The sequence below is a fragment of the Pongo abelii genome, chromosome 8 (assembly GCF_028885655.2).
Source record: "Pongo abelii isolate AG06213 chromosome 8, NHGRI_mPonAbe1-v2.0_pri, whole genome shotgun sequence".
Taxonomy (NCBI): Eukaryota; Metazoa; Chordata; class Mammalia; order Primates; family Hominidae; genus Pongo; species Pongo abelii.
In genome coordinates, this window is record NC_071993.2 from 56,156,037 (window position 1) to 56,291,559 (window position 135,523).

Genomic DNA, 135,523 nt, shown 5'->3' on the forward strand with positions numbered 1-135,523 from the left:
TTTGTTACCTTGATGCAATGAGAGAGACTGCACAGTGCACACCAGGGAGCATGGGGCATCCCCCAAGAGGAGTAACAGGTGACTATAGGATGGCGGAAGGGCGGAGCACAGGGACAGATTTACATAAAACAAGGCTGTAGGGGAGGGCTCTGCTGAGAGATGGACCTTGGCTCCTGTGCCCCTGGAAGCTACAAAGTTAAGATCCATGTGGAAGGTTGTGTCTGAGGTCCCTTACCTGGAGTTCTGCAGCTGGGTTGGAAATGGAGGCTGTTTCTCTGAGCCACAGTGAGCCCCTGACTTGGGTCCTCCAGAGACTACTGGGAGGTCCCATTCTCACTTAGGATTCCAAGCAGCCCAATCTCTGGCTGTCTAAGATTTCAGAGAAAAAGGTTTCTCAGCACCTCATCCTTTGTGGTTCTACAGATGTGGGGCCCTAACAACAGTAGGTGCCCCTCCAGGGCCGTCCAGGTTCCCCTCTCAAAGTTGCATGCAGCCAGCTCAGCCCACTCCCTCCTGCTCCTGCTGCTGTGGGCAGCCACCCATCTCTATTCCCCACCTCCTCAAATGTGCCCTCCACCTCTGTGCTTTCCTGGATCCTGGATCTCCTTTTCTGTGTTTATTTGTTTTGTTTTGTTGCTTTTTGTTTTTCAGAGACAGGGTCTGTTTCTGGAGTGCAGTGGCACGATCCTAGCACACCACAGCCTCAACCTCCTGACCTCAAGTGATCTGCCCACCTCAGCCTCCCAAAGTGCTGGGATTACAGGCATGAGCCACTGTGCCTGGCCAGGATCCTGGCTTTCTCTGGGGACACCATCCCTTTCCTGCCCTCCCTCTCTGGGTTAATTCAACAGCCCCTCCAGGGCCTCTGAGTGCCAGCATCTGCCACCTCCAGGTCCCCATCAGAGGGGACCATGTATCCTGGGTTGGCTACATGTCATGGAATGGATGGTCACCCAGCTCCAGTGGAAGCAGAAAACACCCAGAGACCTCCTCTGCGTTAAAGCGTGAGTCTCTGGACATGCTTCTCCCTCCTCTCCCCACTTCCTGAGACCAGCAGAGTGTCGGACACTGGAAGCATACCAATCTCTTCTCCCATCCTCCTGCAGGGTCCTCAGGCCCTGTCCCACTCCAGCCAGCAGCAGGTGCTGGGCCCGCATGGCCAGACTCCCCCTTCTTTCCAGCTGACATCCAGCTGTTTCCTCACCCACCCTCACTTTGTTCCCTCCCCACATGTATCCTCATGCGGCATCCATTCCAGGGAGGGGGTACAGAGAATAAACATAGTCCATAAACTATGTCACACATCAGATGGGGACACATGCTGGAAAAAACTAAAGCAGCCAAGGGGGCTAAGAAGTGCTGGTATGGAGTTTTAGGCAGGGCCATCCTGGAAGCCTTCATTAACAAGGACAGATGACAGGGAGGTGAGGGAAAGAGATAGCAGGTGGGTTCCCTTCCAGGCAGAGGAAGGGCCCAGGCAAAGGACCAGAAGTGGACAGTGGGGTCTGCTGAGGAGCCGCTGGGAGAAGTGAGGGCAGGGCAGGGCAGGGCCTGGGAGGGAGAGACTGCCAACCATCACAGGGCCATCACTAAACAGGTTGGCTGGGATCCCACGTTAGCTTGTTGGTGTTGTAAAGGTGATTACCTTAAAGAGGCCCCATTCACAGTGGGTGAGGTAGAGCCCAGCGTCATGCTTTTAGAGGACATTTGGCTTTCTGCACTAAGAGGTATAAAAATTGTCCTACCTCTACCTTTAGGACCAGTCATTACGCATCTGGGACTGTATCCTTACGAAAAAGCCCAAACATCAGATCCCTCAGCTTGATCCCTTTCATTAGCCATGGGAAGGCAGGTGGCTTCCTGGGCCTGGCACCCTTCCTCTCCAGTCCCCAGGGCTCTGCAGTCCTACATCCCCCTCCTCACACCTGGTCTCCCATCTGGACCTGAACTGCCTGCCTGGGATGTGGCCTAGATCTGTCCCCACCAATGCAGGAAAAAATCGTCTTTCTCACCCTTCTGTCCTAAATGCCCTCTGCCAGGTGCCTCACCGACATCCTTTCTAATGGGCTCTAAAGATGGGCCTGTCTGACACAGGAGAGGGGACAACTTGGGCCAGCCTCTTCCTCCTGCCACAAGTAACAGGTCTTGTCTGGAAGTCCTCGTGTGGGTACAGCCTGGCCCCAGTGCCTGGTCAGTGGGTCCCACCCCTCACCATAGATGGCTGAACAAGGCTACTCAGGGCCAGGCCTGGCCCTGCTGGTCTCCCTCCAGTCACCAGGGAAAGGACAGAGCCTTTCTTTGAGACACGGTCACATTCTCACCTAGGCTGGAGTGCAGTAGTGGGATCATAGCTCACTGCAGCCTCCACCTCCTGGGCTTAAGGAGTCCTCCCACCTCAGCCTCCCAAGTAGCTGGGACCACAGGCACATGCCACCACACTTGGGTGATTTTGTAGTGATGGGGTCTTGCTTTGTTGCCCAGGCAGGTGTCAAACTCCTGGCCTAAAAGCAATCCTCCCACCTTCAGCCTCCCAAAGTGCTGGGATCAGGTATGGGTCACTGTGCCCAGCCTGAGTCTTTCTGAGCCAATCCACCTCTGTGCAGACTAAACACTGCACAGGGAGTCTGGAATCTGCTCCTCATCTGGGGTCAGGTGAGAAGAATGTCCCAGGTCATGCAGTCTGCATCCAGATGGCATCTGAGATGTTCAAATGAGGAATGGCTCCTGCCCGTTTATCACTCAGTCATTTACAAACCATGGACAGTCTGCTCTGTGCCTGCCTGGCGGGACATGGAGCCCACCGATGCTCAAACACAACTCGCTGGGGCCTCACAGCCCAGGGGAGACAAGCACACTCCTTTATGAAAGATACATGTGTGTGTCATCAAGAATTAGTTTGAAACTAGCTTTAAATGCAGTTTAATTAATAGCATCTTAATTACCCGGGAAAACAATGCTCTGGTAATTCTTGGCACTCAAAGCAGACCATGTTTTCAACTGGGTTGGAGTGCCTGGTTGATCGGCCCCACAGACATCCCCCCACGCCTGTCCCCCACACACCTGTGGGGTGCACACAGCTGAAGGCTACACCTGAATTCCTATCTCTAGCTACCAAGTCTCCAAGTCCCTGCCATGTCACCATCTGGAGCTCCAGGCCTATCTAGAGGACACCCCTCCCCTACTCAGACAGCCATGAGTCAGGCCTCCCTGCCGAACTTGACCAATATGGCCAGTGGGCCAGAGTTAGGGTCAGTCAGGGATGTCCCTCATACCTGCCCACACCACAAGGAGCCAGTTCTTCCCATCACGAAGTAGGCCTTTTCTCCAGGCCCCTTCTGTGACATCACCAGGAGTATGGGGTCTGGTCCTCTCAGGATCTCAAGTCAACAGCCCAGACTTTTTCTCTCATGGAGACCTCATCTTGCCACATAGACACTGTGTAGGCTACCAAGCTCCCTCAGATGTGTTTTAACATCCTGTATCTCAACAAGAGAGAATCAGAACTCTGGTCACTTAGCTTCTTGAGAGACCCTCCAAAGAAAGCCACCTTTGGTGTGTTCCTTCTGCATGGGTCAGGCACGGCACCAGGTGCTGGGACACGGTGATGACAGATCTGATAGGGTCACAGACCATGTGTGTGACACACAGTTGGGCCGTGATCACATGTAGTGATAGGGGCGGCATTGCCAAGCAGCCTGCTGTTCATGGCCCAGGACTGCCCACGTGACCACTATTCCTCCTGGATGCCGCTCTGGTGCCCTCCCTGCTCTGCTGGGGCTCTACCAGCTTCCTGGGTCCCAGCCCCATCCCTGAGCACAAACCACAGGTGAGGTAAGGGTCCCAACACCCCTCGCCTCAGCACCAGCCCACTGCCCCCTGGCTTCTGCAGGGGGGAGAAGAGGGCTCTGGGCAGAGCCACCTGCAGCTGAGGCTAGATCCTGGAGGGGAGGGTGAATGCTTCAGCTCTTTCTTCCTGCCTCCACTTCCCAAAGGTGGGGAGGAGCTTGAAGCCACCCCTGAAGCCACTCAGTATGGCCTCCTGTGCTATGAGTCACCCAGCCCCTGGAGCCCTGATCAATCATTAAAGCTACATTCATAGGGGCTTGGGACACAGGTTCTGGGGCCACCTGCCTGGGTTCAGATCCTGGCTCTGTCACTTCCTAGTGCTGCAGTAAATTACTTCATCTCTCTGTATGTCAGTTTCATCACATATAAAATGGGAGAGAATAATAGTATGAGCATGATAAGGGTGTTGTGAGGAGCTGCAGGTTATAAAACCAAATTAGTGGGTTGTGAACAGCATTTAACAAATAAAATGAATGAAAGAGCATGCCTCACTTCAGAGAGGTTGGTATGCATGTGTGGCGCAAACCATTCCAGGTGTTTTTCTGCCTGAGGTCCCATTGTTCGGGCTTGGGAGATATGAGATGGATTCAACACAGGCCAAGAGCCCTTCATGACAAGGCTGGGGTGGAGGCGTGTGCACGGGGGCCAGCACTCGCCTGTGTTGAGGACCCCACTCTGCTGGGAAAGGGGGAAAGAAAACACAGTCAGCAGTGGGACCAGGACAGCAGGACACATGTGTCCTGGGCAGGCACCCTTGTGTGTGGCAGAGAGTGCAAGGTCCACACACCCAGGGCCTCAAAAGCCAAGCTGCGCTGGTACATTTGACCCCAGGCAAAGAGAATGTAAAGCAGGAGGATGACCCATTAGACAACTATCTAATGAGTTCCTACTATGGGGAAGAGCTACATTTCTTCTTTTTTTTTTTTTTCCTTTTTTTGAGACGGAGTTTCACACTGTCACCCAGGCTGGAGTGCAGTGGCAGGATCTCCACTCACTGCAACCTCTGCCTCCCGGGTTCAAGCGATTCTCCTGCCTCAACCTCCCAAGTAGCTGGGATTAGAGGCACATACCACCATGCCTGGCTAATTTTTTGTATTTTTAGTAGAGATGGGGTTTCACCATGTTGGCCAGGCTGGTCTCGAACTCCTGACCTTGTGATCCGCCTGCCTCGCATTCCCAAAGTGCTGGGATTATAGGTGTGAGCCACCATGCCCGGCCTGGAAGAGCTACATTTCTAAAGGTTAACTCAGGGAGCAGTTTGGGGGATCAAGAGCTGGTGTCAACACCGGGTGAGGGGATTTGCCAACAGGCTACTGCAATAGCCCCAGCAAGAGCTCTTAAGGACCCAGGTCAGAATGTCTACAGAAAGAAGAGATAAAGGGTGCCCAGCCCTCTGTACTTGGGGCTGAAAGGTCCCCCTTACCCAAGGGAGGACACCTGCATTGACCCTGCACACAGGTCAGAAGGACTATGGAAAGAGAAGGCCACAGAGGAACCCCTCAGACCTCCAAGCACCAAAGCCACACAGCCAAGTGGATGAAGAACTCATGAGCGTGAGTCAGACGGCCTGTGTCTCGGCACATTACTCACCCGCCTGTGCTGATAAAATGGGGCCCAGAAGAGGACTGACCTCACAGGGGTGTTCTGAGAGTGAAAGCTAATGACAGTAAAAGCTTTCCGCCGCGTCTGGCACCACGACATCTCCTGACCTGTCTCTCTCACATCAGACTTGCCTAGACACGACGGTGGCTGACAGCCTGGGAAGACACACATCATTGAAACTGGGGGACTTTGCAAGCACCACTGCTTCTCTCTGTATCCAGCCTGCAGTGACCGTGCAAGCACCGTATGCGTGCTCCTCAGGGCTCAGAATTCCCACTAGATGGGGCTTCCTCCTGTGTCTCCCCCATCTGCATCCAGGAGCCCCTTTCAGCAGAAGCCTGTTTACCTCAAGACAGATGATCTTGAACCCATGGCTTCATTAACCAAGCACACAAGGTAGATGGTTGCTATCTACCCATCCAGAACAACTGGCTCCTAAACAAGCTTGTCCACTGGATTTTCACTAAGCCCCCCTCTGCCACTGTTTGCCAGGCACTGGGATATAGAACAGAGGCACAGCATTTGTCTCCATGGGCAACCTTCCGAGGCAGTCCCCTGCACATGGCCCCACCCTCCCTCTGCCCTGGTGTCCTAGGAGACCCCTGCACCAAACCTACACTTTTCCAATATGAAAAGGGAAGTGACCTGGCTGATCAGTGCTGAACTTTCTAATCATGACAAGCCTCAGAATTCAGGAGAGATGGCTGCAGCCTTCATCTGTCTCCTTGGTTTTCCCAACAAAGCCAACTGACTATAAAATGCAGTTTACCTTAAACATCTTTTCTGCCTACCTGACTAGTCAACCAGGGTAGCTGTTTCCTGGTCTCCTCAGGGTTTGTCTGGAGTATTTGTCAAGAATACTTCAACTTCCTTCTAAGTGTCCCTCCATCCACTCCAAACTCAGCAGAACTTTGGCATAATGAGAAAGCCCTAAGTCTTTTCAAAACTGACAAACAGGCTTGTTCCTCCATTCCACAGTTATTGATTCAGGGTGTCCTGTACCAGGCAGTGAGCCTGGCCACCTCAGCCCCCACCCTCAAGGCTGCATTCAGGGCGAGGAAATCACCATGTGAACACATCCCCACCATTCAGTGTGATGAGTACAGTAGTGGATGCATGGTCATAACACAAAGGGGTTGAGGGGTGGGACACAGCTCGATTCGACCATAAAAGATGAATAGGAGTCATCCAGGAAGGCAGGAAGTGGTATAATTTACAACAGGATTAGCTTACTTTACAAGTAATCTCATTCCATTCATACCAAACCCTACAAAGTATTGTCAATGCACCCATTTTACAGATGTATAAGTAAGGTTTGGAGAGGTTAAGTAACTTTCACAAGGTCAGAGTTAGAAACTTGCAAAGAAGGGACAACTCTGTAAGATTTTTTAAATAACAGACCCTAGACCCAGAGCATGAAAGTAAATTTGTTCAAGGTTAGATAGATAGAAGGTGATGGAATCAGGAGTCAAATCCAGGCACCACATTGAGAGCATGGAGGTGGACAGATTATAGACTATCTTTTATGTTGAGAATCTGGACTCTCCCATTGATGACGAAGAGGCTCTTAAGGGTTTTAATTGATGCAGCAACCTCACACCCACTCTAATTCATCCAGCCCAAGAAGTATTAGCCATAGAATCTACTAGTGAAGAAGTAGCAATAATTTTCATCCACAATGTAAATATTTGGGGCAAAGACATTCTGTTTTAAAATGTTGAGAAAAAGACTAATAGAGAAACAAGTAACAGGCAATTCTCAAAAGAGAAAATACAAATGGCCAACAAACATATAAAAAAGTACTCAGTCAATTAAACAATTAAATGATTAAAATGATAATAAATACCATTCTTCTCTCACCAGATTGATAAAATGGAAAAAGACAGATAAGAGCAAGTGTTGGCATGAATATGGGGAATTGTGTACAAACATCTGCCACTTACATGTGGTATGACATGATTTTTCAGCTTTGCAATGGTGCAAAAGTGATATGCATTCAGTAGCAACCATACTTCAGATTTTGAATTTTGATATTTTCCGGTCTAGTGATATGCTGTACTATACTCTTAAGATGCTGGGGCAGAGGCCACAAGCCACAACTTCCAGTCAGCCATGCAATTACAAGAGAAAACACCCAATACTCCATGATGTGTGACCAGATGATTTTGCCCAATTGTTAGCTAATGGAAGCTTTTTGAGCATATTTATGGTAGGCTAAGCTATGATGTTCTGTACATTAGGTGTATTAAATGCATTTTCCACTTAACAATATTTTCAGCTTCCAGTGGGTTTATCAGGACATAGCCCCATCATAAGTGGAGGAAGATCTGTACTCCCATATGCTGTTTGTGAGAGGACAAGGGAGATACATTTATACCACCACTTCATAGGGCCATTTGGAGATTTAAACTTTAAAATGTGGAGACTGCTAGAATTGACACAGCAGTCCCCATTGTTTTTGTATCACTTGGGGAAGCACCTCCACACAAGCACAAGGAAATCCATCTCAACACTGTAACACCTAGAAATCAGACCTGACCCAATGCCCATCCATAGGGGACAGCTGAAAACACTGGGACATGTTCATAGCCAGAAATACTCTGCAGCAGCAGCTGAGAAAATCCAACTATTTCTATGTAGGCTAAAATGGATATAATGTTGAGTGGAAAAAGAGAGAAATACAGAATGATACATATATAATGACATTTATGTGAATATGTACTTGTTTAAGTATAATGCCACTTATGTTAAATTTTATATGAGCTCATATGTATGTAAGGAAACAAATTTAGAAAGGGTTTGGAAAACACACACCAAAACAGTAAGGGTGGTGGCATCTGAGAGGTGGCCACCACTCAGAACTTTCATGGTGCTCTGATTTCTATGAAAAGAATGCATATGTGTATGAATTACATGATTAATTTTCATTCTAATAAATGTAGAGATGGATTTTTAAAAACCACTGACACATCAATTCTCATGCAAAATGCTATGGCCAGTGCTGTACGGAATGCCTAACAAGCAGAATACAGATCTTGTCTGCAAGGGGCTCTGAGGTGTAGGGGAGCACCTCCAACATTGTGTGGGATACATTTCAGAAGAGGAGTAGAAATTTGATTGAATGGGGACATATTCACAGTGTATCAGGAATCAGGGAAGAATATGGCAACCAAGGAGAGGCAAAGCTGGGCAGGAACCAAGGCAACACTGGTTGAAAGGTGTGGAGGTAAGAGCTCCTGGGGCCTGTCAGGGAAGATGAATATGGGAAGGGTGGCAGGCATTGTGGAGGGAAGGGTGGCAGGCATTGTGGAGGGAAGGGTGGCAGGCATTGTGGAGGGAAGGGTGGCAGGCATTGTGGAGGGAAGGGTGGCAGGCATTGTGGAGGGAAGGGTGGCAGGCATTGTGGAGGGAAGGGTGGCAGGCATTGTGGAGGGAAGGGTGGCAGGCATTGTGGAGGGAAGGGTGGCAGGCATTGTGGAGGGAAGGGTGGCAGGCATTGTGGAGGGAAGGGTGGCAGGCATTGTGGAGGGAAGGGTGGCAGGCATTGTGGAGGGAAGGGTGGCAGGCATTGTGGAGGGAAGGCCACCATGTGAGGAGATGATGCTGACTCCAGTCCCAGGCAGCAAGGGTCCCTGAGAGGTCTGTGAACAGGCTGGAAGCTTGTCTGAAACTTTGCAGAGAAAAGAAGCTTGGCATCCCTGCAGGGGTGGATTGTCAGGGTCGGGAGGCAAGGGACAAGTGAAGGGATTAACTCCCAGTGTGGGGGAAGATGCAGGATCTGGGCTGGGGGCAGGCAGGGAGTGGTCTCAATGGAGGAGGGAAATGAATCTGAGACATTAATTGGATTGAGATGGAAAGAAAGTGGAGAGAGCAGAAACTAAAGGGATTTGGAGGCCATGCTTCCAACGAATGATTCATAGTTAGTGTCAGGGAGCCAGAAAAAAACAAGTAAGCAAGGTCCTGTCCCTGGGAGCTGCGGAGAGGAGCCCTGGGGCCCACCCACAAAGCAGCACCTGCAGTCTCTTTCCCTATCAAAGCCCAGCTATGTTGTGCACAAAGCAAGTCTGGGCACCGAGGACAGGCTGGCCAAGGGCGGGCAGGCAGGCAGGCACGTAGTCCTCTGGCTTCCAGCCACCAGACTCACAGGTTTCTGGGAAAGGCTGACTCGGGCCACTTTGTTCCTTTGAATCTGAGAATATATGACTGGGAAAGCCTAAATTAATTAAATGATGCTGAGGCCCTGAGGCCCACCTGAACCAGTGCACAGGGGACGGGTTATGGAGCCCTGAGCAAACTGCACCCGCAGCCCCCAGTGCTGGAATCCAGAAAGGCTCATGAGCTCGATTGGAATGAAGCCTGTGCTCAAGTGCTTCCAGAGAGACAAAGAAATAATAAATCAGGAGCAGGTGCCCCACCCACACACTGCCATCACCAACACCAGCCTGCTTCTCCACAGAAATACAGTGGTTTCACCTCTCTGGAACCAGATGTTTCAGGGAAGCAACAAATGGCAAAGCCCTGGAACTGACATGGCCCCATAACCTTCTCAGAAATGAGGCCAGGCTGGGCTGGCACCTCCATCCACAGCAGCACCCCACCACCACAACCCACCCAAGACCTCCAAACACCCCCTAGACCTCACCCAGGCACTGGTGCAGCGTGGCTATCCTTCCACCCCTCCCAAACTCCCACACACCAGGATTCCCCCATCCCCAGCAAGCCCCCTTCCCCCGACAGGGCACTGATCCAGCAAGGAAGAAATTTTAGTCCATCAGACTGTGGACACAGTTGTATCTTGTGGATAAAATGAGAAGAAGTGTTGTCAGCTAGAAATCACCAATTTGTCCCTATCCATACAAAATAATAACAATTAAACTCCTACTAGGTATCAAGCATTGGTCTAGACATGTTCAAGTGAGCTATCTCACAGTCTTTAGCCATCCTGCAGCAGGGCCACATGGCGGCTGGGAGCAGGACGCTGGAACTTAATCACCTGCATGGGAATCCCATCTTTACCACTTGTGAGCTCTCTGACTGAATACATTACTTTACCTCAGTGTCTTTGCCTATAAGAAAGTAATATGAAGGCTGGTGAGAGAATTCAATGAGTTAATGCTTATCAAATGCTTAGAACGGTGCCTAATGCCTTATAAGCTCTACTATGTGTCTAGTAAATACGTTCCTTCCTTCCTCTACTCATTCAACTTTAATTGAGTACCAGATATGAATGCTGCCCTAACAGCTGCTATTTCTGGTTGAGAAAGGAGAGAAAAATGCTTCCGTTTTCTCCTACAGGATTGGACGTGAAGTTCTCTGTTGCCTGCAAGTTATGCTCAGATAGAGGAGTCGGGAAAGGAATTTACCAAGCGTTCAAGTGAAGGGGAAGCCAGAGGGGAGGGGCCTCCGTGGGAGGCTTCTTGGTTGCGGTGGGGCCGGGGCCAGCACCCTGGACAGCTCCCGGTGGCTGGCGGGGAGAGGAGGCTTTTGCCAGGTCCTATCTTGGCTCAGACTCTCCGTAGCCTTTTGCTGCAGGGGCCTGTTGCCTCCCTGCAACCCCGGCACCCCCGTATTTGGAGCCATGATGGATTCTGGGGTTTGCCCTCTGATCTGAAAGTTAGAGAATGAGGGAGTTTAGTGCCTTTGGAGCCTCCTTAGGGAGCCAGCCCAGGACCTTCCTCCTCCCAGGTCTTGATCTGCGCCTCACCCCTACGCTGCCAGCGTGCGGCCACCTTGGAGATGGAGCAGCAGGAGCACGACGCAGTGCCGGGAATAGGGAAGCAGTGTGAGGACCACAAGACAGGTCCCCCAGTCTGGGTTTAATTCCAGGATCTGCTGCTGGGAGCTTGGGCAAGCAACCCAGCATCTCCATGCCCAGCTTCCTCACCTGGTAAGACCAGGGGAATAGCACCTACACTGCACCAGGATTGTGGGAGAATGGAGTAAAACAGCACACACAATACTCCTGGCACAAAGCAAGTAATAAATGAGTGTGCCTCCTGCCATACAGGAACCGAGGACTGGAGAGCTAGTCATGAGCCCAGAGATACCTGGCTTCATGCTCAGGAACAGCCATGTGGGCCAGAGGGCTGGAGATGTGGTCTGCACCTTGTAGGCCCTGGGACAGTTTCTTTCCTCTATGATTCCTCTGTTCTTCAGCCACTGGACATAAAAAAATTGGCCTTCAAGTCCTCCTTCCTCCTTTCTTTAATCAGACAGGGGAAACAGCATGTGCATAAATAATAATTGTTTTGTAGGCTGGGAGACTACCTCTTTAAGAGCCTCATAGTGGGAGAGTCAGAAGAGCCCAGAGGTCTCAAACTGAAGTGACTGGAGAACCAGCAAGTGGCATAAGTGTGTGAAGTCAGCTGGGGCAAGACTGGGATGTGCTGGAGAGTGTGCATGTACTGATGAAAGGCCATCAAATACAATTTAAAATAATTAGCCCACTCCAAAGAGTCTTCTGCAGCACACACTTCTGCTAAGGGCTGCAGTGAGTGGGCTCTCACCTCAACCTGAACCAGATGGAGGCTGAGGCTGGGCCCCACTGAGGGGCTGTGACTTGCCCAAGGTCATCCAGGGCCAGGCCTGTGCCCACATTGGGACTCTTTTCCTCCCTCAGACAGAGGGCACTTCAGTCACTGCAGAGCAGGTGGCAGCAGCCCTTCAGTGGATGAATTTCTCCTCCTTTCCCAGGGTGACTGGGTGGGTGAAGGGATTGAGCAACAGGTGGCCAGGCTGCCGCCTCTCACCCTGACACATTGGTCCCCATCCCCTCATCCTACAGCCATCTCAGGGACAGATGGAGACATTCCAATGCCCTCTGGGTCCTCCACCAACCCAGACAGAGCCTAGAGTCACAATGCCCACCTAGCCAGAGAGATCAGCCAGCTAGCCAAGTGCCCCCTGTGTCTTTCATCTGTTCTTCACAAGACCCGCAAGTGAAAAATGAGGATAAACCGCACATTCTACACAAGATAACAACATAGCAAGTCCTTATACTGCTCTTACTGTGTGCCCGGCCCCCTTAGCAGTAGGTACTATTATTACCACATTTTACAAAGAAAGTAACTGAGGGACAGAGAGGCAAAGTAATTCCCTGCAGGTACTCTAATGAGTACGTGGCAGAGCTGGGAGCCATCCTGGTTGTCTGCCTCGAAAGCCCACACTCTTTGCACTGCATCGCGGCACTTCCTGCGGGGTGGGGGGCACGATGGGAGAAGCATCTGCCTCTAATGCTGCTTTACTTTTGAGGCCAGAAAAATAGGAAGGCTCCCCTCTGACTCTGGAAGAGAGAAGCAAACCGTAATCTCAACAACGCAATCCCCACCTCCAACCTCAGCCGCCCTGGAGCCTCTCTCCCGCCAGTCCGCCCACTGGAACACGGGCTCCACGTGCCATCCAGGGTCAACGCCGCTCTGGGGACGCGTCAGGCCCAGCGCACAGCCTGGGCAGCTCAGCCTGTCAGCTGAGCACGGGCGCCTTAAGGGGTGCGGCCCTCTCAGAAGGAAGGTGAGTCTCCCTGGAGCCCCTGACGACAGCGAAGCTGCTGGGCGCTCTCCAGGGAGTGGGCGCGGCAACCAAGAAGGGTTTCTTACAGTTCCAAGAGAGGATCCCAGCCACAGTCACTCCAGAGCCCACCCGGGGCTTGGAGGAGGCTCTGGAAAATGAGGGATGAGGGAGTGTGCAGAACGGGGGGCGGAGGCTGGTAGGAGCCGAGGGAGGGCTCTGTCGGGTGCGAAGAGTGCCTGGGAGGAGTGAGAGTGGGGAGGGGGTGCGGCGGCGGGGAGAGAAGAGGCGGAGCTGGGCGACCTGACCGCTAAAGGAGAAAGGGGGATTCCAGGCAAGGGGAGTGTGGCCAGGCAGTGCGGGAGGGCGGCAGCGGCCAGGCTAATATTCGCGACCCCGAGTGGGGGCGCGGCAACTTCTGCCCTCAGTCCCCACAAGCTCCCGGCCGGGATTAGCTGCCGAGAAATTCTGCGGAGGGGCTGGTGGGTCAGAGCCAGGCTAGGCGGTTGCTGAGCCTTCCCCTCCCCTCCTGGCGGGGGTGTGTGTGCAAGGGGCCAGGGGGCGGAGTCGGAGAAAGGGTTGGGGGTGTCTGTGTCCAGCGCTCCTCCGGACGCCGCTCCACAATCCAGCTGCGAGAACAGATGGACGCAGCGGCGGCTCACCTCGGGGGCTTCCTGCTCGCTGTGCGCCGAGGTCCAGGCTGAAGCGGAGATCGCAAGCCTCCGACTCCCCCCTCTCCCGAGGGGCTGCGAGGAACCGGCTGCCACGCCCCCCTCCCCAGGAGGAGAAGAGCGGGCGCTGACCCCGCAAGTCCTAGAACCGCGGGCGGGGGGCGGGCAGGGGGCGGGCAGAGGGCCAACTACCGGCGCGGAACACTCATCCCAGGGGCTGGTTCAAGATTTCCGCACCGAGACCCTTTCCTGGGCCTCCAGCCCTGGAGCATCTGGGGAGCGGACCCCTGCCCGGCCACGCCCCGCCCCCGGCCCCCGCCCCGCCGACGTCGCATTAGCATGAGCGACGCAAGTGGCCCGGGCACCACTCGGGGGCTGGGACTCGCCGCGTCACAGCCCCGAGTGGAAGGGAAAAAAAAAAGAGGAGGCGGCGGAGGAGGCAAGAGCCGACGCGAGGGGAGGGGAGCGCAGCGGCGGGGCTAACAGGCGGGCAAGGGGGCGGGCGGCAACCGCATGCCCCTCGGCCAGCGCGGGCGGCCTCTCAGCGCGGCGGGTGCTGCTTTGGGCGCGCCCCGGACGAAGTGCGCCCAGTCTCCGGCCCCGGCCCCTCGGCGCGCCCGCCTTCCCGGCCGCCCCTGAGCCCAGCAGCCGCGGGTCCCGGGATCGGCTAAGAGTAGCGGCAACGCCTCGCCGGACTGAATCCTTTCCTTTCCCGGGACGCTGGGCCATGAGCCCCGCGGCCACCTGAGGCACAGGGGGGTCTGCTTGGCCAGGACCGCCTCCCCGAAGTCCCGTGCCCTCGCCTCTGCACTGGGGGACGCCAGCGCTCGGCCCTGGCGGAGGCGTCCTCGGAAGAGCATCGGGGTGGGGGCATGGAACCCGCGGAACCTGCGGGCCAGGCCCGGGCGGCGGCCACCAAGCTGTCGGAGGCGGTGGGCGCGGCGCTGCAGGAGCCCCGGCGGCAGAGGAGCCTGGTGCTTGTTATTGTGTGCGTGGCGCTGTTACTGGACAACATGCTGTACATGGTCATCGTGCCCATCGTGCCCGACTACATCGCCCACATGCGCGGGGGCGGCGAGGGCCCCACCCGGACTCCCGAGGTGTGGGAACCCACCCTGCCGCTGCCCACTCAGGCCAATGCCAGCGCCTACGTGGCCAACACCTCGGCGTCCCCAACGGCTGCGTGGCCAGCGGGCTCAGCCCTTCGGCCCCGCTACCCTACGGAGAGCGAAGACGTGAAGATTGGGGTGCTGTTTGCTTCCAAGGCCATCCTGCAGCTGCTAGTGAACCCCTTGAGCGGGCCCTTCATCGACCGCATGAGCTACGACGTGCCGCTGCTGATCGGCCTGGGCGTCATGTTTGCCTCTACAGTCATGTTCGCCTTCGCCGAGGACTACGCCACGCTGTTCGCCGCGCGAAGCCTGCAGGGCCTGGGCTCAGCCTTCGCCGACACGTCTGGCATAGCCATGATCGCCGACAAGTACCCGGAGGAGCCGGAGCGCAGTCGTGCACTGGGCGTGGCGCTGGCCTTCATTAGCTTCGGAAGCCTAGTGGCCCCGCCCTTCGGGGGCATCCTCTATGAGTTCGCCGGCAAGCGCGTGCCCTTCTTGGTGCTAGCTGCCGTGTCGCTCTTTGACGCACTGTTGCTGCTCGCAGTGGCCAAACCCTTCTCGGCGGCTGCACGGGCTCGGGCCAACCTGCCAGTGGGCACTCCCATCCACCGCCTCATGCTGGACCCCTACATTGCCGTGGTGGCCGGCGCGCTCACCACCTGTAACATTCCCCTCGCCTTCCTTGAGCCCACCATTGCCACGTGGATGAAGCATACGATGGCGGCTTCCGAGTGGGAGATGGGCATGGCCTGGCTGCCGGCCTTCGTGCCTTACGTGCTGGGCGTCTACCTCACCGTGCGCCTGGCGGCGCGCTACCCACACCTGCAGTGGCTGTACGGCGCGCTCGGGCTGGCTGTGATCGGCGCCAGCTCGTGCATCGTGCCCGCCTGCCGCTCCTTTGCGCCGCTAGCGGTCTCGCTCTGCGGCCTCTGTTTTGGCATAGCCCTAGTCGACACAGCACTGCTGCCCACGCTCGCCTTTCTGGTGGACGTGCGCCACGTCTCAGTCTATGGCAGCGTCTACGCCATCGCCGACATCTCCTATTCGGTGGCCTACGCGCTCGGGCCCATAGTGGCAGGCCACATTGTGCACTCGCTGGGCTTTGAGCAGCTCAGCCTTGGCATGGGACTGGCCAACCTGCTCTATGCTCCCGTCTTGCTGCTGCTCCGCAACGTGGGCCTCCTGACGCGCTCCCGTTCCGAGCGCGATGTGCTGCTTGATGAGCCACCGCAAGGTCTGTACGATGCGGTGTGCCTGCGTGAGCGTCCAGTGTCTGGCCAGGACCGCGAGCCTCGCAGCCCACCTGGCCCTTCTGACGAGTGCGAGGACGACTACAACTACTACTACACCCGCAGCTAGCATCCCCACTCCTCCTCCAGCCCACCCACCCGCCTTGGGTCAAGGGGGCTGCTCTGCAAGCCCACTGGCCAGCTCTGGCTCAGGGCCCGCCTCCTCCAGCGAGTACCCCAGCCCCTCCTCAACCTTGACTTCTGCCCAAATCCCCTCCCTGTGACCCATTCCATATCCCTTTCTCTCTTGTCCAATGGGGCTTGGAGCACCGAGGCAAGCGAAGCCATTGCGCTCCTTGCGGAGGTGAAGAGGACCCCGAGTCCCCACCTGCGGCTCCCCTGTGTAGAGCCTGCATCTGTCTGTCCTTCCTTCCATTGCTCCCAGTGCCAAACTTGGGCCGCTGCACCGCGGCGCCTCCGCCCAAATCAATAAACTGTGTCTGTCCCAGGAGGCCGAGTCTCTTTACTGGTGGGGGGTGCGTGGAGGCGCGCAGGGCCAGAGCAGAGGGGAGGGTGAACTGGGTCTCCAAGTCCCAATCCAGGCCTGAGCCAAACTAACACTTAGGCACCTGTAGCTGTTTTTCTACCTGGAAAAGGGGATAGGAAGGAAGCAAACCCAACAAAGGCTGTCACCCACGGTCACCAAGGAGCGCCATGCTCCCGGCAGCCCAGGATAGACCCTCCTTTGCAGGCCCAGCTCAGAGCCAGGGGATGCCGCCCCGGGGAGCCTGAGGACCAGCTTCAGCTGGGCGCGCCAGGCCCCGCCCTTTGAGGACACGCCCCACACCATCCACAGAGCTCTGAGGTGCCTGGGCTGAGCTTCCCTTCAGACCAGAATCCCGCCCCGTTGAGGCTTTGAGAAAGGAGTAGGAGCCGAGCATTCCGGCAGAGGAAGAATAACGGCCCATCTTTTAGAATCCGACCTCTGGAAATGTGTGTATGATGTGATGTGTGTGTATTCATTAGAGAACTAGGCTCTGTCCTAGGAGTGGGGGAGCCGTGGTTGGTGTTTGCTGTGTCCCTGTCAGTCCTGAGGGTCTGAGTCTTGAAGGGAGAGATGCAAGTGTGGGATCTGGTACCAACCCCCACTGCCACCCTGTCCTGAGTGGGAGCAGCGGCCCAGGACTGTCAGGAAAGTTTCCAATCCTTAGTCTCAGCCCTGAGAGAGCCTCAAGCCAGCGTTTGCGCAACACTCCATGTCCCGAAGACCGTAGCCTGATGATCGAGGCACAGTCTTCCCATCCCAGCGTGAAGAGGCGGCTGGTCAGGGTCGCCTGTGTGTTAGCTGCGCCTGTGGGGGTCTGCTCTGCTGTTGTGCGCATGTCTGTCCTCGATCTGCGAGTCGGGCTGTGTGTGCCTGGGCGGAGTCTGCCCTTGTCGGTCTGTCTGTGCTATTTGTGTGTGGGGGTCTCTATCTGGGGTGGGGGATGCTTTTGTCTGAGAGGAGAGCCTGCCTCTTGCCGCAGTCCTTAAGCATCCCCAGGTCTGCCATCAGGATTGTCCCAAGTCTGTAGCGCCCCACCTCTGCTCCCCACCCCATAGTGCCAGCAGGAATGGGATGGTAACAGAAAGGGAAGTCCTGCAGTGAACATTGATCTCGGTTATTGTTTCTTATAATTATTATTTTGAAAGATGGTGTAGTAGGGTTTGAGACTGGCCTGGATGGTGGGGAGAGGAGGGCAGAGACCAGAGACTTCCTCAGACCCAACCCTCTCCAGGACTCTGAGCAGCAGCACCCCACGCCTGGAATAATGGGGTTGGGGAAGTGCGGTGACTGGGGAATGCTGAGCTAGGGGCAGGGGGCATGGGCGGGACAGTGTTCTGTGCCCCCTTCTAGAGCCTAAATTTGTTGCCTGAGTTCCTCCGGGAAGCCTTCCGGGTAGATTCTGGGGGCCGGGAGCTGGGATCCCTGGGCGGGGAGCAGGGGAAGGGATGGGGCTGAGGACCGCGAAGAAGGGGGGCTTGGGGGAGGGGGGGAAATGGAAGAGAGAGGAGGGAGGAGGAACAAGAGGAAGGAGAGAAGTGCGGCCAGCTTGCTTTCTCCAGTCGGGTGGCCGCGGGGACCCGGGCGACGTCGGAGGCCCTGCCGGGAACCCAGGCGGTAGCCCCCACCCCCGCGCTGCGACACGCCCCCCACCCCTTCCGGCTCACACCCCCGCCCACACTCCTGAGTGGTGCGGTGCAGCGGCGGCCGAGGCAGCAGAGCCGAGGAGAGCAGGTGAGAAGAAGGGCTGGGCTGGGCTGGCGGAGCGTGGTGCCGGGAGCAAGGGCGGCGGTCGGGGGCTCTATCTAGGGACAGCACTGGGGCCGAGAGTACCCAGGACTCGTAGAATCCTCTGAGTCCTGCGCAGCAGCGGCCGTCGGGGATCAGCTAGGAAGCTGCAGGATTGCGTTGCTTCGGTGCCTGGGTTTGGGGAGGCTTGACCATCAGGGCTTCGGACTCCAAGCGCATGTTCTTACTTCACTTGGCCCAGCATCTGCTAAGTGACCAGGTCTACGCTTTCTGTGTCTAGTCGGAGGGTCCGTGGGTCTGACCTGACTCGCCTGAATTGCCGGTTCGCAACCGCTTCTCCCGGGAGCAGGGGGTGGGGAAGGAGGAGCAGCCGCTAGTGGCAAGTCTGAGCCAGGACATAGCCGATGACAGCCTGTGAATGACCGGCCGGACTGGGGTTGGACCTTCGGGGCAGAGCAGGCAGCCCTTGGAAAGCCAGGCTGGCAGGAGCATGGATGGGAGGCACAAAACACAGACAAACAGACATATATATACACATACACCCTCTAGGCATCCGCCCAGGAGTGATGGAGGAAGAAGAGTTGGCAGGTGGGACCACCAGGAAACCATCCCGCCCAGCTCTGCCTTCTTCAAGCTCAGGGTCCCTGAAGCCTGACTAGTGTCTCCCGAAAGGGGGGAGGGGGGACTCTGGGCCAGAGCAAAAGGAGGCATTGGCTGCATGGTCTGTAGGGACTTTACCAACCCGACCTTGTCCTTGCTGTCCTCTCAAAAGACTGCCATGCTCCAGTGAATCCTCACCAGGATGCCACCTCTTTCACTTTGCAGTTGGGGGCAGCCCCTACGAACCCACAGCACTGGGATGCCTGGGAACCAGCCTGTGGAGAGTGTCCCTGAACTGTGCCAGCAAGGGCTTTACATTCTCTGCCCAGCACTGCAAGGCAGCCCCAGGCTCCTCCATCCTTGGGCCTGGTTCATCCATCTTTCTGGACTCTCTGTTCCTGGCAACAACCCTGCCATGTGCCCATATGTGGGCCGTGCTTGCCTCTGGGTAGGGGTGGTGTTGGGCGGGGAGAGGGGCGAGGAAGTTAGCTAAACATCAGCTTTAGACTTGAGAGAATAGAGGGTGGGCTGGTGGAAAACATGAGTATGTGCCTGCGGAGGCTTAGGTTCGGGGACATCTCAGAGGGTAGCAATTGTGACCCACAGCCTAATAATAACAGTCTTTGCCCTCTTGGCCTGGCTCACTTCTACTGTACCTTCAAAATTAATCTGCTTCTCCCCAGACTAAGGCAGGTGACCCCTAGGGACCCTGGCTGCCCAGCCTCCCTGCATACCTCCCTGGGCACTCCTATGGTATCTACACTGGCAGCCTGCAGACCCGAGACTGCCTAGGTTACAACCCCTCCAGCAGGCCCAGAGTCTCCCTGCCCTGGCCACAGGCCAGGCTCCCAATTAGCCCTGATGCATCCTGGAGCACAGGGCCTTAAAGGCCTCCATTCACCCACGCATGCATTCCTTTCCCTCCGCCAACGGACTGAGGGAATTCACCCTACTCCACACCAGAGATGTGGCCAGGACCCAGAGTTGAAGCACTGAGAACAGTAGGTATGGTCTTACCCTTGAGAAGCTAGTGGGAAAGAGAGAGTTTGATCAGCAAAGCACTTATCTATTGGGTTCCAGGCAGGAACAAAGCCAGCACTCTGCCAGCAACCCCTGGTGGATTTGGATTGCCCCAGGGTGGTCAGCTGGCCTTGGGTGGCAACAGCCTCATGAGAGCAGACCCTCACTTTAGGAACAACTCTCTCCCATATGGGGGCCCAGAGAGAACACTGTGGTCAGCACATACAGGTGGAAGTCGAGACTGGGGCCAGGCCTGCAATGAGACCCCTATACACAGCTGTCAGGCTCTGGCCTCCTCATGGGGCTGGGGTGGAGGTTTGTTGATGGGAGGTGGAGCGTTTATGACAGGTCTATGTGGCTACTGTGTTGATGCTTCCCACTTCTTGGTCCCCAGGTACACACCTCTGCATCCCTGCACCAGGACTCACCAGGACTCACCAAGACGCCCATCCTGGAAAAGGTCCCCCATAAGATGGCAGCAAAAACTCCCAGCAGTGAGGAGGAGTCTGTGAGTGACTTTTGGAGCCCTCTCTCAACCCTGCTTTCCCCACCCACATGCCCTTGCTTCCAGAACAGTCCTGAGTGGGACTGGCCCCCAGCATTTGCCTGGCCCCAGCCCTGCCCTCTACTGGCACAAGGACCAGGCTACAGCTCCACCCTCAGCTTGCTGAGGATCCCAGAAGGGCCTGGAGGGGCTGAGACGGGCCTCAGGGTGCCAAGGAAATGCTAAGAGCTAAACTTCCAAATCCCCTGGCCAGGCTAGGCACTATCTTTCTTTCCACGGCCTCTCCTCATCCCAGCTTTCACTTCTGATAGCTTTGAGCCCAGTGATTTTGCCTTAGGGTGGGGCTGAATTCCTACTCCAAGCCCTGCAAGTCCCAGCTCCAGCTGCTGTCACTAGTTCAGCCTTGGAGCCTTAGGCACCATGTTCTCCACTGGCCTGAGACAATGCCATCCTCCCTGGGCAGGCATCCTCCCTCCCACCCCAGCCAGGCTTCGGGCGGCAGAGCAACACACCTGATTTCAGGTGGTTACATGTGTTTCCCCTCTCCCACACTTGTCTTTTTGCCACTCCTCTTCCCCCTTCCCCCAGCCCTCATTTGAAACCCTGAGCAGAATTTTCTGGCTTCTCCCCAAGAAGCTGCTCACTCCATTGCCCCGACCTCTGCAGCTGACAAACATCTATTGTCACCTCTGGTCCACTGGCATGCTTCTCTACCCACCCCATTGGGCTGTGGCTTCCTTAAGAGCAGGCTCTGTTTCTCCATCGTCTCTGAGTCCAGCCCAGGATCTGACTCACATGAACAGCCCAGGAAACATGGAGTTTTAGAGCATTGACCTGAGACTCCCAGGTCCGAAGACACTCCTTAGTACAGGGCCAGAAGTCCAGGAGAGTCTGGGGAGGATCCCTGGGGGGTTGAGATGTCTGAGCTGCGATTTCCTGCTTTATTCCTTTTTACCCACTGCTGATTCCCTGTTAACCAGGCTAAGTCACAGTGCACTGTCAGAGCCTGGAAGAAGGGGAGCAGTGTCTGGCGGAGGCTCTAGCCAGACTTGTGGGCTCTTTTGGCCAGGCCACTAACTGCGCTGGGCTTTCTGTAGGTTCTTACCCACCCACCCATCACACAGACCACCCCCCACCGCAAGAGATGGAAGAACCAGAACAGCTGGGTTGGGGGCTCAGACCTGGCTCGCTGGGGTTGGGCAGGGCAGCCTGGAATGCTGCCTAGATGCATCCTCGAGTCATTCCCCAGGGCAGGAGCAGGCCGTAGTTGGCACTGACACCCCACCCCTGCCAGAGAAGTGAACCCTAGAAGCAGGATCAGACAAGAAGAGGGCCGTCATTCATCCATCAGCAGCAGGGGCAGAGAAGGAGGTGCTTTTAAGGGGCCCCTTCACTCTGCAGCCTATGGGGAGGAGCCCTTTACTGTCTCATGGAAACTCATCACTGCACAGAGGAGAAGCCCCTGAAGGAAGGTGCCTCACTGTCTACCAGCGTGTCCCAGGAACCATGTTGCAGAATTCTGGTCATTAGGGCAGCACTGAATTATGTCTCTTATCGAAAGCCATCTTTTATCCTTCCAAATCTCTCCACAAGAGTATACCCTTCAGGTCTGGAGATCAGTTAGATTCTGGAGCCCCAGCTGAGAACAGTTTATAAATTAAGACTGACCAGCAGACAACAATATCAATAATAGGACTATTTCATTTTAGATCTATCCTTTATGGCTTAAAAGCACTTTCACATACATTAGATCTTTAATCCTATGAGAGGCAGGGTTTACTACCCCCATTTTACAGGAGAAGAAACTGTACAATTTAAGCAATATTATTATAAGTTCTGCCTTCCTATTGTCACTGGCCAAGTGAGGGACAAGAAGAGGAAAGGAATGGAAAAGGGAGTGAAAGGGAAGGGAGAGAACGACCCAGGAGAAAGAAGCAGAGTGGACATGGAGGATTGATTTTAGCTCCTAGTCTGCTATCAGATTTGTATGTGACCTTGGACCTTGGACCAGCTGCTCCACTTTCTGGGACTCAGTTTCCTCATTCATAAATGGGAAGTCACAAAATTGAAGCCACACAGAAGCCTTCTGTGGTGAACGCTGCTGGTGAACTGAGAGGCACAGCATGCGTATAGGAGGGTGGAGTGGGGGGTTCTTCCTAGACTCTAGCCACACTTTGGGGCCCCCAAAGAGTATGGGTTTCCTCTTGGGAATTCCTCTGGAAGTATAAGATAGCGAGGTCATAACATTTTAGATGTGCCTATTTGAGGCCAGTTGTTCCCCCATTTAATTCTCTCTGTGTTCCTCTCAGGTAGGAATTGTTATTTATGTCCTATGGATGAGGAGCAGAGGCTTGGAGAGATTCGGAGAGGAAGGACATCCACTGCATCCCCACCCCTGCCCCAACACCTACATGAAACAAAATTCCCTGCCTGGGTTTTATAAGTAGGAGGGACTTATAAGAAGCTCAGGGCATGAATCATCTTCTGAGGAACCCTCTTGTAGAATTCTAGTCATTAGGGCAGCACTGAATTATGCCTCTCATCCAAAACCATCTTTTATCCTTCCAAATCTCTCCGTAAGAGTGCCCCCTTCAGGTCCAGAGATCAATCAGATTCTGGAGCCCCAGCTGGGAACAATCTCTAAATTAAGAGTCACCAGCAGCCAACAGCATCAATAACAGGACTATTTCATCTTAGATCCATCCTTTATGGCTTAAAAACACTTTCTTATCTATTATCTGTTTGATCCTATGAGAGATAGGGGTTACTACTCCCATTCTATAGAGGAAGAAACTGAGGCACAGAGGGAGGGTGACTTGCCCAAGTTTACAGAGCTGGTCAGCGGCAGGGTCAGGGTACAAACCCAGGTCTGTCTGGTGCCAATATCACCGTATTTTCCTCTGCACTTTATCCCTTTCTGGGGACAGAGCACAATGAGGTCAGGGACGCCAAACAGGAACTTCCTAAATTCATAATTTTGCTGAGCTGCGCCCTAGAAATGGAGGGGTCCCAGGATAGAGAACAACACAGGGGCAGAACAACACAGATACTAGGGAGCAACTTGGGGACAGGCATGGGGTACACATACTAGAGGCACAATGCTTATGAACCCTTTCTTCCAGGGGCTGCCCAAACTGCCCGTGCCCCGGCTGCAGCAGACCCTGGCCACGTACCTGCAGTGCATGCGACACCTGGTGCCTGAGGAGCAGTTCAGGAAGAGCCAGGCCATTGTGCAGCGGTTTGGGGCCCCTGGTGGCCTCGGTGAGACCCTGCAGCAGAAACTCTTGGAGCGGCAGGAAAAGACAGCCAACTGGGTAAGAGGCGCAGACAAGGAATCCACAGAAGAGGGGCGGGAGGCAGACCTGGAGACAGAGGGATCTCAGTGAGAGGCAGGTAGGGGACAAAGACAGGGCAGAAGGAGAGACGAGGGACAGGGATGGGGGATAGATGTGGGAACAGGCAGGTGGCATGGATTGGAGGACAGGAAGGGAAAAGGATGAGAAACAAACAAGATGAGGAATGGGAAATCTGGATAGAGAAAGAGGAAGACAAATCGGGGACAGGAATAGGGGACAGATGAGGACAGAGATCGCATCAGGAAAGAAGAGAGGGTGAAAGGCAGGAAGGAGACACCTGTAAGGACAGGCAGAGGACAGCGATGTAGCACCAAGCTACCAGGATGGGGCTGGGACAGAAGAAAGGAGACAGGAGGGCACAAAGGTGAAGGACAGGCCCGGTGGACTGGGAAGCTCCTGGCACATACCTGGGGCTTAGCATATATTTGTGGAATGAATGAATTAATGCTCTGGTGAAGTGTCCCGATTTTCTCTCGGGGCTGTCAGGATGGGACTGTTTGGAGGGATGTGACGGCCTTCCCTGCCCTCCCCGGCAGGTATCTGAGTACTGGCTGAATGACATGTATCTCAACAACCGCCTGGCCCTGCCCGTCAACTCCAGCCCCGCTGTGATCTTTGCTCGACAGCACTTCCCTGGCACTGACGACCAGCTGAGGTGAGGCCTTGGTGCTCCTAGCTCATAACCTAAGGACCCACCCAAGGCAGGGGCCCTTACCCCAGTGCCAGCAAAGAAAGGCCAAAGCTGGAGCCTCGGCTGAGCTTCCAAAGCTGGAGCCTCAGCTGAGCTTCCTGGGGCCAAATGCCCTGAGACAGTGGACGTCCAGGCCATCGGGGGGGAGCAAGGTTAGGTGTGGCTGCACTCGAGTGACAATCACACAATCAGCCTTAGTCTATATTTATCTTGCAGTGGAATGGGCACTCATGGAGGTCATGGGTCCAAATATCCCCACAGCCTCCACCTGGCTGAGGCCCTGGGAGGAGGCGTGTGTCCCTGGACCACGCCAGTACTTGTCCCTGGGAAACACCGCCCCAGGCTGTCTGAGAGGGCCTCTGCTTCCTTCCAGAGCCCCCAGCTCTAAACAGAGGCCCCAGAAGGCTGGAAACAATTCCTGCCTGCCAGCAGCCAGAGCCTGTGCCATCTGCTGTAATTTCAGAGCTCACTGAGCCATTGGAGGGCCTCTGGCCGCTGATGACAATGGAGGATGGGTGCAGGGAGAAAGGGTTTCCCTTCTGGAGTCTCTCAGAGTCTGGTCTTAAGACCTGAGTGGGGCAAATGGTGGGGACAGTTTAGAGGAAGGGCAGACCAAAGCGGCCCGAGGACAAGAGGCAGGGCCCACCTCACCTCTGGGCAGGGCTTAGCCACGCTAGGAAGACCTCCCCACCCCACCCTACCAGCTGGCCAGCCTTCCCTCCCACTGTAGCTGGGGTCTCCCCAGGGAAGAAGGAAGGCGTGGACGGATGAATGACTTCTGAAAACAGTTCTCACAATTGCATCTGAGGGGGTATTTTCCTCCTGGTGCAATTAAGCCAGGCCCAACATCCTGGGATGACAGTTCCCGCTGCTCATTTCTCCAGTGCCTTTCCCCAAGCACTCGATTTCCTTTTCATTAGTACTGGGGGGTGGGAGGAAAGGGACCAAATTACTGGCTTTTCCCAGGAGAAAATTTTCCATAAGGCCAGGGGTCCTGCCCTGTCCAGCCCCAGGGCTGGCCTTTCCAAGGAAGAACTCCACCCTTCACCTCCACCCCTTCTGGCCTGCTCTGCGGCCTCTCCTGGCTTCCGTCTCCCTCTCTGCTCCATCTCCTTTTCAAGGTGATTCCAGTTTCCTCTCCCCTCCCCAAGAGCTGCTCCACCCCCAGTTCTCACCAAAGGACCATTTTGAGTCCAAGGCTTGTGGTGGGCTCTCGGCATTGGGCTGGGGGACAAGAACCACGTCTGATTAGTGCAGGAACCACATCTGATTAGTGCACACGGGGGCGGCATACAATGTGGGATCATGGAGTTTGGCAGTGGGGAAGAGGGAGGGAGAAGGGAGGGAAGAGGAAGGAGATGGAAGGAAGAGGGAAGGAGGGAGGGGAGGCGGAAGGGAGGGAGGGAGGGAGGAAGCCAGGCCCTGGGAGGCAAGGCTCAGGCCTACCTTCTCCCTGCAGGTTTGCAGCCAGCCTCATCTCTGGTGTACTCAGCTACAAGGCCCTGCTGGACAGGTAGGACTTGGAGGGAGGTGCCCTGTTCCAGCATAGTCTGCCTATGCGTCCAACTCCCTTGCAGGGACATTGTCTTTTTCCAGCTCTGTATTCCCATTCCTGGCTCCTGGCACAGAGCAGATGTCCCTGCCCCCACCCACTCCCCCACCATCACGATGACCTTTAGCCCAGCTGGCCTGTCCGTTAACTGTTCCTTTTCCTGGGGCAAGCACCATCCTTCCTTGATCTTTTAAAAATGCCCCCTCCCTCCACACGTACGTGCACAGGTGGAGTGAATTCATTTGAAGCTGGAGAACACATAGGAAGGCAGGGAAGGAAGAGTTGTTAGAGTAAGGTGATGTGGAGTTCTGCTTTGCCACTTGGAGGAATGGTGTCTCCAGCCGGACCCTCTGTGTCCTCAATCCCACAGTGGACATGAGGCTGTTCTGACAGATGGAGAAGGCTGCTCAAGCACCGCAGGCTCTCTTTGATTTTAGGAGGAAAGTCCCTCTCCTGGCCAAGCTTAGGAGAGCAGGAGGGTGTCTGAGAGCAGCAGGGAGAGTAAGCGGGTCTGGAGGAACCAAGTCTCTCAAGGTAGAGACTATAAGAGCATTAGAAGCTGGAAGGAGAGAGAGAGGCCCAAAGAAGCATCCCTTGCACAGATGAGGAAGCTGCAGCTCAGAGAGGTTGAGTAACTCATCCATGGTTACACAGCCGGGTGGTGGCAGAGCAAGGAGGGGGCAAGGGGCAAACTTCACTCTGTTCAACTTGACTCAACTCAATCTTTACCCAGCCTTGGGACAGAGGCTCAGACCCACAGCACCTCCAGGGTAGGGCTGTTCCCTCTGGAGAGGGGCAGGCAGGGCTCCCAGACTCTCAGGGTGAAGCAGCTCAGGCTGTCCAGGGCATTCTGCACCACACGCCCCTGGGCGCTCTGCTCACTCCTCTCTAAATGCCATGGGTCACTAGGCCCTGGGCTGTTGTCTCCTCATGGTGTGTCTTTGGTCTCTCCCTTCTTCGTAGACAGCACTCTATTTCCTCCCAGAACTCGCCCCTCCAGCTCACTGCCCTGTCTGTTTTCAAACAGCCTTGTCTTGCTGAGCCTGGGGACTTGGTGCCCATTCATCACTGACTGCCTCCACGAGACTTCACTTTCCTTCTGATCCCAGACTTTCACATGTGTGTGTGCACACTCACACAGACATGAATACCCATGCATATCCACATGGAGGTTCCCATGTCCAATGATTGAAAAGGACTTAAGACTGGTACATTTTCCTGAGTGCCTGTTTTGAACCGTTAATTAATTAATTAATTAATTTACTTATTCACTTTGCAATGTAGTTATGCTGGGAAGAGGAAGAGAAATAAGGCCTCATCCTCCCCTCAAAATGTCCTTAGACTATTGGGCAGGACAGTCACTTAAACAGACACAAAATACAGCTGTGTCCCTTCCCCTGAGTCCCACACTCGCTCATCCAAGCCTCAGCCATCCCCACTGGGGTGTCTCTCAGTCATTACAAATGAGCCAGGAGAGCTTTGCCTCTCCCTCCCCGCTTCCCAACTCCTCCCACACCTTGTCGGGCCATGTCCATAAGTGCACCAGCGCATGCCCTGTTGGTGAGTCTGGGAACCTGGAAGTCACCTGTGCTTGTTCTGCTTTCTCCCTTGCACCCTCATGTAACCCATGGTGCTCAGATGTGGTCATTCTCCCTCCCCACCGTGTCCCCAAGCTCCCTCCTCCCTCCCTGCTGCCCTCACAAGACATCACGTTCCTTCTCTGCCACAACCTCCTTCCTTGTTCTTCCTGTGACACCTTTCAGTCCATTCTCCCCATATAAGCAGGGTCAGTAAAACAACAAAATGGAAACCCAATCGTGCCCCTGAGTGCTAAAGCCTCCCAAGGGCTTTCACTGCACCAAGAATAAGGCAATAGCTCCTCCCCACTGCCACTGGAGCCCCACAGGACCTGGCCTGCCCAACTCTCTGGCCCTGTCTTCACTGGGCCTCAGCCCCACTGGCTTGTCTCTGCCTTTGACCAGTGCTTCTCAAGCTGCCTCTGGGGAAGAACCAATATATTTTCTTTCATTTTGTAAAATTTGTGAAAAACAACAAAATATTGATTACTAGAAAAATGGTATGAAATATGAGACCAAATGTTTTATTACAGGATTCAACAGACATAAAACTCCCATCACATTGCTACAAACATTTCTGGGTTCAGGCATTACACCAAGTCATGGGTCAGTCACAGCAGTTCAGTGCAATACTCATACTTTGAGTTGCAGTGCTGTGGGACACTTCACCCTTAGGGCTCAGCTCAATCAACCTGCCTCAGTGAGACTGCCCCTGGTCACCACCTCCTGTCCCTGCCAACACTCTGTCTCACTACCTGAAAGTCTCCTGTTCACTGGTTTGCTGCTTGTGGTCTACTCCCCACCTACACATCCTAGGACTTGCACCCCAGTAGAGCAGGAGCTGCATGTCTTATTTGCTGCCGTATCCCCACATCCCAGAATGGTGCCTGGCCTATATGGAGGACATGCTTCACAAATATTTGTTGGCTGAAAGAGTGGAAGGATGGATGGATGGATGGATGGATGGATGGATGGATGGATAGAAAGATGGCTGAATGGAAAGATGGATGGATGGTGGATAGATGGGTGGATGGTGGGTGGATGGGTGGATGGAAGGATGGATGGACGCTTGGTGGATGGATGGGTGGATGGAAGGATGGATGGATGGTGGATAGATGTGTGGATGGTGGATAGATGAGTGGGTGGTGGGTGGAAGGAGGGATGGATGTTTGGTAGTGGAAGTATGGTAGATGTATGGATATATGGATGGATGATGGATAGATGGATGGGTGGATGGATGGAAGAAAGGGAGGGAGAGAGGAAGGATAGGCACAAGGCATGCTGAGACCAGAGGGAAAAAGAACTTCCTGCGTTGACCTCAGAAGAGGCTTCTAAAAGAGATGATAAAGGAGTAGGCTCTTTAAGGAGGGGAAGGAGTTTTCTGAATAGAACTGTTGAGTTCTGGGGTTGGGGCAAAGGCATGCTGAGAGAAGATCAGCATAAGCAAAGATGCAGAAGGCTAACTGGCAGGCCTTGCACATGCCGTGCATGAGGCAGAGGTTTGAGAAAACTCTGAGGGTCTCCATGTGTTGTGGAAATGGGGCCTCCACTACTTTAAAAAGTGGAGAATTGAGCTCTGCATCTGCCATGTGATGCAATTCTAGGTTCTATGCACCACTTTGCCTGATCAAGTTACATAAAACCCATTCTCTGTCTCCCCTCACCCCCCCACCATCCCCTCGTGGCTGCCTCCCTTCCCACTCCTCTCCTTCAGCCACTCCATTCCCACTGACTGTGCCAAAGGCCAGCTGTCAGGGCAGCCCCTTTGCATGAAGCAATACTATGGGCTCTTTTCCTCCTACCGGCTCCCCGGCCATACCCAGGACACGCTGGTGGCTCAGAACAGCAGCATCATGCCGGAGCCTGAGCACGTCATCGTAGCCTGCAGCAATCAGGTAAGCAGCCCCTTGTCTTGGTGAGGGAAGGCACAGAGCATGCAGTGGCCATGCATTCACATCCATTACCTTCTCAGAGGGGGCTCAGCCTCCTTCCCTGAGTCACACAGGGAGCTGGGGCACCATGTCTCCAAAGTGGGGTCCCTACTTCCAGTCAGTCCCATGTCTCTCCACCAGTTGGCTTCTAAGAATGAGAGCCATCAGTTTGAGAATATCCTCACTGGACTCTCACTTCAGCCCTGATGCACTGAGGGTCATGATCAAGACCCTCCACCTGTACATCTGTTCTTTTCCATGCAGTCACCCAGGCTCTGGCCTTTCTGGAGACCACACACAGCCAGACAGTGTTACAGACTGACAAATAGGACCTTTCATGTGTCAGCCTGTGGGCTCAGCACTTAACATGCATTCATCCCACTTAATCCTCACAGTGACCCTGCAGAGGGGGCCTTAGGATCTTCGTGTGACAGTTGAGGACATGAGACTCAGACAAGTTAAGTGGTCTGTCCAAGAATGGGAAGGACTCCTGGGTCTGGCCAGTGCCCTAAGGTCATGCTCTACCCCCTGAAGCTCAGGTCCTCAGACTGGGTTCCACAGAGCCAACGAGGACCCATGGGTCCTGGGGGACAGGCTAAGCATGAGGGCTCCTGACCTCTTCCCTGTGCCCATGCACTATATATTCCATATATTGAGCTTCACATAAATATTTCCTCTGACAAACAGTTTTGTTTTTGTTTTTGCTTTGCTAAAACCCACGTTTGGCAACCATCCCAGGGATTCCCCTGGTACTTGCTCTACAACGTGATCTTGGGCTCTCCTCACATTTTTAGTAAGTTGGGAGCTCTGTGGAGCCCTGACATCTGAGGGCAGCTGTGACCTCTGTTCCTAGATTTGAAAGCCGTCTAGGAGCTCTCGCAGCCCACCTGACACCTTGGCCATAGACCAAGGACATTTCCCCATCTTCATTCAAAAGTCAAGCCAAGTATTTCCCAGCTCCCACAGGCCACCGTATCCACCTCTTCCAGACATGCTCTGGGCCCCTGCACTAGACCAGGCCATACAGACACTGCTAGGGGGTTGGAGGGAAAGGGAAAACAAGGTACTCATGTCAATCAGCTGAAAAGTGTATCTTGACCTGGGTCTAGGAATAGACCCTTCACAAAGCCCAAGGCTCTAGTCTTCAAAGCTACAAAATGACAGAACCACAGGGCTGACATACAAAGCACATGTAGGTACACATGTGAAGGTGCACACGCATGCACACATGTGTAGGTGCACATGCACGCATGGTGTGTGTTGGTTTTCCATTTTAATCTTCCTCTGCATATGATTGCCGGCTTGCTTTTTTCCTCCACTCACCAGTGTGTTTAAGGCCCATCACTGTGGCTCTATCTATTGCTAATTCACCTTTTCAATGGCTGGGTAGACATGCCCCAGACATATACACCTCATTTCACTTAGCCATTCCCCTTCTGGAGAACAGTGAGGCTCTTGCTACCATTTTGCTGTTGCAAATGAGGCCGAGAGGCACATTCCTCGTGTCTTCCGATACACACGGGTATGTTTCTCTAAGCCTCAGGCCAAAATATGCATTTATAAGTGCAATTGCTTAGTCACAGGTATGCACATTTTTAGTTTTGATAGACACTGCCCTCCAACAGTAGCTGTGCCAATTTATATTCCATTCCCCACAAACATAATGGATTCCGTGAACCATGAAAGCACATTTTCCTTTCGCTAAGTTTAATGTTGCCTTCTTTGATTGGGGGCAGCGTGGAATCCAGCACAGTCAACAGCCTGGCTTGGTCCCTAAACTGAGACTAGAACTACCAAACACCTTGGGAACCTTGGGCCTGAGCATCCCTGTCCCAAGCTCACCTGTGAAGGCTGAGTGAAGGCCTGGTGCCACGGACCACCCAACAAGTGACATATTTGACCTGTTTACCCCACAGTTCTTTGTCTTGGATGTTGTCATTAATTTCCGCCGTCTCAGTGAGGGGGATCTGTTCACTCAGTTGAGAAAGATAGTCAAAATGGCTTCCAACGAGGACGAGCGTTTGCCTCCAATTGGCCTGCTGACGTCTGACGGGAGGAGCGAGTGGGCCGAGGCCAGGACGGTCCTCGTGAAAGGTCAGCCGCAGCGCCCAGCACATCTCCATGCCCATCTCATGCTCGTGCCCATCGGCTTTCTCTCCTCCAGGGTTGGGCCAGGGCCTCATCCCCATCAGCCATAGTGCGGGAGCTCAGGGCCCACAGCATGCCCTGCAGCCAGCCACAGTGCCTTGCCACCGAAGCCCCCTTTTGTGCCCTTGTGTTCCATCTGACAGATCTGGCTTTCTCGGTGGGACTAACTAGTGCTGGAATTGGGGATGTCTGGGAATATTGGGCGGGGCGGGGGAGTTAGCTGGAGGAAGGCTGGCTGCAAGTGAGCAGGTGTGTTTTCCTGGTGGGTGGCACTCACCGATAGTGGCTGGGGGAGTCGCTGAATGGGGGTGTGGGATGGAGCCTGCCTCTGGGAAAGTGGTTCACCGCCTCTTTCATCTGATCTCTTCATCCTGGGACTCTTCATCTTCAAGCTGTCCCTTATCTTGTGGCACTGTTCTGATGAAAGTCTCCAAGCATTCCCATAAGAAAGCCAGGAATATGCTTGAAAATTTTTCAACACCCTTCTGGAAACTACTTTCAAATCCAAAGCTGATCCTATTCCAGGAGCTGATGGAATGCCCTCCTTCCTCGCCCATGTTAGAGATACTGGATGAGAAGCAAGACTTCTGTGAGTCTTTATTTGCCCCTCAGAATTTTACTGGGCCAGGCAATCTATTCAGACTCTCCACATCTGTTACTGAGGGCCCTGGGCTCGGCCCGGGGAGTATGGGAGACAAAGGAGTTGAGGCCTCTACCCAAGAGCAGCCCCGTGATGGGAACGGGAAGAGAGGGCATGGGGAGGAGACTCACATCCAGGTGCATGCAGTGCTGACCCACTTCAGACAGGCGTCAAAAATGTGCTCCAGGACTTCAGAGAGGGGAGGGAGCCCTTCCGAGTGGGATTGTGAAAGGCTCTGTTAGAAGAGGTGGGAATGGAACAAAGCCCCATGCCATGAGTGAGAAAGGCTGGAGGGAAGGATGGTACCCAGGCAGGCAGGCCGACCCGGGGCAAAGCCCGAGGCCCAGCAGGGACACACCCATCTTACCCCCAGGGTGAGGAGGAGAGCAGCTGCCCAGCGAAGGTGGCCTGAGCCGGATGTACTGCGCCTATTTTTTCTAACAGCCACTTGCATTTTCTGGTCTCTCTCTAGAAGGATCTTCCCCCAGATCCAGCTGGCTCCTTGCCGCATGCAGAGCTCAGCCCAGGTGTCCGGCCTCAGGCCCACCTTGGGCATCCTTCCCGCACGCTTTGTCGCTGTGGCCCATTCTCTTACCTTGACTATGTTGCTCACTCTCTGAGGACAACTTTGCATTTGTTTGATAAATGCTGATCATCTGCCTTTCCCCCCACCTCCCACCCACTGCCTATACGGTCAGAAGGACAGGGGCCTTGTCTGTTCGGTTTAACTTCTGAGAAACACAGTCTGGGCCCAGTTACATTTATTAAATAAACGAGTGAAAGGTGATTAAAAATGCCAGGCCCCAGACTTATTCCCTGACTTACCAATTAATTATTCTTTCATCCAATTATTGGACACCTAAATGCTGTCATAAATAGGGGGCTGCAGGAGCCAAAGAGGGGTGTGAGAGCTGACTGCCCTCCCGGACCTAACCTCGTGCTGGAGAATTAATAACTTAGCATTCCGCAGTGAGTTAATTCCTTCGGGAGACCATGGTGTAATCAAATCCCACTCTTCTCCCCTTCAGGGACAGAGACAGGCATCAAAATAATCGCCTCTGCCTCCAGCATAGTTTCCACTTTATTAGCAGGCCAGGCCCAAGACACACCCTTCAGGGCTGGCTGGATTGCCCCAAGGTCTGAGCGCTTGGGCTGCGATCAGAATTGATTTGTTAATGGCACTTGATCTGGCTTTCTGAATGGAAGTGCGGTTTCTGAGGGAAATGCAACAGAAAGGAGGGGACACACGCGCCTCCCCTTGGGTAATCCGATTAATCCAGTTAGTGCCAACTGTGTCATCTACACAACAGGAAACTGATCCTTCACAGATCCCCCCTCCCCAGAGCAGCCCTGCCTATGGAACAGAAACAGAGAGACCATTTACAAAATGATTTCGGTTTCCCAGTGAAAGAGTATGGCAGCTTGGGCCAGAGTTGAGAGTGAAGATGGAGAGACCAGTGAGGTCAAGGCCATTGGAAGCGAGAACAATTCCTGGGCTTTTTATCCGAGCCATGAGTGGATGTTGGTGCCATTTAGTAAGATGGGAAACAGGGTCGGGGAGTGGGTACAGGATGGAGAAATCATTGCTACACATGTTGGGTTCGAGGTGCTCGGGTCATCTGGGTGGAGATGTCAAGCTTGATATATGTGTTTGGAGCCCAAGGGAGAGGTCAGTACAGAGCTATAAATTTGAGGGACATCAGCACATAAATGATCCTTAAAGTCATGGACCTGGGTGAGATAATCTAGAAACAGAAGAACAGGGGGCCTGGAGGTCAGGTAGAGAAAGATGCAAAGGGGATTGAGAAAAAGCAGCCCATGAAGTAAAAGAAAGCCAGAAGAGTCACAAAGATTCAAGACAGAGGGAGCGGCCAGCCACATGGAATGCTGTGGAGAGCTGGAGGAGGAACAGGACACAGGAGACCCGGCTTGGCAACCCTGAAGTTGTCACTGGGCTTACTGAGGGTCAAACTGGAGTAGCAGGAGAACAAATGCTTGCACACTGACAGAAGTGATCCAACAGCAGAAAGAAATTGTCAATGAGGCAGTCAGTGAGTTGAACCAGTGAGTATGGTTGACTTTTTTCAGACATTTTGATACTAAAAGGAGCAGAAAAATGAGGGAGTTGCTAAAAGAAGATGAGAGTCAAGGGAGGTGTTTTTAGGAGAAGAGACAAATGTATGGAAGGAATTTAGTAAAAGAAATTGATGAAGAGATAGGAGATAAATGGAGGGGTGGAATTCTTGCAAAGGCAAAAGGAGATAGAAAATAAGAGACCTTTGGTTGGTACAGGGTGAAGTGGAAAGCTTGGGCCTGAGGCTGCAGAGGTAGGAGCATGCAGAGGCTCCCAACTGGTACCTCCTGGTCTCAGATCACAACCTTGAGGTAAGAGGCAGGGAGTTGGATGTTGAAGATGAAATCGACTGTGTGAAATAGCCTCCTGGAAAGTGGGAAAGAAGACTTGAAAAACTTGATAAGATTTATGGACTGTGTTGAGCTCATATATGAAGGTTCAAAGTGATACATTTTAGGAGAGGCTAATTAACATTGTTATGTTCTTCCCCACCAATGCTCAGCTCCTCAGGTTCAGCCAGAGTTGGTGAGTGTAACTGGTAGGGACGGTGAAGGTGTGGCAGAGAACGGTCATGCTGGAATCTGAGCTGAGTAAGGAAGTGTGTTCAAGTCTGCTCAGCAGGTTCAAGTCTGCTCAGGCAGCCGTAACAAAGTACCACAGACTGGGAGGCTTCAACAACAGACACTTGCTATCTTACAGTTTAGCAGATGGGTTTCTCCTGACACCTCTCTCCTTGGCTTGTGGATGCCACCTTCTCCCTGTGTCTTCATGTGGTCTTGCCTCTGTGCGTATCTGCATCCTAATCTCTTCTTATAAGGTGGCCAGTCATATGGGATTAGGCTTCACCCAAATGGCCTTTTGTAACTTAATTGTCCCTTTAAAGGTCCCGTCTCCAAAGACAGTTACATTCTGAGCTTCTGGGAGTTAGGACTTCAACAGAGGAATTTTGGAACGACGCAATTTGGCCCATAAGAGGAATGAAGTGACAGACAGGGTAAATGACAGATGTTGAGAGCATAGCAGGGCCGAGGGGTTTGGCCGTCTCAGTGACATGAGATGTGTTCAGTGGGTATCAGAAGTTGTGAACTAGAAAGCCAGGAATGTGGTCAGAGTGTGGGATGCTTGAAACTGAGACTTTAGAGGTGGTGGGCTCCTGGTAGAGAGAAGTTCCCAGATATGATATTGGCCATGGGTGCAGGGGTGAGACTGTCAAAGGTGTGGAGATGGAGGAGTTGGGAGAGGAGGATGGAGGCTGGGTGTCCACATGGATGCTCATATTACCATAATGATGATTCCAGTAGCACGGGGGAAGCAGGTGAACTGAGAGCCCAGATATTCATGATGGGGACCTAGGAAGATATTGGCGCAGCACAGAAACATGGGGGATGATGGTGATGGGGGGGTAAAACCTAACAGCTCCAGCTCCAAAGCAAAGTGGGATGAGGGAGGGGGAGTTGTTTAGAAGCAGGAACAAGAAGGAAGCTGTCTACCCCACCTGGCCCTGGGGTGCATGAGTGTGAAGGAAAACAACAGCATGCTTGAGAGGGTGGCAGGAGAGCGGGCACCTCAGGGGAGCAGCCCTTTGGGAATTGCCACACTGCAGTTGAGGCAAAGCTGGGCAGACACCTACAGAAGAGTTTAGCCATGCAGGGGAATGGCCCGTCTGAGACAGGCACAAAGGGCTCCAGAAGGAGGAAAGAAGTGTAAGGACTGCGTGCACGTAGGGGACACATGGCCTGGGGAGTGGGGTGATGGGGGAGCCAGGGAGCCCCAGGGTGGTTGCCTAGCGTGGCTGTTGGGGCTGAGGTGCTTTCTCACCCACAGCAGTATCCTGATTAACTCCATGGAATGGGTTGAGCTATTTTAGGGGAGCATAGCTCCCAACCCTCTCAGCTGAAGCCCTAAGATCTTCCCCCCACTTCCTGGAGCCTGGGTACAGGGACAGTGCTCATGGGCACAGAGTTCAGGCCCGCGCTCGCTGGCAGGAGGCCTTGGCCAAGCTGAGCTCCTCTCAGCGTGGTGGAGGTCTAGACCAAGGAGCCTGAGCTCAGACGAAACACTTCCCCGGATTCTCATGTGGTCACCTGAGGCCTGGGGCAGGGGCTTGTCCACCCCGACCCTCCATTTTATCAACCTCTCTCCTTCAAGACACTGCCCTTGAGCCTCCACCCTGCCCCCAACCAGGATGACTCCCTCCTGTGAGCCCCAGGCTGCTTAGCCTGACCCTCTGCCATGACACTGAGGGCATGAGGGCCACAGGGCTCCAGGGACTGCCAGGGTGGCACAGCCCACGCGCAGGGGAGCAGGGCTGCCTGCCACACCCCTCAGCTCCGGCTCAGACATGGGCTGAGACACGGTGCAGGAGTGTGTGCACTGATATCAACAAAGGCGGCCTGAACATCCACAGGCCACTGCCAGTGTCCTCGGGGGGCCCAAAGCACCAGGATACACAGGCTAAACCAAAGCAGCAATTCAGACAGAGTCCTGAGAGGCTGGGAGGCCACGTCCACAGAGGAACTTGAAGCTAAAGCCAGGTGTGCTGAGGCCAGTGTGACTCAGCCCTGATTGCAGACTGGGGTTGGATGATGACATCAGGATTGTCTAGAGCATTCCTTAACAAAACAAAATAAAACAGATTCCCGGGCCCCAGTAATTTTCCAGAGGGACAGAGTGGGACCAAGGAATCTATTTTTATAGCACTCTGGTGTTTTCATGTGCAGCCCAGGCTGGGACCTGCTTACTCGGATATTAGCAGAACATTCAGGTCCCTCTCTGGCTTGCTCTTTCATGGGCACCTTCTGTCTTTTGTTACACCTGTGAGGTGGGATTTCATTCCCACTGAACTGAGGAAGAGGCTGTGTCTGTCTCCTTTAGGGGTGGCCAGGGGTGAAGCAGGGTCTGACACTGGAAGGGAGCATCTGCCTAGCCAGCCTGATATCTGCAGTGCCAGGGAGGCCAGGTGGGATTCTGAAGACAGGCTTGGGGCCTCAGAGGGAGCCTGCACACCCTATTAGGACCTCCCTCCCCACCGCCTCGAAGCTGTGGCCTTCCTGAACCCAGGAGGAGCCAACCCGTTATCCTGGGCTGGAAATTTAATTAGACATTCAGCCCCGAGTCTGGGAGACTACAGCACTTGTCAATTTGTAGGAAAAGAATGGCCAGCTTGGAGAGCCCCCCAGCCCTCTGGCTTTCCTGGGTGCTGCCATGAAGAGCCTGTGACCAGACCTCAGAGGCAGATGCTTTTCGTTTACACAGTCCCGTAAATATTTATCCCCGACAGTCAATTAGAGCTGAGCCACTGCTTGCAAGGAGGGAACTGACAGAAGGCGGCTACAGCTGCAGAAGGCCATGGTCATGGTTTACAAGAACCACTCAGGATGGGGGCATTTTGCTATTTACGTATTGTCATCCAGAGCTAGGCATGTCTGCTGATTTTAAAACCAATTACACATTAGCACTAACAGCCTCTCTGATTTAATTGGCCCAGAAATACCTCTCGAGCTCTCAAGACTGAATGTGATTTTCTTGCTCTGGGAAGGGGCTGGGCCAATTCCTCCCTCCTTCAGTAGGAGAATGAAGGCCTTTAGGGACAAGAACATCCAGGCAGGAAAGGCAAGTGGTCCAGGGCAAGAGGCCTGCACTTGACCTACCATGGCTGCTGTCTCCTGGGGCCTGGGCTTCCTAGTCTATATGAAGATAGCAGTCTGCCCTGTGGGCAGGACCAAGGGGATGGGCAGTAAAGCAGATGGCCTGGCGCCTGGCACACAGAGGGTGTTGGCTAAATGGTAGCTCTTATTAGATTTGGGGATCACCCTGGGGATGCTTTGCCCAATGCCCACAACCCCTCTGGAAAAATCTGGTGAACTTGAACATGAGTATTGTCCTTGTGGTCAGAGGCAGGGGCCCGTGGGCCCTCAGGCTGCTTTGCTCTTTGCGTGGAATCCTAATCCCTATGAACTCTGCGGTGCATTTTGCTTTCCCTGGGCCCTCCATGTACCACTCTCTCTGTGTGCACATACACTGGGCTCCTCTCTTTACCTTCTCCCTGGTTACCATCTCTCTGGCCCTCGTTTTCCATTTTATGTGCAGCACAGTAATGTTTGGGGTACAAGATAGCTAGGAGGTGTTTTTGTTTTGTTTTGTTTTTGTTTTTGTTTTTGTTTTTGTATCTCCTGCCTTTCTCCCCCACCATCCTTTCCCCCAGTTCTGGAAGCCTGACAGCTCTTTATATCCTCTGCCTTTGTGGGAAGAGTGGTTAGAACCCAGAAGAAAGAGCACTTCTTGGTTCTTAAGTTCTTTTTTTAAATTAAATTGTACTTATTTGGGGATAACTGTAGATTAACATCCAGTTGTAAGAAGTAATACACAGATCTCATACGTACACATCTTCCCCCAATGGTAGCATTTTCCAAAACTATAGTACAATATCACAACCAGGATACTGACATTGATACAGTCAAGATACGGAACATTCCATCACCACCAGGATCCCTCATGCTGCCCTTTTATAACCACACCCACCTCACCGCCTTCTTAACTCCTGGGCAACCACAAATCTGTTCTCTATTTCGATAACTTTATTGCTTCAGGAATATTATATAAATGAAATCACATAGCATGTGTGATGCAGGGACTGGCTTTTTTCAAACAGCATAATTCTCTGGATGGAGATTTATCCAAATTGTTGCATGTATCAACAGTTCTTTCCTTTTTATTGCTGAGTGATATTCCATGGTGCTAGGTATCAGTTTCTTTCATCATTTACCCATCAAAGGACATCCGGGTTGTTTCCAGTTTTGAGCTATTAAAAATAAAGCTACTGTGAACATTTGTGTACAGGTTTTTGTGTGAACCTATGTTTTCACTTACTGGAAGAAAATGCCCAGGAATGAAATTTCTAGGTCACACCATATTTGTATGTTTAGTTTTTCAAGAAACTGCTAAAATGTTTTCCAGAGTGATTGTACCATTTTACATTCCTGTCAGCAATATGTGTATAATCCAGTTTCTCGCATCTTCGCCAGCATTTGGTGTTGTTACTATTTTTTATTTTAACCATTTTGATAGGTGTGAAGACAATGTAATCCACCACATTAACAGACTAAAGAAAAAAATAACATGATTATATTAATCAATACAGTAAAAGCATTTGGCAAAATTCAACATCCATTCATGATAAAATCTCTTAGAGAACTAGGACCAGAAAGGAACTTGCTCGACCTGATACGGAACATCTACAAAAAGCTTATAGCTAACATCTTATTTAAAGGTGAAAGACTGAATGCTTTCCCCCTAAGATAAGGAATAAGAGGATATCTACCCTTACCACTTTGTTTAACACAGTATTGGAGTTCTGGCCAGCGCATTAAGGCAAGAAAAGGGAATAAAAGGGATACAAATCAGAAAGAAAAAAATTAAATGATCCCTATTTTCATGACATGATTATGTATGTAGAAAATAGTAGCAAATCTACAACTCCAAAAACTCCTAGAATAAATGAATTCAGCAAGGTTGCAGTATAAAAGATTAACGTACAAAACTCAATTATAGTCTTTCACCTTTAAATATGATGTCAGCTATAAGCTTTTTGTACATGTTCTTTATCAAGTCAAGGAAGTTCCCTTCTGGTACTAGTTCAATACGAGATTTTATCATGAATGGATGTTCAATTTTGTAAAATGTTTTTACTGTATCAATTAATATAATCATGTTATTTTTTTCTTTAGTCTGTTAATGTGGTGGATTACATTGATTGATTTTCAAATATTGAACCAGCCTTGCATCCCTGAAATGAGCCCCGGTTGGTCATGGTGTATAATTCTTTTCATATATTGCTTAATTCTACCTGCTAATATGTAGTTCAGTATTTTTTCCATCTATATTTGTGAGGGCCACTGGTCTACAGTTGGATTGGTTTTTTGTTTGTTGTATTGTATTTGTCTTCTTTTGATATCAGGATACCAGGTTCGTAAAATAAATTGGGAAATGTTCCCTCCTCTTACATTTTCTGAAAGAGATTGTATAAATGTGGTATCAATTCTTCCTTAAATGTTTGGTACAATTTGTCAGTGAAATTATTTGGGCCTGAAGATTTCTTTTCGGGGAGTTTTAGTGTTGCTAATTCAATATCCTCAACTCATTTATGCCTAGTGTTCCATTATTAGAACACTAAGCTTGTGAGAGTTATTTATGTCCTACTGCTTAAGGTCATCACCAAGGTCTGATTTTTCACAAAAAAAATTTGCAACCTCCAGCATAAACGGGTTAATAATTATAGGGCTATTCAAATAATCGTAATATTCAATGCATTTTGGTAGTTTATACTTTTCAAGGGATTGGTTCATTTCATGTAAGTTGTCAGATTTATGTGTATAGAATTGTTCATAGTATCCTCTTATTATACTTTTGATGTCTGCAGGGTCTGTAGTGATATCCTGTTTCACTCCTGATATTGGTGGTTGTGTCTTTCTCTCTCTCTCTTTTTTTGTCAGTCTCTCTATAAATTTGATTGATCTTTTAAAATAACTACCTTTCTTTTTGTTGATTTTTTTTCCTGTTTTCAACTGTATTGATTTCTGCTCTTTATTATTTCCTTCATCTTGCTTGCTTTGGGTTTTTTTCTGCTCTTCTTTTTCTAGGTTCTTCAGGTAAGAAATTATTGATTTGAGACTTTTCTAATGTAAGCATTTAATGCTATAAATTTCCCTCTCATCAATACTTTAGCTGTATCTCACAAATTTTCATATGGTGTATTTTAGTTTTCATTCATTTCAGTGTATTTTTTAAATTTCCCTTAAAACTCTGATATGGTTTGTCTCTAAGTCTCCACCCAAATCTCATCTCAAATTGTAGTCCCCACATGTCAAGGGAGGGACCCAGTGAGGGGTGATTGGATCATAGCAGCGGTTTCCCCCATGCTGTTCTCATGACAGTCAGTGAGTTCCCAGGAGATCTGATGGTTTAAAAGTGCTTGGCAGTTCCCCCCTTGTTCTCTGTGTCACCTGCTGCCATGGGAAGAAGGTCCTTGCTTCCCCTTCTCATTCTGCCATGATTGTAAATTTCCTGATGCCTCCCCAGCCACGTGAAACTGTGAGTAAATCAAACCTTTTTATTCATAAATTACCCAGTCTTAGGCAGTTCTTTATAGCAGTGTGAAAACAGACTAATACAGACTCCCTCTTTGACCCATTAATTGTTTAGAAGTATGTTGTTTAGTTTGGAACTTTTTATGTTATTTTTCTGTTACTGATTTCTACTTTGATTCCACTGTGGTCAGATAACACATTTTGAATGACTTTAATTCTTTTCAATTTGTTGAGTGTTGTTTTATGGCCCTGGGTATAGTCTGTCTTGGCATATGTTCCATGGGTATTTGAAGAGAATGATTGATGATATTGTTGATTTCTTCTACATCCTTGCTAAATTTCTGTCTAGTCATTCTAACAACTGTTGAGAGCGCAGTCTCCAAGTACAATTGTGGATTTGGCTATTTCTCCTTTCAGTTCTGTCAGAGTTTGTTTATATAGTATGCTTGGTACAGATGCATTTAGGGTTGCCATGTCTTCTTGGAGCATTTATCCTTCACTTTTATATAATGCGCTTCTATGTCTCTGGTAAATTTTCTTTGCTCTAAAGTGTACTTTACCTGACATTAAGATAGCCATTTCTGCTTTCTTTTGATTAATGTTTGCATGCTATATATTTTTCCTTCCTTTTACTTATAACCAAACTATATCATTATATTTGATGTGCACTTCTTGTAGACAGCATACAGCTGGGTAATGTTTTGTAATATATTCCATCAATCTCTGTCTTCCAATTGGTGTATTTAGAACATTTACTCTTTACATAATTATCGATGTGTTAGGGCTTAACTCTGATATTTTAGTTTTTATTTTCTGTTTTTCAATTATTGTTCTCTTTTTCTTGCCTTCGTGCGGGTTACCTGAACATTTTTTAGAATTCAATTTTGATTTACCTGTAACTTTTTTAGTATTATCTGTTTGTATAGCTTTTTCTAACAGTTTCTGTAGGTATTACCTTGTATATACATAACTTATCACAGTTTATTAGTGTTGAAATGTTACCAGTTCTAGTGAAGTGTAGAAAGCTTACCACCTTTTATTCTCCTTTGTTTATAATACACTTGTCTTAAATATTATCTCTATATACATTTAGAACCACATTAGGCAATTTTATGATTTTTGCTTCAACATTGAAACATAGTTTAGAAGACTTGAAAGGAGAATGAAAATGAATTTATTTACTCAGATATTTACCCTTTCTATTGTTGTTTCTTTCTTCTTGATGTTCCAATGTTTCTCTTTTTACCATTTCCTTTCTTTTAAAAAAGAACTTTCTTAGGGACCAGCTGCAGTGGCTCACGCCTGTAATCCCAGCACTTTGGGAGGCTGAGGCAGGTGGATCATGAGGTCAGGAATTCAAGACCAGCCTGGCCAAGTAGAGACAAACCCTGTCTCTACTAATAATACAAAAATTAGCCTGGCATGGTGGCAGGCGCCTGTAATCCCAGCTACTCAGGAGGCTGAGGCAGAGAATTGCTTGAACCCGGGAGGTGGAGGTTGCAGTGAGCCGAGATTGGGCCACTGCACTCTCCAGCTTTGGTGACAGAGCGAGACTCCATCTCAAAAAAACAAAAACAAAAACAAACAAAAAAACACTTTATTTAGCCATTCTTTCAGGATATGTCTGCTTGGCATAAATTCTCTTAGTTTTCCTCATATGAAAAGGTTTTGATTTCCCCTTCTTCATTTCTGAAAGATATTTTTTCTTGATATAGAATTCTGGATTAATCTTTTTTTTTCAGCACTTACAAAATATTATGGCAATTCCTTCTGGTCTTCATGGTTTCTGATAAGAAAAAAAAATCTGCTGTTGTCCTAGTTGCTTTTCTCCTATAGAATATATATATATATGTGTGTGTATATATATTATATATAATGTATATATAATATATATGTGTATATATATAATACATATGTGTATATATAATATATATGTATATATATTATATATGTGTATATATATTATATGTGTATCTATATATTATATATGTATATATACATAATATATACATATATTATATATATACATATATAGTGTAAATATATTTTATATATACACATATATATGTGTGTGTATATATATATACACACACACACCCATATATGGGTGTGTGTGTCTATGTATAGATACATGTGTATATATGTATATCATTTCTCTCTTGCTGCTTTCAAGATTTTTCCTTTGTCTTTAGTTTTCGAAAGTTTGACTATGATATGTTTTGGTGTATACTTCTTTGAATTTATCATGTTTGGAGTTAACTTATCTTCCTGAATCTTTAGATTGTGTCCTTTGCCAAATTTGGGGATGTGTTAGCCATTATTTCTCTGAGTCGTTTCTGCTCTGCCCTCTTTCTCCTCTCCTGGGAATTTGGTGACATAAACATCACCTTTTGTCTCAAAGGTGCCTTAGACTCTGTTCCTTTTCCCCCAGTCTAATCAGTGTTTTTCCATCTTCAAGTTCACTGATTCTTTTCTCTCCTCCCTAGGTTCTGCTGTTGAGTCCATCCACTGAGCTTTTTATATTGGTTATTCTATTATTCGGTCCTAATATTTCTATTTGGTTCTTCTTATATCTTTTATTTTCTTGCTGAGAATTTGTTTCTTTGTGGAGACTTTTTTTTTTTTTTTCATTTGTTTCAAATATGTTAAAATTGCTTGTTGAGGCTTTTTTATGATTACTGCTTTTTATTTATTTCATTTCTATTTTATTTATTTATTTATTTGAGACAGAGTCTCACTCTGTTGCCTAGGCTGGAGTACAGTGGTGTGATCTCGGCTCAATGCAGCCTCCGCCTCCCGTCTTCAATCTGAGATTTTCCTAGTTCTTGGTAGAATGAGTGATTTTCTGTTGAAACTTGGATATATTGTGTTATGAGACTTGGGATCTTATTTAAGCTTGTTTTAACTGGCTTCCTCTGACACTGGTCCAGCAAGAGAATGGGGGAGGTTATAACGAGATGGAGGTGGAAGCACAGGCTCTTCACTGGGTCTCTGTTGACACCCTTGGGGGAGGGGACTCCTTATTACTGCAGGGTTGGGGGGTGGAAGTTCAAGCTCCCTACATGGTCTCTATTAATGCTGTGTGGGGAAAAGGATGGAGGGCTGGTTATTGCTCAATGGAGATGGAAGTCCCAGCTTCCATCTGAGACCGTGCCTTCTCTGATACCCCCAGAAGCTGAGATGCCTCATTACTGACTGGTGATGGTAGACATCTGGGCTCTCCACTTGGCCTTTGCTGGTGAGGGTGCTAGGGGAGGGAGGGATGACACAGTTTTTCTCTGTGGTGTTTGGCTGAAGTAGAACGGTTATTACCTAAAAGTTTTATGTCTTGCTATTCTGATCCTTTGACTAGAGAGAGCAGGCTTTTGTTGATTGTTTTGTTTGTTTGCTTGTTTGTTTTTAACTATACCCACTTGTGTTTTTACATTGCTGGGTTCTTCAACTGCAAATTGGATATTTTAGGTAAAAAACAAAACAAAACAAAAAAACCCCACAGTGTATTAGTTTGTAGAGCTGGCATAACAATACCACAGAGGGGTGGCTTAAACAACAGACATTTATTTCTCACAGTTTTGGAGGCTGGAAGTCCAAGATGAAGGTGTCACAAGGTAGGCATCTACAAGCCACCTTCTCACTGTGTCCTCACATGGGCTTCTCTCTGTGCACACATGCTTGGTATCTCTTCCTCTTCTTATGAGGACACCAGTTCTATTGGATTAAGACCTTATTTAACTTTAATTATATCTGCAAAGGCCCGCCCTCCAAATAGAGTCACACTGAGAGCTGAAGCTTCAACGTATGACTTTTCAGGCGACACAATTCAGTCCATAATACCCAGCGAATCTGCTGCTATGATGTTCCTTGGGTCCTGAGGTCCCTGGCTGGTCTGCCTTCCTCTCTCCATCTTTCAGAGTCTTCTTACTTTTGTTTTGAATAAAATGTCCAAGTTTTTAGCGAGAGGAATGGGGAAAAGTATATGTTTCTGGAATCGGAAGATCCTCTATCCAGAGCTCTTTAAAGGTGCCTGATGTAACTCAAGTCAAAGCAGTTCTGTTTTGCAAGAGTGAGAAATACTTTTGTTTGAATTCTCATAGTCTCTGAGGACTGACAGCATAAAGATCACCCCCTAGGCCAGAGAGTCGAGAAGAATATGAGATGTGCGATGGCAGATTTACCTCCCAAAAGAAAAAAGTACTCCTTCATCTGGGGAGGAAAGATGCTCGGATAGGATTGGGAAAGGTTAAGAAGGTCTAAGCCCCTGAGAAACAGCCCAGTTCAGCCATCTCCTGGACCGTGAGAAGGGGGATGGGCATGGCATAGAAATGTGACTTGTGCTAACTTCACAGGGAATAGATCCGAGCAAGCAAAGGCAAGTGTCCCAAAGAGGGTGGTATATGTCCGGGGGTATTTGTGCACTACTGTGCACATTAAAGAACATCTCCTGAGTCTTGCAGCCCTGCACAGAGAGAGGTACCAGGTGCTATTTTGTCTGTACTCACCAGAGTCTCAGCCTGTAAGCTTCCAACCTCTAATGCCAGCCTCAGGGCTCCCCGAGGCCTCCTGGCCTCTGGAATTTCCACACTACCAAAGCTGCCAGCTCCCTCCTGGGGTGTGGGCGTCAGAGCAGGTTCCTCCTATTACTCAATCCCCACCTCTCACTATTAAGCAGGGCTCCTTGAGGAAGATTGATTCGCCACTTTAAAGGAGCCTCGATGTGCTCAATGAGGATGCCACAAGACAAACGGCTCCTGCCATGTGCCTTCAGCCCGCTGTCCCCTGTTTCCATTACATTTGGGCCGCAGTCATGGTGGATGAGCTTGGGTGTAGTGTTCATTTTCTGCCTTACACAATAAACTTGTCAGCATTTGACTGATCAGCTACTTATATGCAGGGAGTTCATTTGCAAGGCCACCTGGCTCCCCGCTCTGTTGTCCTGCTCCCATTTTACCCTGTCTAATGAGCCAGGACCTGGTTCCTGTTGGGCAGCGCTGGGCTCCTGGGCCCTGCAGAGCCTGCATGTGATGGCAAGGCCTCAGTGCCTCCTCACAATCCGTCTCCCCTGCCTGGAGGTGACGAGGGCAGTGATGCCCAGGGAGCCATTCTTTCCCGCTGCCAGCCTTGCATTGCCCAGTTGAAAAGGAGTGTGCCAGGCCTCCACTCTCCTGCCTCGAGCCTGCATCAAGGCCTGCTCCCAGCCTCCTGACTGAGCACAGGCATGCTGTGGGCTGCCTCAGGAGCTGCAGTCTGCTCACTCCACACTGGCTTTGGGGCTGTTTTTAAGGAGCCCTTGGTGAAGGCAGCTACCAAGCCAGGGCTCTCAGAGTTCACCCTGAGGTATGGCCAACAGGAATGAGGTGTACAGCATTCAAGCTGCCCATGGCCCCGGCTTGGCTGGCCTTCAGACCCATGCCCTTCTCAAGCTGCCAGGTATCCTAGACTCTGCTCTGACCACACTGAGCTCTTCCATGATATTTCAGTACTCCCTGTTGTTGCTGGCTGAAGTCACATGACTGAGCTGGGCATTCATAGCCCTTGTTGATGAACCTTAGCACTGGGGTTGGATGCCTGAGATCAAACCCAGCACCCTCCACTTAGTGGATGATTATTATCATCCTTGTTTACAAGAGAAACCTTGTAAATGGCCTAAGGTCAAGATATTTGGTTTCTCTGCTCCTGATCTATAAATGAGGCACGACAATGATACCTATCTTATATGCATCAACATGCATGTTTAGATTGATACTTGGCACATAGTAGGTGCTCAACAAAGGTTAGCTAATAGCATCACATCATTATGTTCTTCCAGCCCCACCTAAATCCTGCATGCCCTCACCCATAAGCTGGAGGTCAAGCCAATCACCACAAGTTCTGCTTACAAGCCTGGGGATCTGTTCTCTGGCCATCCAAACCACTGTCCCACCCCCCACCCACCACCCTGCACTATTATACACCTACTGGCATGCCTCTCCCTTCTTCTTTGCTGATCTGAACCTGACCCAGACCTGACCAAGGCCTCCCCAGGGCTCTGAAGGCACTGGCTAGCCTAAGAGCCTGCAGGGACCACTAGCACAGCACATAGTGCAGGGCTGAGCACTATGGCCATCTGCAGGGATGCCTAAGGAGGGGAGAAGGGCAGAGCAGGGAGCCTTGCAGGAGGGAAGAAGCCCTACCTTGTCCCAGCCTCACCCTACCCCCACTCCCCAATCAACTCATGAAGCTCAAAGCCTCAAAAGTAGTTGGGTTTTGCCCTTCATAAGGACATGGCCTTTCCCTTTCCCATTAGCCAGCTGGGCACCTCCAGGCCCCCTGTCTGAACTGGGTCCACAGATCCCAGCCCTACTTTGCCCAGGCCAAGGGAAGCACACTAAAGTCCATTACCCAGCATGAACTGTGCTTGCCTTGTTCAGGAGGCCCAGGCCCCACCCTCAGTGAGTGCTGATATGGGGGAGGGGACCAGACCAGGGGTCCAGGGGCTGCAAGTGCTGACTGTCCAAAGCACGGTGGTCTGGGAATGGCAGTGGGGTCATGTGCTGTGCAGCAGGGGTTGGGGGCACCTCTGGGCTCAGGTGCTGTGCGAGGCTGGCCTGACAAGAGTGCAATTCCACATCTACACTGAGCAAGCTGTGGAGGCCATATGCTCTGGGTGTTAGGAGTCCTCCAGGGCAGGGCTGGCACTGCCAGAGGATGAGGGAGCTCAGGGAGGGCTTTCATAGACAGAGGAGGAGAAGGGCCTTGTCCTGGGCACAGCCTGCATGATGATGAGGAGATGGGATGTCCACAGGATCAAGGAGGGGCAGGAGGTTGTCTGTGAGGTCCACGCAGGGATCTACGGTGGGAAGGAGGTGGCCATGGAGCCCGCGGTGCCATGTTTAGAAATTTGGATTCTCCCTTGTGGGCAGTAGAAGCTGTTTCAGGTTCTAAGAGGGTAATGTGGTGACTAAACCCGCTTAAGGAGCTTACAGGAAGGGGAGTTTCCCCAGGGCCTGGGCTGGATCTCATTTATGCTTAGATCCTCAGGGCATGGCCAGATCCTTGATGCTGATCAGACTGAGGCAGGGAAGCCCAAGAGGCCATGCAGAGAGTGAGGAGTCATCCTGCCCTCATAGGGACCAGGAGAGGTTCTGAAAGCACAGGGCTCCCAAAGCCTCATCCTCAACAGGAGGGAAGAGAGGATGTCCCAAGGCTAGGCTGGCTTCCCAGAGTAGAAGGTCTGCTGTGGGAGACATCGCCTTCCCCAGGATTTGCAAAAAGTGAGAGAAAGGGGATGCATCGGAACTGGAGACTCCTTTCAGGCAAGGGCATCTGTGGACACTCCTTGTGAACTTGGAGAATTCACCTAGGCAGAGCGAAGACCAGTGCATTTAGCATCTGTGTACACAGCAGGCATTGAGAAGACTTAGGGGATGATGGTCTTAAAGATTTACTGACCACCCTGGGAAGGGGAGCTGTCCACATGCCCAAGGAAGGCAAAACGCAGGCAAGAGCTCCCACCATCATATCTGTGATCCAGGCAGCAGGATGGAGGAAGGTGGGAAGCAGGACAAAGAGCACATGCTAGTTATCTTTGAGGAGGTTCCCCGGAAGCTGTGGTGCAGTTTCTTGAGATCTTGCTCATAGAATTTAGACACCTGGTTACCCCTAGCTGTAAGGGAGGCTGAGAAGTATAGCTCTAGTTGGTTATCCATGTACTAAGCTAAAAACCAGGGATTCTACGAGCAAGGAAAGAAAGGACATGTGGTGTGCAACTAGGAGTCTCTACCATGTAATGCACCGTTGCCTGCAAATGCCACGCACCCATCTTCCCACACACAGAGCACTCTCACCCCTGCCCTGGGTGCCTCATCCTTTCCCAGCATCCAGCCCCAAGGTCAGGCTCTCCTGGTGATATGCAGCCCTCACCATTAGGTCTTGAAGTGACTCCTTGGAATTTTAAACCAAAATGTTAAACTTTGGGTGGACTTTTTAACTTTTGGTGAACTTTAAACCAAGAGGCAGGCTGTGTACTCACACACCCAGTACCGAGCAGTGGAGAGAACATCGTCAGCACAATAGACTCCTGTTTGGAAGAAATGGGAACACGCAGCGGGAGCAGGCCTGGCCCCCAACAGGTCCTGCCAGGTGGGCTTGGTGAACCTCCCTGTGCCCCGTGGAGGAAGCTGCCAGGGAGGGCAGCTTCTGGTGCTCTCTGGGAGGAACGCATGTGTCCTTGGTGAAGTCACGTCCTCTGTGCCTGACTCCCACTCCTGAAGAGCCATCTTTGTCTCTTCCAGTGCCCCTGGGGAGAGGGATTCCCTTTTGAGACCTGCTTACTGTAGGAGAATGTCTAGAGGAGCCTGGGAATTGGTAGAGGCTAACACAAAAGCCAGCTGTGGGCCAGGCTTGGAGCTCCTTTGGATCCATGAGTCCAAAACTGCCCCTACGAGCTCATCCAGATGTGGGTTCAAGGCAGCCTGGCCCTTCTGCCTGCAGCTCTGCCTCTGAATCAACAGCTTGGGGGCAGGGAGGTGAGCAATACACTTCCTTCAGGTTTTAATGTGAAATTGCCTAATTTTGAAATTGCAACAACAATTTTGAAATTGCAGTTTAGATGTCTGAAAGTCATAGTTCAGCACAAACAAGCATGCCTACACACAGATGTGGCTCACAGGAGCCCGAGTGGAGGGTGCTGTTGGGTGGGGGATTAAGGGCCCCTCCACTGATGTGGGCTGACCTGAGAGTCTAAGCATCCCGCATCATCTTGGCATGCATGACCAATAGCCCACACATCTGGAGGAGAGCTGGTCGCAGCTGGAGAGCAGGGCTCCTGCAGGGACCGTGCGAAAGAGCTGGGATCCTGGGGTAGGACAGAGGCTCAGGACACTCTGGCTGACTTCACTGCCCACCCACAGTGGGGCAAGGTGGGGAGTCAGGGCTGGCTCAAGACCTGGGTCTTGGTGTGATCCTAGAAGACAGGGCTGCCCTGCCCTGTGTGGGGCTCCGAGGAGGGAAGACTGGCCTGGAGCGGGACAGGTGCTAGGGCCGTGCCTGCCTCCCCTGCAGACTCCACCAACCGGGACTCGCTGGACATGATTGAGCGCTGCATCTGCCTTGTGTGCCTGGACGCGCCAGGAGGCGTGGAGCTCAGCGACACCCACAGGGCACTCCAGCTCCTTCACGGCGGAGGCTACAGCAAGAACGGGGCCAATCGCTGGTACGACAAGTCCCTGCAGGTAAGCTGTCCAGGTGTCCCTGCAAGAGCACAGCCATGCCCCCAGCGAGAGAGTGAGCAGGCAAGCGGGCACAGCCTGGTGCCCAGGCCCGCACATGCTTGCGTCTGGCAGGTGCACTCACTGGTTTCTGCTGCCTAGGAGGCTGGGTCTGAGGGGTCAGGAGAGCTGGAGGGGTCTGAGATGTGCTGTTGATGTCAATCTCTGGACCAGCCAGAACTCTTCTCAGGAGCCAGCGGCTGAACCCAACTCAAACTCCTTAACCTTCCTGCAGCCTGTGCCAGGAAGGTCTGGGCCAGACCTGGGGCCCATTTCCTATCACCCATCACACCTGTGAGGTGGGGGTGTGCCAGGAGTAGGAGAGTACAACAGCCCCACTGAACAAATCCTTAATGCATTCTGAAATAATAATTTCTGATGCCCAGAGCTGTCAGCTTTTTGGATGTCCACCCCCGTGGCCTGGCGATTTCAACATACCTCCCTCAATCCCTAAGAAGTAGAACAGCCCAGCATCTCCATGGAAGAAAGACTGTAAGATGAGATAAAATAATTCATATATGTTCATTTACATGACATCAGCCTAGAAGCAAGAAATTTACTTTGGCCTGGAGAAAAATACTCATGCAGATGGGATGAAGTCAAGGTCAAACCATTCATTCCCATTCTGCCATCCTCCTTTTATTCCCCCAACATGCCAATCCTGAACCTAATCTTGTTTATTTTAAAGTCACTACACTTTTATATTATATGCCATATAGTATAAAACAGCAGGCAAAAACAAAACATCTCTCTACTTTGGGTTAGCAAAGCTCACATTGATAAGCATATCTAGACAACACCTCGTTTTCCTTTCTCTCTGTCCCTACATTCTGCAGGTTTTCCTTTTTATTGGTTTGCATATTGATTCCGTTATTTCTGATGTGCTCTCCAGCTGCTGGGCCAGCAGTTTTAGCCTCCACGGTGGTGCTAATAGCTTATCATCTTTCATGGAGCAGCTGTGGGGGTGAACCGATATAATACATGCACAGAATCTGGAACTCAGCCTTGGTAGCAGTTTTTAAAAGACCCCGCTTTCCTTCCTTCCTTTTAGTGACAGGCACAGATAAGTACTAACGTGGGGGTGGGTGCAGCCCTCTCCACCACCTCTCATGGGTTAGTCTATGCTGACCTCCAGGTTCTTTTCATCAGCAGGGCAGATTATCAGGTGAACCAGAGAAGCCAGCAGGGCCTCATGGACCTGAATTCAAGATGATGGAGAACTGGTCTCAGGATAGCAAGGCAGGGGACACTGGGGGTGGGAGGGGAGGGCCTGCAAAGGGTGAGTTTGGGGAGAAGCTCTGTGGGAAGTGAGTTTCTTTGTAGAATGGGAGTAAAGATCCAGCCTCTGGCACACAAGGCAAGAGACTGGGAGGAGACCCAGATGTGAGCTATGACAGGAAACAGGGCTGAAGGGCCTCGCCCAGGCCCCAAGGGCAGCTGGGCAGACTCGTCCTGAGGACGAACTCCTCAGGAATCCCTGGACTGCTCAGTCTGGGAACTTGGGGCTCCACCTTCACTGCCCACAGCTTTTATGGGAAAGAGGTCGTGAGTGCAGAGCAGTCTTGGATTCTCATATTCTCAGGCCACTGCAATCACGTGCAGTGTTCTCTTCAGGAAATAATGTGCTCTGGTGTCCCTGGAAAAGAGGTGCCCTGAGAAGCCAGGGGCCTAACCTGGGGCCAAGGGGCTGCCTTGCAACGCTGACTCTCCTATGATCGCCCACTCCCTCTTTCCTGTTGCAGTTTGTGGTGGGCCGAGACGGCACCTGCGGCGTGGTGTGTGAACACTCCCCATTCGATGGCATCGTCCTGGTGCAGTGCACTGAGCATCTGCTCAAGCACATGTGAGTCTGGAGCCTAGGGCTGCCATGCTGGGCTGAAAAAAATGTGGGTGGTCGCTGGGGGCTGTGTCAGTCTGGAAAGCGTCTTAGCAAAAGATGAATTTGAAAAAATGTATACTACACACACACACACACACGATGAATTTGAAACCCAGCTTTGTATGAGACATCATGTGCTTCATGGGCCATGAATAGGAGGCAGCAGATTTACGGCAGTCAGGGAGAAGCGTGGCAAGGAGTTCTCAGGAACCTCTGCCTTGAGAGAGGGGAAGCCTACGTCGATACCTATTGCTTATCCTGAGTCAGGGCCAGGCCCACGGCTGCCCCAGCACAGGAGGAGTTCTCTGAGTCTCACTGCTTCCAAATCCCAAGGCTGGGTCCCTCCTTAGCTTCCCAGCAGGGCTCCTCTGTGCCTTAAACACACAGTGTTCCTTCCTCCATTCCCAATTTTACCCATTCTCTCCTAGAATCTTCTCCCTGCATCCAAGTCTTCAATTTCTTCCACGAAACTCAGGGTCACTGAAACCTAAACCAAGCCTAGTAGGCACAAACCTTGTAGAAGAGAACAACACAGCTTGCTCTTAAATTTCTCTCCAAGTCTTCTGTAAGGGTGTAACATGGTCTAATAGGAAAACAATGAAAAGAAATAATGGGTTTTGGAGTCAGGCGGAACTGGATGGAACCCCGGCCCTGCCACTTAATGATTTTGGTGGCCTCTCTGAGCCTCAGTTTATTCATCTGCACAGTGGTTCAGGGGCAGCTCGTACCCCCTGAAACTCCGTGGCCGCAAACACTGACAGCTAAGATGATTGCAGACATCAAAGAAGAGATGCCTCCCAAAGCTCTCAGGCCGCAGAGCCTCAGGAGGTTGCCTCTGTGCCCACAGGACGCAGAGCAGCAAGAAGCTGATCCGAGCAGACTCCGTCAGCGAGCTCCCCACCCCCCGGAGGCTGCGGTGGAAATGCTCCCCGGAAATTCAAGGCCACTTAGCCTCCTCGGCAGAAAAACTTCAGCGGTAAGGATAACTGAAGTCTCCTTTGAGGGGTCCCCTAGGGACCACCCCGCCCCTGCCTACTAGCTCCCAAGTCTCCCTGGAAGTTTCCAAAGACCCCAGCTCCTCTGCCTCTCCTTGGGCTCCACCTAGTCCCCATCCCTCATGGAAATGTAGTCAAACTAAAGGAGAGATATAACTCTGGGGAAATAACCTTGCTGAAGTATCCATCATTTCCATAAAATGCAAACGTAGGGCTTTTTTTTTTTTTTTCAGTTTCACCTGACTGAGCAGAGTCAAGGCCAGAAAATCATCCCCTGCTTTAGGGGGGAGTAATAAACAACTGGTTTGAATAGGTCATTTGAATTCAAGCTATTTCAATTTGCTTGCATGTACAGTGCAACTTGACAAAGGGGCCTTTTTCCCCAAGGGGAGGGGGCCGTTCAGGCCCTAACAGGACCCAGGCAGAAGGGCCTGGGGCAGCAGCGAGCAGTGGTGGCAGCCGCATCCTGGCAACCATGTCTGCACTGTAGCTGTTGATTCTCCCATTCAGTAAGCAAGCACGAATGCATTCATTCACTGGTTTGCTCATTCATTCATCAAACATGTGCAAAGCTCTAGTGTGCACTCGGCCTGTGATAAGGCTCTGAGAACACAGAAAGTTAAGTACCATGGGACCTGCACTCCGTATTTGAGTGGAATAAGTAGACTCCCAGGCCAAAACTTGTGATACAGTAAGATTAATGCCAAAAGCAGAAACAGCCATGCTGACCTGAACCCACAAAAATATAGAAGCTGAACTCTGTCAGGACTGTGAGGGAGGGCCTTGCAGAGATGGGCCTTGAAGGATGGATAGGAGTTCATGGTACAAGCAGATGGGGAAGAGGCAGACAGGCAGCTTCTTCAAGCTTGTTGTTCATAATGATGAAGGCTGGTTTGGAGACCAGCAAGTGAGAGAATGGCCAGAGCTGGGCCACAAAAAGGAAGCTGGGCCACACTGTGATGAGTGTCACTGTCCTGTTATGGGCCTAGAGCCTGCCCTGCCACTGGAGGGTTCTGTGCAGGGGGTATGGGGACACCCCCGAGGAGGCTGTGGGAAGGGCACATGTGAGCAGGACATAGTGTGGCCAGGCTGGGAAGCTGAAGAGCGGGAAGGACCCGTCCACTGGGAGCTGCTGGAGAGGGCGCCTGGCTTCAGTGGGCATGGAGGGGCCTCAGGTGTTCTATAAAGCGGTGCTCACATCTCAGCTTTGCAGGGTTGTTCAGGAGCTAAGTCAGGGGCCAAGGCAGTGAGCTGGTGGGCTGCTGAGTCCTCAGTGGCTGAAGGAGTCCACTCACTTCCAGGGACCTGAGCAGACCCCACGTTCCCCAAAGCCCCCACCTCCACCCTCTGGAGGCTGAGGAGAGCCAGGAAAGGCCCATGGATGGGGAAGCAGGAGGCTCCTCCCTGGGGGTCCTGAGGGGCCCATACAAGGGGGAGAGGCCCAAGTGGGCACAGCTTGGGGGAGAGGTTTCCAGGTGGCTGTGGTGATAGTGAGCTCAGTCTGTCCCAGGAGTCTGTCAACAGGTAGGTCTGAGGGGCAAGTACTCATGGGAACTGGGTCTCCTCCAAGTCCCCTTGTGTTCCCAGCACCTGGCCCCACCGAGAGCTGAGCTGCTGTGAGCAGGAGGAATACTTCAAGGAGAGGCAGGCAGGGAGCATGAAGTCCCGACGGATGGTGTGCGTGTGGGCTCGGGGTGCCCACTCAGGCTATGCGCTCTCCGGTGGGGAGGCACATAGACCTTTGCCAGACACTGCTCCAGTGGGCAGTAAGCCCGGACCCCAGACTCCTGATGGAGGAGGAGATTGTTCAATATGGGGGCAGCCAGTGCTCCAGAGTCTCAGTGCAGACTCGGAAAATGTTCCTGTTACTCTGACAGTGAATTACAAAATCCCGGGCATGTCACCTGTGTCACAGTGAATCCCTGCCTCACTAACACAGCCAAGCCCACCTCCCCACCCACTCTCCAGAGCAGGGCCGACACCCCGCTCAGCTGAGCTCACCTTGGGCCATAGTAGTCCTGGCCTGGTTTGTCTTCTGACACTTTAATAGGTCAAGGCATGTCTCTGACACCTCAGTGCACTCCTGAAGGGCAGGGACTACGTCCTCACCTTCCAGAACGCTAGGACACAGACCAGGCTCAAGAAGCCTGGGGAAACCCCATGGTGCATGCATACTGTTTTGCATGCAATAAAAACATCTTTTCTTTTTCTTCCTCAGAATTGTAAAGAACCTTGACTTCATTGTCTATAAGTTTGACAACTATGGGAAAACATTCATTAAGAAGCAGAAATGCAGTCCTGATGCCTTCATCCAGGTGGCCCTCCAGCTGGCCTTCTACAGGTGAGTGAAGGTGGAGTGAGTCTGTACCCTGGAGGGCTGACGGACACAGTGCTATAGGATCTAGGGTCTAGAAGCATCCTGGAGAGAGGGACAGCCTTCTGTGGGCCTGGAACACTGGAGAGGGACCGAGGCTGCATGAAGGAGGAGCAGACTGAACTGGGTTACAAATCCAACCTCAGAACGAGAAGGATGTGCCATCAGGGAACTGCCTGGGTGATAGCACAGGGGCATGGAGCTCCAGAGGGCTGGAGTGTAGAGCTGAGAAGAGCCAGGAGGGGATGAGGACTATGGTTGGGGTTGGGGGGCTGCTCTCCATCCCAACTTCCCCCACCTCACCCAACCCTATTGCTGCAACCTGTTCCTCCCCAGTCTTCCCAATCTTGCTCAGGAAATGGAACCAGCAGCACCCCTAGCTGATCAAGACAAAGATTTTGGACTCATCCTTGATTCCATCCTTTCTCGTATCCCCGCACACTGCCATATCCGTTCTCCTCCAAATGCCTCTCACCTGCCCTCCACCTCCACTGCCATTGGCCCCTCCCAGGCCACCATCAGCTCATGCTTAGCCAACGGCAGCACTTCCCTAGGGTCACTGCTTCCACTGTTGCCCCTGGTAATCCTGTCTTCATGAAGAGTGAACTTTGAAATATGCAAATCAGACTAGATTACTTTCCACATGAAACTTCCTAGTGCCTTCATACCAGGCTTACTTAGAACAAAAGCCAGGCTTAGAAGTGCCCCCTGTAGACTGGCCTCACCTGAGGCCCTCCCACACCCCCAGCTTTCTCCTGCCTCCTGACCTTTGCCCTGGCTGTGCCTCTGCCACCCATGGAAGGTGTGCGTGTGGGCTCAGGGTCACCACCCTCCACACACACCAGCCCTTTCCAGCCCAGGTTCCATCCCTCGAAGCCTTTCCCCACCCCCTTATCTAATGCAGCCCCCTCTGGCCCCCTTGCCACCCATTCTCTGTCATACCACATTGAATTTTCTTTTTCTTTCAGGCAATTGTTACTCATGTGAATTATCTTATTCGCAGGTTTGCTGGCTTTGTTTTCTAGGCTGTCCCCACAATCCTGACATTCTGGGCATCTTGCATGCCTCTGAGTCCCTAGCATCCACACCCTACCTGGCACAGAGTAGGTGCCAGAGACTGAATCACAGACGGGAGGTTTAGCCAGAAGTGGTCCGGCCAGGTCTGGGATTTAGACCTGGTGGCCCAGGTAGCTGTGTGTCAGGGAAGGGGTGAAGAGTAGGGAAATCAGGAGTGAAGGCAGGGGGAGAGGTCAATTAGCCTTACAGGAGGTGAAGAAACCAAAATGTGAAATAGATCTTCCTGGAGATGGGGCCAGCTCCTGACAGTTCCAGGGCTCCAGAAGCAGTGGCTCATCAACGCCTGCTATGAATGGTAAAGCTCTGCCCTCAAACCTGCTTTCAGTTTGCAACTTCCATGAAGGGCATAATGTTACCCTGCAGTAAAGCTAGGGCAAGGCATTCTCACTAATGAACAGGCAGCACCCGTGCGGACACAGCAGCCCAGTGTCCCCTGCAGGGCTGTAATTCTCAAGGAAGTGAGTGCAGCCGCTTTGAGGGTCTGTCCCGTCAGGACATCTTGGGGAAGGCCGATGTCATCCCGCATGAGGACTGGGCTTGCTGCTGAGACTTGAAGAGGCAGAAACCTCACCAGTACTGAGATGTTGTAGGACCTACCTGGCATTTGGAATGGTGGTCAATGCCTTCTGTTACTCAGAGGGCATGGGGCCGAGATAGGCCGTGAGGTCAGCATCCTGCCGGAGCCTCGACTGGGGATGCCACCAAGACCAGCTGCTCGGGACCTCTCTACTATGAGCATTTCCAAGTTTCAGATCCAGAGCTGAGGGGGACAGTGCAGCCTGCACAATGCACCCCTCCTCCACCTGCCTGTGGGCTGTGCTGTCACTGGACAAGGCCAGGAACGGACATAGCCAGAGGCTCCTGGGTTCATAGAATGGCCAAAGAGGATCTGCTTCCCATAAGCAGCATTCTTCAGGCTCTAAGCTGTAATAATCACAGTTGTTTTTATCTGCACCTAGATTCAGCAGAAACCTAGAGGCTGCCTGAATTGGGGTTGGTCAATGACTGGCCAGTGATGGCGTTTGCCTCCAGGGACCATAGAGACAGGACAGGAGCTCCTTGCCAGAGTCTTGGGGAAATATGTCAGAGTGTACAGGAAGGTCATTCCCTTGCTCACCAAGCAAAACAGTGTCACACACCCTGCAGAATTGGACACGGCCTTCCCAAACCTCCAGGAGCCCAGCCAGTGAGGGAGAGACGTCCTGAGAGGGCTGAGATGTGGGGCCACGACTTGCTGGGTGACACTGGGCTGTCACTGCTTCTCTCCAAGCTCTGTGTCGTTTTTCCTCCCCCACTCCCACTACCAAGGACTTTACTGAGTGGTGAGAAAGGGAGTGTGCCCGCCAGGGGTGCAAGCCCAGGGACACTGGCCCAGTTACCATGCATAAGGAAAGAGGAGTCCCCTGGCTGGTGGGGAAGCAGCCACTGCTGCTCGGGTCACAGTCACCAGGGAGGAGAGGCACAGCCATGGTGCCCATGGGTCTGTCAGAAGCCCGGCTGCCCCTGGAAGGGAGGGCCTGGACAACCGTTTACGCTCACGACCACTAAGGCCCCTCCCTGCCTCCCTCTGGAGGTCATGCTTGAATCAGTTTAAATAAAACAGGATTCCCTCACGGGTGGGAATGATTAACTACACAATTATTCCATTCTGTGCTATTCATCAAACACTCAGGTCTCACAGAAAACTCTAGGTTTCCCACCAGGTTGGGAATTTTTTTTGAAACGCTACCCGTCACTTCTTTATTTTATGTCAGTGCAGCGTCCCCGGGTGTATACAAGCAAATGTGGCTCTCCGTGTGGGAGACTCCCCAGCGTCGTCTTTGGGAATTCCCTCTAGAATTCTATTAATATTAAAATGAAATATTCTGCCAAGTCAAGTCAGGGCTGTGAAAATAAAGCTTGCTGAGGCGATTTTTCTTTCCGAGTTTATGATTTCCCAAGAATAAATTACCACGTGCGATTCATCCTTCATCCCACGCAGGCTCCACCAAAGACTGGTGCCCACCTACGAGAGCGCGTCCATCCGCCGATTCCAGGAGGGACGCGTGGACAACATCAGATCGGCCACTCCAGAGGCACTGGCTTTTGTGAGAGCCATGACTGACCACAAGGCTGCTGTGCCAGTAAGTCCCGCCCCATCCCACGGCCACAGGAGACCAGTGAGGCTGCTGTGGGTTGCCCTGGGTTGCCATGGGCTCGGCCCTCTGACCACCAGACACTTTGGCTCCAAGCAGCCTTTTAAACCCCGCGCTGCCTCTGTGTTCTGTTGACAGGCTTCTGAGAAGCTTCTGCTCCTAAAGGACGCCATCCGTGCCCAGACTGCATACACAGTCATGGTGAGTGACATCGCACTACCTCACAACACTGCACTTGAGCTGTGCCTGGGGCCTGCCAGAATGGACATCATGGCATGAGACCCTGTGTGAGGGCCCAGCCAGTTACTGTTACTCAGGGACTCGGCAAGGCCGCTTCACCACTCAGTCTCTTGTTTCTTCGCTTTAGAACCTAAGTAACATAGCATTCCTGCTTTTGACATGGATTTTATAAGAATACAAAAGTTACCACTTTTCAAACCCTTTGAAACAACCATAATGATAAAATAGCACCTAATATGTATAGCATCTTGCAGTTTATACAAGAGGAGTCAACTGGGAGGGGAAGGGGCTCAAGCCTGGCAAGCGGTGGGGGTCACACACCTTCCCCAATCTCAGGCAAAGCAGTATCTGTTCCCACCTAGGGCCGCTTTTGCCTCTTATTCTCTGTATATTCATTTATACTACCGGTGAATAAAAAGTCTTTGCTGAAAATTAATAGGAAAATCAAACTTGCAAGGGAAATGTTTCTCTAGCTTAGAGAAATAATTTATTTTCTGGCATTGCAAAGCTATTGTTTGCAATAGCAAAATAGAGAATAAGCAGCGACTTGGGCTGCTCATCAATACCTTCATTGCAAGTCATTCTAATACAGTCTTTGAAGGATCATATAACCTATGAGAAGGAGCTGAACAAATTTCACTATAGATACTTGAAAACAGAAACAATGCATTTCTGGATTTTAGAACTAGCCAACATAGACTTCTCTCTAATTCAGTTGCTAGGTCCCTAATTCATCTAAATACTTAAGTGTTTGTTCTATTTGGAGAAAATGTAGCACCCACTCATGTATTCAGTGGGTTTTTTTTTTTTTTTTTTTTTTTTTTTGGTCTTCATGCTTTATGCCAGGCAAGGTGCTGGGTGCTAGGAAACAAAATATGAAGTCCATAAGCCCTGTCCTTAGGGAGGTTACAATGTAGTTGGGAGAAGAGGCCCTTCAACGTGAACACCAATCCCATGTGAAAAGAGCCCTCAGAAAGTAGCAGGGGACATGGAGGAGCCAGATGTTTCCTCTGCTTGGGAAAGCCAGGAAGAATTCCCAGGGGAAGTGGTGCTTCCTGTGAGCCACAAAGGATGAAGAGAGGCTTGTCAGGCAGACACAGAAGGGAAAGATGGCTCAAGAAGGGCACCACGTGCAAAGACTGAGAGCCTTAAGAGAATAAGACCCACTCGAGGAAAAGCAGAGCACAGCTTGCAAAGGACAGTGGAGCAGGGGAGATGTTGGATTTCCCTGTTACAAAAGTGTGTTATGGTGACTGGGTGGAAGAAGGACTGGTTGGAATTGGGGGTGGGAATGTTTGCTGAGAGGCAGATTTGCTGGTTAAGAACCTTTCTAATATGGAGGAAGAGCTGGTGTTTGGACTGGAGTAGGACAGGGGCAGGGTGAAGGGGAAGTCGTAAACTCCTCCTCTTGGTGGAAGAAACTCTTCGTGCATGGTGAACTGCACACAGGGTTACTGTCACTCTCTCTGAAACCCTCCAAAAACAACAGCAAGGGATTTTTGAAAGCCATAAATACACCAGGGCAAAGAGAACGGGAAAGGAGTGGCAGCAACGCGTTAGAGCTGGAAAGTAGAACACATGGCGACTGACTCAGCAAACAATGAGAGAAGCTTGGGAGACTGGGTAATTTATGAAGAACAGATAATTATTTTTTATTGTTGTGGAGGTTAGACGTCCAAGATCAAGGTGCCAGAAGGTTCAGTGTCTGGCAAAGCCTGCCCTGTGCTTCCAAGATGGCACCATGTTGCTGTATTCTCCTGAGGGGACAAGCGCTGTGTCCTCACATAGTGGAAGGTGGAAAGGCCAAGGGCTGAACACTGTGTGCAGCCTCTTGTATAAGGGCCTTAAACCCGTTCATGACCTAATCGCCTCCTGAAGGTCCCACCTTCTAATACTATCATACCATTAAGTTTCAACACATGAAGTTTGGAGAGGACCCAAACATCCAAACCATAGCAGTTGATGATCTATATAAAAAGCAGTTAGACCCTCAGTTCCTCTCTACCACCCCAGGCAGCCAGGCTACTAGCCCCCCTCCCCAGTGGTGGGCTAAAAGTTCATTTTCTAGAGAGGCTGAAGCAGAAGGACTCTAGACTTGAGGACACTAGGCATGGCTGAGGGAGGGAATACTGTACGGAAATTAATTGGTTAATTAAAATCTTACTACTTTCTTCTTACTAAGCCCTTCAGCCACTCAGCTCCATACACACTGGGAACTAGCTCTGTAACCACCCCTCACCAAGCAGGAGATTAGAAGATTTCTCTGTGGTAAGATTGACCAGGCCAAGAGAGAACACTCACAGAAACTGATGGTTGGGGCCCACAGTGAAAGAGCCTAGTCAGCAGATGAGGTAGTGGTTTGCCAAGAGGCAGAGCTACTAGTTAAGAACCATTTTAATATTGAAGAAGAGCTATTGTAAGGACAGTGAAGCCCCCAGGTTAACAAATACATTATCACACATAAATCTTCTAATCATATTTTCAGTGCTTTATTCTTAAATACAAATAGCCATAGATCCTTCAACATTGAGGAGACATAAAAGAGTAAAACCAACACCAACAAACATTTTTGCTAATTAAAAAAATTTTTTAATTAAAAAAATCTTTTTAAAAAAAACTTGAAATGGACCAGGCACAGTGGCTCATGCCTGTAATCCCAGCAATTTGGGAGGCCAAGGCAGGCAGATCACCTGAGGTCAAGAGATCGAGACCAGCCTGGCCAACATGGTGAAACCCTGTCTCTACTAAAAATACAAAAAAGGCCAGGTGCGGTGGCTCACACCTGTAATCCCAGCACTTTGGGAGGCTGAGGCGGGCGGATCACGTGAGGTTGGGAGTTCAAGTCCAGCCTGACCAACATGGGGAAACCCGTTCTCTACTAAAAATACAAAAAATTAGCCAGGTGTGGTTGCACATGCCTGCAATCCCAGCTACTCAGGAAGGCTGAGGCAGGAGAATAGCTTGAATTCGGGAGGTGGAGGTTGCAGTGAGCCAAGATCATGCCATTGTACTTCAGCCTGGGCAACAAGAGTGAAACTCCATCTCAAAAAACAAAACAAAACAAAAACACCACCACCAACAACAAAATTATCCAGGTGTGGGGGCACATGCCTGTAATCCCAGCTACCAGGGAGGCTGAGGCAGGAGAATCACTTGAACCCGGGAGTCGGAGGTTGCAGTGAGCTGAGATTGCACCACTGCATTCCAGCCTGGGTGACACAGCAAGACTCCTTCTCAAAAAACAAACAAACAAACAAAAACTTGAAATGAAAAAAGTACAAGAAACAATTGAACAGTTTAAAAGTGATCATTGAGATTCTTTGAAAAATAAAAGGAGTTATTACATCTATATATGATAGGAAACTAAAAACATCTTTCAGGAAGTAAAAATAACTCTGGGGGAAAATAGGGTAGAAAAAAATTCAGTGGAAGAATTAGAAGATAATCTGAGACAATATCCCCAAAATATCAACACAATAAAGAGATGAAATATAAGAGAGAAAAGAGGCTTAGTCCAGGAGAATAATATTCCAAATAACTTGCTTAATAGATGGAAAAAACTCATAGCAAAGGAAATTTCACAACACTAAAGATGAAGAGAAGATTCTAAAATCTATCAGAGGATAAAAAAATCAAATACAAAGATCCATAAAAAAGATGTAATTAATTTCTGAACGGCATCATTGGAAGGTGGAAGATAAAAAGAGCAGTGTCTTCAAATTCTGAGAGAAAGTGACCTTCAACACACATTTCATACCCAGCTAAACTGTCATCAAGTTTGAAGATACATCAAAGATATTTTTAGACAGAGAAAGTCTCAAACATTTTACTTACTAAGCACCATTTCTCATAAAGCTACTGGAGAATGTAGACTTCTAAAGTGAGAAAATAAAACATAAAAGAGGAAATCATAGGCTCAAAAAAATCAGAAGATTTAACACAAGAAAAAGATAGAGGGATGCCCCCAGGATGACAGTAAAAGGAGATCACAAATCAACAGTTGTTGAGTACACCTAGAGAGCAATCAGTCCATAAAGAAGCAAGAAGTGAGAGGATGAATGAAATTCTTGCTGCATGTTTAGGAATCAATTAGAAACAGATACATGGGGCCTGGCACAGTGGCTCATGCCTGTAATCCTAGCACCTTGTGAGGCTGAGGTGGGTGGATCACCTGAGGTCAGGAATTCAAGACCAACCTGGCCAACATGGCAAAACCCCATCTCTACTAAAAATACAAAAAATAGCCGGGTGTGGTGGCACATACCTGTAATCCCAGCCACTAAGGAGGCTGAGGCAGGAGAATCACTTGAACCCAGGGGGTGGAAGTTGCAGTGAGCCGAGATCACGCCACTTCACTCCAGCCTGGGTGAAAGAGCAAAACACCGTCTCAAAAGTAAATAAATAAATAAATAAATAAAAGAAATAGATACATGGAAAGCTAAGGAAGTAAAAAAATAATTTATACATTGTCAATTCTAGGGAAAACAAAAAATTCAATAAGAAAGGAAATCCAATCATAGTACACTACATGACCCAGCTGTGAATACTTGCTTAATTATACTTATGTATATCGTTCTGTATACATGATTATGCTGTATCTTGATCAAACTACAAAGAGTTAAAACATAATCTTATTGGGAAGATGGGAGAGTAGAAGTGTGCTGGGGGAGCAGGGTCATAAAAGAGCTGAAATTGGCCGGGCACAGTGACTCATGCCTGTAATCCCAGCACTTTGGGAGGCCAAGGCAGGCGGATCATGAGGTCAGGAGATCGAGACCATCCTGGCTAACACGGTGAAACCCCATCTCTATTAAAAATACAAAAAAATTAGCCGGGTGTGGTGGCAGGTGCCTGTAGTCCCAGCTACTCAGAAGGCTGAGGCAGGAGAATGGCATGAACCCAGGAGGCAGAGGTTGCAGTGAGCTGAGATCGCGCCACCGCACTCCAGCCTAGGCGACAGAGTGAGACTCCATCTCAAAAAAAAAAAAAAAAAAAGAGCTGAAATTTCACTGTCTATAGCAAGAAGATTATAGGTAAAACTAAGAAATTCAGTAGTGGTAACCTAAGCATATGTTTGGAGGAAAGAAAGTATATACCTAAAAGAAATAGCTAAAAGACTGTAAGGAATTGCCTCTATGGGGTAGGAATCCGTGCTGGCAAAATGACCTAGGCTTTTGGTTTATTTGGATTTCTAAATGATATAAATATATGACAATAACAACTTTAAATTTATTAAAATGTCTAGGAAAACACCCTCCAAAGCATTGCATAGGGTTGTGTTAACAATTTTAAGTTGATGAGAACAACCAAATCAAAGAGATGGGTTTGGGGAAAGGAGAGATACAAAGATGCTTAGGATGTGAATCTGGTGTGTGGTTGGACATGGAGGGTAAGGAAAGGGGCAAAGAAGCAAGGAAACCTAATAACTGGTAAGCATATTTGCCAGTGGTCGTGGAGAAATAAAGTTCCAATGGCAAGGTGGTCCAAAGCCCCCATCACTTAGTCTCCCACTTTTCTATGTTTTTCCTTCCTCACACTTGAGTTTATGATCATGTTTTTTTGCATGGTTGATGAAATCTGCCCCCCACTACACCATAAGCTCCACAAGGACTGCGTCTACAACTGTCTTGTTCTCTGTTGTGGCTACAGGACCTCCTGCACCAGGCATATAGTAGGCACTCAATTAAGATTCCCTAAATGAATTTAACTCGTTATTACTCATGGCTCTGAGCCAAACAACCTGTGAACTCAGTCTCTCTTGCTACAGTTATTCCAAGGTGGTGAAAAGAGGGGTGAGATGACTGTTCACAGGGACGCTGCTTCTATGGACCAACACAAATCAGGAATTAAATAGAGGAAAACAGAGAAATTAAAAGAGTAGTCTCCTTCATAGATGGGCTCACCGTTCTTTCCTTCCGTCCTAACAGGCAGGGACGTCTAAAGTGAGCTGTGGTTGTGTAACGTTTGTCTTTTCAGCCTCTAATTAGGTGCGTTCAGAGAGACCAGAGCCTGAGTCATCTTTATGCATTCATTCGCAACTGAAAGAGAACAGCTGTCAAATCCCTAAACGTGCCTTGTAAACCTATACCAAGTTCATCGTGAATGGGAAGTTTCCTCCTGTGCAGGGCTTTGACAGCTAAGTGGCCATCCTACAGAACAGTGAAACCTCAAGCGTTACTCACAGTTACCCTGATGTTGACCCAAAAGTGATTGCTATGGGTCAGGGTGGCCCCCTGAGTCTCCATCAGCCCCTAGAATTGCTCCAAATAAACATGTAGTCCAAAAAACCAGTGTGCATACTACATACCCAGCCTCAAGTGGGGGAGCTGTAGAATGAGTACCCGGCCCCACTTCCAGACACCTCACCCTCCATGAACCCCTCCTACATTGACATCCTGGAGCTTTCTCTATATTTCTATCCTTTGATAAAAGTTTAAATATCTTGTGATAAAAAGAAAAAGAACTTTTATCATTCAGCTGGCTCTTTCCCCTTGAAAATGTCAGCTGAGCCTGCTAAGGGGTCTAGTTCCTGTCTCAAAACGATTTCTTAGATTACGGATCCAGTTTAAATGAATTGATCCTGACCATGAAATAGCAGCCAAGATTCAGGAACAGATCTCACACCCTCTGTCCTCTATCTCTTGTTCCCTGGGCTCCTACTGGAGGAGACAGCACTGGTTATGGTGAAAGTCTGTTCAGGACAGCCTGGGACGCCCTTCACAATGCTTGCACAAGATCCAGCAGTCCCTAAGCCCTGCACACAGCCTTCTTCCCAAACTCTCACCCTGCCCAAGCAGTTGGTAGTTGAGATGGCCAGGCCAGCCCCGTTCTTTCCACTTAGAGAACCAGGCAGATGTAGGTGTGTAGGGGATGCTCAGACTCACTAACCTTTAGCTCAGACGTCTCAAGCTAGAACCCAACCTGCTCTGGACTCATTCAGTGCATGTAGAAATACACAAGTGCCTGGGAGCAGAGGCCGCATGGTAGAGCGATCAGTCCTGAGCAGCACTTATACACATTGTTGGCAGCAGGCACTGGGGTAGGCATGAGCCGTGGCTGCTGGAGTCACCAGTAGTCCTGTAGACTAGAGAGGAGGGAACAAGGAGGTGCAGGGGGCCCACTTCTCATCTCCTGTTCTTTGTCCCCAACTACACAGGCCCTAACAGGGATGGCCATTGACAACCACCTGCTGGCACTGCGGGAGCTGGCCCGGGCCGTGTGCAAGGAGCTGCCCGAGATGTTCACGGATGAAACCTACCTGATGAGCAACCAGTTTGTCCTCTCCACTAGCCAGGTACAGCCCCGTGCAGCTATCGCCCAAGAGTAGTGTAGTCAGTAAGCTTTCTAAAGAGCAGTGACGACAAGCCCACTAGCTGGAGTCAGGCAAATCCTGCCTCTGCTTTTTCTGAACTATGTGACCTTCAGCAAAATGATCTGAATGTTCATTAGAAGATGGTTTACTGACCAGGCTTGGTGGCTTACAACTATAATCCCAACACCTTGGGAGGCTGAGGCAGGAGGATTGCTCCAGCCCAGGAGTTTGAGACCAGCCTGGGAAACATGGAGAGACCTCATCTCCCTATTTTTAAAAATTAGCTGGGCATGGTGGTGTGTGCCTTAAGTCCCAGCTACTAAAGAGGCTGAGATAAGAGGATTGCTTGAGCTGGGGAAGTGGAGATTGCAGTGAGCCCTGATTGTACCACTGCATTCCAGCCCAGGTAACAGAGTGAGACCCTGTCTCAAAAAAAGAAAAAAAGAAGAAGGTTTCCCATCTCCTAAATGGGAGTCATCAGCAGACCCTACTTAGCCGAGGTGGAGACAGCACAGGAACACACCCATTCTGGTGCCCTAACCATTACACCTTACTACCTTTCAATCTATTACTACCGTTTCCACGGGCTCTGACGCCCAGCAGGTCTGCAGTGAAGTCTTGGCTTGGCCAGATACAATGATGTAGGGAGAAAGCCCAGCCCAGGGCCTGGCAAGGACAGGGCCCTCTAAATAGGTCACAGATATTATTATAAAGGGCCACGCGACCAACAGCAGAACATTCGTGGCCAGCCCAACATCTAACCAGTGCATCAGCGTGTCCTGTATGAGAGCCACTGCCACAAAGACAGAATGCAGTCCATTACAGAGTGGTTGTGGTTTAGGAGGGGAAATGCCCCACAGCCATCAATTTACTAAAATGCCATCTCATCTGCGAAAGGCTGGACGTGGGCAGTACTGGGGTTGATAAGCTGTGTTTGAGGACAGAAGCCCACTCAGTAATTGGATGTTGTCATTATGGCAGTGAGCACGCAGACGTGAATAAACGAGGACAGAACACAGCACCATACATTTCTCAGGAAATCATCCATGGGCAAAAAGTGCTTTGGAATGGCTTTATGGCCTTCGGCTATTGCACGGCAAATTTATCTGACAATGCGGTGACTCTATTAGCAAGACTAATGGTTTGTTCTGCCCCATTAAAACCGCCAGTGTCACTTCCAAAGGCCTCAGCACACAGCACCAGAAACCTGTAAGTTTAAAACAAACCAGGCCCTGCACCTGCCCAAGAATCCTTTCTATTTTTTTCCCTAGGACCAGCTAATAAAATTAATCTGGGGTGTGGGAGTTTTGTTGTTTTCCAACTGGAAAGCAGCATTTATGGCTTGAATGCTTTCAGAAACATACTTTCTTGGTTTGTGATCTGGATTACAAAATCTCGGCACTCTGATTCAAAACATACTAGGTGCATAAGTAAAACTCCAGTTGATGGCAATCTTTGAAACACCCAACGCTGGGTAATTGTGCATGGCCAGGCTGCAGGAAGAAATCAGAGCAGCCAGGCAATACTGACAGTAATTAAGGATCTGGGGGAAATCGACAGAGAGGATGGGCCAGATTTCCTCTAGTTCATAAATTCCTCCCTCCGGAAAGCATCTCACTGTGGGGTGCCACCAGGGGACCATTTAGTAAATTACCTGATTGCCTCCATGCCTCAAATGGCCCCCAGGTGAAGTGGAGACTCAGCCCAAGACCTAGCACCAGGTCACTCTGGGAGTTTCCAACTCCACAAGTAGAGCAGATTGCACACCAGGGAGTGGGCTTGGGGCCCCTCATCCTCTGATATCATGCAGTTAGATGGGTCTGTTTTTATGACTCTGGCTGTGTCCATCCATGCTGAAGCAATCACTTGATTTGGTTAATTCAGTCAAACCCCCAGGTGGAAAACAGTCAGAGAAGCCAAGCCCAGTCGAGGCTGGCAGGCTGCATTCCAGAACAAGCAGCTCCTGACCTGTCCTCTCCTCCAGGTGCCCACAACCATGGAGATGTTCTGCTGCTATGGTCCTGTGGTCCCAAATGGGTATGGTGCCTGCTACAACCCCCAGCCAGAGACCATCCTTTTCTGCATCTCCAGCTTTCACAGCTGCAAAGAGACTTCTTCTAGCAAGTTTGCAAAAGCTGTGGAAGAAAGCCTCATTGACATGAGAGACCTCTGCAGTCTGCTGCCGCCTGCTGAGAGCAAGCCATTGGCAACAAAGGAAAAAGCCACGAGGCCCAGCCAGGGACACCAACCTTGACTCCTGCCACTAGGTTTCACCTCCCAAACCCAGCCTCTAGAGCAGCCAGACCCTGCCGATCCCCACTCCCGTCCCTTACCCCAGCTTTCCACAGCTCCCTGTCCTCAGGGTCCAACCCACAGACCACACAGAGGCATCACACAGAGCCGGAGTGTTAGGAGGAAACGATCCCCTCTTTATGCATGGGAATCGTCATTTTCAAGGTGCCTTTGGGCCTGCACACTGGGAAATGGGACCAGCCTGGCTCAGAGGCAGCCTGGATGCACCGGGGAACCACACTAAGGACTCCTTCTGTGGTCCTTGGAAGCATAGTGTTCATGTCTCCTTCCCTAGCAGGACCTAGTGTGTCCAGGTGATGCTTCTGCCCAATGAAAGGATGAGTCACTCTATTACAGGCAATGTACCTAAATGAGTTAGGAAGGAAGAGGCTAACTCCAGGTCATTGCCTCTTTTCTTTTTTGGGGGAGAGGAGGCTGTGTTTTGAGATTCAGAGCATTCCTATCGTGGCATTCCCAGTGTCTCCACTGAGCCGTACAGTCCTGCAAGCACCCGCTCCTCCTACGCACACCACAGAGCCCAAGTCCATTTAAAATATAGTGACTTGGGCCCACAAACACATTTCTGCTTTCATGCCCAGGGGCAGCCTTCTGTTGAGCTCAGAAAATTGTGTCCAGCTATTCTGAAAGGAAAAAAAAATTTATCTGTGACTGCCCTGGAGTTGCTGCCACTCTCTGCTTAGCAGGCGGCATCAGGGCCAGTCCAAGATGAGTAAACTGCACAGCCCCAAGCAGATGGCACCTGGTGCCGGTGGGTTTGCAGAGGACCTGGCCCCTTCCCGGGGTCCTGCCATTTGCATTTTTTCTGCATCTTTTTCCCTCTCCTCCCCTCCTACATGCTCCAGTAGGTGAAGACAGATGGTTACTTTGGGTTTTTCTGTTATCTGTTTTGTTTTAAGACAGAGATTTTTAAGAAAACCACCCTGACATTAATTTCAGAAATTCTTAGTGATTCAAGCAGGACCCTTAGGCAGCTGGGCTCCTTTATTTGGAGCAGGCTATCCAGGGACTCTGACAAAAACCCATGTGGTAGAGCCTAGAGCAGGGCTCTCTTCTGGCCTCAGGGACTGAGGGGACAGCTGGCAGGGAGCAGGGCTGGGAGGAGGGCACAGCCTCATCCAGAGTCAGCCCCAGCCCCAGCCCCAGCTCCAGCTCCAGCCCCAGCTCCAGCTCAAGCATGGGCAGGACAGGCAGGTCAGCAGAGGCAGAGTTGAGATGTCTCGAGAGACTGTGATCATAGAAGAGATGCAAGAGGCACTTCCCATTAGAGCACATTTTTATGGGAAGTCTAAAGGGCAGAGGGAGGGAGTAAGAAAGAAACCAGAGAAATCTACAGCATAGAGCCCGTGTGTTCTGCTCCACATCCCTCCAATCTTGCTGCTTCCTGCTGAGCACTCTGCTCTAGCCCAGCAATCCTGTAGGTCTCCCTTCTTTGTGCCACTGTGAAGGCTCTCCACACTTCGACCTGGACTGTCACAGGCTGGCAGAGGTGGGGTGGGCATTTGACCTTTGTTCAGCTCTTTGAAAACACAAGCAGCCTCAAGAAGTGAGTTCCTTGAACCCCTGGTTTTAGATGGAGGATCTCTATTAGATGTTGTGGGAGATTTGGGCACTACCATTTGAACATACAAACTTAAGTCATTGGCCTGAGATTTATGCTCCTTCCCTCCCACAGCCATCTTCCTGGTCTGCTTAGGAAGTTGCAGCACAAGGGTCCTGGGTTTTCTGGGGAAAGGCAGCCCACCTGCTGTAAGTTGGCCCAAAGCTACTTGTCTGTTCTCTCCAAGTGACCACAGTGCAGATCCGAGTTCTCCTCTGGTTCCTTTCCCTCCATGGATTTCTGGGCAGACAGAGAGCTCCAGCTGTGGGGCCAGGCAGCCCCACCAACCTTGGCCAAATGACATGCATGCCCAGAGACGCAATTCCCTCCACTGTCAAATGAGAACAAGAATGTCCCCACTTGCAAGACTATGAGGATTGGAGAGCATGTGTGTCAAGGACCTTGCTGGGTCAACAATTCATTTGCCTTTGTCTGGAGTCTGCCAGCAGCAGTAGCCAATGTCTAAAAGACACAGGGGCCAGGAGAGAAAAGGGAGGAGAGAACTAAGTCTCTCCTAGTCTACGGCATGCTCTCATGGGGTCAAGTAGGGGCAGGGAGGCTTCATGGGGCCTACCTTTGGGATGACATTACCCCAGTGGGCATTGTTTGGGTGGTTTTCTTTTAAACTATTTACACTGATATGACAGACCCAAACTCATATCTGCTATTCTCCGAGCACATGGAAAGGTAACTCACCCTGTACATTCGGATATCAAACTATGCACTGTCAGGGCTGTGAGAAGCGCAAACAGTAAATGCTTGGCAGGAGGGAACACTTCCTCTCTCTGAGGAAGAGGCTGGAAGCTGGTCTTCCCCCTCCAAGAATACACGGGTGCACTGAGTCTTTATGCAAAGGCAACACTGAGCCATGGCCAAGGGCATCTCTGCGGGGATCCTGGGAAAGGAGCCTGCTCCAGGTGTCCCCAAAGAGATGGAAAACGAGACAGTCATTTGGAACAGTGATGCATAATAAAATATATGTGGCCACCTTACAATACTGCTAAGTTGCTAAAATATATAATGTTAATATTTGAGTTCTATTTTTATAAAATAGTTCTAGATTTATGGCAATATATACGTGTATAGCCTTTCGATTTTAATTTCTAGTTTTGTGCTTTGAAGAAATATATGTAAGATTAAAGAACTGTATATTGTAAGCATTATATTCAAATTATTTAAAAATTGTAAGTCTATATTCAATAAAAAGTAATGCCAAGAAAGATGTTGTTGGCCATTGTTTCTACCCAGACTCACTTTAAAATATAATGTCATAAATTCTCTGAGCTGGGTCAACAATTCATTTGCCTTTGTCTGGGGTCTGCCACCAGCAGTAGCCAGTATCTAAAAGACACAGGAGCCAGGAGAGAAAAGGGAGGAGAGAACTAAGCCTCTCCTAGTCTATGGCATGCTCTCATGGGGTCAAGTAGGGGCAGGGAGGCTTCATGGGATGCTTGTGATCAGGTTGACAGAAACCTGGGTGTAGACAGAAAGTGGGTGTCTCCACTTAAGCCTGCACAAACATGTGTGGACAGCATGGGGCAGAGAAAAGAGCACAAGGCTCAGAGGCTGGATGCCTGGACAATAAACACAGCTCTGTTTCTAACTTACTGTGGACTTTGGGGAAGTCACTTCGCCTCTCTAGGCTTAGTTTCCTCACCTGTACAATGGGAATATTGATATCAGCGTTACTCACTTCCAGGGTTGTAGAGAGATGACATGAGATGGTGACTGTTTGAAAATTTAGGAAGTGGTGTAAAAGCCAAGCCTTCTTGTTGCAGGCTCACACAGACATATGCACACAGCTTCTTTTGCCCTGCACAGCTGAAATACATTCCAAGCTGCAAGATATCCTCATAGCCATGAAAATCCACAAAATCAGAACGGAGATTCCTCCAAATGGAAGCCCAAATGCCTTCCAATTGGACCCTAAAAAAGAACCACACACTTGAAGTGTGTGGGTTTCTGGGATCTGGGATGCTGGAAAGGCACTATTCAAAGAGATAATGGCTAAGAGTAGTCCAGCAGGAGTGGAGGGGAAAGGGAAGAACAGGATCTGAGCAATATGGGTTTTGCTCTTATCACAGATATCACAGCCATCCCCAAAGTAACCAGATGCAGAGACAGACACTGAGAGAAGGGAAAGAGCAGGCAAGCCGACACGCAACATACAAAACCACACCACCCTCCTGCGGCCTCTGAAGCTCCCTGCGGGGTGGGTGTTGGTACAGAAGCAGGCAAGAGTCCCTCCCAGATTCACAAGAGCAGCTAGAAGTTTCCAAATTACTCCTAAGCAGTTCTCCTTGGAGAGTAATGAGAGAGAGACAGCGTGAGAGAGAGAGCTAGGGTGGAGGGAGGGAGATTGAGAGGGAGATTGAGAGCTAGGTGGAGGGAGGGAGATTGCAGTGCCTTGGGTTCCCTTTATAAATTCAGCCTATCTCCCTGCTTTTGTGCTTCTGAGTTTTCATTTCAAAGAAGCCTCTTGAGTCTGCAAGGTGAACAATATGCCATATCTGGGAAAAGCTGGCTACACACCCCGCGAAAGAACTTTTCTAAAAGCTGTTCTCCATGGCTCCCAGGGACCAGCTCTGTCCTTGTTCTTCTGCTGTGTGCTCCTCCCAGCTCGTTCTGGGATTTCTCTTCCTATTTCTGCTGTGTATATGCCAATGGATCCCTTAGTCTCTGTTTCTTATATTAAGGTGCAGCAATATGGGCTGAGGTGATGCAGAAGCGCCCCTCCACCTGCAAAACCGTATACAAAAAAAGGAAAAGTTTTAAAATATATAATCAAGTTCAAGAGAAAGAAAGCAAGTCCTCACATTCCAGAAAAAAAGAAAGATGTCCAGATCACGGCACTAAGCAGGAGTCCAAGGTGAAGCAGAACAGAGCCTCAGTGGCTCCAGCTGGGTTCACCATCCCTGCAAGCAGAGAAGACGTAACAGCTCATGCAAGGCAGGAGAAGCAACTAAACTCCCTACACAAACTAGGACCTCCCAGAAGCATGCCAACCATGTGACAAGAACTATAAAAACCTTTCTCATCATCTCATCAGTGCAGGAGAGGAGAAAAAAAGCCTGCCATCCACAGGGCTGTAGGGGAAAAGACATCCATGAGAAAGTAAAACCATAAACTCATGCCATATGTGGATAAGGAGCTTGAATTCATACCGCCTATATGTAAAGCAGGCACTCCAAGCCGATAATTTTTTTTTATTCTTGTCAAACATATTTATTTATTTTTATTTCAATAGCCTTTGGGGTACATGTGGTTTCAGGTTATATAGTGGTGCAGTCTGAAATTTTAGTGCACCTGTCACCTGAGTAGTGTACATTGCACCCAATACATAATTTTTTTAATCCCTCACCACCTCCCCACACTCCCCCTTCTGAGTCTCCATAGTCCATATCACTCTGTGTGCCTTTAAATACCCATAGCTTAGCTTCCACTTATAAGTGAGAACATACATTATTTTTTTTGTTCCTGAGTTACTTCATTAATAATGGCCTCCAGCTTCTGTCCAAGTTGCTGCAAAAGACATTTCCTTCTTTTTTTATGGCTGAGTATTATTCTATGGTATACATATTACATTTTCTTCACTCATTGGTTGACGGCCACTTAGACTGGTTCCATATCTTTGCAATTGTGAATTGTGCTCTAATAAATATACTTATGCAGGTGTCTTTTTGACATAATGACTTCTTTACCTTTTGACAGATGCCCAGTAGTGGGATTGCTGGATCAAACTGTAGATCTACTTTTAGTTCTTTAAGAAATCTCCATGTTGTTGTCCACAAAGGTTGTACTAATTTACATTCCCACTAACAGTGTATAATTGTTCCCTTTTCACCACATCCATGCCAACGTCTATTGTTTTCTGAACTTTCAGTAATGGCCATTCTTGCAGGAATAAGGTGGTATCTTATTGTGGTTTTAATTTGCATTTCCCTGATGATTAGTGATGTTGAGCATTTTTTCATGTTTGTTGGTCATCTTCTATTGATAAATGTCTATTCGTATTACTTCTCACTTTTTGATGGAATTATTTGGTTTTTTTTTCTTGGTAATTTGTTTGAGTTCCTTGTATAATAGATTCTGGATAGTAGTCCTTTGCTGAATGCATAGTTTGCAAATATTTTCTCCCATTTTGTGGGTTGTCTGCTTACTCTGTTTACTTTATTTTACTGTACAGAAGCTTTTTAGTTGAATTAGGTCTCATTTATTTATTTTTGTTTTAGTTGCATTTGCTTTTGGAGTCTTAGTCATGAATTCTTTGCCTAGGCCAATGTCCACAAGAGTTTTTCCTAGGTTATGTTCTAAAATTTTGATGGTTTCAGGTCTTAAGATTTAAGTCTTTGATCCATATTGAGTTGATTTTTGTATAAGATGAGAGATAGAGATCCAGTTTCATTCTTCTACATGTGGCTAGCCAGTTTTTCCAGCACCATTTGTTGAATAGGGTGTCCCTTCCCCAATTTATGTTTTTGTATACTTTGTCAAAGATCAAATGGTTTTAAGTATTTGTCTTTATTCCTGGGTTTGCTATTCTGTTCTATTGGTCTATGTGTATACTTCTATGCCGATATCATGCTGTTTTGATAACTATCACCTTGTAGTATAATTTGAAGTTCAGTAATATGATGCTTCCAGATTTGTTCTTTTTGCTTAGGATTGCTTTGGCTATTTGGGCTCTTTTTTGGTTCCATGTGAATTTTAGGATCCTTTTTTCTAATTCTGGGAAAAATGATGTTGATATTTTGATAGGAATCGCACTGAATCTGTAGGTCACTTTGGCCAGTATGGTCATGTTCACAATATTGATTCTGTGAACCCAGGAGCATAGGATGTGTTTCCATTTGTTTTGTCATTTATGATTTCTTTCAGCAGTGTTTCGTACTGTAGTTCTTCTTGTAGAGATCTTCCACCTCCTTAGTTAGGTATATTCCTAGGTACTTTATATTTTTTCCCACTGTTATTAAAGGGATTGAGTTATTAACTTGATTCTCAGCTTGGTCATTGTGGGTGTATAGCAGTGCTACTGATTTGTGTATATTGTCTTTTTAACCTGAGGCTTTCCTGAAATTGTTAATCAAATCTAGGAGTCTTTTGGAGGAGTCCTTAGGGTTTTTCTAGGTATAAAATAATATCATCAGTGAACAGTGATAGTTTGACTTCCTTGTTTCTAGTTCAGATGCCCTTTATTTCTTTCTCTTGCCTGATTGCTCTGACTAGGACTTCCAGTGTTATGTTGAATAGAACTGGTGAAAATGGGCATCCTTGCCTTGTTCCATTCCTCAGGGAGAATGCTTTCAAATCTTCCCCATTCATTATGATGTTGGCTGTGGGTTTGTCATATATGGCTTTTATTATTTTGAGGTAAGTCCCTTTTATGCCTAGTTTGTTGAAAGTTTTTATCATAAAAGGAAGCTGAATTTTACTGAATGCTTTTTCCGCATCTATTGAAATGATCATATGGTTTTTGTTTTTAATTCTGTTTATGTGATGTATCATATTTGTTAACTTGCATATGTTAAACTATCCCTGCATCCTTGGGATGAAACCCACTTGATCGTGGTAAATTATCTCTTTGATGTGCTCTTGGATTCAGTTAGCTAGTATTTTGTTGAGGATTTTTGCATCTATGTTCACCAGGAATATTGGTCTGTAGTTTTCTTTTTTGTTATATCCTTTCCTGGTTTTGGCTTTAGGGTGACTTCATAGAATGAGTTAGGGAGAATTCTCTTTTTCTCAATATTTTGGAATAGTTTCAGTAGGATTCCAATCCAATAATTTTTAAAAGCCAAGTTGGCCTGGATCAGTAAGACCCAAAGGACCTCAGCAGACTCAAATACAAAACCACTTTCCACTCTGCACACACCAAACACCCACAGAGGAAAACATTCCTTTAAAGATGAGCTTGCAGAGCTAGATATATAAAGCAAATATTATCAGATCTAAAGGGAGAAGTCCAGATCTAAAGGGAGAGTTGCTGAAGTCCCCCAGTCTCAGTATACTCAGTATACAAAAAAAGAAATTGGATTTAAACTGCACTTTAGACCAAATGGACCTAACAGACATTTACAGAACATTTCATTCAACAGCTACAGAATATATACAATATTCTCATTAGCACATGAAACATTCTCCAAGACAGACTACATGTTAAAACACAAAACAAATCTCAAAAAAAACTTAAAAATTGAAATCATATCAAGTATCTTCTCATACCACAGTAGCATAAAACTAGACATCAACAAGAAGAGAAACTTTGAAAACCATATAAATGCATAGAAATTAAACAACCCGCTCCTGAATGACCATTAGGTCAATGAAGAAATTAAGGAGGAAATCAAAAAATTCTTGAAACAAGTGAAAAGACAAAACATACCAAAATATAGAATACAGCAAAAGTAGTACTAAGAGGTAAGTTTATAGTATTATAGTAACAAATGTCTACATTTTTAAAAAAGTAGAAAGATTTCAAATAAACAATCTAATAGTACACCTCAAGGAATTGGAAAAGCAAGAACAAACCAAACCCAAAATTAATAAAGGGAAAGAAGTAATAAAGATCAAGGCAGAAATAAATGAAATCGAGACTTAAAAACAATACAAACAGTCAACAACGTGAAAAGTTGGTTTTTTAAAGATAAACAAAATTGATAAACTGCTAGCTAGACTAACCAAGAAAAGAAGACAGAAGACCCAAATAAAATCAGAAACAAAAAAAGAGACATTACAACTGATACCACAGAAATACAAAAGATCATCAGAGACTATTATGAACAACTGTATGCCAACAAGCTAGAAAACCTAGAGAAAATGAATAAATTCACGGACACACACAACCAAGGTTGAATCAGGAAGCAACAGAAAACCTGAACAAACCAATAACTTGTAATGAGATTGAATTTGTAATCAAGTCTCCCAACAAAGACAAGCCCAGGACTGGAAGGCTTCACTGCCAAATTCTACCAAAATTACAAACAAGAACCAACACCAATTATTCCAACTATTCCAAAAAATTGAAGAGGCAGAAATTCCTCCTAACTCATGCTACAAGGCCAGCATTACCCTGATACCAAAACCAGACAAGGACACACACAAAAAAGAGAAAACTACTGGCCAATATCCCTGATAAAAAACAAATGCAAAAATCCTCAACATAATACTAGCAAATCAAATCCAATGACACATTAAAATGATAGTACACCATGATCAAGTGGGATTTATCCCAGGGTTGCAAGGATGGTTCAAACATGCGAATCAATAAACATGACACATCACATCAACTGAATAAAGAACAAAAACCACACGATCATCTCAATAGATGCAAATAAAGCATTTGACAAAATTCAATATCCCTCAACAAACTAGGTGTAGAAGGAACATATCTCAAAATAATAAAGCCCATATATGACAAATCCGCAGCTAACATCATACTGAATGGAGAAAAGTTGAAAGCCTTTCCTCTTAGAACTGGAACAAGACAAAGATGTCCACTTTCACCTTTCACCATAATACTGGAAGTTGTAGCCAGAACAATCAAATAAGAGAAAAATAAAAGGCTTCCAACTTGGAAAAGAAGGAGTCAAATTGTTGCTCTTTGCAGATGACATGATTTTACACCTAGAAAAACCTAATGACTCTACCAAAAAAATCTCTCAGATCTGATAAACGAATTCAGTAAAGTTGCAGGATACAAAAGCAACCTACAGAAATCAGTAGCATTTCTATATAACATTAATGAACTATCTGAGAAAGAAATGGAAAAGGCAATCCCACTTAAAATCGCTACGAAAAACCAAACTACCTAGGAATAAATTTAACCAAGGAAGTGAAAGACCTGTACAAGGAAAACTATAAAATATGTATGAAAGAAATTGGAGATGACACAAACAAATGGAAAGACATCTTATGCTCACAGATCAGAATAATTAACATTGCTAAAATTGTCATAATACCCAAACAAATTTGCAGACTAAATGCTATTCCTATCAAAATATCAACAGCATCTTTCCCAGAATTAGGAAAAATAATACTAAAATTCCTGTGGAACCCAAAAGGAGCCCAAATAGCCAAAGCAATTTGAGCAAAAAGAACAAAACAAGAGGCATTACTTTACCTAATTTCAAAATATATTACAGATTCTATAGTAACCAAAACAGCGTGGTATTGATATAAAAACAGACACATTACCCAATGGAACAGAATAGATAACCCAAAAATAAATCCATATATTTACAGCCAAATTGATTTTCAACAAAGGCATGAAGAACATACATTAGGGAAAAGACACCCTCTTCAATAAACAGTATTAGGAAAACTGGATATCCTTATCCAGAAGAATGAAACTGAACTCCTATCTCTCACTATATACAAAAGCCAACTCAAGATGAGATTAAAGGCTTAAATGTAAGACTCAAAACTATAAATCTACTAGAAGAAAACCTAGAGGAAACACTTTAGGACACTGGTGTAGGCAAAGATATGGCTAAGACCTCAAAAGCACAGGGAACAAAAACAAAAATATATGAATGAGACTATATTAAACTAAGAAGCTTCTGCACTACAAGGAAAGCAATCATCAGAGTGAAGACAGAACCTGTTGTATGGGAGAAAATGTTTGCAAACTATTCATCTGACAAGGGATTATTATCCATAATATATAAGAAACTCAAACAACTCAACAGTTAAAAAATAATAATAATAACCCCATTAAAAAGTAGTCAAAGGACATGAATAGACTTTTCTCAAAAGAAGACACACAAGTGGCCAACCGGTATACAAAAAAATGCTCAACATCACTAATCATCATCACTAATCATCAGGGAAATACAAATCAAAACCACAAAGAAATATCATCTTACCCTAATTAGGATGGCTATTATTAAAAAGACAAAAAATAACAGATGCTGGTGAGGAGACAGAGAAAAGGAAACTCATACACTGTTAGTGGGAATGTAAATTGTACAGCCATTATACAAAACAGTACGGAGATTTCTCAAAAAACAAAAAATAGAACTACCATATGATTCAGCAATCCCACTACTGAGTGTCTGTCCAAAGGAAACAAATCAGTATATCAAAAGGATACTTGCACTCTCATGTTTATTGCAGAGCTATTAGCAATAGCAAAGATATGAAATCAACCTAAGTTTCCATCGATGGATGAATGGATAAATAAAATGTGGCATATATACACAATGGAATACTATCTGACCATAAAAAAACAAAATCATGTCATTTGCAGCAACATGGATGGAACTAGAAGTTCTTACGTTAAGTGAAATAAGCCAGGCATAAAAAGACAAATATCACATGTTTTCACTCACACGTAAGAGTTTAAAAGTCCAAGTCATGGAGGTAGAGAGCAGAATGATAGTCAACAGAGGCTGGGAAGGGTGTGGAGGTGGTTAATGGAGGTGGAAGGGAAGAGAGGGTGGTTAATGGGTACAAACATATAGTTAGATACAAGGAATATGTTCTAATGTTCAATAGCAGAATAGGGTGACTATAGTTAACAACAATGTATTGTATATTTCAAAATAACTGGAAGAGAGAACTTGAAATGTTCTTAACACATAGAAATTATAAATGTTTGAGGTGATGAGTATCCTAAATACCCTGACTTGATCATTATATGTTCTGTGCATGTTACAAAATACCACATGCACCCCACAAATAGGTATATTATTTATCAACTAAAAACCTCATAGTAAAATGGAATTAGAAAAGAACTAACTTGGCCTGACAAAGGGCATCTACAAAAAACCCATACAACATATATCATACTAAAAGGGGAATGTTGGAAATAATTGGTTCCTATAAGAATCAGGATAAAGGGAGAATATGTACTGTCATCACTTTTATTCATTGTTGCACTAGAGATTCTAATTGGTACAATAAAAAATAAAATAAAACTGGTCATTGTCTGCAGCCACTATGATTATTTACATAGAAAACCCCAAAGAATCTACAAATAAATTAATAGAAAGCATTAAAAAGGTCAAGGTAGCTTTATAAAATCAACACATAAAAGTCCGTTTCATTTTACATACCAGCAACAAATAATAAAATCACAATTAAAAAGATGTTTACAATAGTGCCCAGGGATAAATCTAACAAAAGACATGAAGAATATGCAGATCATTACAAACATACTGAAAGACATTGGAGAAGATCGAAATAAAGGAGAGGTATTCCAAGTTCACAAATAGGAGGGCCTCAGAAGAAGTCGGTTCACTCAAATTGATCTATAGATTCAATGCAACTTAAGTCAAACTCTCAACAAAACTTCTGCTTCCATATGGCAGGCTAGTTAATTTGAACTAGGCTTCTTGAAGATGAGATCTTTTAAAATCTGGCATACATCTTTTAAAAAAGCATAAAAGAGCTTACTGAATGAAAATTAGAGAGAGAGCAAGAGTAAGTAAGCATAGCATTGGGGCTCCTCTTACCCCAGGGCTATCTAGTGCTCTTGAATAGGCAGTCTAGAGAATGAGCTGCGTTTTTTCAGTCCTTGCAGAAGTAGAGGGTACAAGAACTGGAGTCCAGCACCACCAAGGATGGGGAAACCCTGATAAGTCACCACCCTCCTTAAGCTAGGATCCCAAAGGACTGCACCACAGGAATTAGGATTAAATATAAATCAACCAATCTCCAAATGGACTGTAGCCCAGTTTTGAGTCATCTGGATGGCTCAGAAAAATCTCAAACTCTGAAATTGTATGAAGATGATCCTGGGTTGGTGCAAGTAGGAGTTAACAAGAAGCAAATTTTAAAATCTTCTATAGGGGAAGATACTATCTTAGGCCTCAAATTGTTTCTACAAATAATTTTTTAATACAATGTCCAGCACACAATTAAAATAAACCAGAACTCTAGGAGACAAGACAAAACGCGTAGAAACCAGCGGAAACAATGAACCACAGGAACAAACACATGGGTTCTCCAAACAATGGAATTCTCAAACACAGACTATAAAATACCTATCTTTACTACAATGAAGGAGATAAAGCCAAACCTACAACACTTGGGAAGAAACTGAAAGTGGCACAGCAGATTTGAAAGGAGAACAAACTATAAAATACTAGAATTGAAAAATATATAACTGGAATAAACAACCAAATTCCTGGCTTTTCTTCTCAGTTAGGAGCCAAAAAGAAAATTCGTAGACTGGATTACAGGTAAAAATGGAATGAATGCATGCATACATACATGTATACATACAACCCCAAAAGAAGTATGGAAGAAGAAAAAAGAGAAAAGCACAGAGAAGACACATGCAGATTACAATGAGAAGGTCTAACGTATATCTAGCTGGAGTGCCTGAGAATGAGAAAATGGAACAAAAGCAATATGTGAAGAAATAATGACTCAAACTTTTCCAAAAACTGATGAAGGACTTTAATTCAGTTTCAAGAATCTCAACAAATCCCAAGAGAGGTAAAATACACAGTAGCATACGTTGAGAGAATTAGTGGGAAAGGGTTTTTTAAATCCTTTACTGTTACAGTAAAACTACAGAAAGCAAGAGATAAACATAAGCAGTCTTGAAAACAGAAGAGTAACGGAAAACAACTATTCATACAAAACTTTTAGCAAAGTTAAAACAACGTTAAATTTCCAATTAATAAAAACACTACAGTGAGTAGAGGATTTTTGCCTTTAAAGACGTGTACAAAGTTTATAGAGAACCAGAAAATAAGTCCTTCTAAGACAGGACAGGTAACCATATAGAGCCAAGAGGATGAATAATGACATCAAGTACAGTCTTGCCTTCCTCCATAGTCTGCTGGGTTCAGCCATGTTGGTGAATTCAATGGCTCTTGTCCGATGGTGCGAAACTCTCAAGTGCTGGGGGAAATTATGTATGACCCATAATAATGTCAAAATTCTACTGATATCATTCCTCTATTTACCAATCGTGTATAAACTAATTCTCATCAAAGAAATATATATCATAGAACATACTGTACACGTGGAGAGAATTAAAATACACAGTAGCATACGTTGGGAGAATTAGTGGGAAAGAGTTTTAAAAATCCTTTACTGTTCAAAAGGCGGATAAAAATATCAACTACAATTGAATATTTAGAAAGTAAAGAAATGCTGTAATCGCAAGGGTATTGCGATTGTTAGGCTGGGCTACTTTCTGTAATAAACAATCCCCAAAATCTCAGTGTTTATGGAATAAATGTTTCTTTCTTGCTTCGGTCACCAACTAATGCAGATGGGTGGGGCTCTATTCGGCACAGCTACTCAGTGGTCCAGGTTCCTCCCACGTTTTGGGTCTGTCTCCCCGGGAGCCTCGGGTCCTCCCTGGGATCCCGTATCTGGCTACCGATAAGAAGACGGCGACAGCAGGTGTGGAGGAGACTTTTTAGGAGCCATGCCTAGAAGTGGTGGATGTCTTTTATGTCCAAATTCCAGTGAGCAGAACTGAGCAAATAAAAGGGAATTGGACGAATTCAGTTTTCGCTCCACCAAATAGCCTAACTGGTGACAGAAGGGGCAGGGGGGAAGGAGGTGGGGAAAGAGGAATGAAGAACGAATACTCCCAATCAATCAAAAAGAGGCAAGAAAATAGAAGAAATGCAAGGGTTTCCAATCCATACTACAACCCTGTCACTCTTGGGACCGCAACTTGCCCTCCCAGAGCCTCGGTTTTGTAAACAAAAGACATAAAATACTTCCTAGGGATGGTAAACTGATTCAACCAGATATCGCAGGGAAAGTGCTTAGCACGCCGCCTGACACGAACTTACTGTGCCTGGCTGCTGCTGTTATTTATCACTAACACTTGCCACACCAGCTCAAACGCGCGTATTTGCCGACCAGGTGCTGAGGGTCACGTGAGCAGCTTGGGGCCTGGAGGATCCCCTAGCACCACCCCGGCCCCGCCCCGCGCGTAGCGACGCCCACCCGCCCGGGCCGGAAGAGAGGTTGCTTAGCAGCGTCTGTTTCTCCCTAGCCTCTGCGGCGGCGGAGGCCTGGCGATGCCCAAGAACGCAGTGGTCATCCTGCGCTATGGGCCCTACAGCGCGGCAGGCCTACCGGTGGAGCACCACACCTTCCGCCTGCAGGGCCTGCAAGGTGGCCCTCCTCGCCGCGTGCACCCCTGAGGGCCCCAGCCTCTGAGCATCCGTGCAGATGGTGCCCTGTGCCTAGGCCTTCCTTCCTCAGACCCTGACGAAGCACCACCTCTCCAGGAAGTCTTCCCCAGGATGATGTAGCAACCTATGGTTTCCAGGGCTGGGCTAAAAGAGTGAGAACGCTCTTTTATCCAAGAGTGAGCTGTGGGCCCACCTAGTGCCCAGCAAATTACAGAAATTACCTCCATAGAAAAAATTACATAACCCTGCGTTAAGAATTGGGAAACTGAGGATCAAGAATATTAAGTGACTTTCACAACTCAAATGGCTGGGAAGTAGCGTTGCTGGGATTCCATCTCTTAATCGTTCATGCAGCAGACTTTTATTAAGCACGCAGTGTGTGTTGGACACCCTTCCAGGGACTGAGGACACACTGTTAAACAGTGATGAATGTCCTTGAAGTAATCTCCTTGTTAACTGCTAAATGACAGTTGTGCCTAAGCTCTGACTGAGGCTAGGTGGTGCCATGGGAACTAACCATAGTGGGACCTGTGACTAGACTAGCCATAATGGGAGGGGAGAGGGAGAGGTCTGGAAAGGCTCGTTTAAGTGGAGCCTTAAATGAGCCCACATTTGAGCAGACCTTTAAAGAATGAGTAGAAACTAACCAGGTAAAGAGAGGAATGCCTTCCAGGTAGAGGGACTAATAATATAGGCAATGGCTGGAGGCATTCAACAAATGATGTATTAATATTTGTTAAACTGATGGGGGGATGAGGCTGGAGAGGTAGTCAGGGGCCAGATCCTGCAGGGCCGCAGACAAGTTTTAGGCAGGGGATGAAGCTGTTGCTGCTCTGAGGAGAACAGATTAGAGGGGGGCAAGAGTGGAAACAAGGAAGACAAGTCTGTTGGGGTGGTCCAGGGCTGAGATGAGAGTAGCTTGGACCATAAAGGAGACCATGGATCAAAGTGAAAGCAATGGTACTTCCTGAGAGGATGGAGGTGGGAGGTAAGGGTAAAAAGAATGTTATCCGGATCTAATCAGTGTCTGGCTTGAAACAGTGCTGATGGATGGATGTACTGTCCACTAAAATCAAAGACACCAAAGATGGACCAAAATTTGGAGGAATATGTGGAATCGTTCCAAAGGAACAGTCTATTTTGGACATACAGATAGTCCCCAACTTAGACTTTTTGACTTTAGGATGGGTTTATTGGGAAGTAACCCTATCCTAAGTTGAGGAACATCTGAACTTACAATGGTTCCACTTAACGATTTTTCCACTTTATGATGGGCTTATCCAGGTATTAAGCCCACTTTCCATTTACAGTGGGCTCATTGGGACCTAGCCCCATCGTAAGTCAAGGAGCATCTGAATTAAGCTTCATGTGCTTTCAGCTACCTAGACAGAGGTGCTGAATCAGCTCTGTTGTTCGGGAGTTCAGAGAAAAAGTCTGAAATGGAGATAGAAAGACGTGAGTCATTGACTTGGAGAGAACATATAGAATGAGATGAGAGCCCAGGAATGAGCATTGATGAACTCCCATCATATGACCCAAACTAAGACTCTTCCAAGCAAAATACCCTGAAGTCTAAGGACACAAAAATTAGTTTTAGCTGAGCAATCAGGGAAAGCCTCCTGGAGGAGATGGCATTTGAGTTTGAGTTTGAAGGATGGGTAGGATTTCAATCAGCAGAGGAAGTTACTTTCTGTGAGAGAACAGTTGATAGAGAAATTTCTGTTGCAAATACCTCCATGTTTGTATTTGTCTATTGGGATTACCATAACAAAATACCATAGACTATGGGACTTAAACAATAGAAATATATTTTTTCAGTCTAAAGGCTAAAAGTCCCTGATCAAGGTCTGGCAAGGTCAGCTTCTGGTGAGGGCTCTGGGCGCTCTTCCTGGCTTGCTGACAGCCACCTTCTCTTTTGTCCTCACCTGGTGGTATTATATGGGGAGAACGGGGAGCAAGCTCTCTGGTGTCTCTTTTTATAAGAAGAAAGACACTAATCCTATCAGATCGGGTCCTCATCCTTATAACCTCATTTAACCTTAATTACCTCTTTAAGCACCTATAGTCACATTGGGAGTTAGGGCTTCCATATATGAAGTTAGGGGAAGGGGGGGCAACAATTCAATTCCTGGCAGTGTTGCATGGTGATGTTTAAAATGTTTTGTAGTTTTGGCTAAGAAGACAGCCTAAATAAGTGACTTTTCTCTTCCTCCACCTCTGATGAGCCACACCTACCCACCCTCACCTCATAATCTACCTTTAGTTTATGTTCACTTTCTCTAAAAATAACGTGAGTAAAACATATATTTAAAATTTTGCCATTTTAACCATGTTAAGCATACAATTCAGTGACATTAATTATCTTTACAATGGTGTGGAACCATCACTGTTCTCTTTTTTTAAAATTTTTCAACACCCCAGACAGAAACCGTATTCATTAAGCAACAACACTCTATCCCTCTGTGTCCAGAATTTATTCCTTCTGGTGGGTTCTTGGTCTCGCTGACTTCAAGAATGAAGCCAGGGACCTCACGGTGAGTGTTACAGCTCTTAAAGATGGTTCATCCAGAGTTGTTTGTTCCTCCTGGTGGGCTCGTGGTCTCACTGACTTCAGGAATGAAGTTGCAGACCCTTGTGGTGAGTGTTACAGCTCTTAAAGGTGGTGCAGACCCAAAGAGTGAGCAGCAGCAAGATTTATTATGAAGAGTGAAAGAACAAAACTCCCACAATGTGGAGGGGGATGCGAGCCAGTTGCTGCTGCTGGCTCGGGTGGCCAGCTTTTATTTCCTTATTTGGCCCCGCCCATGTCCTGCTGATTGGTCCATTTTACAGAGTGCTGATTGGTGCATTTACAATCCTCTAGCTAGACAGAAAAGTTCTCCAAGTCCCCACCCGACCCAGAAGCCCAGCTGGCTTCACCTCTCATCTCCACCCCCAGCCCCTGGTAACCTGCAATCTACTTTGTAGCTTATTTCACTTAGCATATTTCAAGGTTTATCCATGCTACAGCATGTATTATACTACTTTATTCATTTTTGTGGCAGATATGCCATATTTTGTTTATCTGTTCACCTGTTGATAGACACTTGGGTTGTTTCCACCTTTCCGCTACTGTGAATAGTGCTGTTATGAACATTGGTAAACAAATATCTGTTTGAATCCCTTTGTTTTAAGGGACTGAAATTGCTGAGTCATATGGTAATTCTATATTTAACTTTTTGAGGAATGACCAAACTGTTTTTCAAAGCAGCTGCACCATTTTACATTCCCACTAGCAATGCACAAGGATTTCAATTTTCTTTGGTTTTAATTACAGCCATCGCAGTAGGTGTGAAATAGTAACTTGTGGTTTTCACTTAAATTTCCCTAATGATTGGTGATGTTGAACATCTTTTCATGTGCTTATTGGCCATTTGTATGTCTATGGAGAAATGTCTGTTCAAGTCCTTTGCCCATTTTTAAAATTGGGTTGCACTTTTTTTGTTACTGAGTTGGAAAATTTCTTTAGATATTCTGAATATGAGACCCTTAATACATAAATGATTTGTAAATATTTTCTCCCACTCTGTAAATTATCTTTTCACTTTCTTGATAGTGTCCTTTGATGCACAAAATTTTTAATTTTAATGAAGTCCAATTTATCTGTTTTTTTCTTATTTTGCCTATGATATGCTGTTTAAGAAACCATTGTCTGCTGGGCATGGTGGCTCATACCTGTAATGCCTGCACTTTGGGAGGCTGAGGCAGGTGGATCACTTGAACCCAGAAGTTCAAAACCAGCCCTTTTTGTAGAAACCAGCCATCTCTATAGAAAACACAAAAATTAGGTGGGTGTGATGGCACGTACCTATAGTCCCAGCTACTCAGGAGGCTGAGGTGGAAGGATCGCTTGAGCCCTGGAGGCCAAGGTTGCAGTGAATCAAGATTGTGCCACTGCACTCCAGACTGGGTGACAGAGCAAAAGACTCTGTCTAAAAAAAAGAAAGAAACCATTGTCAAATCCAAGATTATGCAGATTTGCCCCTATGTTTTCTTCTAAGAGTTTTATAATTCCTAAATTTAGATCTTTGATCCATTTTGAGTTAATTTTTGTATATGGTGTAATGTAAGGGTCCAAATTCATTCAAAAGATATTCATATGGATATCCAATTATCCCAAGACCTTTTGTTAAAGCGACTGTTCTTTACGAATTGAATGGTCTTCGCACCCATGTCAAGAATCAACTGACTGTTCATTCACATCAGTCACTGTGAACATTTATTTCTAGGCTCTCAATTCTATTCCATTGCTCTATATGTCTATCCTTATGTCAGTATTACATGAGTTTGATTACTGTAGCTTTCTAGTAAGTTTTGAAATCAGGAAATATGAGTCTTCCAACTTAGTTTTTTCTCAAGATTGTTTTATCTACTTTAGGTCCCTTGCAATTCCCTATGAATTTTAAGATAGGTTTTTCCACTTCTGCAAAAAACACCATTGGGAATGTGATAGGTATTGCATTGAATCTGTATGATCCTTTGGGTAGTATTGTTATTTTAACAATATTAAGCCATTTAGTCCATGCACACAGGATGCATTTTCATTTATTTAGGTCTTCCTGAATTTATTTTAGCAACTTTTATAGTTTTCAGTGTATAAGACTTGCACCTAATTGTTTGCATATATTCCTAAGTGTTTTGTTCTTTTAGATACTACTATAAATGGAATTGTTTTCTTTATCTCCTTTTCAGATCAATCATTGCTAGTGTGTAGAAATACAACTGCTTTTTGTGTGTTAATTTTGTTAATTCCTTCAACTTTGCCAATTTCATTTATTAGCATTAACAACATTTTTTAAGAACACTAGCAGTTTTGGGATATAAGATTATGCAATCTGCAAATAGAGGTAGTCTTCTTCCTTTCCAATTTAGATGACTTTTATTTCTTTTTCTTGCCTAATTTATCTGGCTGGTACTCCTAATACTATGTTAAATAGAAGTGCAAAGGTAGGCATCCTTGCCTCGTTCTTGATCTTAAGGGGAAAACATTCAGTGGGCCTCCTTCAGTTGAAGGCCTTAAGAGAACAAACATTGATGTTTTTCAAAGAACAAGGGATTCTCCCCAAGACTGCAACATAGAAACTCTACCTCTGTCTGTAGCCTAGCCTGTGAACCAATTCCTTAAAATCTCTCTCCTCTCTCTCTCTCTCTCAAACATACACATACACACACACACACACACACACACACACACACACACACACACACACACACGGTCCCTGACTTACAATTGTTTGACTTCTGATTTTTGACTATATGCTGATGCTTTCAGCTGTGTACATTAATGGTGAGTACCCATACAACCCCATTCTGTTTCTCACTTTCAGTATAGTATTCAATAAGTTATGTAAAATGTTCAACACTTTATTGTAAAATAGGCTTTTTATTAGATAATTTTGCCCAGCTGTAGGCTAATGTAAGTGTTCTGAGCATTTTTAAAGTAGACTAGGCTAAGCTATGATGTTCAGTATGTTAGGTGCCCTAAATGCATTTTTAACTTAAAATATTTTCAACTTACAATGGGTTCATCAAGACTTAAGTTCATTGTGAGTTGAGGAACATCTGTACATGTGTATAATGTATATATATTTGTATATGTATATGTACACACACACACACACTTACACACACATATATTTTATTGGTTCTCTTTCTCTGGAGAATTCTGACCAATACAACAGATTCTTGTTTTTTTCCTTTCTGCACTTTAAATATGTATCCCACTGCCTCCTGGCCTCCATGGATTCTGATGAGAAAGCTGATAATCTTATTGAGAATCTGTGTGTGATGAGTCATTTCTTTCTCACTGCTTTCAAGATTCTCTCTTTGTCTTTTGACAATTTGTTTATAATGTGTCTTAGTATAATACTTTTTGAGTTTATCCTGCTTGGAGTTGGTTGAGCTTCCTGGATAGGTATTTTCATGTCTTCATCAAATTTGGGGAGTTTTCAGCCATTATTTCTTCAGATATTCTTTCTGTCCCTTTCTCTATTTCCTTTTCTCCTGGGACTTCCACTAGGTATATGTTGTTATACTTGAGGGCATCCCACAGGTCTCCAGGGCTGTTCATTTTTCTTCATTCTTTTTCCTTTCTACTCCTCAGACTCGGTTGTTGCAGGAAGTCAGGGACCCTAAACAGAGGGACCAGCTGGAGCTGAGGCAGAAGAACATAAATTGTGAAGATTTCATGGACATTTATCACTTCCCCAGTCAATACTCTTATAATTTCTTATGCCTGTCTTTACTTCAATCTCTTAATCCTGTTATCTTCATAAGCTGAGAATGTTCGTCACCTCAGGACCACTATTTTACAAATTGATTGTAAAATATGTGTGTTTGAACAATATGAAATCAGTGCACCCTGAAAAAGAACAGAATAACAGCGATTTTCAGGGAACGAGGGAAGATAACCATGAGGTCTGCCTGCGGGGTCAGGCAGAATAGAGCCGTATTTTTCTTCTTGCAGAAAGCCTATAGACAGACCTGTGAGTAGGAGAAATATCGCTGAATTCTTTTCCCAGCAAGGAATATTCATAATTGAGACCCTGGGAAAGGAATGCATTCCTGGGGGTAGGTCTATAGACAGCTGCTCTAGGAGTGTCTGTCTTATGCAGTTGAGATAAGGACTGAAATACGCCCTAGTCTCCTGCAATACCCTCAGGCTTACTAGGATTGAGAAATTCCAGCCTGGTAAATTCTAGACCGGATGTCTGCTCTCGAACCCTGTTTCCTGCTAAGATGTTTATCAAGACAATGCGTGCACAGTGGGACATAGACTCTCATCGGTAATCCTAATTTTGCCTTGCCTTGTGATCTTTATTGCCCTTTGAAGCATGTGGTCCTTGTGACGTACTCCCTGTTGGTACACCTCCTCCCCTTTTAAAATCCCTAATAAAATCTTGCTGGTTTTGCAGCTCGAGGGCACCATCATGGTCTTACCAATATGTGATGGCACCCCCAGAGGCCCAGCTATAAAATTTCTCTCTTTGTACTCTTTCTCTTTGTTTCTCAGACCAGCCAACACTTAGGGAAAATAGAACCCACATTTAAATATTGGGGGCTGGTTCCCCCATTACTGGGTAGTCTCAATCGCCCTGTCTTCAAGTTTGCTGATTTCTTCTGCTTATTCAAATCTGCTGTTGAATCTATGTAGCACATTTTTCATTTTAGTTATTATACTTTTCAACTCCAGGACTTGCTTGGTTCCTTTTTATAATTTCTCTTTACTGATATTCTCATTTTGTTCATACATCATTTTTCTAATTTCTTTTAGTTCTTTGTCCCTGGCTTCCTTTGGCTCTTTGAGCATATTTAATATAGTTGATTTAATGTAAGCCCAATGCCTGGGCTTCCTCAGGAACAGTTTCTGTTAATTAATTTTTTCCTTTGCATGGCCCATACTTTCCTGGTTTTTTGTATGCTTTGTGATTCCTTTTGTTGAAAACTGGACATTCAAATATTATAATGTGTAATCTCTGGAAATCAGATTTCCCTCTTTCCCCAGAGCTTGCCATTCCTAACTGTTGAAGGCTTAGCTTGTGGTCAGTCAGTGTTTTGACTAAAGTTTTCTTGAATGCAAAGAGCTTTAAAATCAAACAAACAAATAAAAACGCTCTCCCATTATTTGTGTATTTGCTCCATTTTGAGACACTCCATAACACTTGGCCAGGCTGTTACAATTTTGCCTCAGCCTTTACATCCTGCTTTCATGAACCTATAGATCAGCCAGTGATAAAATTGCAGGATCTTCACGATCTTTTCTGAGCATGCATCCTGATCTGAGCCTGTACTGACTTTCTAAATTCCCCAGTATACATGGGTGCCTTTGAATGCCCTAATTTTTCAAAGAAACTCTCTCCAGCTTTTCTCTTAGGCTTTATGAGATCTATTGTGTGTCTCAACTATAATCTTTTGCCCAGGCAGCTGCAGGTTTTTCATTTGCCTTACAATGTTTGTGAGCACTGCCCATGGCTTTTCCACCCTGTGTGAGTTCCAAGTTAGGCAAACAAACACAAGTGCCTTGAGTCAGTTCTTCAGGAAGCCCACAGATGGGTTAGAACAGACAAACACAATAATTTGTAAATAAGGTCCACTCTGCTCCCTCTGGAATCAAGAACCGGAGTCCCATACTGGAAACACAGGCTGCTATCTTCAAGACTGCCACCAGGTCAGAGAAAAGGTGAGGCAAGGGCAGGCAAACATGCCACAAAGCTTTCCTACCATTTTAAAGTTGCCTTTTCTTTGATTCAGTATTCACTTGGTTGCTGTAGACCTTTGACCGTTTTCTAGAGTTTTGACAATGTTCTGACCGTTTCTGGGTTTTGTTTTGTTTTTTATGTATCTGCAGAGGAATGGGAGTTTGGAGCTGTCTGCTCTGCTGTTTTGCTGACATAAGTTCCTTGCTCCTGCCACAACCAGCATGATTGTAGGAGTTCCATTAGATCATTTACATACCAAAAATTTTATTAAAGCAGAATGCATAAATGAACATTTTGATATGATACACAACTTATCAGTATTGGGGGGAAAACTCCCCATCTAGTTTGTCCACAAATCATGTCAGCTTTACTTGTCACCTCTCCCTGGTCTCTTATCTCCTGCCTACATTTTTGGCACTTCTGGCAGGGAGATGGCATGAGCAGAGGATAAGCACAAGGGCTCTGAAGTCAACACATATGGTTTGATTGGGCTCCACCATTTAGTAGCTTTGCAGTCAAGGTGAAAATCAAGTGGTTTTACCTTTATGAGCCTCAGTTTCCTTGTTGGTAACAGAGGAATGTGAATCCCTGCCTCACCGATGTGAGATTCTGGTGAGCAAGTGCATGTAAAGTAATTAACTCCATGCCTGCACACAGTCAGGGCTCTGCAAGCATTAGTTCTTATTGTTCCTGAGGAAGGCTCATTGGGAAGGGGAGGTGCAGGCAACCTGGGCACTTCTGGGGAGCAGCAGGCTATTGGGTCTGATTGGAGGAGGATGTGCAACAAGAGAGTCCAGCCTGTCTCATCCTTGGCAACAGGAAGCCAGTGAAGGTTCTTGAGCTAAAGGATGATGAGATCTGGGATGTACCTTAAGAGTCCAATTTTGGAAGAAGAAATTTAAGAAGGAGAAATGGCAGGGTGTGGGGTGGAATGAACTATTAAGAAATATTAAGCCAGTGGCTGGAAATTACGTTCTGGAGTTTGGAAGAAAGATGAAGGCAGGAGATTTGAGTCAGGAGTAGCTATGACTTTAAATGACATTTATATGCGATGAACTTCCAAATTTATATCTTTAAACAGGACCTCTCGTAGCCACTGGCATGTTGAGTAGGCATCTCAGACTTAGTATGCCCCAAATTTCCAACTAGACCCCTAGCACTCACCCCCACCAGCAGCTCTGCCCACTTCCCCTCTCCACTGCTCACAGCAGCTCCATCTTGCAGTTTCTCAGGCCAGACACCCTGCAGGCACCTCTCACTCCTCTTTCCCTCACACTCCCTGTTTAGTCTGTCAACACAATTTGTCAGCTCTGCCCTCAAAGTATGCCCAGAATTAATCCCTCTTAGGCCTCCTGACTACCCCCTCTGCATTTTTTGTTCACCCGCCATCATCTCCTGCCTGGATTACTGCCCTGGCCTCCTGACTCCGTTCCCTGCAACCCTCATCTACTTGCAGTCTGTTCTCAGTACCACAGCCAGCTAATACTGGTAAACCTGAATCACATGAAACAGCATGACCTTTACCCCTGAGAACATTCCAGGGGCCCCCAGCTCACTCAGGGGAGAAGCCAAAGGCTCACATGGCCCTCTAGGCTCCTCATGGCCCCCCTGATCTCACCCCCTCCTGCTTCTGCCTATCCTCTCCCTGGCCCGCTGCTGCAGCCACAGCCACCTCCTGCAGTCCTTCAATGCTCCTAGCCAGCTCCCACCTCAGGGCTTCACAGCCGCTCCGCCTGGAACGCTCTTTCCCACGTGGTCTTCAGCTTCATTCTCTCAGTCTCAAGATATTCCTCAAAAGTCACCTTCATGGGCAGGCCTTCCTTGGGCATCCCACCAAAAATGTCAACACTTCCCTCCTTATTTCTTCTTCGTGCTGGTAATTACCTACCTCAGCACGCACTCACCTGTATACCTGTTGTCCTTCTCCCCCACCTGGAGGCATGCTTTGAGGAGGAAAGGGGCAGGAGTTCTTTTCTGGTTCTGTTCTCTGCTGGGTCCCAGCCCAGAGCTGTGCCTGGTATATTGTAAGAATAAACATTAGTTAAGAAAATCAGCCTGCGTAAAGCTGAATGCTAGAACCATAGGAGGCGAGACTGCGGAGGAAGCAAGGAAAGACAGGACTGGAGATGGCAGGATGATGAGACAGCCCCCCTGAGGGCAGGGTGTGTTAAGAGGAGCAGCCTGTGGAGGAGCAGGGGCAGAGGGAGGAGAGAACTGGAGGCATAAGGGGGCAAGTGATGGCATTTCAGGAAGAAAATTACCAGTGGGCTCCAAACTATTGAGTAGAAGTGATTTCTAGGAGAGAAGAATTCATGCCTGAAGAAAGACTGAGAAAAGGAGTATTTTCCTAATTTACCCTCGGCGGGAGAGTAAATTGAACTGTCACCTTTAGAAGACGACTTGGCAGTGTCTGTTAAAATGTGATCATATACTGTAGAATCCAGCTGTTCCATTTCTCAATATCTTCCTTAGAAAAGAAAAAACAAACCTCACCCACGCACAAGGATGCATGCTGTGAATGTTTTCTACAACATTCTCAGCGATAGTGAAAAATTGGAAACAACCAGAAAAAGGAATGGATAAATAAATTGTAGTGCATACATCATGTAAAATCCTACACAGCACTGAAGAAGAATGCAGCCACTCTATGTGTGTGACAGGGCTGGGGCACACGATGCAGTGCGAAGGGAACAAAGCATGGTCCTAAATGCCATGGTCTTACTGCCACTGAAAAAGACAGAGGGAGAGAAGAATTAGGGGTGATTTTTAAAATGTTGTCCTTTTCTATAATTTTTAAGTTTTTTTAAAAAAAAGAATTATGAATCTGCATTACATTGATAACTTGATTTTTAAAATTTAGAGATCAAAAAACATATTTGTTTTTACCATCAAAAGTATTTTAAAGAAACAAGAAAGGAGGTGGGTCCGAGAGGGATGGGGAGCGCTGGGAAGCCATTGAATGTGCGATGGTTTCCTGACCTCTGAGAGGGCAGGCTCTGGACGTGGTGAGCTGAAGGCTTCCCTGCAGGAGGTGAGCGGGTGGAAACACAGCAAAAAGCAAAGGCAGCAGGCGCAGGCGGCTCTTCCCACAATAGGGGAAGGGAAGAGTATTTGGAGAAAGAGCAAGAGGAGCATTTTTATGGCTGAAGGAGACTTGAGGGTTGCAAGGTATCAGTAGGTGGTTGATTTGTAAAGTCAGTTCTGTGTATCGATGAATGATAAGTCATGTAATACCAGCAGCCGACAAGGGCCAGGGTGTTCACCGCAGCAAAGCAGGGAGCATCTGCACCCCCCACAACTTTAGACCCAGCACTCACCGCACAGCAGGCAGAGAGTGGTACCTTTGCAGGCCCTCCTCTGTAAAATCTGCATCTGAATTCTGTGTGTTTCTTTTAAAATTACAGCTCTTTATCATTTCCCAAAGCCCTGCTGGCTTTAGAAATAGGCCTGATCTTTTCTGAACTTACCATGCCTTTAGCAATCTGAAATTTTTTGTTCTTTCTTTATTATCCATGAATTATAATAACTCAGCAAAATGTTTCCACTATGGCCTCAATGCTGGTGAAGCTAAACTAATGCTTAACAAAAAGTTCTAAGTAATTTCCCCGGCCACACTTGCCCCTTGCGTGCTGTACTTAAGTTTGCCAAATGACCCACTCAAAGGGCTTGGAAGGAATTAAAACCAATCCATAAAATAGAATCCACCCCACTTAGCTGAGACACTCTGTGTGCCATTCTCCTATGCTAGCTATGCATCGGCGGCCCTTGCGCGTGGGCATGTGTATGCCTCTGTGCTGAGTAGAGGAGGGAGAGAGGTCTGTTTACCTCTACTTCCTGACCAGTGGCATTTAAATCATTCGCAGATGGTGTGCAATTCCACCAGCATTGGCAAGGAGAGAGCCTTTTCCATGTCCCTTTCGTTTATTTAGATCCCCCTTGAAGAATGAGGTGCCACTTCAAAGAGGCAGGCGGACTGCAGGTGGCCTTATAGCTTCTGGTTGATTTATGCTGGAGTTTACCCACTGCCTTTGCACAGGCTTTGTTTCAGGGAGTATATTTATCTGACCTTTCTTTGACTAGACAACCCCACAGCAGCTCATGGGAGGAAATGGGTGCTCTGTGTAGAGAGGTGGCATTTGGATGAGCTGCAGGAATTCTGGGGTGTCTAGTGTTTGATCCCTTAAGCCTGCACTGACCACCTTAGAGTCAGCTCAACACCTCCCAGAGTGATGGGAAGGGAATGTCCTGGAGCTGAATATTCAATGTAGACTCTGAGGTAGCTTGTTGCTTTAGCAAGAATCAGACTTAGGTCACTCTGTGGGTCCAAAAGTGTTATGGGCAGTGCCCAGGGCCATTCTGTGTTTGCTTCTTCAGTGAGCCTGTATTAAAACCAGGTACTTGGAGATAATTCTGGTCAGTGAGGAAGACACATGCCCTTTAAGACCACAAGAGCCTGTGCTTTGCAACCCTGTAGAGGACAGAGTGAGGAGTGGTGTGTCTCTTAAGAGGGTTTCTTCCTGTTGGGCTTCATTTGCTCGAAGATGAGGTGGATCCCCATTATTCAGCACCCCTCAACTCTATAGGGTGAGTGATCAATTCCTGTTTCTGAGCTACACCATGCCGTGTAAGTGCCACTGTCCTCTTAAACTTCAAGCTCAGATGCCACGTGAGGCTCAGTCAGCAGGCCCTGCAGGAGGGCCAGGGGCAGGCTACAGTGTGCTCGCCTCCTGGGGCCTCCTCCCGTGGGGCTGCTCCTTGCCCACAGTCCATGCACCCTCACTTCTCCAGGCCTTAGAGAGTTGGCACTGGGTGTTAACCGCAGAGTGGCAGCACCTTGCCTCATAGGTGGAGGTGGGAGGGTGGGTGTAAGGTGGGAATGGAGAAGCTGTTTTGCTCCTGATTTCTTCCTGTCAAATTGAAGTCCATCCTCCAGGAGTGTCTTCAGACAAATGCAGCTCCGCCGTCCTGAGGGGTTGCTGCTGAGGGAGTGTGGGATCCCAGAAATCTCTGCCCATGGACTGCCTTTATGTCTCCCTAGATGATCAGCTGCCTTTCCACACGAGCTGGACTGCTTCATTTAAACAAGTCATGGGTCCAAGCTGAGTGCCTTCTTCAAAGACGTTTAAGAACAAGACACTTAAACAGAATACAGTATCATAAATATGCCAACGAAAAAGATGCAGGCATTTTTTTAGAGACGCATTAGCTGACACGGGTCAATTAGGGCCGCCTATGGGTACCCAGGGAGTGCTGTCTTGTTAATGGAGATCCTTGCTGAGTCTCTTTCTGAAGTTCCTTTCCAGAAGTGAAATTAAAATCGCGCAATTAAAATGTTCACAGTTGGGGCTGAATGTTCTTGAACTGATTGAAAGATGAAGAAGTGGACACACCAACATTTTGAAACAGCAATTGTCTCTGTAATTAAATGCAATTAACTGACATAACTGTTTGCTTTACTCCGTGTAAAACTGATTGAAATGGCAAGACTTTAAAGAATATGCCCCCGTCTGTTTTCTCTTTCCATCCTAACCAAAATTCTCACCAACATGTGAAGACCAACAAAGGTAATGATCGGCACACCCGCTCTAATATTGATGTTATGGGTTAAATATATCCACGAAACTGGGGAGAAATACATTGGAAAAAATAAAGCTCTAGGCTGTCCAATGTACATCATTTCTTCTAAGCCACATACCTTTGCATTTCCACAATAAAAAGATTAAATCTAAAAATTATTCCATGACTGATCTCTGGGGAAGGAGCCATTGAATGTAAGTGATAACCAAAATGCAGATTCCAAAGGTGAGAATAAAAAGTTAGTTCATTAGCTTTTCTAAAAAACTTTTTTTCAGATTATTATAGGCAATCTGGAAAATGCTGAAAGAATAAAGAGAAAAAAATTTCCCATAATCTCACCACAGACAGATAATCAATAGGTATTTTCTTCATCCTTACATACATATCTGAATTCATATTGACTATATATTTTAAACATGTATTATATATATTTGTATCCTAAGTTTTTGCTTATATTGCAAGTATTTTTCTTGCCATTAAAAAAGTTCATGAACATTTTTATAAACGTCCAAATAAAATCTTATCACATGGACATTCCACTGTTTATTTGGCCATCGTCTCATTATTGGATATATAAGTTATTCACAGTATTTTGCTGTCATAATAATAGAGAAAAGACATCTTGTTGCAAAAATCTGCCTGTATTTTTTTTCCTTAGGAAGCTTTCTTTTAAGTGTAATTTCCTGGACTAAAGATTAGAATCATTTTTTGAGGCTTTTGGTAGGTACTGCCAAATTGCCCTCCAGAAGGTATTCAATTTGTACTTCCATCAGCAGAGTAAGAAGTTGCCTATTCCCTGAGGCTTCTCCAGCACTGAGTGTGGTCTCTATAAGATTGAGCCTCTGGAAAGCCCAATAGCCCTTTACTAGAGGAAGCTCATTGTTTAACAGATCACCTTGGTGGTAGGACAAACAGCAACTGAAACCTGAATTACTCAGGCCTCTGGCTGTGCTTCCCAGCAAAGGTGAGGGCACCTGGGACCAGCACCCAGAAAGTGCCTACCAGGGCAGTTGAGTGATACCCATGAGCAACTAGACGGCAGACAAGCTACTGTCATCATGAGGACTGCTACTAGTCAGGTTAGTTTGAAGTCTGACCCCATGTCACTCACCTCCTTTTCTGTCCTTCCCAGCTGTGTTGGCCATAGATGGACACGAGGTCATCCTAGAGAGGATAGAAGACTGGAATGTGGTGGAACTCATGGTGAATGAAGAAGTCGTCTTCCACTGCAACATTAAGGACTTGGAGTTCGGTAAGCCCTTTGGCGACGTTTCCAGCCAGCAATTTGCCTCCTCTGAGGAGTCCCTCAGTTTCTAGTTGAAATGATCAGTGTGTCGTGCCTGGATTCAAATTGGGTTTCTTTCCGAGTCTGAAACTCGTACTGAAAGCCCTGTGCTTTCAGTGGCACACACAGGAGAATATCCAAAACCACACAGTAAAGTGTGTGATGCTCCAAGTTTCCCCAAACATTGGAAACAGAAGAGGAAGGAAAATTAAGTGAAGCCCTGGACTTCAAGGGATGTGATGGAATTAAGGGATAACAGGTTTTTGTACTTTAATAATATGTATTCTATTATTATTTGCTTTCGAAGCTGCTTTTGTTCCACTTGTTTATTCTATCTCGACTTGCTAAGACAATTAGAGTTGATATGCCAGCAGTGCATGACACTATCAGCAACATTCAAATGAGAGCTTCTGGCCTGGCAGGCTGGCACCGTGCGTGCCTCTCTGTGCTCAGAAGTTAAAGCTTTGCAATCCACTAACACTCTATTAAAAACTAGTTAACATTTTACCAGCCCATGGCCTTTGAAAATGCACTCTGGGTGGAAGCCATAGGTATGTCTGATATGATAACAAATTGTATATAAAGCTAACCAAAAGACAATTATATCTGTTTCCCTAGGAGGCGATGGTAAACTAGACCCACTGTGTGAAAAGGCCAGGATAGCCGTGCTGAATGCCTACTGATCTCCTCATGGAACAGGCATCTCAAGTCGGCACAATAGCAGCTGCCCCAGCCATTCTATGATGCAGGCAGAAGTGGCTGTGCCACGGTGTGGACACTGGGCTCTACGAGTCAGAACAGGGCAACTCAGGCCTGACCTCCAGCTTACGCAGCCTCAGGATTCTCACCTGGCTGCACAGGAGCCCACAGAAATAATAAAAACCACATCATTTGTAACATCTCTCAATCTCAACCCAGAGGGAGAGCCCTCCAATATCAGGTACACATTGAGCTGAAGGAAACAATAAAATGCAATCAAATAACAAGGTGCCGTTCCTGACTAATAACACATAGTTGCCAGAAGCATCTGAGATTCCATTGTTCAGTACTCAAAGAGCTCAGAACAGGTAAAATTAAAGAGAGGTTGGGGGAAGAGTGGGAATAAAGGCTTTTGAAAGTCTGAACCAAAAGCAAATGTTAATATTTGGAAACCTTGCTATTCCTACAGATTTATTTCTGACTCCTGAGGGAATAAATATTTTCAATTGCTATTATAAAATTAGCTGAAATCAAATGTTCAGTTACTCTCATCTAAAACAAGAAAATGACCTGCCTTCTTTTGCATTAAGATCGTCTGAGGAGGGCACGAAAGAGTCCTCGGCAGAATGTGAGATGGTTCCCTGGTCTCTCTGGAGTAGAACACAGCCCCATAGAGTTAAAGAGGGTTTTCACTAAGTTCAGTGTGAAAATCAGTCATGTCGAAATGATATTTTTACTTTCCAGTCTTATGCACCAATGTGTAGCATATATTCTTAACTATAGAGTAATGGAGAGGGGGAAATGCAGATACTGATCTAATGACGTCAAATGGGAGGTCATGGTAAGAAGGCCTCACACCTATGGGAGAAAACCAGATTCCCTAACAGAAAACTCTGGACCCGGGGCACCTGTGCTGAAGGAGCAGGGCTTTCAGGATCGCTCAGAGAGCTGCGGCTTCGCCCCCTCTAAAGCAGTCCTAACCGTCGCCCCAGGCAGCCTCAAACCCTCCTGCACCCTAGAACTTCAAAGGCCACCAGAGACCATGAAACTGCTTGCACAAGTTCCTTCTCACACAGGACAAAGTAGGGGATATAATTTTTAAAACCCCAGCCCAAGCTTCACTTGTCAGAGTTGATTCAGGGATTGTGAATCAGTTAGAACTCTATGGAACTATTTAAGCATCTCCTTACTGAGAAACTGAGGCTCAAAAAAGATTATTCCTCCCAGTGTCTGGTGCCGGTTTTCACATATCTTTTGTAACCCTAGATTTAGTCCCTTTTTTTCAAAACCCAGTTTAAGTTACTATAGATGTAGCATTCCATCTTTGTTTCAATATAACATTTTACTACAAGAGAAATCCATGCTCATTAAAGAAAAATGGAAAAATACAGGTAAAAATAAAGCACAACTTTAGTAACATTTTTATATATTTCAATTTTGGTTTCTTCTATTTATGTCTGAATATTCATAAAGAGATAGACATATAGAAATTGACTTCATCCATTTGAGATTTATGCACAATTTTGTAAGTTTTAAAAATTTTTTCAACTTTTATTTTAGATACAGGGGGTACATGGGCAGGTATGTTGAATCTTTTTTTAAACATAACATTTTACATAGAGCCTCTTCCCGCATGATTTGTTGATTGTCTGAGCATTTTGTCTTGAATCAGGAAATCTCTCCCTTGAGCAGTGATTTCTGCTTTCATGGCCAAAACTGTTTCAATGCTGAGAACTGAAATTGCTAGCTTCCCCTGTCTGCATTTGGAGTGGGAACTTCATCTCCAAAGGCTGTGGAATCCTGTCTGCTCTAGCCCTGCAACTCCGGCGTTAAACTGGTACTGAGTGCTTCCCTCTGCAGCCCCATGCCCTCTTCCAGCATCCCCCTCAACCCCCCAGGTTGTATTTGTGCCTTCAGAGTAGCACTACAAGCGAAGAAGACCTGCCCTCCTTGGCTTCATGACCAGAGCTGAAGGGCAGGTAAGGTGAGATAGTACACAGATTCTAAGAAATACCAGAGAAGCTTCTGGGCGATGCCTGTGCCCAGACCCCTATGTTTCAGTTTGGATCAGAGGCAAATGGTGTCTGAATCAGCATTGCTGGGAAAAATCACCGAGGTTTCCTCTGAGCAGTGGAATTGGGGGGTGTGGGCAGCAGGTGAGGTAGAGGGAGGAGGTTTGCAGGGCTATTCTGCCTTCCGTATTGTAAATGTTTTTAGTGGTGGAATTGATTTTTACTTTGTATGTGTGTGTTAGGGGTACTTTTCAAATAAAAACTTAAAATCAAGGCCGGGCACTGTGGCTTTCACCTGTAATCCCAGCACTTTGGGAATCCAAGGTGGGTGGATTTGCTTGAACACAGGAGTTTGAGACCAGCCTGGCCAACATGGTGAAGCCTCATCTCTACAAAAAATACAAAAATTAGTCAGGCCTAGTGGCATGTGCCTGTAGGCTCCTCAGCTACTTGAGGAGCTGAGGCAGGAGGATCACCTGAGCCCAGGAGCTAGAGGCTGCAGCAAGCCCAGATCACGCCACTGCACTCCAGCCTGGGTGACAAAGTGAGACCCTGTCTCAGAAAATAAAATAAAGATTTTGACATAGAAGCCACCTGTCTATGTGGCCTTATCCTCCTCTGTCACTGATTGAGAAGAACTTTCTCTTTGGAAATGTCTGAAGAGTGTGCTGTCATCCTCCTCCTTTGCTTCCCTCTCTCGAGCACACACCTCCCTGCCCAGAAGCAGGAGACACAGCTTGCTCCCCATCAAAGGCAAAAGTGCCCTGTGCTAGACATTCGGGCACCTTCATGCTTTTAAAATACCACTGATTCAATCACATTTTAAGTTTTGTAAGACGTCAAGTCAATGTCATTATTATTAACATGTAAAGAAAGTGTATTTTAGAATAAAGTTAGAAGCACAGCTGTGTCTTAATTGTTTGTTTTTGTTTTTGAGACAGAGTCTTGGTCTGTCACCGAGGCTGGAGTGCGGTGGCGCGATCATGGTTCACTGCAACCTCTGCCTCCTGGGTTCAAACAATCCTCCTGCCTCAGCCTCCTGAATAGCTGGGATTACAGGCACTTGCCACTAAGCCCAGCTAATGTTTGTATTTTTAGTAGAGATGGGGTTTCTCCATGTTGGCCAGGCTGGTCTCCTGACCTCAAGTGATCCACCCGCCTCGGCCTCCCAAAGTGCTGGGATTACAGGCATGAGCCACACCAAGCCTGGCCCTTAATTGTCTTTAAATGAAATCTGGAATCTCTAAACGTTTTCCATTTACTTCTAAAATTTAAAAAGAATAGATTTTCAAGGGGCCTTCCTGGGCTCCTGCCTGGGGCCTTATTGGCTATATCTGCTCCCTTGGTAGGATTGCCTCTAAAATCTGATGATTGGCTGGAGGCTGTGGCTCATGCTTGTAATCCCAGTGTTTTGGGAGGCAAAGATAGGACGTTTGCTTGAGGCCAGGAGTTCCAGACCAGCCTGGGCACATAGTGAGACCTCATCTCTACAAAAAGTAAAAAATTAGCTGAGTGCAGTGGCACGCACCGTAGTCCCAGCTACTTGGGAGGCTGAGGTGGGAGGATGGCTTGAACCCAAGAGTTCAGGCTTCAGTGAGCTACGATCACACCACTGCACTCCAGCCTGGGTGACAGTGCGACCCTGTCTCGACAAACAAACAAACAAAAAAACCTGACAATCCTTGCAAGAGGGCCATATACAAGGGAACTGTGTGAAAAATCAGCTTCCCAGGTAGGTTGCTGGGACGTCTCAGTGGTGCAGAAATGAAGGGAGGACTGAACACATGGTGCTGAGGGAGGACTGTACACATGTCCTGAACAAAAACACACTGGGATTTGTTACTCTGGTCCCCTGCTTCAAACATTCACCCCCAGCCCTGCGAGCATTACAGTTAGAGAAAGAGAACATCTCAACTGGTGACAACCAATAAGTGCCCTGGGGGGTGTAAGGTTTCCACTAAAAACACAGCAGTTGGCCAAATCCACATAAAAGACAAGAAAATGCTAGCCCAGGTCTCGGGCATAAGGCGTGTGGAACTATTCTTCCCAAACTGTCTGAACATTAAAAAGGCTGGTGGAAGGGAGCTTCCTATGAGACAGTGGTGTAATCAGGCGCTGTAGTGGCAGATATGAGTGGATGTTCCCACACATAGGACGGGGCACTGCACTTCTCCCCCATGCAAATCAGAGCACACACCCGAGGCCTCCGAAGTCAGGCAGCAGCAGGCTGAGGGCACCATGCTGGTGTAAGACAGCAACAGGGTGGACAGTGTAGTGAGTGCCAGGGACGTGGGGAGCAGGCAGCTAGGCTAACAGCGGTGGCGGCAGCTCAGCTCTAGTGATGCTGCTGTGCAGGGTATCAATCTTCTGAATTGTTCCAGAAAAGCTGGAAATCTGGATTTTTATTAGAAACTTTTGGTTTTAAAATGTTGGTTCAATTTTTCTTTTTAGCCAACAGTAAAATTTTACTAAAAGGCATTTTTAAAATAGCCCAATAATATGTCAAGACTTTTCATTTTTCTTCCTCTTGTTAACTTTTTATTTTGGTGGCTCAATCTTTTTTTTTTTTTTTTTTTTTTGACAAGGCCTTGCTCTATTGCCCAGGCCGGAGTGAGCAGCACAATCATAGCTCACTGCAGCCTCAAACCCCTGGGCTCAAGCAATCCTCCTGCCTCAGCCTTCCAAGTAGCTGAAACTACAGGTGCATGCCACCGTACCTGGATTTTTTTTCTTATTTTTTGGTAGAGATGGCATCTCCTATGTCACCTGGGCCGGTCTAAAATTCCTGGGCTTAAGCAATCCTCCTGCCTCAGCCTCCCAAAGTGCCGGGATTACAGGCACAAGCCACCACACCCAGTATGGTGGCTCAATAAAAAAAAAATTGGCGCCAACTGAAAAACCAAAACAACCACATTTGTAGCCCATTACTATGATGATCACCTGCTCCTGATCAAGGAGCATGGGACACTCCTTGCATGGGACACTCCATTTTACACCTTTGGTCTGAGAGTCATTTTCCACATGAATTCCACCATCACCCTTCCCAGAAAGCCCCTGGCTCTCCTGTCCACAGCTGTAGTGTGTGCAGACTACTCTTGTTTTAATGAAACCATTTGACCCAACCATTTGGTTATGCAAATGAAAAAGCAAAGACTATTTGCAGATCTAAGAAATAAAGACATTTGAGAAGCTGAGACCTAAAAAGCCTGATTGTTCTGTGATCAGGTACAAGAGAGCCCAGCCGTAGGCAGAGCTCATCCCCCAGATCAGGTTGCCTGAGGGGAAGAGCCTCCAGGCAAGGTGTGAGCCTACTTTGCCTGCATGGTCACAGGTCTTTGTGAGCGTGTGTGTCCCTGTTCTGTGGATGTTCTGTTTAGAGGAAGTCAAGGGCTGAGACCCAGCAGACTCAACAATGGTGAGTTAGCCCCTCCTCACATGGGAGGAACCTGTCAGGTGAGGCTCAGTCCAGACTGCACCACCGATGTCTCCATAAGAAATACTGAACACCAAAGCTTCTGACTCCAAGGAATGCACTGGCATGGCAGTCTCTTGTCAGCGGACTCCAGGCCCCATTCTCATGTTCTGATTTAATGGGTCTGGGAGGGACTCAGGAATCTGCTTCTTTCACATGTGAGCCACCTGATTCCACTGCACACAGGCCAAATGCACTGAGAGAAGTGGCATCAGGGTATTAGGACAGGACTATGTTGTCCTTGTAGGTAGTGGTGGGCATTTCCCCCCGAGGGGAATGGGGCTACCCTCTGTCAGTCATTCTGGGAAGGGCTAGGAAGGTTATCCCCCACCCAGACCAGGGAAATGGGATGTTTCTTCCCTCTGGGCCTCATGTTCTTGGGCCTGGATTCCAGGGACACTAGAAGGGCTTGGAAATACTCCGGGTTGGCGGTTCTGAGAGAAGCTGGTCTCTAGAGCATGGCCAGTACCCCATGGGTGTGTCCACTTCTCCCTGATTCTCATATCTTTCTAACAGTCACAGCAACACCGGAGCTGTGATGTGGAGAAGTCGACTCTTTTGCTAGATCTGCACCTACTCCTAGGGTGGAGGAAGGCCTGAGGGAAGAGAATATACCCCCACGGTGAGCACAGCAGCAGCAGCAATGGCCTTCAGAGTCTCACCCTGGAACCTGCTGGAAGTGAATCCAGGCAGCGTGGACTCCCAGAGCCCAGAACTATGAGGGAAACCACTGGGCATGCAGCCCCCATCACTCCTGTCCACAGTAAAAGCACATTAGATGATGCAGGCTGGTCTTTGACCACACGGGAGGACTCTTTTGAGCAAACTTGGGGTTTTATTGCTAATCTGCCACTTGTACCATGAACCAAGAAGAGCCAGGCCGCATTTAGGATATATGTATATGTATATATATGCACATAAATGATGTGCCTTTATTGACATATCTATTTATTAAAATCTGCATTTACATTAGTGGGTCTTTTTCTTTGGATACAAAGCAGTACAGGTACTCCTCACTTTACAGATAGGTACGCTCCAGCGGAGGGCGGCAGTCAGATGCGACTCTTGAGAGAGAGGAGGGGAGTTGAGAGAGAGGGCACAGCTCCCTAAGGATGTATCAGGTTTCAGCTCATTCAATCTGCAGACACTTTCAGCAGAGGCTGATATGGTCACCTGGAGAGGGAACCTGCAGCTAACTGCCCCTCTATCACTGATGTGAGTGTGTGCTAAATGGGGGGAAACTAGGTTGAGAACCAGAGCTATATGTTTTGTAGAAATTGCTGCTTTTTTTTTTATTAACTATTATTTTACACCTAGAAGTATATTTCTGAGTTGCTATAACTGTTGTACTACAAATTGTTCCCCAAGTCATTGTAATTTTTCATACGTTTTAAGTCTGACCAGTGACCCAGACCTTATTCTACACACAATCAGCGTACCCCAAATTTCTCACAGTTCCTCAAAGTAAACCATAGTCTTTTCTCTGCCTTCCTCGTGCTGCTTCCTCCTCATGGAAGGCCATGCTGTGTTCTCTGGTTGACAAACTCTTGCTCAGCCTTCAGGTCCCTTCTCACCTATCAGGCCCTCCTTGAAGCCTGCCCTGCCCTCCCACCACTCCCACCCCTGAGGCACCAGGGACAACCTTGGTGGAGCATCGCATGCCAGCAACACTGGCTTGCTGGTCTCTCCAGTGCCCCTGTGTGATGAGCCCATCAATGACGATCTCTTCTCTTTGCCTTTGTGCTCTGGATGAGAAGGATCAAAATCAGCAGCATGTTGAATAACGGTGGAAGAAATAACAGTGGTCGGCCGGGCATGGTGGCTCACACCTGTAATTCCAGCACTTTGGGAGGCCGAGGTGGGAGTTTGAGATCAGCCTGGCTAACATGGTGAAACCCCGTCTCTACTAACAAAAATTAGCCAGGCATGGTGGTGGGCGCCTGTAATCTCAGCTACTTGGGAGGCTGAGGTAGGAGAATCACTTGAATCCAGGAGGCGGAGATTGCAGTGAGCCAAGATTGCACCACCGCACTCCAGCCTGGGCCACAGCATGAGACTCCATCTCAAAAGAAAAGAAAGAAGAAGGAAGGAAGGAAGGGAGGGAGGGAGGGAGGAAGGGAGGGAGGGAGGGACAGTGGTCAAAACCCATGGGAAGTTGGGGTGGTTAATTGTATGTATCCAGTAGACTGGGCCATGGGGTGCCTAGGTATTTGATCAAACATTATTCTGGGAGTTTCTGTGAGGATGTTTCTGGCTGAGATTACCATTTGAATCACTAGACTGAGTAAAGCAGATTCCACCCCCACTCAAGGTGGGAGCCTCATCCAGCCCATACCTCATCCAAATCTGAATAGAGCAGAAGGTGGGATTTGAGGAAATTTGCTTTCTCTGCCTGACTGTCCTCAAGCTGGGATGTTGATCTTCTCCTGCACTTGAATTGGGACTTACACAACTGGCTCTCCTGTTCTCAGGTGTTCATATTTGGACTTAAACTACCACCTACTCTTGGGTCTCCAGCTTTCAGCCAGCAGGTAGCAGGACTTCTCAGCCTCCATAATTGTGACAATTCCATACAGATACAGATTTAGCTATAGATGTAGATATAGACTATATAGATATACATATAGATCTCCTATTGGTTCTGTTTCTCTGGCGAACCCTGACTAATACAGAAGTCAAGAATTGAGGCTGCTCCTCAGTCCGAGAGACCCTGATTCCAACTACGTCTACTAACCACCATCTAAGCATGGAGTGTTCTGGTCCATGATGTCTACCAAGTTCCAGCCACCAGATATATGTTGCAGGCATCTGGAAGGAGGAAGGGACAAAAAGAGGGGTTTTCCCTGCTCCCTTCTTTTTCTTTTTTCATCAGGGGCCTACAAGGACAGTGTACCCCGCCCTGCTCCCTCAAGGGGAGGGGGGTCACCAGGGATCTCCCACTTATTCTACACCTCTCATGTCTCTTCACCATGCCAGACTAGAGTCAAGCTCAACAAGGTCTTCTTTCCCCGCCAATTCTGCCAAGACTCTTCCCTTGGCTGTGGTTTCACTGGATAGTAGGTAGGGACAGTGAGAATCTCCACTTCATTAATTCATGCACATCACTAATTAGATGACAAGGCATTCAGCTACTTAAGAGAGTCATAGTTACTCCTTTACCTGCACTTCATTGAATTTCTTCACTTTGGCATTCAGAGCACTGGGCAGAAATTATATCGTGTCAACACATGCCATGGGCCTTTGCAACATCCCCTCCCTTTTAAGAAGAATTCTCAGAAGCCTCACATGAACCTCCATTTGCATGACCAAACCTAGTTATGAAAAGGACTGAAAATTGGAGCTGTTTAGCCAAGCAGCAGCGTTCTGCTAAAATATCTTATTAGTAAAGAGATGGAAGGAGTCCATGTAAGGTGGCCAGCAGCCCCAGCCACATACTGGCACAAGGTAGGTGCTCACAGAGTGCCTGCTACATGCAGTGAAGGGAACTTGGTCACCACTAAGGGCTTGTGATGTCTGGTCTTCTGATAAACTGAGTGCTTTAGATCTGGGGACATTTCTAGACCATTCTAAAGCCCTCTGATCATAACTCCTTCCTCCTGCTGGATACAACAGGCAGACTCATCATAAAACATCAACACTCCCTAATTAATATGTAAATGTAATGCTATCCCAATAAAAATGCCAAAAAGACTTTTTGAAAACAAGACAACCTGATTATAAAGTTTGTATTGAAATATGAACAATAGTAGCCAAAAATAGAATCGAAACCTAAAAATTGACAAACAGAGGAATGTAGTATATGATAAAGGGCCTCTCAAATCACTGGAGAAGAGCGCTCGTTCTTAAAATGTGGTTAGGACAATTGGACCACCATCTGGAGGAGCGACGCCATTCTCACCTGTCCTTATCCTACTATAAACTCCAGATGGAGCAAATACTTACATGTAATAAAGAAAATCACAAACTTGAAATTTTTCATAAACTTGGAATAAAGAAGGTCTTCCTAAACATGACTCGAAACCCAAAGACATAGAAGAAAAAAATGATTAAATTCAACTTCATAAGAAGAAAAGTGGTTTTGTGTTTTTAAAAACAAAGCAAATCACATCAAAAGTGAAAATACTTGTGGAAGAAGGCATTTGCAACTCATATCCTTAACCTACAGAGAGCTCCCACAAATCACTAAGAAAAAGGCTAACAGCCCACAGAAAGAAGACAAAAATGTAAGGAGGCAATTCACAGAAAAGGAAACATAAAAGGTACATAAGCAGAGGAAAATATGTTTAACCTCATTCTTAATAAGATAAATGCAAATTGAAACTGAGATACTAGGCCAGGCGCAGTAGCTCACACCTGTAATCCCAGAACTTTGGGAGGCAGAGGTGGATGGATCACTTGAGGTCAGGAGTTTGAGACCAGCCTGACCAACATGGTGAAACCCTGTCTCTACTAAAAATACCAAAAAAATTAGCTGGGCATGGTGGTGCACACCTGTAATCCCAGCTACTTAGGAGGCCAAGGTGGGAGAATTGCTTGAACCCAGGAAGCGGAGGTTGCAGTGAGTCGAGATTGCACCACTGCACTCCACCCTGGGTGGAAGAGTGAGACTCTGTCTCAAAAAATAAAAATAAAAATAAAAATAAAAAAGGAAATACTAAAACAAAAAATGTTATAGGACTCTGTGTTGGTAAGGATGTGGTAAGGTAAACAGGCACTTGTGCTTGATAGAGGCAGAGTAAGTTGACAAAATGTCTACAGAGCAATCTGGCATTGTCAAAAAAATCTAAAGCATATATCTTTACACCTCCCTAAAGGGATTTGTTCTAAAGATACTATCTAAATCTATACAACAAATTTATGTGCATACAAGGAAATGCTTGTAATAACAAAAGATTTAAAGCTGCCCTGTGTCGCTAACAAGGGCCTGGTTAAATAAACCCTGGTTCCTTCATTCAATGGAGTCCTATGTGTCCAGTCAAAAGAATGAGAGAGACTTTTGGAGTACTGTTATGGAAAGCTCTCTAAAGTATATTGCTAAGGTCAAAAAAGTATGGTGTAGAGGAAAATATATACTGTATGATTTATGAAAAAATGAGAAAGAACATATGGGTATGCATTGAATCTGCTTAAAATAGCAAGAAACAGGAAGAAGCTACCTCTAGAGAGGGAAGCTTGGTGTGGCAGAGGGACAGCAATGAGCAGGAGATCTTTCACTGTACATACTTTTTATCTTTGAAACTTTGTATATATTATATTACCCATTCAAAAATAATGTTTTAAAAATAAGGCAGTTGTGTTTAGATCGACAGAGAAGCCAGACCCTAGCATAGCAGAGGGCCATGGAAGATATGAGAAACAGGAATTGACTGGAAGACTGTTTGGATGAATAAGGTAATTCAGTTTGGAGAAAGATCCAAAAGCCACTTGCCTCAAGAAATGGTGCAGGGACAACTGGATAGCCACAGGCAAAAGAAAGAAGTTGGACCCCTACCTCACACCATATACAAAAATTAACTCAAAATAGATCAAAGACCTATATGTAAGAGCCAAAATTATAAAACTCTTAGGGAAAAAACCTACAGTTAAATCTTCATGACTTTGTCTTGGCAAGTGTTTCTTATATATTAAACCAAAACACAAACAAAAGAAAAAATAGATAAATTAGACTTCATCAAAATTTAAAATGTTTGTCTTTCAAAGAACACCACCAAGAAAATGAAAAAATAACTCACAAAATGAGTTTTTACAAATCATATATCTGATAAAGTACTTGTATCTAAAATAAAGAACTCTTACAGCTCAATAATAAAAAGACAAATAACTCAATTTAAAAACAGGCTAAGAATGGGAAAACCATTTCTCCAAAGAAGACATACAAATTGCAACAAGCACAGGAAAAGATGCTCAGCATCATTAGAGGGAAATGCAAATCAAACCCACAATGACATACAATTTCACACCCATGAAGATGGGTTCTATCAAATAGTCAACAAGTGTTGGTTGATGGGGATGTAAAGAAATCAGAACCCTCATACACTGTTGGTGAAATGTAAGACGGGCAGCCACTTTGGAAAACAGTCTGGCAACCCCTAAAACAGTAAAACATTGACCCAGCAATTCTATTCCTAGGTATATACCCAAGAGAAATGAAAACAAACATTGACACAAAAAGCTGTACACAAGTGTTTATAGCAGCATTTATTGATAGTAGCCAAAGTTGGAAATAACCCAAATGTCCATCAACTGATGAATAAACAAAATGTGGTCTATCCATACAATAGAATATTGTTCCACCATAAAAAGGAATGAAGTTCTGATATATGCTACAACAGGCATGAACCTTGAAAACATCATGCTAAGTAAAGGAAGACCACATATTGTATAAGTCCATTCATATGAAGTGTCCAAATAGGCAAACATTTGGAGACAGAAAGTGGGTTAGTGGTTGCACAGCACTGGGGGGAAGGGGGGCTAAGAAGATGAGGGCTAAAGAATAAGGTGTTTCTTTTTTTTTTAACATGATGAAAAAGTCCTATAATTGATTGTAGTGATGGTTGTACAAGTTCATGAACATAGTAAAACCCATTGAATTGTACAGTTTAAACGCATGAATTGTACATATGTGAATTATACCTAACTACCAAAAAACGTCAGTTGCCTCCTCCCTCCAAACTATTTGAACAACATTAAAGGCACTGATGCAGTGTTTACATCTATCTGTATGTACTGGTTTTGCAAAGATGTCCATATCACATTTACATGAACAATTTTCTGGTGTGTATATAGTGTATGCATACTCATTTGCACAAGCAAAAATATGCCAGGAAGAATATTCTTGCCCAGGGTTACCTGAGAGCAAGATGAGTAGGTAGGAGAACAGGAGGAAAACATTCCTTTACTCCTATGTTGTTTGATTTTTTTACAATGAGCACATGCTACTTTGTTAGCATACAACAAAAATTAATAAAAAACAAAAATTGAGCTCCTCTGCTGGCATTCATCAATGATCAAGCCCTGGTCACGTGCCTCACATGGACCATCTCAGATGTAACTCCTGCCCACTAATCCTCACAAGAGCCCTACACACCCTACAGTGTTTTCTCCATTTAACAGGTGGGGAAACTGGGTCTTAGTGGAGGTGAGGGACCTGACCAAGCTCACTCACACAGGAGAGAAGCGGCCAGGCCTGGGGGCAGAGCCCATATCCACAGGCTGGACCCCAATGTTAAGCTTTCTCACTCCATCCCTTCCCATCACTGGAATGGGACTCAAGCTATTTTTGTAATTTTCCCAAAACTGACCTTAAGAAGTCTCCATCACCATAATCAATGACAAGCACAACCAGCTACAGTGCCCATATACAGTGAACCAGGTTCATGCAAAAATTCTCAGGTTTCACCAGAACTTAGGCAACAGCCTAAATAACATCAAATAAGATTCAGTGCAGCTGGTGATCGAGCTCCAAGACTTGACTGATTCTTGTCTTTAAAATGTTCCGGTCGTTTAGCTGTTCATTGGAAATTCAGCATCACTGAGGAAATGGGTTAAATGAGTTAAATAGCCAATTCATAATGGAAAAATATCTTAAACCACTTGTTGATTGCTGTCTTTTCTGAAGCAAGCAGTGGAGTGGCATGGAAGCCAGGTAGCATGTGGCATTTGAATAGTGTGTGCTTCTTGGGAACTGTCTTCAGAGGGATGTCCATTTTCCTCTGTTTTGAAAATGCTTCCGAGGCATCTAATAGTATCTCAGTGGTTTTCCTTAGAAATGGAAAAAAAAAAAAAAAAAAAAAAAACATTGGCCTCATTGTATTTTTAACTGTCTTAAAGTTTTTCTCAATTTGCTACAAACATTAGTGCTTTATAAGAAGGGTACCAGTATTAGTTCCGGGAGTTCTAAGTGTTTCTAAATGTATTTCTGTACACCACCCAAGTACTGGCCCATCTCCTGGTTCTGTTCATGTGTTCTCCCCTGCACACTCTATGGTCATATCCACAGCTTCATCTCTACGTCCCAACGTCTTTCTCCAGCCCTGATTTCTTTGTTATGTGCTAGATCCCAAATCTCAATGGTTAAGTCAAGAAATGTTCATCTTCAAGTAGTTTAAGCCAGCTGCAATTGGCTTAAGAATATAGGAAATATACTGGTTTGTATACCTGAAAAGTCCAGCTACAGGCATAGGTGAATATTAGTGTTCAGTCGACAACAGCAGGACTCTGTCTCCATCTTTTGATGCTGCTTTCTTCTCTGTTGTCTTTGTTCTCAAGCAAGCTCACCCCAAGTAGTGACAAGAGGAACACCAGCAGCTCCAGGCTGACATTTCACCAGCTTAGCAGCCCATGTGGGATGAAAGCTTCTCCTTTGCAATAGTTCCCACAAAAGACCCAGGACCTGACTTAGATTGTATTGGCCCAGATTGGATCATGTGTCCGTTTCCAAACCAATCTCTGTGACCTGGGTTGGCCAGGCCTGGATCACATGCTCATTTCTGGACTAGAGAAGAGGGGAACTCAGCCCTACTGAAATCAACAGGACAGATTGTGGGAAAGGGGTCATTTCACAAGAGGAAAATGGTGGGTCTGTTTCCAGAATAAGGGTGAATAGACACTGAGTCCCCCAAAATAAAAATTGTCCCACATCTCCAGAACCTCTCCAGCTAGATGTCCCACAGACAACCTGTGGCAAACCCAACATGATTCTCCCCAGCTCTGAGTCTCTACAACAGTATTCCTGTGTTGAAGTTATGATCCATGAACTACTTACTCAATTTGGGAACTTGGGGACAGCCCTCACCATCTTCTGAAGTGAACTGATCTGCCCTTTACTCAACAATGCCAGTGCTTTCGCCCTGCTTTGGGATTTGGCATCTCTTCCGCAAGCTGTTTCACTGGATTCCTATCTCGTTACTCTGTCTCCATTATCTCCTCCTGCAAACCACTCTCCACATGGCTGCTAAGATCATCTTTCCCAAGCATTGATCTGCCCCTGTTTCTTCCCTGTGCATTTATTTTTTGGTTTTCCATTGTCATGTTATACTTGGGGACCTCTCCGCACTGTGAGTCTTGGTGGAAACAGAGTCTTGACATGAGCAAGTAACCCATGCTCCACCAGGGGAATGCACTGGCCCTAGACCTCAATTCTAGGACTTGTGGCACAAGGATGATAAGAGAAGGAATGATGTGTTCTGTGGCTCTGGCAGCGGCAGCTACATCCAGCTTCCGGGGTCAGCCAGGGCAATCATGCCAGCCACGACATCCAGCATCTAGCAAGGTTAATGGGGTAAGCTGCCGTTTCTGGCTTTGGCAGCATGACCATGGGCTCCTTCCAGGCCTGGTTTTGTGGTATGACATGGGCTGAACCTCTGGCTTCAGAGCCTCTCCTTGTGTCCCTGTATTTTATCCAGCCTGCTTCTCCAGCCTTCTAGGCAAGTCCTTGAGATCCTGATTTCCTCTCAAACAATTCCTTTTGAGCCCATCTCAGCCAGAGCCAGCTCTGTTGCTCACAGCTATAAACCTTGACCAAGACACTCCTGTGTGGTTTCAGGAGAAAATTTTAACTCTTCAGCCAGGCATAAGAGACCCTTTATGATCTGAGCCTCACTCACCTGTTCCCTGGCCCACTGCCCACCCCACAGCCCTAAGTGATTAGCAAAGCAGGCCTTTCACATTTACAGGCCTCTGCCCTCCTGGCGTCCCCTTCTCCACCTTGTAAATGCTGCCCAACTCAAGCGGCAACTCCTGCCATCATCTTTCCCCTTCTCCCTTCTCTCCAAGCAGAACGGTGGGCTCCCTCCTCTGGTTCCCTGAAGCCTTGCTCTGCATAGGCTCTGATGAATGCCTGGCACTCTATATCTGTGTGTGTGTGTGTCTTGGGAGTGTCGTAGAGCTCCTCAAAGCAGCAGCATGTCACGTCTCCCCTGCCCCACATCTTTGTGCCTCCTACCCTAGAGCCCAGCATAGCACTTGTCCCATAGTGAGCCCTCAACAAACACACAGTTAACAAAGGATGGCAATCAATGCTCCATCCTGCCAGCCCTGGACACAACACTCAACAGTTGCTTGAGGGCCAGTGTGGCATTCTTACTTAATAAAACATGTTGGAAAATGTTTGAATGTCTCGGGGAAGAGTGCTTAGTACAAATTATTGCAGACATTTCCATGGCATCTCTCTTGGGGATTATCAGTTGACCGGCTGGGAAAACTGTCTCCCTCAGGTTCTAGTGGCTGGAAGAGCCTTGTGACTGTGGAGCAGGGAAGACATGGCTGTCTCTTTTGGCCACTGTGGTGGACAGGAGCTGCTGTTGTCACTGCCTCCCTGCCTCTCCCCACTCTCAGTCTACATGGTCCCCTGGACTCCACGCCTTGCCTTGTTGCAGCTGAAACTCGTGTCCAGTCAGAGCACATTGCCCAGGCCACAGCAATCAGCTTTTCTTAGGCCAGTGTAAGTTAGACTTCTTATCACTTGTAATCAGAACTCAAATGTTTTTTGCTACATCAGCCACTAAACTCAACAGTGGGTGCCCAGCAGGATTAAGTGGGCCTCCTCTCACACAGGAAAGGGGTGGCTCCCTGCAGCTCCTGGCACACCCAGCTCTAGTCCGGGACTGAAGTCCCCCAACCCCACTGCAGTAGCTGATGGCTTTAGCTCTGCATTTGCCCCCTCACCTCCAGGCTCTTCTCTGTCTCACCCACCCCAGCCCAGCCCTTCCCTCCTTCTCCCCATTCCCCAGGGCTCTGCCTCCTCCCCCTTTTCAGGAGTAAACACTTTCCTGTTTTCTCCTCCAGCAGTTAATGCCTCCCTGTGTTTGATTCCAGGCAGGCATAGACCACAGTTCTGGAAACTTCACCCTGTTACCTGCTATGAGCGAGGAAACCATGGCATGGGCGTCATGGATGTTCATGAGTTCTCGGCAACCTGTGAGCTAACAGGCCTTGCTATCCAGACTTTTAAAACTGTGTTTCTGAGAGTGAAGTCACTTGCCCATGGCCCCAAGCTGGGCTGGGGGCAGAGTCAGGGCTCAAACCCAGGTCTGCATGACTCAGATGAAGCTGAGATGGGCGAGCAGAGTGCTGATGAGCAAAAGAGAGGCAGTGGAGGAGCCGAGAGCACACAGATTCACTTCATGCGACGTGGGGAAGGTGCTAGAACATGTAAGGGCTTTTAGCCAAAGTACAGATGTCTAAATTGTAGAGGTTGTCTTGAAAAAAAAAAATTGTAACTGTGAAATATTTGGGAAAACAGCCCCCTTTTCCAATATGTTGTTCAGTTTGTCACAGTGACTGTTGCCATTTTCCAAACAGCTTGACTTGCAGGTTATATGAGTTATGGCCCCTCCCATTGTGCTGCACGGACGGCTGCTGTGTCCTTCAAAGCACACATTTCAACAGGCTCTAAGATCCCAGCAAAAAAGCGCCCCAAATCCCTTTACTGCACAAGACAATCTTGGGCACGCCTATGTGTGAGCAAACGCTTTGAGGGTTGCTCGAATGGAAGTATGTGTGTCATTTTATGGAACGAGGGCATAGGAAAAAGAAAAGATTGCTGTCTTCTTTGTCAACCACACAATATACACAGCTCAGGGGAGGGGATGCAGAGCCGGGATGTGAATGCCCGCTCCCCTCTTGCTGTTTGTAGAAAACGTACTCAGCCTCTCAATTCTCAGTTTTCTCACCTATAAAATGGGGGTGGCAATAACATGTCCCTCCTGAGGCTATTATGAGGATAAAATGAAATGCTATAAGGAGCTGAGCCCACTGGCACATGGTTAAGCCAGCAGTAAATGTGAGTGACCATCATCCGGCTTCTTTTGTTTAGGTTCTCATTTTTACTCAAAGGACATACATTGCTTTTCCACCAGGAGAATCATGAAGTTTGGTTTTTAGGATCATCTACAATAAAGCAGCAGTATTTTTTTTTTTTTTTTTTTTTGGCCTTTCCTTCTGGGCCCAGCAGTCCTGAGAAGGAGGTGACCGCAGGGTGTTTTCTTCTTACACTTCAGCTGAAGAGAGAGGTGACAGAACGCAGAGGCAGATAATGTGTAACGGAGTTCCGCCCTGGCCTCCAAATTTTGAGAGTTCTTTCTCGTTATGCTGGAAATTTTCTTGGGTATTAAAAGAGAAAACAGCTCACATCATTCTCTCCCTCCCCCCACTCCCCCCATCTATGGAGAAAAGCCAGTGAGCCTGAACAGACCCACACTGACTGACCTGGCAGGCACTGAGCCACCGCCAAGGACCAAGCACTGTGTCGGGGCTCTCCCTGCACCGCCTCACTCGGTTCCCACCACAGCCTTACGAAGAAGCACCTCAGTCCAGAGGCAGCATGGCTTAGGGGCTCAGTATACGAACTCTAGACCCAACCGGCCGGGTGTGAATCCCAGCTGTGTGACCTCAGGAAAGTTACTTGACCTGTCTGAACCTCAACATCTTAATCAGTAGCACAGAAGTAAAGACATGCCTTATAGGGTATAGTGAGGATTAGGTGGAAGGGATGGAAAACAATGGCGGCCCCCTGGTAAGGAATGGAAATTACTTGATAAATATCAGCTGCTATTATTGTTCTCACACCTACCCAGTAGCAAAGCAGAATGGGCCTCCACAGGTGTTCTGCTCCACATCCAAATCCCCTTCTTCTGGAAACTATACCCCAATTTTATTTGGAGGCTCCTTCCCCATTCATTGTACACAGTCTTGCGTAAACTGTCAATCAAGTTCACCCAAGAAAGATATGGATAGCCCCCAAAAAATTGCCAATCAAATATTTTCTCTTGGAACTTGGCTGGGCACAGTGGCTCACCCATGTAGTCCCAGCACTTTGGGAGGCTGAGGCAAATGGATCAGTTGAGGTCAAGAGTTTGAGATTAGCCTGGCCAACATGGTGAAACCCCATCTCTCCTAAAAATACAAAAATTAGCCGGGCATGGTGGCACATGCCTGTAGTCCCAGCTACTCAGGAGGCTGATGCATGAGAATCGCTTAAGCCCAGGAGGCAGAGGTTGGAGTGAGCCAAAATCACCCCACTGCACTCCAGCCTGGGCAACAGAACAAGACTCCATCTCAAAAAAAAAAAAATCTTTGGGGCCAGAAACAGGACAGAAGTGCAATTTCTGACAGGTCAGACAAGTCAAGTAACTTCCTAGATCACACAGCTGGGATTCACACCCGGCCAGTTGGGTCTAGAGTTCGTCTACTGAGCCCCTAAGCCACGCTGCCTCTGGACTCAGGTGCTTCTTCATAAGGCTGTGGTGGGAACTGAGTGAGGTGGTGCAGGGAGAGCCCCGACACAGGAGTGGCAGTGCAGAAGCTGCAAGGCTCCTGAGCACTGGCTCCAGGGCAGGGAAGGAACCCAGGAGCTTGGCTTTCACAGGGTAATAGGACTAAAAATATCCCATGTGAGGCAGAAGGCTTGCAGCAGTTTCTCTGCTTAAAACCAGGTGTTGGGATGTGGATCTACTGGTCAGGAAATATGGCAGAAACAAACTCTGACCTACTACCTGGAACACTGGTTTATTTGAGGTTCTGGACTTAAAGAGGAGGCTGGATAAAGAACTTAATCACGATCGCCTGCTGGCTTCTTGCCTGGGCCTACCATCTGTCTAGCATCACCACAGAAGAGAATCCATAAAACTTCATTATAATGTTTAGTCCAAATGAGATTAGATGAGGCTTAGTAAAGACAACCACAAAAACGAAAAACTGATGCACAAGGCAGGAGAGAGAAGAGAAACAAAACAACACAAAAGGCCTAAAACACCCCGCTCTAAATAAGCCAGCAAATCAACATTCCAAATATAAGGGAGAATGCAAGTACTGAAAAAGACGGCCAACAAAGTCAACCTTGTCGGAATATGAGCTCACTCCAGACAAAATTAGGTTTATAAAACAATCTGACAAATGCTTCGCAATTATTATAAGCTGCTCCAAGAGATTTTTTTAAATAACATCCATGAAAAATAAAATACTTTTAAACAGGCAGAAATGAAGAATGTATACTACACTGAGAGATATCAAGGACATATGAACAATTTCAAAATCTTAAAAAAGTATAGTCATTGACATTTTTTAAAACTCAGTAGATAGGATAAATTCTATATAGAAACTAATAGAGAAGAACATGACTGAATTGGAAGATAGTCCTGGAGAATTCACCCATGACAAGACACAGAGACACAGAAAATAAAAGATTCATTTGAAAAAAACAGTTATGAGACCTGACATCTACTTTGAAATGTTCTAACACCTATCTAACAAGGGTTACAGAAGCAGGGAATGAGAAAATTAGCAAAAAATACATATTTGAAGAGATAATAACTTAAACAAATATAGAATTGAAGAAAGGGTTCTCAGAGTGCACTATAAATATGGAGCCAGAACAAAGAAAGATAAATCTACACCAAGAGAATCTGTAACAAAACTAAAGAACATCAAGGGTAAAAAAGGAAATGTTAGGCCAGGTGCGGTGGCTCACGCCTGTAATCCCAGCACTTCGGGAGGTCAAGGTGGGTTGATGACTTGAGGTCAGGAGTTCCAGACCAGCCTGGCCAACATGGTGAAACCCCATCTCTACTAAAAATACAAAAATTAGCCAGGCATGGTGGCGGGCACCTGTAGTCCCAGCTACTGGGAGGCTGAGGCATGAGAAGAGCTACTCCAGGAGGCGGAGGTTGCAGTGAGCTGAGATCACACCACTGCACTCCAGCCTGCGTGACAGAGTGAGACTCCATCTCTAAAAAATAATAATAAAGAAGATGGCCGAATAGGAACAGCTCCAGTCTACAGCTCCCAGCGTGAGCAATGCAGAAGACGAATCATTTCTGCATTTCCAACTGAGGTACTGGTTTCATCTCACTGGGGATTGTTGGACAGTGGGTGCAGCGCACCCAGCATGAGCTGAAGCAGGGCGAGGTATTGCCTCACCTGGGAAGCACAAGCGGTCAGGGAATTCCCTTTCCTAGCCAAGAAAAGGGGTGACAGACGGCACTTGGAAAATCAGGTCACTCCCACCCTAATACTGCACTTTTCCAACGGTCTTAGCAAATGGCACACCAGGAGATTGTATCCCGCGCCTGGCTTGGAGGGTGCTACGCCCACAGAGCCTCGCTCATTGCTAGCACAGCAGTCTGAGATCAAACTGCAAGGCCGCAGCAAGACTGGGGGAGGGGCGCCCACCATTGCCAAGGCTTAAGTAGGTAAACAAAGTGGCCAGGAAGCTCGAACTGGGTGGAGCCCCCCACAGCTGAAGGAGGCCTGCCTGCCTCTGTAGACTCCACCTCTGGGGGGCAGGGCATAGCCAAACAAAAGGCAGCAGAAACCTCTGCAGACTTAAATGTCCCTGTCTGACAGCTTTGAAGAGAGTAGTGGTTCTCCCAGCACGCAGCTGGAGATCTGAGAACAGACAGACTGCCTCCTCAAGTGGGTCCCTAACCCCCAAGTAGCCTAACTGGGAGGCACCTCCAAGTAGGGGCAGACTGACACCTCACATGGCCGGGTACTCCTCTGAGACAAAACTTCCAGAGGAACGATCAGGCAGCATTTGCTGTTCACCAATATCCACTGTTCTGCAGCCTCCGCTGCTGATACCCAGGCAAACAGGGTCTGGAGTGGACCTCCAGCAAACTCCAACAGATCTGCAGCTAAGGGTCCTGACTGTTAGAAGGAAAACTAACAAACAGAAAGGACATCCACACCAAAACTCCATCTGTACATCACCATCATCAAAGTCCAAAGGTAGATAAAACCACAAAGATGGGGAAAAAACAGAACAGAAAAACTGAAAATTCTAAAAATCGGAGTGCCTTTCCTCCTTCAAAGGAACGCAGCTCCTCACCAGCAATGGAACAAAGCTGGATGGAGAATGACTTTGACAAGTTGAGAGAAGAAGGCGCCAGACGATCAAACTACTCTGAGCTAAAGGAGGAAGTTCAAACTCATGGCAAAGAAGTTAAAAACCTTGAAAAAAGATTAGCCAAATGGCTAAGGACCTGATGGAGCTGAAAACCATGGCACGAGAACTACGTGACGAATGCACAAGCCTCAGTAACCGATTCGATCAACTAGAAGAAAGGGTATCGTGATGGAAGATCAAATGAATGAAATGAAGCGAGAAGAAAAGTTTAGAGAAAAAACAATAAAAAGAAATGAACAAAGCCTCCAAGAAATATGGAACTATGTGAAAAGACCAAATCTACGTCTGATTGGTGTACCTGAAAGTGACAGGGTGAATGGAACCAAGTGGGAAAACACTCTGTAGGATATTATCCAGGAGAACTTTCCCAACCTAGCAAGGCAGGCCAACATTCAGATTAAGGAAATAAAGAGAACACCACAAAGATACTCCTCAAGAAGAGCAACTTCAAGACACATAATTGTCAGATTCACCAAAGTTGAAATGAAGGAAAAAATGTTAAGGGCAGCCAGAGAGAAAGCTCAGGTTACTCACAAAGGGAAGCCCATCACACTAACAGCTGATCTCTCAGCAGAAATTCTATAAGCCAGAAGAGAGTGGGGGCCAATATTCAACATTCTTAAAGAAAAGAATTTTCAACCCAGAATTTCATATCCAGCCAAACTAAGCTTCATAAATGAAGGAGAAATAAAATACTCTCAGACAAGCAAATGCTGAGAGATTTTGTCACCACCAGGCCTGCCCTACAAGAGTTCCTGAAGGAAGCACTAAACATGGAAAGGAACAACCGGTACCAGCCACTGCAAAAACATGCCAAATTGTAAAGACCATCGAGGCTAGGAAGAAACTGCATCAACTAAAGAGCAAAATAACCAGCTAACATCATAATGACAGGATCTAATTCACACACAACAATATTAACCTTAAATGTAAATGGGTTAAATGCTCCAATTAAAAGACACAGACTGGCAAATTGGATAAAGAGTCAAGACCCATCGGTGTGCTGTATTCAGGAAACCCATCTCACGTGCAGAGACACACATAGGCTCAAAATAAAGGGATGGAGGAAGATCTACCAAGCAAATGGAAAACAAAAAAAGGCAGGGATTGCAATCCTAGTCTCTGATAAAACAGACTTTAAACGAACAAAGATCAAAAGAGACATTACATAATGGCAAAGGGATCAATTCAACAAGAAGACCTAACTATCCTAAATATATATGCACCCAATACAGGAGCACCCAGATTCATAAAGCAAGTCCTTAGAGACCTACAAAGAGACTTAGACTCCCACACAATAATAATGGGAGACTTTAACACCCCACTGTCAACATTAGACTGATCAATGAGACAGAAAGTTAACAAGGATATCCAGGAATTGAACTCAGCTCTGCACCAAGCAGACCTGATAGACATCTACAGAACTCTCCACCCCAAATCAACAGAATATACGTTCTTTTCAGCACCACAACATACCTATTCCAAAATTGACCACAGAGTTGGAAGTAAAGCACTCCTCAGCAAATGTAAAAGAACAGAAATTATAACAAACTGTCTCTCAGACCACAGTGCAATCAAACTAGAACTCAGGATTAAGAAACTCACTCAAGGGGGAGGAGCCAAGATGGCCGAATAGGAACAGCTCCGGTCTACAGCTCCCAGCGCGAGCGACGCAGAAGACGGGTGATTTCTGCATTTCCATCTGAGGTACCGTGTTCATCTCACTAGGGAGTGCCAGACAGTGGGCGCAGGTCAGTGGGTGAGCGCACCGTGCACCAGCCGAAGCAGGGGCGAGGCATTGCCTCACTCGGGAAGCGCAAGGGGTCAGGGAGTTCCCCTTCCAGAGGTGACAGACGGCACCTGGAAAATCGGGCCACTCCCACCCGAATACTGTGCTTTTCCGACGGGTTTAGGAAACGGTGCCCCAGGAGAGTAGAGCCCGCACCTGGCTCAGAGGGTCCTATGCCCACGGAGTCTCACTGATTGCTAGCACAGCAGTCTGAGATCAAACAGCAAGTCGGCAGCGAGGCTGGGGGAGGGGCGCCCGCCATTGCCCAGGCTCACTTAGGTAAACAAAGCAGCCTGGAAGCTAGAACTGGGTGGAGCCCACCACAGCTCAAGGAGGCCTGCCTGCCTCTGTAGGCTCCACCTCTGGGGGCAGGGCACAGACAAACAAAAAGACAGCAGTAACCTCTGCAGACTTAAATGTCCCTGTCTGACAGCTGTGAGGAGAGCAGTGGTTCTCCCAGCACGCAGCTGGAGATCTGAGAACGGGCTGACTGCCTCCTCAAGTGGGTCCCTGACCCCTGACCCCCGAGCAGCCTAACTGGGAGGCACCCCCCAGCAGGGGCAGACTGACACCTCACACGGCCGGCCAGGTACTCCAACAGACCTGCAGCTGAGGGTTCTGTCTGTTAGAAGGAAAACTAACAGAAAGGACATCCACACCAAAAACCCATCTGTACATCACCATCATCAAAGACCAAAAGTAGATAAAACCACAAAGATGGGGAAAAAACAGAGCAGAAAAACTGGAAACTCTAAAAACCAGAGTACCTCTCCTCCTCCAAAGGAACGCAGTTCCTCACCAGCAACGGAACAAAGCTGGATGGAGAATGACTTTGACGAGCTGAGAGAAGAAGGCTTCAGACGATCAAATTACTCCGAGCTAGGGGAGGATATTCAATCCAAAGGCAAAGAAGTTGAAAACTTTGAAAAAAATTTAGAAGAATGTATAACTAGAATAACCAATACAGAGAAGTGCTTAAAGGAGCTGATGGAGCTGAAAACCAAGGCTCGAGAACTACGTGAAGAATGCAGAAGCCTCAGGAGCCGATGCGATCAAATGGAAGAAAGGGTATCAGCCCTGGAAGATGAAATGAATGAAATGAAGCAAGAAGGGAAGTTTAGAGAAAAAAGAATAAAAAGAAACGAGCAAAGCCTCCAAGAAATGTGGGACTATGTGAAAAGACCAAATCTACGTCTGATTGGTGTACCTGAAAGTGACGGGGAGAATGGAAACAAGTTGGAAAACACTCTGCAGGATATTATCCAGGAGAACTTCCCCAATCTAGCAAGGCAGGCCAACATTCAGATTCAGGAAATACAGAGAACGCCACAAAGATACTCTTCGAGAAGAGCAACTCCAAGACACATAATTGTCAGATTCACCAAAGTTGAAATGAAGGAAAAAATGTTAAGGGCAGCCAGAGAGAAAGGACGGGTTACCATCAAAGGGAAGCCCATCAGACTAACAGCGGATCTCTCGGCAGAAACCCTACAAGCCAGAAGAGAGTGGGGGCCAATATTCAACATTCTTAAAGAAAAGAATTTTCAACCCAGAATTTCATATCCTGCCAAACTAAGCTTCATAAGTGAAGGAGAAATAAAATACTTTACAGACAAGCAAATGCTGAGAGATTTTGTCACCACCAGGCCTGCCCTAAAAGAGCTCTTGAAGGAAGCGCTAAACATGGAAAGGCACAACCGGTACCAGCCACTGCAAAATCATACCGAAATGTAAAGACCATTGAGACTAGGAAGAGACTGCATCAACTAACGAGCAAAACATCGAGCTAACATCATAATGACAGGATCAAATTCACACATAACAATATTAACTTTAAATGTAAATGGACTAAATGGTCCAATTAAAAGACACAGACTGGCAAATTGGATAAAGACTCAAGACCCATCAGTGTGCTGTATTCAGGAAACCCATCTCACATGCAGAGACACACATAGGCTCAAAATAAAAGGATGGAGGAAGATCTACCAAGCAAATGGAAAACAAAAAAAGGCAGGGGTTGCAATCCTAGTCTCTGATAAAACAGACTTTAAACCAACAAAGATCAAAAGAGACAAAGAAGGCCATTACATAATGGTAAAGGGATTAATTCAACAAGAAGAGCTAACTATCCTAAATATATATGCACCCAATACAGGAGCACCCAGATTCATAAAGCAAGTCCTGAGTGACCTACAAAGAGACTTAGACTCCCACACATTAATAATGGGAGACTTTAACACCCCACTGTCAACATTAGACAGATCAACGAGACAGAAAGTCAACAAGGATACCCAGGAATTGAACTCAGCTCTGCACCAAGCGGACCTAATAGACATCTACAGAACTCTCCACCCCAAATCAACAGAATATACATTTTTTTCAGCACCACACCACACCTATTCCAAAATTGACCATATCCTTGGAAGTAAAGCTCTCCTCAATAAATGTAAAAGAACAGAAATTGTAACAAACTGTCTCTCAGATCACAGTGCAATCAAGCTAGAACTCAGGATTAAGAATCTCACTCAAAACCGCTCAACTACGTGGAAACTGAACAACCTGCTCCTGAATGACTACTGGGTACATAACGAAATGAAGGCAGAAATAAAGATGTTCTTTGAAACCAACGAGAACCAAGACACAACATACCAGAATCTCTGGGATGCATTCAAAGCAGTGCGTAGAGGGAAATTTATAGCACTAAATGCCCACAAGAGAAAGCAGGAAAGATCCAAAATTGACACCCTAACATCACAATTAAAAGAACTAGAAAAGCAAGAGCAAACACATTCAAAAGCTAGCAGAAGGCAAGAAATAACTAAAATCAGAGCAGAACTGAAGGAAATAGAGACACAAAAAACCCTTCAAAAAATAAATGAATCCAGGAGCTGGTTTTTTGAAAGGATCAACAAAATTGATAGACCGCTAGCAAGATTAATAAAGAAAAAAAGAGAGAAGAATCAAATAGATGCAATAAAAAATGATAAAGGGGATATCACCACTGATCCCACAGAAATACAAACTACCATCAGAGAATATTACAAACACCTCTATGCAAATAAACTAGAAAATCTAGAAGAAATGGATAAATTCCTCAACACATACACCCTCCCAAGACTAAACCAAGAAGAAGTTCAATCTCTGAATAGACCAATAACAGGAGCTGAAATTATGGCAATAATCAATAGCTTACCAACCAAAAAAAGTCCAGGACCAGATGGGTTCACAGCCGAATTCTACCAGAGGTACAAGGAGGAGCTGGTACCATTCCTTCTGAAACTATTCCAATCAATAGAAAAAGAGGGAATCCTCCCTAACTCATTTTATGAGGCCAGCATCATCCTGATACCAAAGCCTGGCAGAGACACAACAAAAAAAGAGAATTTTAGACCAATATCCTTGATGAACATTGATGCAAAAATCCTCAATAAAATACTGGCAAACAGAATCCAGCAGCACATCAAAAAGCTTATCCACCATGATCAAGTGGGCTTCATCCCTGGGATGCAAGGCTGGTTCAATATACGCAAATCAATAAATGTACTCCAGCATATAAACAGAACCAAAGACAAAAACCACATGATTATCTCAATAGATGCAGAAAAGGCCTTTGACAAAATTCAACAACCCTTCATGCTAAAAACTCTCAATAAATTAGGAATTGATGGGACGTATCTCAAAATAATAAGAGCTATTTATGACAAACCCACAGCCAATATCATACTGAATGGGCAAAAACTGAAAGCATTCCCTTTGAAAACTGGCACAAGACAGGGATGCCCTCTCTCGCCACTTCTATTCAACATAGTGTTGGAAGTTCTGGCCAGGGCAATTAGGCAGGAGAAGGAAATCAAGGGTATTCAATTAGGAAAAGAGGAAGTCAAATTGTCCCTGTTTGCAGATGACATGATAGTATATCTAGAAAACCCCATTGTCTCAGCCCAAAATCTCCTTAAGCTGATAAGCAACTTCAGCAAAGTCTCAGGATACAAAATCAATGTGCAAAAATCACAAGCATTCTTATACATCAATAACAGACAAACAGAGAGCCAAATCATGAGTGAACTCCCATTCACAATTGCTTCAAAGAGAATAAAATACCTAGGAATCCAACTTACAAGGGATGTGAAAGACCTCTTCAAGGAGAACTACAAACCACTGCTCAAGGAAATAAAAGAGGATACAAACAAATGGAAGAACATTCCATGCTCATGGGTAGGAAGAATCAATATCATGAAAATGGCCATCCTTCCCAAGGTAATTTACAGATTCAATGCCATCCCCATCAAGCTACCAATGACTTTCTTCACAGAATTGGAAAAAACTACTTTAAAGTTCATATGGAACCAAAAAAGAGCCCGCATCGCCAAGTCAATCCTAAGCCAAAAGAACAAAGCTGGAGGCATCACGCTACCTGACTTCAAACTATACTACAAGGCTACAGTAACCAAAACAGCATGGTACTGGTACCAAAACAGAGATATAGATCAATGGAACAGAACAGAGCCATCAGAAATAATGCCACATATCTACAACCATCTGATCTTTGACAAACCTGAGAAAAACAAGAAATGGGGAAAGGATTCCCTATTTAATAAATGGTGCTGGGAAAACTGGCTAGCCATATGTAGAAAGCTGAAACTGGATCCCTTCCTTACACCTTATACAAAAATCAATTCAAGATGGATTAAAGACTTAAATGTTAGACCTAAAACCATAAAAACCCTAGAAGAAAACCTAGGCAATACCATTCAGGACATAGGCATGGGCAAGGACTTCATGTCTAAAACACCAAAAGCAATGGCAACAAAAGCCAAAATTGACAAATGGGATCTAATTAAACTAAAGAGCTTCTGCACAGCAAAGGAAACTACCATCAGAGTGAACAGGCAACCTACAAAATGGGAGAAAATTTTCGCAACCTACTCATCTGACAAAGGGTTAATATCCAGAATCTACAATGAACTCCAACAAATTTACAAGAAAAAAACAAACAACCCCATCAAAAAGTGGGCAAAGGACATGAACAGACACTTCTCAAAAGAAGACATTTATGCAGCCAAAAGACACATGAAAAAATGCTCACCATCACTGGCCATCAGAGAAATGCAAATCAAAACCACAATGAGATACCATCTCACACCAGTTAGAATGGCGATCATTAAAAAGTCAGGAAACAACAGGTGCTGGAGAGGATGTGGAGAAATAGGAACACTTTTACACTGTTGGTGGGACTGTAAACTAGTTCAACCCTTGTGGAACTCAGTGTGGCGATTCCTCAGGGATCTAGAACTAGAAATTCCATTCGACCCAGCCATCCCATTACTGGGTATATACCCAAAGGACTATAAATCATGCTGCTATAAAGACACATGCACACGTATGTTTATTGCCGCATTATTCACAATAGCAAAGACTTGGAACCAACCCAAATGTCCAACAATGATAGATTGGATTAAGAAAATGTGGCACATCTACACCATGGAATACTATGCAGCCATAAGAAATGATGAGTTCATGTCCTTTGTAGGGACATGGATGAAATTGGAAATCATCATTCTCAGTAAACTGTCGCAAGAACAAAAAACCAAACACCGCATATTCTCACTCATAGATGGGAATTGAACAATGAGAACACATGGACACAGGAAGGGGAACATCACACTTCAGGGACTGTTGTGGGTTGGGGGGAGGGGGGAGGGATAACATTGGGAGATATACCTAATGCTAGATGACGAGTTGGTGGGTGCAGTGCACCAGCATGGCACATGTATACATATGTAACTTACCTGCACATTGCGCACATGTACCATAAAACCTAAAGTATAATAATAATAATAATCATAATAATAATTACAATAAAAGAAAAAAAAAAAAAACAATTGAGTAAAGTATACTCCTATAAACAAAATTTAGAGCATATTTCTCTCTATCATTTTCCCCAAAATTTGAAAACTATTTGTGAGTATTCTTAACAAATTAATATAGTTATTTGCATAAGTGCAAAAAAAAAAAAAAAAAAAAAAGAAACTCACTCAAAGCTGGTCAACTACATGGAAACTGAACAATCTGCTCCTGAATGACTACTGGGTACATAATGAAATGAAGGCAGTAATAAAGATGTTCTTTGAAACCAATGAGAACAAAGATACAACATACCAGAATCTCTGGGACACATTCAAAGCTGTGTATAGAGGGAAATTTATAGCACTAAATGCCCACAAGAGAAAGCAGGAAAGATCTAAAATTGACACCCTAACATCACAATTAAAAGAACTGGAGAAGCAAGAACAAACACATTCAAAAGCTAGCAGAAGGAAAGAAATAACTAAGATCAGAGCAGAACTGAAGGAAATAGACACACAAAAACCCTTCAAAAAATCAATGAATCCAGGAGCTGGTTTTTTGAGAAGATCAACAAAATTGATAGACCACTAGCAAGACTAATAAAGAAGAAAAGAGAGAAGAATCAAATAGACACAATAAAAAAATGATAAAGGGGATAGCACCACCGATCCCACAGAAATAAAAACTACCATCAGAGAATACTGTAAACACCTCTACACAAATAAACTAGAAAATCTAGGAGAAATGAATAAATTCCTAGACATAAACACCCTCCCAAGACTAAACCAGGAAGAAGCTGAATCTCTGAATAGACCAATAACAGGCTTTGAAATTGAGGCAATAATTAATAGCTTACCAACGAAAAAAAGTCCAGGACCAGATGGACTCACAGCCGAATTCTACCAGAGGTACAAGGAGGAACTGGTACCATTCCTTCTGAAACTATTCCAATCAATAAAAAAAGAGGGAATCCTCTCTAACTCATTTTATGAGGCCAGCATCATCCTGATACCAAAGCCTGGCAGAGACACAACAAAAAAAGAGAATTTTAGACCAATATCCCTGATGAACATCAATGCAAAAATCCTCAATAAAATACTGGCAAACAGAATCCAGCAGCACATCAAAAAGCTTATCCACCATGATCAAGTGGGCTTCATCCCTGGGATGCAAGGCTGGTTCAACATACACAAATCAATAAACGTAATCCAGCATATAAACAGAACCAACAACAAAAACCACATGATTATCTCAATAGATGCAGAAAAGGCCTTTGACAAAATTCAACAACCCTTCGTGCTAAAAACTCTCCATAAATTAGGTATTGATGGGACGTATCTCAAAATAATAAGAGCTATTTATGACAAACCCACAGCCAATATCATACTGAATGGGCAAAAACTGGAAGCATTCCCTTTGAAAACTGGCACAAGACAGGGATGCCCTCTCTCACCACTCCTATTCAACATAATGTTGGAAGTTCTGGCCAGGGCAATCAGGCAGGAGAAGGAAATAAAGGGTATTCAATTAGGAAAACAGGAAGTCAAATTGTCCCTGTTTGCAGATGACATGATTGTATATCTAGAAAACCCCATCATCTCAACCCAAAATCTCCTTAAGCTGATAAGCAACTTCAGGAAAGTCTCAGGATACAAAGTCAATGTGCAAAAATCACAAGCATTCTTATACACCAATAACAGACAAACAGAGAGCCAAATCATGAGTGAACTCCCATTCACAATTGCTTCAAATAGAATAAAATACCTAGGAATCCAACTTACAAGGGATGTGAGGGACCTCTTCAAGGAGAACTACAAACCACTGCTCAATGAAATAAAAGAGGATACAAACAAATGGAAGAGCATTCCGTGTTCATGGGTAGTTGAAAATGACCATACTGCCCAAGGTAATTTATAGATTCAATGCCATCCCCATCAAGCTACCAATGACTTTCTTCACAGAATTGGAAAAAACTACTTTAAAGTTCATATGGAACCAAAAAAGAGCCCGCATTGCCAAGTCAATCCTAAGCCAAAAGAACAAAGCTGGAGGCATCACGCTACCTGACTTCAAACTGTACTGCAAGGCTACATACAGTAACCAAAACAGCATGGTACTGGTATCAAAACAGAGATATAGATCAATGGAACAGAACAGAGCCCTCAGAAATAATGCCATATATCTACAACCATCTGATCTTTGACAAACCTGACAAAAAAAAGAAATAGGAAAAGGATTCCCTATTTAATAAATGGTGCTGGGAAAACTGGCTAGCCATATGTAGAAAGCTGAAACTGGATCCCTTCCTTACACAAAAATTAATTCAAGATGGATTAAAGACTTAAATGTTAGACCTAAAACCATAAAAACCCTAGAAGAAAACCTAGGCAATACCATTCAGGACATAGGCATGGGCAAGGACTTCATGTCTAAAACACCAAAAGCAATGGCAATAAAAGCCAAAATTGGCAAATGGGATCTAATTAAACTAAAGAGCTTCTGCAGAGCAAAAGAAACTACCATCAGAGTGAACAGGCAACCTACAGAATGGGAGAAAATTTTTGCAATCTACTCATCTGACAAAGGGCTAATATCCAGAATCTACAATGAACTCAAACAAATTTACGAGAAAAAAAACAAACAACCCCATCAACAAGTGGGCAAAGGATATGAACAGACACTTCTCAAAAGAAGGCATTTATGCAGCCAAAAGACACATGAAAAAATGCTCATCATCACTGGCTGTCAGAGAAATGCAAATCAAAACTACAATGAGATACCATCTCACACCAGTTAGAATGGCAATCATTAAAAAGTCAGGAAACAACAAGTGCTGGAGAGGATGTGGAGAAATAGGAACATTTTACACTGTTGGTGGGACTGTAAACTAGTTCAACCATTGCAGAAGTCAGTGTGGCAATTCCTCAGGGGTCTAGAACTAGAAATACCATTTGACCCAGCCATCCCATTACTGGGTATATACCCAAAGGACTGTAAATCATGCTGCTATATAGACACATGCACATGTATGCTTATTGCAGCACTATTCACAATAGCAAAGACTTGGAACCAACCCAAATGTCCAACAATGATGGACTGGATTAAGAAAATGTGTCACATATACACCATGGAATACTATGCAGCCACAAAAAATGATGAGTTCATGTCCTTTGTAGGGACATGGATGAAGCTGGAAGCCATCATTCTCAGCAAACTATCGCAAGGACAAAAAACCAAACACCACATGTTCTCACTCATAGATGGGAATTGAACAGTGAGAACACATGGACACAGGAAGGGGAACATCACACACGGGGGCCTGTTGTGGGGTGGGGGGAGGGGGGAGGGATAGCATTAGGAGATATACCTAATGTTAAATGACAATTTAATAGGTGCAGCACACCAACATGGCACATGTATATATATGTAACAAACTTGCACATTGTGCACATGTACCCTAAAACTTAAAGTACAATAAAAGATAATAATAATAAAATAAAATGTTAAAAGCTACCAGAAAGGAAATATAAATTGCTAAGAGCACAACAACTAAACTGATGGAAAACTTTTCATCAGCAAAATGACAGCCAAGAAAATGGAGGAACAGCTTCCAAAGCACTAAGGGTAAAAAAACTTGTCAACTTAGAATTTTATGCCACGTAAACTATCATTTATGAGGAGTAATAAAAGAGTTTTTATAACCAAAAGACTAAGAGGGCTCACCACCGATAGATTCTCACTAAAGGCATGGCTTGTTTTAAGGGCCACTGGGTTTTGCTTTAATCAGGTGTGGTAAGACACACAAACACAGAAATGGCTGTCATGAAGAAGGAAGTTTGTTTTACAGCTAGCTAGAAACAGGAGGTACCACATGCTAGGCATGGCACGGTGGGTCAGGGGCAGAGGGAGTGAGGAGGAAATGTGGGTAAGAGCCTTTTTATTACAGTTTCTATGGGAAGAAAAGGACAAAGGAGGGGAAGCAGGCTTACAACTGGCTAGCTTGAATGGTTTCAGCAGGCTTTTAATCCTCATGGGGCATGGAAATGTCCTATTTACCGGGCCCTAGGGTGATTAAGGCCTGTGATTGGGGAATGGGCTCTTCATTGGTTAGTTTGCATACAGAAAGCCTATTCTCGGGGGAGTTGTTTACTAACTACGAATTGGTTGGCCCTGGGAGGGGCAGTCCCTCCAGGGTTAGCAATGTCCAGAGATGTCGAAGCATCAGAAAATAAAAAACACGATTACAAGGTGAGTAGATTGTTTGAGGCCAGGAATTTGAGACCAGCTTCAGCAACATAGCAAGACCCCGTCTCTACAAAAAAAATTTGTAAAGGTAGACGGGTGTAGTAACAGGTGCCTTGTAGTCCCAGCTACTCTGAAGCCTGAGGCAGGAGGATCACTTGAGTCCAGGAGTTCGAGGCTGCATAAGCTATAATCATACCACTGCACTTCAATCTGGGCAACAGAGTGAGAGTCTGTCTCTAAAAGAAAAAAAAAGATCAATTACAAAGTTGTATTTCAGTCCAAAGTAAAATAAACCAAGAGGGAAGCTGTGGGATTCAAACTACAATGCTAAGCACAGGGATGAATAAAACATCATTAAATTTAATTAACAATAAAAAATAGTTAGCCGGGCACAGTGGCTCACACCTATAATACCAGCATTTTGGGAGGCCGAGGCAGAAGGATTGCTTGAGCCCAGGAGTTAAAGACAAGCCTGGGCAACATGTCAAAACCCCATCTCTTCTTGCACTTTTTGTACAAAAAGTAGAAAAATTAGCAGGACCTAGTAGCTCACATCTGTAGTCCCAGCTACTGGGGAGGCTAAAGTGGGAGGATCACTTGAGCTGAGGGAGGTCGAGGCTGCAGTGAGCTGAGGTCATTCCAGTGCATGATCCTGTCTGTCTCAAAAAAAAAAAAAAAAGGAAAATAGCCCTATTAAAATAATATAATTTCTGTGTTTAACAATATTGCTTTTAGATAAGAAGACTAAAATGGAAGCTATTCAACAAGTTCCTTTGTTAAAGAAGTTAGAAATACTAAATAACAAATTTTTAAACAAAATCATGCATACAAAAGAATTATTAAGAATAAGAATGGATACTAAAATGAATATTAATATGTATTGCTTCCAAACCAGCAGATGACAATTCAGATTATAAGAAAATTAAGCCAAGCATGGTGGCTCACATCTGTAATCCCAGCACTTTGGGAGGCTGAGGTGGGTGGATCACGAGGTCAGGAGTTCGAGACCAGGCTGGCCAACATGGAGAAACCCTGTCTCTACTAAAAATACAAAAATGAGTTGGGCTTGGTGGCCCGTGCCTGCAATCCCAGCTACTCGGGAGGCGGAGGCAGGCTTGAACCCAGGAGGCGGAGGTTGCAGTGAGCAGAGATGGTGCCATTGCACTCCAGCCTGGGCGACAGAGCAAAACTCCAACTCAAAAAAAAAAAGAAAAAAGAAAATTAAAACCTTTATTCAACAAAAGATGGGATAAATGGAAAGATAACCTACAGTTTGGAAAATGATACCTGTACCACATGTAACTGTCAAGGCTCAGATTCTAGAATTTATAAACAACTGCTAAAATCCAAGATGAAAAAGTAACATAGAGCTTCCACTGTATTTGTTATGCTTTATTGTTGTAAAAATATGGAAAGCGTGTAGAGCAAGACATCACAATTTGATCAAGATGAGTGGTTGATGGATATACTGATGTCTGTTCTCATATCCTTTTCACTTTCCTGTATATTTTATTTTTCTGAGAGAGAGTCTCACTTGGCTCACTGCAACCTCCACCTCCCGGGTTCAAGCAATTCTCCTGCCTCAGCCTCCCAAGTAGCTGGGACGACAGGTTTGCACCACCACGCCCAGCTAATTTTTGTATTTTTCATAGAGATGGGGTTTCACCATGTTAGCCAGGCTGGTCTCAAACTCCTGACCTCAGGTGATCAACCTGCCTTCATCTCCCAAAGTGCTAGGATTACAGGCGTGAGCCACCGTGCCTGGCCTCCTTTTCTGTATATTTTAAATATTTCATAATATTATTTAAGAATTAGAAAGAACCATAAGCATTATAGCAGAATCAAATACATCCGCATTTGATTCCCATCTTTACCTTAATTACCATAGTAGACAGCAAGTGTGGTCACTGTCCTCTCCCAACCATGGTCCCAGCGCTGAGACTAGCTGACAGAGACGGTGCAGACAGGGAGCCTGGCGAACTCAGCTCTGCCAAGCAAAGATCTCCGACCCTCCACAGAGGAAGATTCCACATGGGTGGCAGGTGTGGTCCTCCAGCTGGCCTCACCCTGGAGAACCAGGGACAGGGACCCACTGGCTGCTGCATGGGGCTCACAGGGAAAGAAGAAAGACAATGCTGCCAACTGGAGCCCCCTTTCTGCTGGCTTCTCAGCACTGCTCACTCCCCAGCACCTCAGGACATTTGGGCTAGAGATGTCAACACAAGGAAATCCAGTTCAGCAGTTAGGAGGAAGATCGGCAAACTGAAGTAGCATTCAAGCCATGGGATGTTTCAGATCCACATTCTACACTGTTTCAGGGAATATAAGCTTCATAGACACAACATTTGTAGAAGTTGCTCCTTAAGCAACAACTTAACCAGAAACTCCAATTTAAAACCAAAAAGCATGTCAATACAATCAGAGTGTTCAATTTAGCGCTGCCTAGCTTTCATATTGATCACAAAGCAGGTACTTTTTGGAGGGACCTCACAACATTTTGCTGAATGAAAAAAGCTCAATCTCAACCGGTAACACCCTGTGTGATTCCATTTATATAACTTTTTTTTTTTTTCCCCAAGACAAAGCCTTGCTCTGTCACCCAGGCTGGAGGGCAGTGTCACAATCATAGCTCACTACAGCCTCAAACTCCTGAGCTCAAGGGATCCTTCTGTTTCAGCCTCCCTAGTAGCTGGGATTACAGGTGCATGCCACCACCACACCCAACATATATAATATTCT

At 46.8% G+C, this 135,523-nt stretch overlaps 3 protein-coding genes across 3 annotated transcripts; all 3 read left to right on the forward strand.

The window, feature by feature from the left end:
* Positions 1–13,547: 13,547 nt before the first annotated feature.
* SLC18A3 (solute carrier family 18 member A3) lies at positions 13,548–16,890 on the forward strand. The gene has a single exon (XM_003780748.5). The coding sequence runs from the start codon at positions 14,498–14,500 to the stop codon at positions 16,094–16,096; it is 1,599 nt and encodes a 532-aa protein (XP_003780796.3). The 5' UTR covers positions 13,548–14,497; the 3' UTR covers positions 16,097–16,890.
* Positions 16,891–17,958: 1,068 nt separating this feature from the next.
* Positions 17,959–70,378, forward strand: CHAT (choline O-acetyltransferase). The gene is given in 16 exon segments (XM_024253753.3): positions 17,959–18,244; positions 20,274–20,296; positions 20,298–20,387; positions 23,507–23,698; positions 24,277–24,395; positions 25,891–25,944; positions 29,275–29,455; positions 31,408–31,585; positions 50,478–50,647; positions 52,426–52,526; positions 53,410–53,538; positions 55,776–55,898; positions 58,990–59,131; positions 59,282–59,344; positions 66,540–66,677; positions 68,680–70,378. Coding segments are annotated over 16 exon segments (2,259 nt in total). The 3' UTR covers positions 68,950–70,378.
* A 13,154-nt stretch (positions 70,379–83,532) lies between these two features.
* On the forward strand, positions 83,533–99,802 carry C8H10orf53 (chromosome 8 C10orf53 homolog). The gene is made up of 3 exons (XM_002820715.4): positions 83,533–83,697; positions 98,664–98,783; positions 99,435–99,802. Exons 1-3 carry the CDS (start codon positions 83,601–83,603, stop codon positions 99,497–99,499), a joined length of 282 nt encoding a protein of 93 aa, XP_002820761.1. The 5' UTR covers positions 83,533–83,600; the 3' UTR covers positions 99,500–99,802.
* Positions 99,803–135,523: the final 35,721 nt, after the last annotated feature.

Bases quoted from the DNA above. Each gene is read 5' to 3' on its own strand.
- SLC18A3 (XM_003780748.5), top strand. From the start codon at position 14,498: ATGGAACCCGCGGAACCTGCGGGCCAGGCCCGGGCGGCGGCCACCAAG.
- C8H10orf53 (XM_002820715.4), top strand. From the start codon at position 83,601: ATGCCCAAGAACGCAGTGGTCATCCTGCGCTATGGGCCCTACAGCGCG. The intron at 83,698-98,663 runs GTGGCCCTCCTC...TGTCCTTCCCAG, and splicing joins CCGCCTGCAGGGCCTGCAAG to CTGTGTTGGCCATAGATGGA. The intron at 98,784-99,434 runs GTAAGCCCTTTG...CTGTTTCCCTAG, and splicing joins CATTAAGGACTTGGAGTTCG to GAGGCGATGGTAAACTAGAC.